This window comes from Rhincodon typus, chromosome 33 (genome assembly GCF_021869965.1).
Source record: "Rhincodon typus isolate 14 chromosome 33, sRhiTyp1.1, whole genome shotgun sequence".
NCBI lineage: Eukaryota > Metazoa > Chordata > Chondrichthyes > Orectolobiformes > Rhincodontidae > Rhincodon > Rhincodon typus.
Window position 1 is genome coordinate 16,266,361 of NC_063364.1, and position 121,896 is coordinate 16,388,256.

The 121,896-nt window shown below is 39.5% G+C and overlaps 1 protein-coding gene across 2 annotated transcripts; it reads right to left on the minus strand.

The window, feature by feature from the left end:
- Positions 1-52,799: 52,799 nt before the first annotated feature.
- aldh1a2 (aldehyde dehydrogenase 1 family, member A2) lies at positions 52,800-121,524 on the minus strand. Of its 2 annotated transcripts, XM_020513964.2 has the most exons (13): positions 121,359-121,524; positions 96,540-96,644; positions 94,065-94,205; positions 92,308-92,437; positions 83,203-83,264; positions 80,759-80,887; positions 80,502-80,615; positions 60,843-60,945; positions 59,746-59,930; positions 58,829-58,993; positions 58,541-58,698; positions 53,680-53,754; positions 52,800-53,429 (listed from the first exon to the last, which is right to left on the minus strand). In XM_020513964.2, exons 1-13 carry the CDS (start codon positions 121,473-121,475, stop codon positions 53,357-53,359), a joined length of 1,557 nt encoding a protein of 518 aa, XP_020369553.1. In that variant the 5' UTR covers positions 121,476-121,524; the 3' UTR covers positions 52,800-53,356. The 2 variants fall into 2 exon arrangements, with proteins under 2 accessions (XP_020369553.1, XP_048471867.1); XM_048615910.1 differs by lacking the exons at positions 96,540-96,644; positions 121,359-121,524 and adding an exon at positions 94,451-94,554.
- Positions 121,525-121,896: the final 372 nt, after the last annotated feature.

A 121,896-nucleotide genomic window follows, 5' to 3' on the forward strand; every position in this document is an offset into this window, starting at 1 on the left:
ACAACATAGTATTCCGCGTCAGCCACAGACGAGAGTTTACTGTATATGGATAAACTATGATTCAATAGGTGATTTCCTTGAACTATGAAAAGGCTATTCCCTTCATTTCTCAGAGGTTGTGCAATCAGGTAAATCCCTGCAGAATTCTAGCCCTCAGTCTAGCTGGTGCATTGCCTGTATGTGTCATACTGAATTCCTGTCACACTTCAGCAGTCAGACTGAATGATGCATTCAAATTCAGAGAAAGGCAAATCAAAATTTGAAAGGTGGAAAATATCACAGAATGGTTACAGGACAGAAGGAGGCCATTGTGTCTCTGCTGGCACTTGCAAGAGTAGCTAGTCCCAGTCTCTCGTCTCTTCTGTGCAATCGTGCAAATGCTTTTTCTTGCAATAATTATTGAATTCTCTGTTGAAAGCCTGAATTGAATTTGCTTCAGGCAGTGCGTTCCTGATCCAAACTGCTCGCTGCTTAACTAAGTTTTTCCTTGTGTCGCCATTGCTTCTCTTGCCATTCATCTTGAATTGAGTGCCGTCAGGGTCTTCATCCTCCCACCATATATGAACAGAGAAGAAGCCATGAAGAAACAGTGACCTGAATAAGAACATCATGCGATGACTCAAACACTGCCGGGGAATTTCTTCAGAGTTGTGCCATCTTGCTCTCAGTAAGTTTGTCCAGCAAACCCACTCACTGATAAAGATTCCAGCAAGTTACAACATTAGAGCAAAAGCAATTTAGGAAAATCCCAAAAAGCAGCTCACTGTTGACACTGCAGTAAGTATCTGTTGATATGACGACAACATAGTCCCTTGGATACAACTCCAATTAATTTTTTCATCCTTTGAAGAGGCAATAAATTCAAATAATGATGTAACTGTTTGTTTATTCTGCTGGTCTCTGTTAGTAATAACTGACCATAAAGGACAAAAGGTTCAATTCATACTAATCCAACGCTTCATCCATTTGAGATACCTTGGAATATGTTAGCTCCTGTGGAAGACATTGCTTATGCTCGAACCTGTACCAGATTTGTAACCATGTTGGGAAAGAATCTGTTTAGCATTTCACATGCACATACATGGGAAGCTCTAATTTAAGGATGGAAATCTGTTCCCCAGTAGGTTATGAGCCAATGACCCAGGATGGTCATTGGCATCACGTGACCACTCTCAGATTAGTCATCCCCTAACCACAAAGGTGATGGGAGCCCTACAATTGTTTTTAATTATCCTAACAGGGGTTTCTCATCAGTGGACAGTCAAACTGACCTTCTAAAACAAGATCATTTGTGCCAAATATTGGATCAGACTATCATATAGCTTAGTGTGCTCAAAACTAACTGAAAACCTATAACCTCACAGAAATAGAAATAAATAAGGCTTCTTTTATGAACCATTGAGAAATTTGATGAATTGGACTCTTTTTATTCTTTAGTATCTTTATTCCATTAGTTCTGTTATTCATTTCTCTTGAAGTGTGACAGTACTGTGGCTTTCAGAGATATATTTTGTCCTGGTTTCTTTTGAAGAGACGTTTTGAAACATAGGCACTGAGCTGTCTATTTGAAGCCAATAAAGTAAACACCTTGTGAGGCCTTGGGTTTTTTCTTAAACTTGGAACAATAGAAGCAGCATGCACGGGTGGAGTCAGGCTCCTGAGTTTTAGTTTAGCTGTCAGCAGGTGTTGGGGTTTGATGCTGTTACATCTCTCTCAGCTACAGCAAAAAGCTGGAATTCTCTCTGCTGCCATAATCACATGTGAGACAATCTGTTTTACTGACATTACCTTTGCCAAGGGTTGTATATGAGATATTACTATATTGGAATAATTGCTGCTTAGTCGTGAAATAATCTATTATTATGTTAAGTTTTCCAATAGAGTTAAAGTTATGCTAATTTTTCTTTCTTTTGTTTGTATTTTATCTGTAAGGTATGAATTAAGTGTGTTTTGCCTAAAGCCAAGCAGTGTAACCAATCAAATTACATCTGGAACACAGCACCTTACACTTGCCTTTAAATAGGATGAAAATGAGGGTCTAGGCTATTTCCTTGACATATTTGAAGGAGGTTTGGTCTGATCCATAACTGGAGGTAGCAGCTAAATAAGGATTTGAATCTAAGAATTGGTGGTGTCTTGCACTTTTGCCATGTGTGCATTTAGAAAGTGGAAATTGACCAGCTGTTTGGCCTTTGATTTGCATCACAGGCAGGCGTGAACCTTGCCAACCTCCATATAGGCACATTTTGCTCACTGGTTAACAATCAGATGGAGGAAGTCTGACTGATTTCTACCTTTCTTGCAGAGTGGCACTGAGGTGTCAGCACCTTCTATGGGCTGTGGTCACAATCAGCTGAAGTCCAGTCAGCTCACCCCTTTTGAACATTGAGCCTTGGACAGTTCAATATAATATACACAACAGAGAGCCACACAGAGAGCTGTGATCTCCAGCAGAGGTACTTGGGAGGCTGATGCTGGTTTTATTTTGTGAATGTAATTATTAGCTCTGCTCTAAACATGACAAAAATTCTGTGTGGGCAGAACACTTGATTTCCCCATGCTCTGAATCGCTGCCAAATTATATTCATAGGACAGCATTGTGTTCCTCTCAACTTGTGTGCAATTGTTTGAGATTTCCAAAGAAGCAATTTTTTTTTAAAGTACTGACTTGTGATAAAAAGTGATTTAATTCAAATGATCTGTTTTACATGTTTCAATCCTGGCTTTTTAGAATTGGATCACTATTCATAGAATTATCTAGAAATTATAGCATAGGAAGAAATCATTCAGCCCACTGTTTCCTGCCAATTTTTATGTTGCAAACAAACATTGTCCCACTCTGTTTGCTGTAATTCTACATATCAATCTGTTCCTTTCTCCTTCAAGTACTTAATCTAGCTTCCCTTAAATGCATCTATGGCAAGATCATCAGTAATTCCATGGGTTGCATGTTCCATATTTGACGCTCCTCTACAAATCCCTCACTAGATTTATCAGTGATCACCTTACAGTGATGTCCCTAGGGCCCCAGCACAAATCACACTGTGTAAGAGAACACCCAAATCCCCCATTCCCATGTGGCTCTCTAGCTTTTCCTTTCATTTCATGAACAAAGGTCTCCAGGTTCCTCCGAGAAGACCAGGATTCCATTTTGAAGCTTCCCAATGTGTGGGACCTGGGGCTATTACTCCCATTCACCCTACACTAGGGACAGATTTGTTGATAACAACTTGTTTTGAATTCCTCCACCAGAAACTTCTTCTCTGCACCTACCTGAGAGGAAAGGAGATGGTGGATCTTGTTGGATGTGTCCCTGATCAGACTACAAAGGAATTTGTCAGAATGTTTTATCATCAAACTGTCAAACAAGCCCTGAGATATAAATTGGCTGGTGGTGAGAGGGGCTTTTCCCGTCATAGTCTTCAAACACGCTCGGACTCACAGCTCTATCATACACTGTCATTAAAGCACGTGAAGTGGGGAACAAAAGATGGCCCAGCTACCTTGGGAATGTGCCTTTGCAAAGAAGGTCTAGAAAGAGAAGCCATGGTGTTTGCTAAGATTCATTCTGAGCAGGAGTCTCATCTATGGGCCATTCTCAAAGATCCACACATAGCCAAAAGGTAACTGTTGCTGGATGATCCCAGGCAACATAGTGGCTCAGTGGTTAGCACTGCTGCTGCCTCACAGTGCCAGGGACCCGGGTTTGATTCCAGCCTTCCGTCTGTGTGGAGTTTGCACGTTCTCTCTGTTTCTGCATGGGTTTCCTCTGAGTGCTCTGGTTTCCTCTCACAGTCCAAATATGTGCACGTTAGGTCTAGTAGCCATCCTAAATTACCCTATAATGTCCAGGATGTGTAGGCTAGGTGGATTAATCATGGTAAATGCAGGGTTATGGGGGATAGGGTGGGATGGTCTTCAGAGGGTTGGAGCACACTCGATGGGCCGAATGGTCTCTATCTGCTTATAGGGATTCTATGCTTATCACCTTGGTGAAAGATGTACTTTGATCTGCTGTAATTTCCTGCGCTTCCTGTGTATTGTTGCAGAATGGCCCATTCTAAGGGCAGCTGTCTTAAAGGAAGAGAACATTTTAAGGCCTTCTCCCATGGGAGATTGGGAGCTGTGTTAAACCACTTAGTTGTGTATTGCATGTAAGGTGGTGCAGATGCAATTAGTATTGTAACCATTGCATTGCCAACATTGATGGCAACACTCTTATATTCCTTTGTTAGACCTTAATATTCCAATGTATTCCACTCTGCTCTCCCACATCCTACTCATTTTAAGCTCAGTTTCCTGTATCATCACTTGTACTAAGCCCCATTCATCCATCATCTCTGTGCTTGTTCACCCATATTAATTCTCAGGTCGATAATGCGTTGATCAAAAGCTTCTGATCCTTGTTTTCAAATCCCTCCATGACTTCCCTATCTTTTCAGCCTTCCCCAAACAGTCCTCCATCATATTTGCGCTCCTTTAATGCTCATCCCTGGATGGTGCTGATTTAAATTGATCTATCAATGGCTGTGCTTTCAGCTTTTAGTCCTATGCTTTAGAATTTCTTCCTTAAACCTCCCTGCCTTTTTGACCCTCTTTCCTCCTTTAAAACCCTCCTTGAAATACTTTGGGGTGTTTTATTGCCTTTATGGGTGAGCTGTTGGCTTTGTGGTAAAATCATGGACTAGTGATCCACAGACTCAGGCCCATATTAGAACTTAGAAACACATCCTTTCTGTTCTCCCTTGCCTCGAGCATCAGGTAAGAAGCGAGCAGGGGATTCATGGAACTCTCCGTCCGCGTGGCTGTGTTCCATGATGTATCTTGATTCTCTCCGAGGAAAGGGACTATTGGCTGAGAGAGGTGGCCACTTAGCAGATGGGAAATCTTTACAAAGTTGATGTCTATATTGAGATTAAAAGGTGGGCAGTAAGGTTTTATTGACACTACCACCCTGTGCACAGCGACGAGTGAAAAATTATCTCTGAGAGCCTTCAATTAGCTTCATGGCATACAGCAATATCCTTACAGATGCTAATAATTTTAGAATGAGGTTCAAGTTTCCAGTGACTGACAGCAAGTCCACGTTTTAAGACTTATACTACAACAAATAAACTAAAAGTTACATTGATTAAACACTTTGCCAGTAGACAACTTATGCTCTAAACTAAAGGAAAGTTTCCGCATTTAACTTTTAAAATAACCAAAACAATCCTCCTCCATGTTTATACATTATCCCTCATGTAGACCCCTCATTCTCCAGGAACCAGTCCAAAACTATGTCCTGCTCCTGATGCTTCCTTTTTCCTTTTCCAGGCAGATAACGATGAGTTCCAAAACAGACTTTCAGAGTAAGGGTTTCCCTGCAGATTCCTTGCTCTAGCTGAAGCTATGTAAATCTTCCAGCCTCATTTCAATCCTCATGAAATTGGTCTTCAATCCAAATGTGAGCTCCTACAGGTGTTCTGCATGGTGAACCATACAGACTGCTGCTACGATCTGAGTGTGCTCTCTCCACCTCACCGTATCTGTGATGTTCAGGAATATCCTAAGTAAATCCCTTGAGCCAATACTACATTGGTTTTCTATGGCCTGTTCCCCTCAAAAAACCCAGAGCCGTGGTGATGAGATTAATATGGGCCTTGTGTATCCAGGTAGAAAGTGAATTAACTGTCTTCTGAGCCCCTAGTTTGATCCGGCTGTTCCTTGTGGCTGCATTCTGATGAGTCTTCATCTGCTTCGGCACTGGCTGAAGAGGAGGTGGGTCCGGGCCCGGATTTTCCTTGAGGTTTCTAAGTGGCAGCTTGGTTGGTCTGCCCCGGCCTGGGACTTCTCTAGGTGGTTGTGGCAGCTGCCTGGGACTCCTTTTGGTGGCTGTTTTTGTTGGCATTGGTCTGGGTGTCCTTGTGCCAGCTTCATTCAGTCTGTCACTCCAACCAACGTTTTCTTCAGCATTATGGTGGGTCCGGCTCTGGATTCCAACAGGACTATGGATCCTTGAGCCCAGAGCCGTGAAATGGACTAAGTAGACTTTGTCTTAAATTCTCTCTCTATTTTTATCATATTGTCATGGAAGTACTGTTATTCTGAGCTTTAATTTTGAATTTATTACTGCGATTTTGTGCTTTTGAAGGTCTGTATTGCTGGACTTTTTATTTCTTTATTTTTCTAATTTTATGTCCGAAGGATTTGTTCTCAAGAATCTGTACCCAGGTACCTTTGTACCTAAGATGGCACTGTAAGTGGCGACTTGTAAACTTTTCGCTGTACTTATGTGAGTACATGTGACAAAGCTAATTCAATTCCATTTTGTCTTGGAATTAGATAGACAGTGTCAAGTATAACCATTGAAAAAACCTGACATTCCTAACACCTCTGTGTGACACTTGGAGACTAACAGTCTGCCCACATTCATCACAGATGTGTTTGCCCTTGTCCACAGCTGGGAGCATCTGCACCTTCTTGCCAGTAAAACAACGTGGGTCACCATTTACACTTTAACAACCAAGCCATCCCAAATTTGTTATCAGGCAAAATTGACAACAGGTCATATGACTCCGTGCATTCCTCCATTTTACCCTAAATCGAAAAGACAGTCCACAACAACCTTATAAACATCTTATTTGTAACAGTTTTGCTTTTAGTTTGAGCCCATTAAAAAAAAACAAATATATTTTCTTTCCTGTGAGGAACCTAAACATCTAAATACAAATTAATTTCTGTTCTTGGCATAATCTTTAGCCTCAGTTCACTGAATGGTTTCAAAACCGAGCAAAAGTATCTGTTGAATAATTGTGGGCTTTTAGAACTCAATTTACACACTGGGAATCCTGACCGACTTGTTTCTAGCAAAGGTATTGATTTATAAGAGAATTCAACCATGATCCCACTAAATCAAACTGAAAACATGATCCTGCAAAATAAATGCACAAACAGATGGAATATTGGCTGGGTTGGAGTGTGTTAAAAGTCTTGGTCATCATAAACATTTACAAAGTCATCTGAACACTAAGCTTGGGTTACAACCTTGTAACATACACCTTAAGGCAGCTGTTATTATTTATAACGTATGCGATCTGTGTATACCTTAAAAAATAAACGTAAACCTTTGAGGACAAGAAGCCTTCCTGCTTTCAAACTGCTCTCACTTTTTCTCACTTAACATCTGCAGAAATGGTATTCCATAAATTTCTAATATTTAAATATAATGGACCTCTTGTGGATTTGTTTATGTCGGGCTTGCTCAGCATTAATAACAGCCAGTCCTCCCACTCCCTGCACAGTTAGCCATGCCCTTCTCTCTTCACAAACATCTGTCTCTCTCCCCTGAACCCCAGTCAGTGCGAGTGTTTGGGAGTATTTCTTGAAAAGAGCCTCTGTCTCACTTATGCTCCCAATAACATCCCTATGCCTCCTGTGCTTCTAGATCATTGCGCCAATGAAATAAACAGGAATTTGCTTAGCAGCAATAGACATCCCCACATTGGAGTCCTCTTTAACCATGCTCTATTGAGCATGTGATCAAACCCAGGCCATTCAGTGACTTCTGGAAATGTTATTCTTTTACTTTAGAGTCAGACTCATAATGTACATTTTGTTTATGTCAGGCATCTGAAGGTGGGAAGCTGGCTGGCCATTTGAGAATCATAAATAATGAGGATAAGGTGCAGCTGGAGGCCAGATGTTCAGAGGCCTGTTCGGTTGCATCATGCTGTTTGTGGAAGGGGAAATGTGGAAAATTGTTTGAGCCAAGTTTATGCATCTTTCTCTGGATTCTCCCTTGTCTTTTGCCATGCCCTTGCTCAGATCATCTTGCCCATGAATTTCATTTCCTGCTCCCTTGATCTCATTCCCATTAAACTATCAATCCTCATTCCAAACCAAACGCTGTCCTCCCCACAGCACCCCATTCTGTCCAACATTTGTAATTAACATTCACTAATCAGGTTCCATCCATCTCACTATGTCTTCACTAACACTGACCTCACTCTTGCAAGCTGTCTTCAACCTTGCCTTCTTCTCCAAAGCTTCTGGAAGTGTTGTTGTCTCCCAGAGTTGTGCCATCCTTCTGGCAGCCCCATGTTTAAATCTCTATGGTTTATGTTTCTGCCAAATGCCCAGAAAGCAATAAATAAGTTCTCTGTGACTGTGGTGTATTAGCTCTCTCAATCTCCTCAACAGCTCTCTCTTTGAGAAAATAAACTTTGCCATGCATCCTTAATGCCTTTTCTCCAATGTTCATCTCAGTGGGGTTTGCCTTGCCTGGGTACATTGTTCAGAGCTTCTGAAATAATTGCTTCTCCTCCTGAACCCACGCTATTTGTTGTGGAGTGACCCAGTGTGTATGCTTGGCTGTCTTTACTTACTCATTGATGTGGTAGCACTGACTGCAGATAAGTATCATCTCTCCACATGCACAAATGCCATCCAAGTCTACAGCTCATCTATCCTCCTGAACTGTCCAATCTATCCTGTTGAACATCCAAACTTGATTGAGTCAAAATTTCCTCCAGTTAATCCTGGGAAAGACTGTAACAATACCTGCTGCAAACTCCATACCTTCTTTAAACCTCTGATTCCACCAATTTCCCTGGATGTAGACTCAGGCTGAACCAGACTTTGAGATCTTGCAGTGCGACTCAACACCGAGTTAGTTTCTGATCCAATGTGCTTCCTATTACAAAGACAGATATTTCTACCTCTGTAACATCACCTTATCCAACTCTTGCCTCAGTCCATTTGTCGCTAAACCAGCATCCATGCCATTGGCCTGTCCAGGCTTGACTATTCCAATGTGCCCCTGTTATTCCAGTGTTTGTAAACTTTAGCTCCAACTTTATCTCTGAGGCTGTATCCTTTCTGCACATTCTCCCTGTGTCTGTGTGGGTTTCCTCCAGGTGTTCTGGTTTCCTCCCACAGTCCAAAGATGTGCAGGTTAGGTGGATTGACCATGCTAAATTGTCCATAGTGCCCAGAGATCTGTAGGTTCGGTGTATTAGCCATGGAAAATGCAGCATTACAGGGATAGGATGGCGGGTGGGTCTGGTTGGGATGCTCTTCAGAGGGTCAGTGTGGACTTGATGGGCTGAATAGCCTGTTTCCACACTGTAGGGATTCTATGATCTAAAATCAACTTGTGTTTATGTAGCACATTTAACATAATAAAAGATTCCCTGCTGCTTCACAGGAGCATTAGAAAATAAAATGCAATACTGAGTCACATAAGAAGACATTCTGTCAGATGACCCAAAATATGGTATTTTTGAAGGAGAATCTTAAAAGAGAAAAGTAAGATAGAGATGCAAAGATGTTTTGGGAGAGGAGTTTTGAGTCTAGGCAACAAAAGATTTGACTCCCAATGGTGGTATAACCAAATAAGAGATTCTCCAGAGTCCAGAATTAGAGTATTACTGAGACAGGACACATTATTTCAAATCTTTCTGTCTCACAGTCATCAGGACAATTCACAAGCATGCTAGTTTAAGGGGAAGACCAACATTTATACTGTATAAGAGGAGAATGCTGAATGGTTGGCAAGTGAACTCTGAGTGGTAGAGGTATTGTCATGTAAAATGCACCAATTAATAATGATTGACAGTTAACTACTTGGCTGTCCTTAAGAATCATAGAGCCATACAGCATGGAAACAGAACCGTTAGTCTAAATCATCTGCACTGATCAGCCATCCTAATCTGACCTAGTCTCATTTACCAACATTTGGCCCATATCCCTCTAAACCCTCCCTATTTATGTGCCCAGCCAGATGCCTTTTAAATGTTGTAATTTTACCAGCCTCCATCACTTCTTCTGGCAGCTCGTTCTGTACAAGCACCGTTCTCTGTGTGAAAAAGTTACCCCTTCGTCCTTTTTAAATCTTTAAATTCTAAACTAGGCTTGTTGACTCTGATTAGTCAAGAATTGTCCTGAACAATGAACTAAAGAATCATAATCAGAGTCCATTTGCCAACCCAACAGTACTCTCCTCTAATGCAGTATAAATTTCAGTTTTCTCTTAAGTTGGTATTCTTGCAAATTGTCCTGACGAGTTCAAGACAAAAGACTTCGTCAAATGCATTTTTTCTCAGGAATACTCAAGTTTCTGTACTGCCAACAACTATTTATCAGCTAGAATTATATAAGCGCAGACATCCCAGAGGGTTGTGATGCTGCAAAAAGTTCCACAGATAGGGATGTACAAGAAAATGTATAATCTGTTCTGTATTACAAGCCAGGGACATATTGTAGACATAATGCCACAAAGAACATTACGTACAAAATAGGAGCAGGAGGAAACTACTTGGCCCCTCAAAACTACTCAATTATGCACTGAGATCACAGTTGATTTTCAACCTTAAGTACACTTTACTATCCAATCCCAATACCCATTAATTCTCTCAGAGTTCAAAAGAAATTCTGCAGCAGCAAGCTTCCATTTCTAATACAAGGGAAGGTAATGGACCTTCCTAGAATATTTTAAGAAGTTGCTCATTGCCCCATCCACAACCATTGTGAATTGGACTTCTTCACTGTGTACCTGAAGTGCAACTGAAGACCTGAAATGGAGCTTTATGCAAAAGGAAACTTCAGGAATAAAAGCAAGGGCATAGCCTAGAAATGATCTCCCGTATTCATGTAGCATTTCACAGCCTTCTTAACACTTTAGCATTAAAGGAGTTTATTTGGATTTGAAAAACAAATGGTCAACATGTTCCCATTAGTTCCCATTGTCAGTTGTGGTATGCTGATAATATGGCCCAGAATGAAGTGGTACAAGATTGCATGATTTAAGCAAACATCCTATTGGATTTATTAAGCATATCAAAGTTTGAAAACACATACCAACAGATTTAAGAACAGATGTTGCCCTGCTGTTATCAGACTTATGAATGGACCTCTCATATATTAAAGTTGACTTTATCTGCACCTTCTCTGTAGCTGTAACACTATATTCTGCATTCTGTTGTATTACCCTGATGTACTTATGTAAGGTATAATTTGTCTCGTTAGTATGCAAAACAATACTTTTCACTGTAAATCAGTGCATGTAACAATAATAAATCAAATCAAATCTAGACTTGAAACATTAGCTTGCTTTCTCTCCATGGATACTGCCTGACCTGCTGTGATCTCCAGCATTTTTCATCACAAAGGATTAACTTAGTCTGTATTCATTTGATTTCTCTTATTGTTCCATCCTTCTTATTTTCTTCTGGTCTCTGATCTCCTGATGATGGTTACTCAAGACTCTGAATGGCATAACAAGTACTCTTTCTAACAGACTGAACTCCTTCTCCTAAGTTAACTGTTTACACAAGATATTGGGTTTGGGGATATTTTCAGATATTCAGTAACGTTGCCATCCACTGACTGCTGAACAGGAAATGGGAGCTTCAATGATACGCCTATGTTTGGCAGCATTACTGGCTATAATGCATTGCCAAAGAAGCTTTAACACTGTGGGAATGAATTCCTGCTTTTAAATTGAAAACACTATTTAAGTCAATTATTAGGGGATGCATCGTATTTGCCAAAGCATTGTGTTCCCGTTCTTCAGCTATTGAAAATGCAATTTGAAATAGACTACAACATCTCCTGCTGACTCCTTGCCTCACTTTCCCTGATTTATTCTCCATTGTTTTCAAGCTGTAATTGTATATCATACGATAATCCAAGAAGATGAACACAAGCTGAGCTGTGATGATATATTTCACTGTTTTTATTACAGCTTCAGTGCTAAATATGATATGTGTTGAAAGGTGTAACTGTTTCATTGTTTGATACATGGGCTGCAATAGATATTTTCCAACCTGACGTCATTAAGCATGCTGTAAAATCAAACTGAAATTTTAATGTCACTGGCACAATGTACATCAACTTTAACATGAATATATTAATGAGAAGTGTTTGGAATCTGTGCCAGAACACACCAGATACTGGAAACAGCAGACACTAGGCACTGCTTCACAATATGGTTTACTGACAGCATGGTTCAAATCTTTCTACAACTCAGATAGATCAGTTTTCTTTTATTCTGACACAGGATGTAGGCGTTATTGGCTCACAGGGGCCGGCATTTGTCACCCATCCCTAATTACCCTTGAGAGGCTGGTGCTGAGTTCCTTTCTTGAACAAACTTTTCAAATTCTCTGTTGTACCTTGTTATAACCAAGTGGCTTGCTGCACCATTTCAGAGGGTAGTTAAGAGCGCATTACATTCTGTGGGTCTGGAGTCATAGAGGCCAGATTATTTATGGATGGCAGATTTCTTCTCATGTAGAACATTAGTGAACAGAAGGTTTTTACAACAATCAGACAGTCTCTTGTTTACCATTACTAAGACTATTTTTTTAAAAACTCAGATTTATTAATCAATTGGATTAAAATTCCATTAGCTTCCATGGGATTTGAACTCATGGTCCCTGAGCATTAGCCTTGGGCTTTAGATTATTAGTCTAGTAACATTATCATTATGCAGGGAAGAAACAATATTGAAATCAAAATAGTTGAATGGTTTCTTAGCAAATTCTTAACATTGAATCAACAAATAAGCAATATTTAAATTTATATAACACCAGTCTTTGGTTATTGCAACACTTTAAAATATATTCTGAAATGATCTAATGGAAGACCTTTAGAAGGACATATCATAAAATAGTACAACATAGAAGACCATTCAGTTCATCCTGCTTATACTAGCTCCTTGTCAGTCTCCTTGTCAATTAGTCAGTCTCACTATTTTGTTCTTTGCCATAACCGTGCAATCACTGAAAGATCTTGCTCAGAGTCAGTCAGGAATGAAGTGAAGCACTGAAATATCAAATGGCCTCCTCCTAAAGCTATATGGATATTAACTGCTGATTGTGGACTAACTGATTGAATAAATTGCACAGAAAAGGACCTGACCATCAAACCAATACACCAGAGAGTGGAAGCAGCAGATATAAGGCTGCTTGAAAGCATGATCAAATCCCAAATCCAGAAAGAGGAGGAATTGTGTTTGGAAAGGGTTCACAATAATTAAATCAGGGCTCTATGAGGACAAACTGTATAAATAACTTGACTTGAATTTCCTTGGATTTAGAAAACTCCGGGTGATCTAATTGTTAAGTTTAAAATAGGAAAGGATGTGACCAAATAAAATTAGAGAACCTATTTCCTGTCATGGGGGATTGTGAATAAGATTGGGTATAATCTTCAGATTCGAGCTGGGCAATTCAAGAGTGAAACCACAGAGCACTTTTCTGCACAATTCCTGAGGGAAATGTAAGGCTGAATTTTATGAGGTGGACGGTCCTGCCACCCCACCCCCTTCTAGCAATGTAAGATTCAGAGAAGTATAAGTTAGGTTAGAGTGAGGTGTCGGTCTCTTTCTCAGGAGGAAGTCCTGCCTTGGGGAGATTCCTGACAACTGGAAATCCCGTGTGAACATACGTCACTGGCTTTCCCAGACTAATTATGGGGCTTATACTGTGTGAGGTCCTCAGCTCTTCATAGGTGTCTGGTCACTTACCTCTCTAAGTGTCATGGCAGTGCCATCTGGATGTGTGATGTTTGAGCCATAGTCCTACTAACTTGTGCAGATATTCTGCCTCATCTACTATTGGAGATGTCAGTGACGGCTAGTGCTCACGAACCGTCCTGCCCAGCTGGACCCCATGTTAGCAGGGTGTCGGCAGTGGAAACCAGGTGGTCCACAACTCTTCAACTCTCACTTATGAATCCAAGTGGCAGGCTGTGCAGATGAGCAGGCATGGTGAGAACTCACTTCGCAGTCGGACAACGGTAAACAAGGCGCCCATCAGTCTTTGTGCGCTCAGGAAATGTGGCATCCTCACACCACACCCGTTGAAGCTGATGGGCGCCTCGTTTACCGTTGTCCGACTGCGAAGTGAGTTCTCACCATGCCTGCTCATCTGCACAGCCTACCACTTGGATTCATAAGTGAGAATTGAAGAGTTGTGGACCACCTGGTTTCCACTGCCCACACCCTGCTAACATGGGGTCCAAGCTGGGCAGGACGGTTCGTGAGCACTAGCCGTCACTGACATCTCTAATGTACTTCAATCAAAAGTGTTCCAGTGAAAAATTCAATTACTTTATGTTGGCCTTATTTCAGTGTTAAATTGGACTCAAACCACAAAGTGCTGGAGAAACTCAACAGGTCAAGCAGCATTGTGGGGAGTGAAACAGTTAACATTCCGAGCCTGATATGACACTGATTTGAAACATTAACTTTGTTTCTCTCTCCACAGATGCTGCCAGACCTGCCAGGTTTCTCCAGCATTTTCTGGTTTTATTTCAGTTTTTCAGCATCGACAGTGTTTTGCTTTTTTTTTAACTTGAATAGAAATCATTGCTAAGTTGAACTGACTTGCTGAAAGCCCTGAAGTGCCATTTCACATGGGCAATCTGAGCTCACATTATAGGTCCTGTGAGATAACTGGGGAACAGGTATAGCATGCACCAAGAGATGGTGCTATGCGTGAATCGAGTGGGAATACAATGAAAGGGTTTCCCTGTCAGAATTCTCAACCTCTGTTCATATGTTCCTCACCCCCATCAAAAGATTCCTTATTACTAGTTTGGAGACAGTACTGTGTGAAGAAATGTCAGCAATAAACTTAATGCTTTGTGCTCAATGGATTTCCAGCTCCATTGTGGACAGTAGTTAGAAAGCCTGGCTCACAGTATTCTACAAGAGCTGATGTTCCCTGCTGGACTCTGCCTGCTTTAGTGGAGCAGCTTGGACTAGGATGGGAATATGCCCATGTTAGTAACCATTCCATCCCCACAGCATCTTCCTCCACTTGTTCCCCCAAACTCTCCAACAAGTGAAAGGACCTGCTCAGTGTTTGTACTGACGCATGCATGAAGCAGAATTGACACATTGGCAACCTCTGTCTCTTTGTTTATCATCTGCAGTAATCAACAATTAAACGCATTTACAGCAGGGTCCAGGCTTGCTAGGCAACATGGAAAAGAAGGAGGCAACTTACTTGAACTCCACTTGCATGAAAATTGCTAAGGAGGCTGATATCCTCTTCACCCTGCTCAATCCATTTGAGATAGTCTACAATGTATTTATTTGTACATCCATCTGACATGGAAAAGGTGGATGCAGTGTTAGTGCCCTCTACAAATGGGCCAGAAGGTCCAGGTTCAAATCCCACCTCAGAATGTGATGGCCATGAATGTGTGTCATCACATATCCAAACAGGTTAACTAAAAATTCATCCATCTGGTGTCAATCCCCACACACCAAGACAGTCCTCTTGGACTTGACAGATGAATGAAGCATACCAAGGCTTCACATTCTAAAGGTCACAGATACAATGTTGGGCCAAATGATTGAACTGGATCATCACCGAAGACATTGATCTGCCAACGGCTGTTAAAGTTGCAATTGCCATTAAATTCAAAGCCATCAGGCCATTCTGGAGCCATACAATGACTACTGCAGTCATTGGCCCAACTGTGCATTCAAGCATGAAGAAAAAAAATTGAGGCAATGTTCCCTAAGTCTACTAATGTCACTGGCTTCTCCCTGGGCAACCGATACCAGAATAACAGGGAGGTCTGCTCATCCAAACATCTGGTTGGATGAATTGTGCTCTGCTCACATTCTGCGCAGGTTTTGCCTGAATGGAAAATCTACATCTGTGAGTCACTTTACAGCCAACACAAAACATTTGTTATTTTTTAATATAAAATTCAATAACCATTATGTCATGAAAGTGATTCATTTCCTAATAGTCCTCTAATAATATTTTCAGGGAACCATTAGATACTTCAGGAAACGTCCATGCAACTACACGCGGCACTGTTAGAGTGGCAACAATAAAAGAGAAAGAACCATTACAAGTTCTATTGTCAAGCCTGCCTTTCTATGATGGGGAGTCACATTGAGATGAAGAGTTACAGTCTGTTGTGGCAATGTGCACTGGGGTAAGGATCCCTGTATTCTCAGACCTGGAGGTGTTTAGCAAACCCATTGTGACTGATTGGGGCCAAGAACTATTCCATCACGTGAATTAGGTGCAAGAGTAGGTCAAACAACCCCTTCAGCCTGCTTCACCATTCACTGAGATCAGAGCTGACCCGAATACTCCACATTCTCACCAATGCACAATAACCTTTCACCCCTTTGCCTGTCAAAAACCTACTAAACTCTGGACATGCTTTCAATGCAACAACATCTTACTTAAATAAGGAAATCACAGCTGCACTTAATATTCAAGATGTGGTCTCACAGTGCCCTGCATAGCTGGAGCATAATCTTCCTACTTTTGTATTCAATATCCTTGCAATAAAAAATAACATTATTTTAGATTTCCTAATTATTTGCTTTACCTGCATACTAACATTTTGCATGTCAACACCAAGATTCCTCTATATCTCCGAGCTCTGTAATCTCACCATTTAGATCACATGCTTCTTTTTTATTCTTTCTGCCAAAATAGACCATTTTATATTTTCCCACATTATACTCCATTTAGCAGATCCTTGTCCACTCACTTAACTGATCTATGTCCAATTGAAGCCTTCATATGTCCTCTTAACAAATTAGTTTTATACCAATCTTTGCACACTCAACCCATTTAGCAACCATATCTTTGGTCCCTTCATCTAAGTCAATTATATATAAAGTGTAAAAAGTGAGGTCCCAGCACTGATTCTTGTGACACAACACTTGTTTTATCTTGCCAACCACAAAATTATATCATCTCTCTCTTTCCTGTTAGCTGGCCAGTCTTCCACTCATTCAAATACATTATCCCTTTTTCCATTTGCTCTTATTTTCTGGAATAGGCTTTAGAGTCACAGTCATAGAGCATGGAAGCAGACCCTTCAGTCCAACCAGTCCATGCCAAACATAATCCCAAACTAAACTAGTCCCACCTGCCTGCTCCTGGCCCATATCCTTGCAAACCTTTCCTATTCATGTACCTATCCAAATGCCTTTTAAGTGTTGTAATTATACCCACAACTTCCACTCCCTCAGGAAGTTCATTCCACCCTCGAACCACTCTTCGTGTAAAAAAATTACCCCTCGTGTCTTTTTTAAATCTCTCTCCTCTCACCTTAAGAATATGCCCCCTAGTCTTGAAATCCTCCATCCTAGGGAAAAGACAACTATCATTAACTCTATCTATACCCATCCTTATTTTATAAACATCTATCAGGTCACCTCTCAACCTCCTATGCTCCATTGTAAAATGTCCCAGCCTATCCAGCCTTTCTTTAGAACTCAAACCTTCTATACCTGACAACATCCTGATAAATCTCTGCTGAACCCTCTCTAGCTTGATAATATTCTCCTATAACTGGGCAACCAGAGCTGGACAGAGTACTCCAGAAGAGGACTCACCAATGTCCTGTACAACTTCAACATGACTTCCAACTCCTATACCCAAAGGACTGAGTAATGAAAGTAAGCATGCCAAACAACTTTTAACCACCCTGATTATATGTGACTCAAACTTCAAAGAATTACATACCTGCACCGCTCAGTCCCTCATTCCACAACACTACCCAAGGCACTACTATTAGTTGTATAATCCCTACCCTTGTTTGTTTTACCAAAATGCAATACTATGCATTTATCCAGATTGAGCTCCATCTGCCATTTTCAGACCATTGACCCATTTGATCAAGATCCCTTTGTAATTTTAGAAAACCTTCTTCACTATCTGCTATGCCACCAATTTTTCATTTGTTTCCTTAGCAAATGCCTCCTGACAATCATTGTAGAGTATATCCATATGTTCCTCTTTAGCCACACCACATGTTACTTCTTCAAAGAATTCCAATCAGTTGGTTAAGTATGATTTTTCTTTCACAAAACCATGTTGACTGTGCCTGATTATGCTGAACTTCCCCAATTGTCCTGCAAGAACAACTTTAATAATAGCTTCTATCATTTTCCCATGACAGATGTTAAGCAAACTGGCCTGTCGTTTCCTGTTTTCTGTCTCCCTCATGTTTTGAATTAAGGAGTTACATGAGCTATTTTACAATCTAAATGTAATTGTCCACAAATCTAGGGGGTGATGGGAAATTTTTAAAATAATATATCAACCATTTTACTGGCCACTTCTTTTAAGAGCCGTAGATAAAGTTTGTGAAGACACAGGGACTTGTTAGCTTATAGTTTCAATGATTTACTCAGGACCACTTCTCTCATGATCATAATTTTCTTTAACTCCTCACATTCCTTCTTCTGATTTATAATTATTTTGAATATGTTACTTGCATCCTTCATTGTGAGGACTGATGCAAAATATCTGTCCACTTGATTTGCCACTTTTTATTTTCTGAAATTATTTCCCCAGACTCACTTTCTATAAGAAAAATGCTCACTTTGCTATTTTTTTTCTTTTTTTAAAGTATCTAAAGAAACTTTTGCTGTCTATTTTTATGTTTCCAACTCGTTTTCAGTCATGCTGTAATTTTTACTGCCTCTTAGTCAATCTTTGCTCTTCTTTTATATTTTGTCCAGTCTTCTGACCTGACTCCCATCTTTGCACAATCACATGCTTTTCCTTTATTTTTATACAATCTTTAATTTTTTTTTGTTAACCATAAATTGTGGGTACCACCCCCACCCCCACCTTGGGATTTTTCTTCCTGATTAGAATGTTGGAATGTTGAACACATTGTAAACCTATGCAGAAAAGGAAGAAAACACATTTGTATTCATATGGTTTTAATGACCACTGGATGTCTCAAAACACTTTGCAGCCAATTAAATACTTTTGAAGTGCAGTCCCTGTTCTTATGAAGGAAATGTGGCAGCCAATTTGTGCACAGCAAACTCCCACATATAGCAGTGTGATAATGACCAGATAACGTGTCTTTGTGATGTCAATTGAGAGAAGAATATTAGCCAAAACACAGATTCTAGAGATGAAGGAATTGAAATTCGTCCTATTAATAACAAGTGTTAATGCAAAGCAGGATTTTGTTTTATGCTTAGATCCACTTCTTCCCAGCAACATTGTTGATGAATAAAATGTTGCCTCAGAAATAAGCCGTGTGTGTGTGTGTGTGTGTGTGTGCACACGCACGCACACGAGTGTGGAAACAGGTCCTTCAGCCCAACAAGTCCACACCAACCCACAGAACATCCCACCCAGACCCATCCCCCTATAACCTACCTAATCTACACATCCCTGAACACTACAGGCAATTTAGAATGGCCAATCCACCTAGCCTGCACATCTTTGGAATGTGGGAGGAAACTGGAGCACCCGGAGGAAACCCACGCAGACAAGGGGAGGATGTGCAAACTCCATGCAGACAGTCACCTGAGGGTGGAATCGAACCCAAAACCCGAGGCAGTAGTGATAACCAATAAGCCACAGTGCCACCCTGTGTATGTGAGTGTGTGTGTGTCTGTGTGTCTGTGCGTAAGTGTGTATGTGAGTGTGTGTGTGTGTGTGTGTCTGTGTGTTTGTGTGTGTGTTCGTAAGTGTGTCTGTGAGTGTGTGTGTCTGTGTGTTTGTGTGTGTGTGTGGGAAAGATGACTTAGTCTGAGTTGATTTACTAATACAAGTAAAGGTTTGTTTTTTCTCTCCCCAGTAGGGAAACAATGCCAGATTTTTTCTGCAGATGTAAGCAGGGGCAGATAATGAGCTCAGAAGAAAAACAACACCAGTTGAGTTGGATTTTAGCCAAGGGTTGTTTGGCCTGTGGACTCAAATTGGGGACCGTTCATGCTTCCTGTTGCCTCCAATATCTCTTGCAGGAGTTCAGGAAAAGAAAAAGAAGTGGCACAGTTACAGCTTCCCAGTTACAGCTTTACAACATGCCAACCTGGACAACAAGATATAACATGGAGATGACTGAAGAACTTAATGTTTTAGCGTATAATAGAAAACCAATGACAAAATTAGGATATCTGATGCAGAAAGGATAGTTTAGGACATTAGGATATTTAAAAGAATGGAATCTGAATGAATTAATTTTGCATTTTAGTGACAGCACTAACATTGAAGGATAAACAATAAACAAATTAGACATTCTCTGATTTCCACTATGTGATTCTCTTTGCACATCATTCCTGGAAATGGCATATTGTTCCACAGCTTCAAGCATCCTGAGTTTGAATAAAGCGTGGCTAGGTGAGAACGAATAACACAGCAACTCATTTCCAGTTGAAGGAGGTTCTATTCTCCTTCTGACTGGCGCTAGAGAGAGCTTGCTGGGCAGAACCATGCCAGCACCATTGTTTTAAATACAGTAAGAGATTAAATGACCTAGCCAGAATTGCCAACCTAAGATTATCCTTGATATCAGTTCTGTTGTCTTTACAGACAAGAACCTCCCTACTTAACAGGGAGATGATGGCCTAGTGGTATTATCACTGTACTGTTAATCCAGAGACCCAGATAATGTTCTGGGGACCTGGGTTCAAAACCCACCATGGCACATGGTGGAATTTGAATTCAATAAATAATATCTGGAATTAAGAGTCTAATGATGACCATGAATCCATTGTTGATTGTCAGGAAAAACCCCTCTGGTTCACTAATGTCCTTTAGGGAAAGAAACTGCCATCCTTACCTGGTCTGGCGTACATGTGATTCCAGACCCACAGCAATGTGGTTGACTCAGAACTGCCCTCTGGGCAATTAGGGATGGTCAATAAATATTGCCTGGCCAGCAACGCTGTCATCCTATGAATGAATAAAGGAAAAAAAACCCTACCATTATCAATGTTTCACCCTACTTTTGCCCATTCCATTCACCCAGTTGGAGTAGGATACTTCACTACACCACTGTCTGTCACACTCTGGCAATCACACACGCTTCCACCACCCTCACAAATACTTCCCGGACTGGCCCATACCTGCTGCTTCTTCCCTTCCTTCAGTACAGGCACCATACTCTGCTGCTTAACCCATCATCAAAACCAATCAACTGGACCATGTACTAGCCATCTGCTATTCTTCATGCAGGGCTACTGCCCCAGAAAGCTAGGGAGCATACAAAAAGGAGCAGGCACCCTGATGACACTAACACCAATGGAGGAGCTCGCCATGACAGCCATTGGCAGATGGAAGGCATGCAACTTAGGGCTGTTAGCCATGGCCGATAAAGTACTTGGGTATTTGCTTTTCTTTGCATATATTATTTAGCTGACATGCATGGTTCAAAATATTGTTATCTAATGTTACCTTAGCCACAATATTAATTGTATTAAATTAATTGAAACAAAGTAGTTTGTAGGTGTAACTTTTTTTATCATTTTGAATCAGAGTGAAACCAAGCCGTCTCTTTTTTTTACAACACACTGTTATTTTGAATTGTACAAGATTTGAAGTCGAATATGGAGAAATTTTGTTTGTTATAAAGTTGTCCTGGAATGTCTCTTATTGAGTTAAACTGTATCATTATGTTTTGCTAAGTGCTTATAACGAAAGGAAAGTTGTAGTTGTCTTTTCATCCTTATTGAGAGAGCACTGAGTTTACAAATCAGAAACATTTTAATGGCAACGTAGCAATTTCATTTTAATAGGTTACACCAGTCCGAAATAAATCAAATGGCTGTCCAGGATCATTAATCACACAGGGAACTGGGGCTAGGGGAGATAGTATAAAAATTAGAGTCAGATCTTTAAAAAAAAGCAATAATTTTCATGCAAAAAGTCTTTTAGAAATTAGAAATTCTCTTGCACTATTGGCAATTGATTCTAGATTAATGTTGATTTTAATTGTTAATTTTTAGTTTGAGGTTGATAGATTTTTGTCAACCAAAGATGCAAAGGAGATGGGATAAAAGCAGATAAGGGGGTTCAGTCGTGATCTCATTGATCAGGGGAACAGGCTCATGAGAGTAAATAGCCTATTCCTGTCCCTGTGAATTCAGAACATAAATGCTACTTTGCTTTGTTGCATACTTTTAGTTTCATTGTGAGGATATTTCTGTTGCTACGGAGATACAATAGGGGCTCAAACTCACACAGATTTGTATATATTCTCATAAACTCGCACACTTCTTTGGCCATGAAACTCTTTCAGTATCCTGAGGATGTGACAGGTACTGCATAAATGCAAGTTATTTCTTTTTTTTCTTTCTACCTGTTCCTTTAGTCCATGAGATTCCAAACAGCATTTTTTATTGTACTCATTATAGTTGGGAGATCCCAGTAGATCTTGCATTAAGTGAGCTCTACAGATATGAATTAACCCAAAAATGTAAAAGCGTAAATGACAAAGCCTTAAATAATAAGTTAGCAATTGTTTTTATTTACATCTATAGAGGCTTGAGGCATCCCTACAATACAACCTCCAATATGAGACCACAATTATTCTCCTGACTTGTGACACAGAGGATTACAGACAAACTCCAAGGCTTCAGAGTAATGATCTCTGGGTCTTTTAAGCTATGGTGCACTGTTAATTTAAGCGATTTACTGGGAGGGGTTTGTTTAAATCAATTCTCGCTATCCATGGACAGGCAATGTTAGCAACTGAGAAAATGACACAAACCAATATTAATTCAAAAACTAACTAGTTCTGTAAGTTCAAGATACAGTTTTATTGAATCAGCAATAATTGGGAAAACTTAGCAATGTAAGTCATCAGAACCCATAATTTGTTGCTCTAGAATATAGGACAATATAACACATAAGGAGGCTATTCAGCCCCATATGCTCTTTGAAATATCCATCAGATTAATCCCACTCCCCTGCTATTTCTCTATGGTCTTGCAAATGCTTCCCCTTTCAGTGTTTTTGCAAGTTACCATTGATTCTGGTTCAGTTCAGGCAATGCATTCCAGACCACAATCATTTATTGTGTGAAAAATATTTCCTCGTGCCTCATCTGGATGCTTTGTCGATCACCTTCAACTTCTGTCATTTTATTACTGTCCCTTCTGCCACTAGATAAAGTTTCTCCTTCATTTCTCTCTTGAAATAATTCAAGATTTTCTACACTTCAGTCAAATCTCTTCTTCACCTTCCCTGCACTGTTTCTTCACTCTCTCTACATAAATGCAGAGCCTCATCACTGGGATTGTTTTAGCTAGTCTTTCCTGTGCTTTCTCCAAAGCTTTGACATCTTTCTTAAGCAATGTTGCGCAAAACCGTCCATAATACTCCAGCTTGGTTGAAGCAAGTGTTTCATTAAAAAGGGTTAGCATAAGGTTCTTACTTTTGCACTTTATGCCATTATTCATTCAACATGGTTTCTGTCCGCCTTTTATAAAGGCTCAGTAGGGGCTCCATACATCTTGGTTTAACTTGAGGCAATTGCCAGCTCTTTAAGGAATCTGTATTGTATTATACAACTTCTCTGTTGTAGATTTATTAAAGACCCAAGATATTCAATCCTGAGAATACTTGTGAAAAACCATCATATCTTGGAAATAGGATCAGTGCAACCAAGACCCAGATTTAAGGCAAGAATATTACCGTTGGGTTTGTTCTGTCTTCTGGTGTCAATAGGTGAGAATGAGTTGGATCTTTATCCACTTTCAGGTTTAACTCATGTGTCATAGCTTTACACTGTTTGAAGCTTTGGCCACTTGTTTGTTTAATCGTATGGATTACGCTTTTGGCACAGCATTATTCAGAGCATTATATGATTCAATCAGGAGACATTCCTCAACCAGAAAGATCAAGAGAAAATAAACATATTGAGCAAACCCACAAAAGTGGACATTTGTAAAGCCAGAAATTAAAATAACAACAGACAAAATCAAGCACAGATGTCGCCAAGGGCAGCTGTGTACAACTTTGGAATAGTTTTCTCTATTTGAATGAGATGGGTAATATTATCCATTCTGAAATGATGCAACTATAAAGAATGTCTCACAAAGACATCAGAGTGGATGTGAGGAAAGGGAAGACAATTCTGATTATAGAATGAAAAGACAAACAAAATGGAAGAGTACTTATATAGTACTCGTGAATGTGTGGAACAATAAGTTTGGGATGTCGATGCTTTGGTTCAATGTAGGAGTGAAAAATATTCAAGGATTTGTACCATTATTCAAACACTTAACTCTCAGTAAGAGAATATTGTGACTGTAATGCCACAATGCGATCAACACCTTTCAAATGCAAATAGCTCATGAACCACTTATGGAGACACTGATGAAAGTTTTTATATAAAACAGAAGATTATAGAATCTTTAAATGTTGAAGGATTGGAGTGATGTCAAGTAAATAAATGTTCACAGAATCATAGAATTATTACAGCACTGAAAGAGGCTATTCATCCATCATGTCTTCATGGGAATGAACTGTTCATTTAGCGCCATTCTTATATCTTCTCGCTGTAACCCTGCACATTCTTCCCATTCAGATAACACAATGATTTCCTTTTGAATGGTTCACTTGAACATTTCTTCACCAGATTCTCAGGCAGTACGTTCCAGATCCCAACTACTCACTGTAGTAAACTAGAGGATTGGGAAGTTCTAAAAGCCAACTAAAGATGGTCAAAAAATTAATATAGAGGAGAAAATAAACTTTGGAGATAAATTACAAGTAATATCAAGATGAATAGTAAAAACATCTTTAATTTTATAGACAGAAAGAGATAGGCCAAAGTAAACATAAGCCCTTTAATGAATGAGGCTGGGGAAATAATAACAAGGAATCAGGAAATGACAGAGGAGTTGAATTAATAATTTGCATCCGTCTTCACAGTAAAAGACACCAACAGCATTCCAAAAATACTAAATAATCATGGAGTAAAAGGGGGAGAGGAAATATATACAATAACTATTACTAGAGAAAACATGCTCTAGAAACTAATAGGGCTAAAGACCAATAAGCCCCCTGGACCTGATGGGATGCCTCCTAGAATATTAAAATGAGTAGCTACAGAGATAGCAGATGCACTGATAGTGATCTTTCAAAATTTTTTGGATCCTGGAAAAATGAAAAAGAGCGGGAAAACTATCAATGAAACACCTTTATTCAAAAAAGGAGTTTGAGTTTGAGCTTGAGTTTGAGTTATCGCTGTCACATGCACTGAGATGCAGTGAAAAGTGATGTTTTGCGTGCTATGTGGGCAGATCGTACCATACGGGAGTAGCAGAACAGAGTGCAGAATACAGTACTACAACCACAGCGAAGGTGTAGAGAAAGAGATCATCATTAACATTTCAGAGGTCAGTTCAAAATCTGATACCAGCGGGGAAGAAACCGTTCTTGAATCTGTTCATAAGTGAATTCAAACTTTTATACCTTCTGCCTGACTGAAGAGGCTGAAAGAGAGTATAACCGGGGTGGGAGGGGTCTTTGATTATGTTGGTTGCTTTTGTGAGGTAGCAAGAAGTATAGATGATGTCAGTGGATGGAAGGCTGGTTTGTGTGATAGTTTTGGCTGTGTTCATGCCTCTCTTGTAGTTTCTTGCAGTCTTGGGAAGAGCATTGCCATACCATGCTGTGATATATCCAGATAGATACTTTCTATGGTGCATCTATAAAAATTGAGAAGGGTCCTTGAGGACATGCCAAATTTCCTTAGCCTCCCGAGGAAGTAGAGATATCGTTGTGCTTCATTAACCATCCTGTTGACATGAGTGGATAGATTGTTGGTGATCATCACTCCCAGGAATTTAACACTCTCGACCGTCTCCACCTCAGTCAGCACTATTGATATAGACATGGGCGTGTCCTCCATTCTGCTTCCTGAAGTCAATGACCAGCTCCTTCATTTTGCTGATGTTGATGGAGAGGTCGCTGTCTTTACACCATGCCGCTAAGCAGTCAATCTATTTTTTTTTAATTCATTCACGGGATGAGGGCATCACAGACCAGGCAGCATTTATTGCCCATTGGCAGTTTGGAGTCAACCACATTGCTGTGGGTCTGGAGTCACATGTAGGCTAAACCAAGTAAGGACTGCATTTTCCTCCATTAAAGGCATTGGTGAACCAGATGGGTTTTTCTGACAATCGATTCATGGTCATCATTAGATTCTTAATTTTTTTTATTATTTATTACATGTGACAGATATTTTTATTGAATTCAAATTCCACCATCTGCCATGGCAGGATTTGAACCTGCGTCCCCAGAACATTATCTGGGTCTCTGGATTAACGGTCCAGTGATAATACCACTAGGCCATTGCCTCTATTTGCTGTATCCTGTCTTGTCAATGTTTGAGATCTGACCTACAAAGGTGGTATTGTCAGCAAACTCGTAAATGGAGTTGGGGCGGAATTTGGCCACACAGTCATGAGTGTGTAAGGAATATAGTAATGGGCTGAGTACACAGCCTTGTGGAACACCAGTGTTGAGGATTATGGTGGAGGAGGTATTGTCGCCTGTTCTTACTGGTTGCGGTCTATGGGTCAGGAAGTCAAGGATCCAGTTACAGAAGGGGGAGCCATAGTCAGTAAGTAGGAGCCTGACGTAGGTATCCTTGTTATCCAGATGTTCCAGGGATGAGTGTAGGTCCAGAGAGATGGTGTCTGCTGTGGACCTGTAGTGCCAGCAGTGAATTGCAAAGGAGCAAGGCACTTTGATAGGCTGGGGTTGAAGTGAGCCATGACTAGCCTTTCAAAACACTCTGTAATTATGAAGGTCAGAACCACCAGGTGGTAGTCCCTGAGGCACAGTGCATGATTTTTCTTTGGCACCAGGATGATGGTGGTCTTCTTGAAGGAGGTGGGGACCTCAGATCGTAGTAAGGAGAGGTTAAAGATGTTGGTGAATACCCCCGCCTGCTGGTCCATACAGGATCTGAGTGCACAGCTGGGGACTCCATCAGAGCCAGTTGCTTTTCATGGGTTCACTCTGAAGAAGGCCAATCTAACATCTGCGAATATGACTATGGGTACAGGTACAGCCAATGCTGTTGGGATGGGTGACGTCATTTCACTGCCCTTCTGTTCAAAGCGAGTGTAGAATTCATTGAGCTCATCGCGTAGGGATGTACTGTTGCCCGCAATTCTGTTCGACTTTTCTTTGTAGCTTGTTATGTCGTGTAAGCCTTCCCACAAATGACAGGTGTCCATAGGCCTGGGTCTCAAGCTTGATTTGGTATTGCCGCTTGGCATCTCTGATCACCTTACAAAGGTTGTACCTGGATTTTCTGCACAGGACAGCGTTGTCTGATTTGAATGCCTCAGACCTGGACTTCAGTCAGGAGTGGATCTCCCGGTTCATCCATGACTTTCAGTTAGGGAACATTTGAATTAACTTTTTCACCATGCAGCCTTCTACACACTACTAATGAAGTCTTAGGTAGTGGCATACTCGTTTAGGTTGGCTGCTGTGTTCTTGAATACGGACCAGTCCAGTGACTCTAAGCAGTCCTGTAGAAGCCCTTCCATTGCCTTCGATCAACACTGCATTACTTTCTGCACTGGGTCCTCACACTTCAATTTCTGCTTGTTGGAAGGAGACAAAAGACAGGTAACTATAGGCCAGTTAGCTTAACATCTGTTATTGGGAAAATCTTAGAATCTACTATAAAGGATGTAGTTGCCGAGCATTTAGAAATGCATAAAATAATCAAGCAGAATCAGCATCGCTTCATGAAGAGGAAAGCTTTCCTGACAAAGTTATTAGAATCCTATGAGGAGTTAACAGGCAGAAGAGATAAAGGAGCCCCAATAGATGTAAGCTATTTGGATTTCTAAAAGGTACGCTATAAATACCATACATCAGGCTACTTAATAAGATGAAAGCCCTTGGTGTTGGGTATAGTATATTAGAAAATTGACTAATTAATAGAGGACAGAAAGTTGGGATAAGGGACATTTTCAGGCTTGTAACTAATGGAGTGCCACAGAGATCAATGCTTGAACCACAATTATTTACAATATATTAGTAACTTGAATGAGGAAAGTGAATGTACCAGAGCCAAGTTTGCAGATCAAACAAAATAGGTGGAAGGCATTTGGTGAGGATGACAGAAAAGTGCAGATGGATACAGACAAAGTAAGAAAATGGGCAAAAACTTGGCAGCTGGAATATAAAGTGGGAAAATATGAAGTTATACACTTTGGCAGGAAGAATAAAGGAGCTGAATATTATTTAAATGGAGGAAGACTGCAGAAATCTATGGAACAGATGGATTTGGGAGTCCTTATACATAAATCATAAAACGCTAGCATATGAGTGCAGCAGGTAATAGTGGACCAAATGGATTGTTGGCCTTTATTTCAAAGGGAATGGAATATAAAAATAGGGAAGTCTTGCTAAAGCTAATCCAGGCATTAGTCAGATTGCAGTTGGAATATTGTGAATAGTTTTGGTCCCCTTATCTAAGAAAAGATGTTGGAAGTAGTCCAGAGAAGCTTCACTAGGTTGACTGTGGGTATGGAGGGATTGTCTTATAAGGAGAGACTGAGCTTATACTCATGGGCCTGTACACATTGGAGTTTAGATGAATGAGAGGATACCTTATTGAAACATACAAGATTCTGAGGAGACTTGACAGAGTCAATGTGAAGAGGTTATTTCCCATGTGGGGGCAGTCTATTACCAGAGGGTGAAATCTCAGCGTAAGGGGTATCCAGTTTGGAGAGAAATGAGGAAGACTTTCTTCTGTCAGCAGGTAGTGAATCAATGGGTTCACTGTTTACAACAGAGGGCTGTGAAGGCTGGGTCATTAAGTATAGTCAAGGCTGAGATAGGTAGATTTTTTTATTATTGAGGGAATCAAGGGTTAATGGGGAAAAGCCAGAGAAGTGGAGCTGACAATTGTCAGACCAGACATGATTGCATTGAAAGGTTGAGCAGACACAATGGTCTGAGCTGCCTACCTTTGCTCCTATGATTTTTCTCATATCAGTTTTCCTTTATTACCTGAAACCCATGTGCCCTCTTTTTCTCAATCCATTCACAAGTAGAAAGTTTCTCTTTATTTATTCTAGCTGCTCAGATCCTTCCCGTTTTTGAATACCTCTATCAAATCTCCTTTCAGCCTTCTTTTCTCTAAAGAGGACAGTCCTAATTTTGTCAATCTATCTTCATTAATGTTCCTGGAAGAAAGGTAATACCCGAAACATTGACTGCCCCTTTCCTCCAAATGCTGCCTGGCTTGCTGTATTCTTCCAGCCTCCTGTTTGTCTATCTTCATCAATGATTTGCCTCATCCCTGCGTTCTCATGAATCTTTGCTGCACTCTATCCAGTGACATCCTCCTTATAGGGTGGCGCCTATAATTGGATGCAATACTCCAGGTGAGGCCAAACTTGTGTTTTGTACCAGTTCAACATAACCTCTTTGCTCTTGTGCTCTATGCCCTTTTTAGGCTTGGGATACCGTACGCTTTATGAACTGTTCTCTCAATCTGATACTTTCAGTGACTTATGCACAGATACTCCCAGGTCACTGTGTTCCTGCACCTCGTTCAGAATTGCACCTTTTTAAAAAATATTGTCTCTCTTTGTTCTTCCTACCAAATAAATTACTTATTTGTCTGCCTTGAACTTCATCTGCCACCTGTCTGCCCATTCTAACATTTCAACTATATCATGTTGAAGATCTAAACTCATATTTCACAATGCTTCAAAGTTTTGTATGATTTGCAAACTTTGAAATTGTGTGCTATATACCAAGGTCATTAGTATATATCAGGAAAAGCAAGGCTCCCAAAACTAACTCCTAAGGAACTCCAACACAACCATCATCCAGCCTGAAAAGCAACCATCAACCATTTTTCTGAAGAAGGGTCCAGACCCGAAACGTCAGCTTTCCTGCTCCTCTGATGCTGCTTGGCCTGCTGTGTTCATCCAGTTCTACACCTTGTTATCATCAATCAGTATGCTGTGTTTCCTGTCATTCAGTTAATTTTGTATCCATTTTATACCATGAATTTTCATTTTCTCATAGCTCTGTCATGGGGTCTGTAACAAATGCTTTTTGGAAGTTATGGTACACCATATGAATAACATTGTCCTTATCAATTCTCTCTGTTACCTCCAGGATCGTAGAATGCCTGCTGTGTGGAAGCAGGCCATTCAGCCCATCGAGTCCACACTGACCCTTCAAAGAGTATGGCCAATCCACCTAACCTGCATATCTTCAGACTGTGGGTGGAAAGCGGAGCACCTGGAAGAAACCCCGTGCAGACACAGGGAGAACGTGCAAACCACACAGAAAGTTGTCGAGAGTGGAATCGAGCCTGGGTCCCTGGTGCTGTGAGGTAGCAGTGTTAACCACTGAGCCACTATATCGCCCTAAATAATTGTGAATTTAGTAATTTAGTTAAACATGATGTTTTCTTAGCAATCGTGGGTTTCCTTTATTAATCTGCATTTGTCCATGTAATTATGAATTTTGTCATGTTTTTTTGTTTTCCCACTCCAGGATCCTCCACTCAGCGCCTACAGGGTGACTTTTGGGCCTCGTTCCTCAACCACTATTGACTTGATCATTGCAATATCATTTTGCATTTGGGAAATCTTTTTATTATTTCCAGGTGGTTTCATTTTTACGCACCAGTTGTTAAGCAGCCAATGGGCAACACAACATAAAAGTGTTCTTTGACAATATTCTAATACACAAATACAAACTGACAACTAAAGTGAATGATCTTTCCTACATATTCATAAATGATTCACTTGATGATGCCAGGGAATGTAATCTACTTGTTCACCCAGCTGGCTTTACAATTGGCGATATTTCAATTTTCGAAAAATGTATGTTTTTGATTCAAGTAGAACCCTTGGATGGTTAGGTTGGTGATTTTGATGAATATGCATTTGGCCTTCTTTGGACCTGTTTAATGACCTGCCTTGAACAGCTTTGGGAAAGGTTTCCTTCGATACATTTACCCTGTGCACTATCATGTGTAGTCTCTGAGAACATTTAACATAATCGGGGTGCTTCACATAATTTGTTTGTCACATTGAAATCTAGGCCATGTTCAGTGAAAAGTCGTTGGCTTCAATGGAACTGAATATGGACCGTGGCCCATAACAAGTTATTAAGGTGAATTTTCTATACAGAAGGAATCAGTGAATGTTTGATAGTAAACAGAAGTGCGAAATAAACTTATCAATTACTCTCTTACGGTTCTCATTCCTTTTTGCCAATTTGATGTCTTTACAGGGGTTTTGTTGGACTGATATCTATGTTAGGTTTTGACTCAAGTATGAGGGCACAAATTGCGATGAGCCAATGTGTCATCTTGTGCTGTTGGTCAGCTTTCTTGTTCACTGGCACCATCGCACTCCTTAAGCCAGTTTTGGAAAAGCTGGATTGAGAATGGAGTGGCTACTAGCTCTCAAATGACGGGCAGATTGTTATGGTCTTTAAAAGGCTATTGAAAAGCGTTGATCAGAGGCCGATTAGAACGTATGTCAGCTGCCTCGGCACTGCCACCTGGAGGCAAACTGAGGATCAGCACTTTTTGAGAGTCCCTGCCAACCATACCTCCTACCTGAGATAACAAGGTGTAGAGCTGGATGAACACAGCAGGCCAGGCAGCATCATAGGAGCAGGAAAGCTGATGTTTCGGGTCTAGACCCTTCTTCACCCTCTAACAGTTTGGGTGAGGCCCTCATTTACTGTCTAAGGCTGCCTTGTCCATGGGATTTTTAGTGGAATCTCTTTAATGCATTTTTTTAGGTTCTATATATATTCAAAATCTATAACTAATTCGAAATCAATAGCTATGATTATCTAGAAATCTTAACTAAAGTAAATCTATTTGTGATGGATCTGAAACTTTAAGTTAGCTAGGTTTGGAATTTTTCTATCAGAATACACAAAGGTATTCTTATCCAACTGTCTCTGTCGAAATAACTGCAACAACTATACCCTTTTGTGTGCTATCTTAATCATGTTACCTTGGATATGTTCTGGCTACAAATCTACAATTGTCCTAACTTATGGTTTACTTTAATACTACACTAAACAAGTTATTCTGTGCCAAATGAAAACCACTTTAGGCCATCTTCTGCTGCTTTTAGCCATGGACAGCCCCAACATAGCTCTTCAGTGAAAAAAAATGAAAGAACTGCAGATGCTGGAAATCAGAAACAAAAACAGAAAGTGCTGGAAAAGCTCAGCAGGTCTAGCAGCAACTGTGAAGAGAAATCAGAGTTAGCATTTTGGGTCCAGTGACCCTTTCTCAGAACTGATGGTAGCTAGGAAAATGCCAGTTTTATACAGAAGGTAGGGTGGGAGTTAGGAACAAATGATAGGTGGAGGTAAAGCCCAACAAGACAGAAGAGCATTTAGGCAGACAAAGGAGAATGAATAGCTACTAATGGGGACTGTTCGAGGCTAACAATGGGTTGTGTCTAATAGCAGACTACGTGGTAACAAGGCCTAGTCTGTGGGGTTTACAGTAAGGACATGGGAGAAGGTGCCTCAAGCCCTAAAGTTGTTGAACTCGATATTGAGTCCAGAAGGCTGCAGGGTCCCCAAGTGGACCTTGTGCTGAGCTTCACTAGAGCACTACAGCGAGCCTGAGACAGAGATGTTGGCCAGGGAACAAGGTGATGTGTTGAAGTGGCAGGCAACCTGAAGTTCAGGGGCTTTGTTGAAGACACAATGTAGATGTTCTGTGAAGCAATCACCCAGTCTATGCTTTGTTTACCTGATGCAGAGGAGACCACTATTTTGTGGAGAGAGGGCAGCTCTTTTGTGAAATGATTTATCTGGCACAGCATCGACTGCCATTCCTCTACTCTGTGGTGGAAAGTTTCTAATCTCTAACTTTGATGGACCTCTTTCATTTCAAGCTATGTTCGAATTCAGCGCTTGAAATGTTGAGACACCCACATCACACACCTTTCTTAACATAGTGAGCACTAGATTTTTATTTGTTCCCAACCTATTCCTGCCTGTCCTATCATTTGCAGTAAAAAGTAGCTTCATTCTGGAAATTTGAACCACCTAAATGTAACTCCTTCAATACAATATAATGTCCCAAAGCACCTCACGGAAATGGCATCCATCGAAGTTTGACACCAGGTCACACAAGGAGATATGATGCAGGTGACTAAAACCTTGGTCAAAGCAGTAGCTCTGAAGGAAAGTCTCAAAATCCATCATGTGGAGGCTTCGGTCCTGGTTTCATCTCTCTGAAACTGCTCACTAATTTTCCTTTGAAAGAATGAGTTTCAAAATTTCTCACCTTAGAAGTGAAATTCCTCATCAAGATAAAGATAAGAGGAAGAAAATTTTTACTGAATAATTTCCAATTATGATACAATTTGTTACCTAAGGTTTAATGCTATTAAGACAGAGAATGCAGGAAATACTCAGTATCTGTGGAGAGTAAAGCAGGTTGAATATTTAAGGGACATCATGATGGAGAGACAACAGATGCTGGTAGGGCACTTTTTTTTACCTCTAATACAAAGTGGCACAAGTATACACACTGCCATACAGAAAAAGAAGATGGGGCTTGTCAAAGAAGACTTTGCTGCAAAGTACATTTAAAGAGAATCTCCAAGATTGGGACATCACCTGGGCTGGAGTTCAAGAGATTGCGGTAGATTGGGGCTGATGGTGGAGATTTGCTGCCCATTGACCCACACAGGACCAGACCAAGTAAGTATAAGATCTTTACTGCCTATAGTGGGACTCACAAAATATGGGATCAGCCAAATGGAAAATTCTGAGCATGGTAGTGTTGTCACTGGTGACAAGGGGGTGTTGTGAAGGGGTAGGCATTGGCAGGGGATTCAATTATTCATTAATTAACTGATGTTGACAAGTCCAGAGACAGCAAGATAGAAATATTGTCATTGGTGGCATTTTTACCATGCATTGGAAAATACGGAGGGAAATAATCTATTGCATTCAATCCTTACCTCTGAGCATGAGATAATATTCATTCCTCATGTGGGGAACTTTTGGACAATAGTGATCATATTTCTGTTGGTTAGATAAATTACCACAGCAAGTATGTCCGAGTTTGTAGCAGGTTTCAGATGGATTCACTTTTCAAAGAAAGGATGCGTGTTGAGAAAGATGGAATGAGTTAAACAGCCAAAGGGAGCAACTGCAATACCACAATGGAAAGTATTTTGCTCTGTCCTTGTGAACAGGGAAGCTTTGTATATTTCTTGGATAAAAAGATATATACTAATGTTAAACCTCTACTGTTCAGCAGAAGTTCATCAGACACCAAGTCCTCAAAACATATTTCACAATGTTTAAAGTAAATAACACAGTATAGCAGAAACAGGTATAAGACACAGTTGAAGATAATTAAAACAAAGTGACTAAAATAGATTCTCTGGAAATAATCATAGGAATTGTCTTACCAGACATGAAGACTCTCAAAGATGATAGTGTGCTGCATTTGATGTCGTTTACCTCAGAGTGCTGAAGGAAATTTGCAGTGTGTTATCCAAACCATATGAGTTACATAATTAATAACTGTTGAAGGTCTGGCCATATTTCAATAGACAGGAGTGAGACAATATTGATGATAACTAGAAGAGACAGAGAGATCTTGGGGTTATAGAGTTCTGTTTGACAGCAACTGCAGAGATGATCATGGAGGTGACAATGTTCTGAGGGACATGATAATGTGGACAGATAGGTACTTAATAAAGAAAATCAAGTGATTCAAGCCAGAAATATTTTGTTTTGATGTGTGTCGAAGTGGTCAAATTAGTGATTGATGGAAGTCTGGCAGATCTTGTATCCTTTGATTTCCAGACTGCTTATAAGAAAAGTCTGTTATTAGAAAACATTTTGTCCTTTGGGATAGCTGGTCAGATATTTTGCTGGGCAGGAAATCGATTTTAATCTTAGAAACCCACCTCCACAACCTTTGAACCTCTAGATACGACTATTCCAACCTGCTCCTGATAGGACTTCTATCTCCCCACACATTCCCCCTCCCCAACCTACTGTAAATTTGAGATTATCCAAAAATCTGCTGCCAGCCTTCTAACTTGTTCCCTGACCAGAATTTAATGCCACCCCTTGGAAGGGATGTCCAAGGAGGTGAGAAAGGTGGCATTTGATTGGGTGGGAGATTTGATCAGATTGGGATATCCAAGATCAGGAAGGGGGTGGGGTTCGCACTGAGAGCCATTTGCCTGCCATTTCTTCTGACTCTTGCTATCCCCTTTGCGGGAGTCCTGATAGCAGGGTTCCCACTGCCAATTAGGAACTCAATTTCCTCTGAGTTCCTGGAGAACATAAGAACCTAAGAACTAAGAGCAGGAGGAGGCAATTCAGCCCCTCAAGCCTGCTCCATCATTTAATACGATCATGGCTGGTCACAGCTTGGCTGCAACTCCATTTTGCCCATTCCCAACAGCCCTTTCACGTTTTGCTAATTGAAATTCTGTCTATCTCCTCCTTAAATGTATTCAGTTCTGAATACCAGCATCCATTGCACTCTGGGATGGTCATAGTGTCATAGAGTCATAAAACATGGAAACAGACCCATCGGTCCAACTCATCCATGCCGACTAGGTTTCCTAAACTAAACTAGTCTGCATTGCCTGTGTTTGGCCCATATCCTCTAAACCTTTCCGATTCATGTACATGTTCAAATGTCTTTTAAATGTTGCTGTTGTACCCACATCTCCCACTTCCTCTGGCAGCTCATTCCATCCATGCACCACCTCCTATGTGAAAAAGTTGCCCCTTAGGTCTGTTTTAGATCTTTAACCTCTCAATGTTAACCCATGGCCTCTAGTTTTGCACTCCCCTACTCTAGGGAAAAGACTTTGGCTATTCACATTAGTAATGCCCCTCATGATTTTATAAACCTCTATAAGGTTTTCCCTCAGTCTCTGATGCTCCAGTGAAAAAAGTCACAGCCTATCCAGCCTGTCCTTATATCTAAAACCCTCCAATCCGTGCAGCATCCTTGTAAATTTTTTCTGTACCTTTTCTAGTTTAACAACATCTTTCTGATAGCACGGTGGCCAGTATTGTGCACAATATTCTATTCATGTGGCCTCACCAATGTCTTGTACAGCCGTAACAGGACATCTCTCAGAATTACCACACTTTGAGAGAAGATTTAGATCTGTCACCCCTTAGCTTAAAACTATGATCTCTCATTTTAGAATGCACAACATCCGCTCTGTCTACTTTGCCAATTCCCTTTAACATCTTACATACCTCAATTAAAATCTCGTCTCACTCTTCTAAACTGTAGTGAGTATAGGCATAAACTACTCAAACTCTCCTCATAAGGCAGTTAGGGTTCCATCAGGTTTACTGGTAATGTAGGGGTCCCCACTGCTCACATTAAATTCTACTCACCCCTGGTGAATGGTAACCCACACAGATTAATCAAACCTCGATATTAAAATTCCCATCCTATTTCCGAATCCTGCCTTAGCCTTGACCCTCCACCCCTATCTGTAACCTCCTCCAGCTCTCTGAGAAATCCCGGTTCTTCCAGTTCTCTGCATGCTGATTTTAATTACTTCTTCTTCAGTGCCTGGGTTCCATGTGCTACAATTCTTTTCTTGACCCTCTTCATCTCTTTGCCTTTTTTTTTCCCTTTCAAGTACTCTCAAGCCTATACAGCTTCGAGCAAGTTGTTAGTCATCTGACCCAATAGCTCCATATGAGGCTCAGTGTCAAGTTTTTTTCTGATAGTGGTCTTATGAAGTGATATGGGATGTTTTCATTCCCCTAAAGGCTTTATGAAAATGTAGGTTGTTGTTTTTCAGGTTTGTTATTAAAGGCATAAATCTGAAAGCATTGAGCATGTATTTCCTTAACCTTTCAAGTGTGAACTTAAAAAATTCCCAAGGAAGAATATTTCAAGTTTGAAGATGTAAGTTCTGAGGTTAGTTGTAGCGGGTAAGTTGTCTGAATTCCTGCAGGTTTGCATGGAGGTGTAAAGAGGCATTTTGTGAAGATATTCCGAAAACTGGCCTCAGGCTTTGCTGCATGTTTATGTGTCCCCAAGGAGATTTCATGGCTAGGAAGCTAGTTTGATGCACAGAAACATCATGCCAGGGAGTCTTTTCCATCCTCTTTTTGTAGATGTGTTCTCATATTCATTTAACTTCACATTGACTGGAAACTTGTAGTAATTCTCTGCAGCCAAATACATTTTGCACTTTTAGAATCCTGTATGCCTGCTTGTAATAACATTGTGGAGCTGGAGGAACACAGCAAGCCAGGCAGCATCAGAGGAGCAGGAAAGCTGACGTTTTGGGTCAGGACCCTCACCTGTGTTTCGAACAGTCGTGACTTAATATTTAGCTATGTTAAATCCATTTGCTATTCCTTAGCCTATTTCCTCAATTTATTGGAACTCTCTGAATGAAGTTTATGTCCCTTACATCTGCAACTTAGCAACCCAAGCATAGATTCTGTTGCAAAACTCAAAATGTTTATGAATGGTGTAAATAACTGGCAACTTCGAACAGATCCACCATGCATTGCTTCTGATCAGGAAGAGCTTCTGGCATTTATCATCACCTTCCTTTACATGAAGAAGTTATGATGTGGAGGTCCCGGTGTTGAACTTGGGTGGACAAAGTCGGAAGTCACGTGACACCAGGTTATAGTCCAACAGGTTTATTTGAAATCGCAAGCTTTCGAAGTGCTGCTCCTCTGCCAGGTGCAATTTCAAATAAACCTGTCGGACTATAACCTGGCGTCACGTGACTTCCGATAATGCAGAAGTTGGGAATGGCTCGAGCCTGCCAATCTCGTGTTGCTTTTGTCACAATTTTATCACATGGAAGTGATAAGATGATCATTTTGACACATTGTATTCTATCATGTAATTCTTCTGAAGCAATTAATAGAATATCACCAAAAAATAGCTCCTATTCCTACTTAAATTGATTAGTTCCTCGAGCATATGAACATTCGAATCTGAAGGGAGTATTTGCATATTATTTTCCGCAACAGAATTTTGGAACAGGTTCTGAATAATCTGCCCTAAGTTCCTGTTAAGTGGATGAGGCGCTGCAGCGAAGCCCTGTTGATGTTGGCACTCCGGCTCATTGCGGTGCCATTTGCTTCAGGTAGTGCTGCAATTTAAATAAAACATCAATCTGCTACTTTACGCTGCATTCACAGCAGGTTCCTTTAGATCACAAATAAGGCTACGTGCAAGTGCAAACCTTGAATCATTTTGTCTGTGGCCCCATTCATGATTCAAAGTCACACAGCAAAAGCCTCACAGAGGTCTGAAGCATTCCTTTTGAAAAGCGAGAAGACATTGATGTGTTATATTCCATCACAGCACAGACGGCCATTCCTCACATTTTCCCAATGAGGCATCTGTCAGTTGAATAGCTTGGTTTCCTGATTTTACTTCTTCAAAAAAGAATCTTGTGCTATCCTGTGTTTTATGTTACTTCTCTTAAAAAGTAAAATACAAGAGGAATACACCCAGTGTCTTATGTTGGGGATTTGTATGAGCTGGTTAAGGGCAATTAACATTGAAACATAATTCCAAACATCTTGTTTTAACCAATAGAACTGTGCCACAAGATACACCTATTTTTTAATGAAACAAAATTTATTGTACATAAAGGACCTAAACAAAACAAATTCTATTAGCTTAACAATAGGTTCAGAATGACATACCTTATGCATTTAGGTTTACTATTTACTTCCTCCAAGAATTCTTTTATAAAACATATAAATCTTAAAGTTATAGATTTACCTAGTGACCATCCATAAGTATACTACAGACCTCTGGAGGAATTATCCTCAGATCCAGCTATTCCCAGGTAAAAATTTTATTTACTCTTTCTTGCCTGTGGACACCTCAGTCCCTTGACCTTGTTATATTACTTTTCAATCTTTCCGAGCTGTTGTGCTTGTCATTTTGTTTTGCAATAAAACTCTGAGAGGCCCGTTGTCAATTCTCCCACCAGCCACAAAGTAGGCAAAAGTCAACCTGAGCAAAAGCTGCACCTGTCCTTTATGTGCTTAATGATGGAATTAGTGACCTACTCCATAAACAGTGTGGGTCTATATCTGACCGGTATTTACTTTGGCTAACTTGTTTCAATGGCCTGGAACTACATGAGATCCAACTGCAATTAAACTAACCCCTGTCAGCAAACACCCAGATAAATTGAAACTGGAGAGTCTTCCTAAGATCCATCTTGATGATTTAAACTGTTCTGGGCTATCCTGAAACTGACCTTCAAAAAGGGGGAAACTTGCAGATGGTGGTGTTCCCTTGTGTCTGTGGCCCTTGTTTATCGAGACAGTAGTGTCGGTGTTTTGAAAGGTGCTATTCGGGGAGTTTTAGCGAGTTACTAAAGTATACAGCATACACTGCTAGCACTGTGTATTGGCAGTGGAGGTGATTCATGTGGCCACCAATCAAATGGATTGCTTTGCTCCGGATGGTGTGGGGCTTCTTGAGTGTTGTTGGAGCTGCACCCATCCAGGGCATGTAGGAAGTATTCCATCACACTCCTGACTTGTGCCTTGCAGTCAGGCAACTGATCTGGAACAGGCAGAAGGATGCGATGGGCTTTAAAATCTCCCAGGTCTATTGCTGCTGAGGTGAGAATGATTTGCTGTCTGTAATGATTCTTGTCTCCAATGAATCCTATGATGTGTTAAACCCTGAGTTCTTGGTTCAGAAAGCCACTGTAGGAGCAATAACTTTTATTCATTAATCGATTTATTCTGATTCACAAGTCTTTCTTTTAAACCTTTTTCATTTAAACTATTCAAAGGTTGGTTTTTGGTGATGCCAAAGATATTAACCACACAAACCAATCTGCCAAGTTATTTCCTATTTCTATGCATCACTTTTTAAAGATGGCATATTAAAATTCATAGCAATGAGCCCCGGAAAAGGATGATAAATTTAAAAGTGAATCTTGGTGGGAAAAAAGAGAACCAAATGAATTTTGACATGCTTAAAGAATAGAAAAGAATGGTCCAGATTATTGGATGTGTATCTTGGCAGTACTGGATTAGATCAGTTCAAACATAAACAGCAGCTGACTCTAAATTACAGTTACAGACTAAATAAATGAATTGCATGCTCTTTGGTGCATCTGTAGCCAGTAAAACCACTTCTCAGGCATGAATTTAGCAGAAATGCTTCCTCAAGAAAAATTATCTTAGTGATTTACACTTCAAAGGTGCAATTCAGTCATGATAGAGCTTCCTGTACTGAAAATCTGGCCCATCCCCAGCTCAGTCTGTGAAAATGCTGTACATGGCAAGTGAATGGAACACATGCAGTTTGAGGCAGGCCTTTCCCATGCTCTCTGCAAGTACCCTTCATTTGATGTGTAAGTCTGGGCTGTATTGTTAATATCCCATCTCATAACATCGGAGATGTCAGTCTTAATAGATTTTTAAAAATTCAACTATATCAACAGTGCACAGTCACTGCAAAATATTTCATAAAATAAACAGTGTATCTTTTGTACCTTTTGTTGTAATTAATGAGGAGTCACCAATCTTCTGGAGGTCAGTGTGCTAAATGGTTCCAGGGATACCTTGTAGAATGTTATGAAATGTAGAACTGAACCAGAAAGGCTACTGAGAAGCATTTTGGTTTATCTTGTTACGCCATTCTGGTGATGCCTATGAACGATGGGAGTCTTCGAGGTAATTCTGTTGATTCCAGTTTTATCCCCATTGCTTACTTTATGGAATTTACTGTAAAACTCAATATTTATTTGTGCATGAATGTTCCGATGACTCAAGAGACTTTGTTTTGATAACTGCTTTGTTTTATGAAGCTTGAAACATACATACAGACTTATAAGTAATTAATATCGGATGGTATATCATTGAAAATTGAAATGGCAACATTATAATAATGGCAAGAAAAATTTAAAAAGCAAATTAACTTTGCTTTTAGTCTACTTTTGTCCTTGGCAGGATTAACGTCAAACTGTAGACTTCCAAGATGTTATTGTGACTGTATCTCAGCAGAGCAGTTGTTCTAAAGGCCATCAGTTAGCCTTTACGTTGTCTTCCCTCCTATATTTTTGAGCGTTGATGATAATGTTAAACATTTCAGAGTGGAACTTGGATTTTGTGATTGAGGTCACAGTATGACTATTCTTTGTTAATTTTAGCCTTTATCGCTGATCCTTTGAATAAAAACCTGAAGTTACTTGACAGCTGTCTGGATCCCTTACCGAGCTTCTTCACTACTTTCTCTTCCTTTAAAACTTTTGTAACAATTTTTATAAAAATTACACCATCCTCTTTGACAAAAGTTTGGTCCCACACCCTCTTAACATCGCCTCCTTTGTGTGTTTCTAGCTGATCACATCTCTATGATGTGCCTTGGAATGTTCTTGTATGTCAAATGTGCTACATAAACGTAACTTGTTGAGGATGCAGAACAAGCTGTTGAAATCCTATTAAAAAGTGAGTACAACATAATTATCTTCACATTGAAACTACATAGAGGAAAGTTGAAATCCAAGATAACAGAATAGAACTGGAATTAGCTCAGATTAACAGAATCAAACGGAACTTAATGGAAGTAAAGACAGAGCAGCAGAGGTAGGTATTCAAAGATGTTATTTAAAGATGTTATTGATAAAGTACACATTAAAAGCATCCTGAGTGAGAGTGAAGTGAACAAAGCAAAGGCAAGAAATCTGGGGGATATATAATATATAATGAGGCATTTGAGAAATACTTTTGGGATAATGCAGAAGAAAACTCAGTAAACTTTATGAAATATGGAAAGGAAGCAATAGGGTAAAACATTCCAAGGATAAATATATAATAAGATTAGTATTCCATACATAGGGAAGCATGAGGCATGGTCATAAGGACAGAGAAGTATGTAGTTAGTTGACAAAGGCAGTTACAAAATTATAATATGACAAAAAAGGAAGAATCACCAGGAGAACAGATCAGCTCCAGGATATCTATGTAGGAGTTCCTCAGCATAGAGTCTTAAAGCTCAACCATCTTTAGTTGCTTCATCAATGACGTTCCCTCCATCAGGTCAGAAGTGAGGATGTTTGCCAGTGACTATTCACGACTCCTCAGATACTGAAGCAGTGCATATCCAAATGCAGCAAGACCTGGACAATATCCAGGTTTGGACCAAACAGTGATAAGTAACATTTGTGTCACGTAAATGCCATGTAATGGCTATCTCCAACAAAAGACAATCCACCCACCCTCCTTGAAACATTTTTCCTTCCACCACTAATGCAGTAGCAGTAGTGTGCACTATCTACATTGCAGAAATTCATCAAAGATCCTTACACAGCACCTTCTAAACCCATGACCACTTCCATTTAGAAGGGCAAAGGCAGCTGAGACATGGGAACACCACTACTTGCAATTTCCCCTCCAAAGCCACTCACCATCCTGACTTGGAAATATATTGCTTAGTGCTGGGCTGCCTGCCACTATCATTTAAATTAGCAGGCATCACAAGCTGCCTACATGACTACAGACAGGCATGAATCAATCGCACATTACCATCTCGGTACCCAATTAACATCCTCAACAACACATTTTGTCAAGCTGTCGAAAATGTAGTCCCTGCTGTCTTTATGACTTCTTGATCATTTTCCGCAAATGTTCACTGTAAAAGCCGTAGCTGGATGCTGACAGGTATCCTGTTTCATTGAGCAGTGTTACAGAGGAACTGGATGCTGCTTTCAGAAAGAGTGTAATAAATTTCAATAACTTATTCAATGAAATGATAATGGTTTTGTGGAAGCCCCTGACCTCTGAGTTAGAAATTCCAGGGTTTGATGGTCAAGGAAGGTCAACACCTGAACAAACAGGTGAAGTATCAATTTTGTAAATCCTTCCAATACATGCCAAATGCAGGAGGTAAAACCTGGGAGAGATTCCTGGTTAGCCATGTGATGGAAAGAAAATTGGAACTTCCATCATCATTATCTGTAACTCCAGGCTACAACATGCATGTAAAAGTATACATCGTCATGGTAGTTCAAACCACTGGGAACAATTTGACTCACTTGGCTGGATGGTGAGTGTGGGTAGTATTGCTGTAAACAACATGGGGTTTGATCCCCCTTCTTGCTGGGTGGGTTTGGGCCCTATCTCCTTTCCCTACCTGTTCTGAAGAATGTAACATCGTGAGTCAGATCTGTCTTTGTAAAAATACATCAGAGCAGTGTTAAGCCAATCAGTTTAAAGGATACATCAATAATGACACTGTAACTTTAACAAGCATCCAACTTAAGGTAACATTCTTCCTAATCACCATCTGTTTTATATTGGTGCTGTTCATGGTTCCTTCATGCGGTATTGGAAGGTCTTCTCATTTAAACAAAACTGGAGCTGGTTCTGAGCTTTGTGCACTGTTTATGTGTAAGCTTCAAACCATCAAAGCCCGTCAGGCTTATATTCTCACACGCTATATGCATTGAACATAAGCTGAACCTCAGGCCTGCGTGCCCATAATAAAATGAGCTGGTGCCTGAAGCACAGCAGCTCTTAACAGTGCCTGCCAAAGCATTATTGTTAATGAATACTTAGAAAGGCATGAGCCAGTAAGGAACAGTCTGCACAGATTTGGAAAGGAAATCACAAAATTTATAGAGAAGGACAACACATTGAATGTTGCTTATATGCACTTTTTAAAGATATTTGATAAATTACCATAAAAGAGACTTGTTACACAAATTGAGTCAAGGCTAATTACTTAAAGAAAGAGTGACTGCACAGAAAAAAGGATGGCATGGGGATACACAGTACAAAAGGAAATTAATGTTTTTCATTTTGGTAATATGTGGATAGTGATGTGACTTTGGGAATTAGAAAACCTTTTGCTTTCCATTTATGAAAATATTTAAACACACCAATAAGAATGATTCTAATGTTTGCTGATTATAGTAAACGAAAGGGGAAGTCAAATAGCAAGGGAGAATATAAAGACCGCAGAAAGACCCGAGCAGCTAGGTGGAATACATCATTGGTGGAGGATGCAGTTTAATGAGAAAGAAAGTGACCCTGCGTATTTTCGAGAAAATATTAGTGAAAGGCTGAATATAAGAAACCTTAAGCCTTTTCAAAGAGTGAGGCACAGAGGGCTAGAAGTAAAAACGCAAACCTTTCATAGGACAGCTGGACAAAATGAATTTCAAAAGGCAAATAGGATATTGGTGTGTGAATTTCAAAGCAATGAAGTGATGTTGAATCTGTGCAAGCTGTTGGTTGAGATCCAGTTAGAGTGCTGTGTACAATCTCCCTACTCTATAACAGGAAAAACTTGGATAGGGTACAATGATGATTCACTGGAATGAAAACAGATAGAGGGGCTATAATTTTGGAAAGGAATCCTAAACCGTGGCCTTTATACATTTGTGGACAAAATTTTGGGAAACAATTTCAAAATAATGAAAGGTTATGAGATGTTAACTAATGAGGGAATGTCCACAGGTCAGCAAATTGTAACAAAGTGGGGCTAGTCAGCCTAGGATGCATATTCAAATATCAGGAGTGGGTTGACTCAGAAACAACAATGCTGCACTATATACGTTATTTAAATAAATAAATTTTAATAATATAATTAAATAACAGAAAGAATTAAAATCATTTAAATAGTGTGCATTGTGAGTTTAATAGAAACAAATGTTTTCATGTATCATTCTTACAGCTTTATTGTTTTGTGGTGATGATGCAGTTCCCTCTAGCACTCCTTATTCTGTTATGAACCTTTACAGTCACTAAACATAGGATTTGTAGCTGCAACAGGAATCTCAATCAAACTCAACCGTGTCCTCAAATATCTATAAGTGTACAATCTGTAATGATCACTGGCCTAGATTTCCACTGCTCTCAAAGGGGCTGCAGGTTTATAGACACTGTATTACATCTCTTTCTGGAATGTGCCTTTGCAAAGGAAGTCTGGAGAAACATGCAGTGGTTTTTCTCAAGGTTTGTCCCAAGCAGCTGCATGATGCAGTACTCTGTGCTTTACGGCCTGTTCCCCTGGACACACACCGAGCCAAACATCGACTGTGCCTTGAGGACCATCAACTCAGTGAGAGACACTCTTTGGTCTGGCCGAAGTTTGTTGGTCTTCCAGAGCCAAGAGTTGGCCTCAACCAAGTGTTGCAGACTGGTACGTTCTAACATCCAGGACTACATGCTGTAGGATGCTCTAAAGCTTGGGGCAGCTGCTGTCAAGGTGCAGTGGGGAAAGACCACTGCCTAAAGTCTTTCAGCCAAAGTTAAATGGGAGTCCATTCAGTTATTGGACTCTCCTGATGTCCCAAATATGTGTAAATATAATGTTAAACAAGTAAGAAATGCCTTTGGTTTGTTTGTTGGATAGAGTCAAACTCCAATGTTTGTTTGTTTCTTCATATGCTACTATATAGAACCGAACTGCTCTAGTGACTATGTATATTAAAATATTTTTATGAATAAAGTACATTTTTGAAATAAAAACAAAGGTTTCAAAAATGGGAATTCTTGTCAACTTCTACTTCCTAGCCCAACCCTTAACATCATCTCAAGTGAAATCAGTTAACAAAGAGCATGAATCAATTTTGAACCTTCCCTGTTCTGAATGACTCAACACTCCATTGCATGAATTCATCGGGTTTGGTGGAGCATGTGTCTGCCGAGTTTTCATTACCTTCTCCTTTCAAGACCTTAGGTCATTTCTGTTTTATCCTTTTCAACATTATTTCCTTATATTTTCAACATCATATTTCCCTGATCTGTCAGAAGATGCAGTGATGTATGGCCGATGAATATGATTAGGAATCTGAAAGGGTCAGCGATATGGACTTGGGAAGGAGACAGAATATGCTTTTGGATCATAGAAATACAGAGATTGGATTGGGCACTGGGGAAGATTGTCATTTCTAAGTCTGAGAGATAAAACAATATTTGTCTACAAGGGAGGTAAGCTGATAAGATCTTGAAGAGGAAATGAATATGGAGCTTTGGAAGAATCAAGTAAATGAGTCTTTGAATCTAAAATGAATAAAAATGTGATTTAGTATGGCAATGTACTGAGTCAACGGATTACCCCCAAGGAGGGGTTATGATCTTTGATTCTTAATTGTGCCTAAATACCTATGTGAACTAAATTAATATGCACTCTGATATGGAGCCATCATATGTATATGATTATCCCTGTCACTGTTAACTCTACTCCCAAATAATTGGCATTTAAACCAGTACAGGCAGTCCCTGGGTTGTGAACTGGTTCCGTTCTAAAGACCACTCACAAGTCGATTCGTAAGCAAGTCAGAGCACAACACAGAACAATACGAAGGAATTTTCAAAAGGAAATGTTTGCATGTCAGGTCATTAAAATTACACCCCTGTATGAGTAAGTACAGGTGTACATAAGTGTACATAAGTAGGATGTTCGTAAATTGGGAGCCCCCCGTATGACCTCAGAGAACGGGTAAGTCAATTAATTCAAGAGAAGATTGATAAGCATATAAATAAGGGGACCAAAACGGCACTCAGTATTCCAGATGTGATCTCACCAGTACCTTTCTTTTATTCATTGGATGAAGGCATCACTGGCCAGGCCAGCATTTATCCATCCCTAATTGCCCACAAGGAGTTAAAAGTCACCTACATTACCGTCGGATCTGCAGTCACATGTAGGCCAGACGAGGTAAGGATGGCAGTTTCCTTCGATAAAAGATATTTGTGAAACAGATGGGTTTTTCTCAACAACTTACAATGGATTCATAGTCATCACAAGACTCTTAATTCCAGATTTTTATTGAATTCAAATGCCACTATCTGTCATGGCAGGTTTCAAGCTCAGGTCCCCAGAACATTTTGTGGGTCTGTGGATTAACAGACCAGAAATAATACCACTAAACTATCATATCCCCATCTTGTACAGTTGCAGTTAGACTTCCCTACTCTTATACTCCAACCCCCTTGAACTAAGGGCCAACATTCCATTAGCCTTCCTGGTTATCTATTGCACCTTTGTGCTAGCTTTCTGTGGTTCAGTTACAAGTGCCTCTAAGTCCTTTTGTGTTGCAGTCTTCTGCAGTTTTTCCCATTTAAATAATATTATGTTCTTTTGTCTTCCCTCCCAAAATGAACTTCACATTACATTCCATTTGCCAACTTTTTGCCAACTTACTTAGCCTATCAATATCTCTCTGTAAATTGCTTGTATCTCTCTTACAACCTGCCTTTCCATCTATTTTTGTCATCTGCAAATTTGGCTGCAGTGCACTCATTTCCTTCTTCCAAGTCATTAATACATGCTTGTAAACAGTTTGCAAAGGTTATATTTTGGAAATCTTATTATGTTCATCCAAAACTATTTTGATTGCTTAATTGCAGATATTCAAAATTGAACAAAGTTTAACACCCATTTTCACAACAGCATATAAAACTGGGCAGAACAGCAGATACAAATTGTGATAAATACAACTGTGTTGGACAGTGCATAGAAATCACTTAAGAAAAACATTTGCCATAAAAAACATTTAAATCAACACTAGACCATTTTAGCTTGGCTCCTTTAGTCTTCAGGTTTCCTTTTGTGGAAAATGTGTACAAGAATCATTTATCATAGGTTTCTATTCCTCCTATGAGTCTTAAAGACCAAATTAGGTTTTGTAATGACTTCTTTTTAACTGAAAAACCCTTAGCCTAAACTGCAGACAGCACCAGGGCAGGGGAAGAAAAAGATTAATGAGGAAATAGTTGTTAGGCAATGTTAATGTAAAGCATAATTGAGGGAGGTTATCAGTTTTTACATTCTGGAGAAGAATGAGCTAGCTAAGACTGTGCAGTAGCATTCATTCTTAGGATGTTGAAAGGAATATGAAAGAAGTGTTTATAAAATTTGGTTGATCAAAAACTAGTCTGGCTGGTATAAATTGCTGATTACTTTTATCTATAATAATTAGGATTGAAGAATAATTTAGGAATACCATATCAGATGTACCAGGTGTCACCCAGACTTGAAAAATTAACTCTATTTCGCTCCACAGATGCTGCCAGATTTGCTGAGTTTCTCCAGCATTTTCTGTGTTTGTTTCAGATTTCCAGCATCTGCAGTGTTTTGGTTTTATATTTTATCAGAGTCATGCTGGATATTTTTCAAAATGTAACATTGCAAAATTATATTTATGATCTATAATATCATTATAATAATGCATTTGCTCGAAGTTAAATGTGAGCATTCCTTTACATTTTGTACTCATTGTTAATTGCCCGCAGCATAAATACACTTTGATGGACTTGCCTAAATCTATCACAGTGCCTGGTAGGGTTCTGCTAACTGTTTCTCTTCAAGCTAAAAAAAAACTTTCTTTTCCTTTATTTTATTTCTATCCATATGGTTCTGTTGTTATCTCCAGTTCTGTTCCCACAATCTGTTTACTCCACTTTTATCCTGCAATCCCAGTCCCTCGATCTGTGGGCTTTCCTCATCCATTTCCCAGCACCGGATTTTAGGCAATGGGTTGCCTCAGGGATTGGAGCTGGAAACATTAACTTCTTCAATTTGTAAGTTCCCAGAGTTCAGAAGTTCAAGAGAAAGTGGTCAAGATGACATGAAACCAAATAGTGAAGCAGTTCAGAAACTACAGAATAAGTTGGACAGACAAGTAAGAAGGAAGAACAATGAATGATTAAATTAAACTGAGACAAATGTTGCACATAGGAAGGGAAAATAGGTGACACAGATAATCCGCAACTGTATGAAATGATTAAAGATGAAGCTAGGAAACTAACAAGTCCAACTAATTTAAAGCATCAGTCAATGAAATCAATGTAAATGATTAACTACATAGACAGCACAATTAACTACAACTCAGAGGTGATAGGAACCAAACTTTACAATGTACTAATCTGATTCTTCTTTGAATACTGTACCCAGGTTTGATCGTCTAGAAACAAGGGAGACATTTAAATGCTAAAGGCAGAGCAAATTAAAAAGGCACGGGATGTTCCTCACTTTTTGACATTTGGGTTAAAAGGAGAGATTGGAACAACCTGAAGTTTTCATCCAAACATAAATGGTGTTGGGAGGTGTCCTTGTAAAGGTCTGCTGGTTTAAAGAAATGGGAAAAGTAAACTCAGATATTACACTAGATTTTGATTGCAGTTACAGGCTCAAACTCACAAAAGGCAATTTCACAACTAATGTCAAGAAATTCTTCATAGAGTGATCAACGTGTGGAATAAATTTCCACTCAGTTTGGGGGAGCTGAAATTTTTGAAAGCATATATTAAAAAATGAGTGCTGCAGTGGGAGCTTTAACATCTCCGTAGTGGAGGCAATCAAAGACACTGAACGAAAAGGATAAGCAAACCTTTGCTTAACTAACTGCACACATATATGTAAAGTGTCATTGCTGTGACGTCACTACATCTGCTACACATTCAGATGGATGAGTTCAAATGCTTCGCGCCTCGCTAAAAAATAATAATGACTTTTCACAGGCTTTGTAACAAACCAAACATTTATTAGTTGTCAAATGAATTGCCAAAATGTTCAGTTCTCTTTCTGGATATATTCTTATAACCAAATATTTATGCAAGTTTGTCAACATTGACATTATTTGTACCTTTACTTTAGTACGATAGAAGTTAAAATATTGAACAATTAATGAAATTTTATATATTACAATAAAAATTCTCAATAATAGTTAGTTGGATGGATCCAATGTGGTAATTTTATCATAAACTGCCTGTGGGGTCGTCATGAATGGCAGGGTTTTCAGGTCTAAATACTGAGAGGCATGTACTCAGGTACAGTACTCAGAGCTAAGTGTAGTCATTCCAGTTTTGTCTGATTTTAGTCTATATGTCAGAGAGGGAAGATGAATTGGGCTCCAAATATAAAGTCCTGTTTCAAACAGGTAAATAGGGAAGCACAAGATGTCTGTCACTGCATTCGGGAGTCCTGTATTCCTGCAATAGGCAGTGTGTGGAGAATGAAAACTAGTTTTTGACCAGGTGCCAGGAAATAGATTCCCAGGCAGGGACTTTGTTTATACCAATCTAGTCACAACCAACACAACACAGCTGATGCTCTGTTCTAAAACATCAGCAGATTTTTAGTCAAATTGTTTTACATAACTCTTAGACTCCGATATCAAACGTGTCTTCTTTCTTTAATGAAAAACAGTATAGAAAATATCTTTATATCTTCATAGTACATAATTGTATATACATGATTTCAAAACTGCAATACAGTTAACAAGAAAAAATTTGCAGTCAATCAGTGTATAAAAATGCAAGGATTTATACATTATTGCTTTTTGTGACATCAACCATAGGTGACCTAAATCATAGAAACTGAAAAAAAACAGGACCATGAAAATTTGTCAAATTAATGCTCAGTTTTCATATGTGTTGATTGAGAAGTATGAAACATAATAAAGGATTTGCTTTTATCATGGTAATTATAGTGTAACAACAAAATATTTTAAACACACATAAGCCTTGAAATGACTGTTTGTGATATTAACGGTTGAATGCTTAATGCCTTTGTATGGAATTCCTCTACTTACTAGTTTAATAGAAATGTTAACTTTTTATTTTAAATGGATTTAAGTCTATGTTAAAATATTGGACAGAGCTATGTTCTTTTACTTGTGTTAATTATTAGTCTGCTAATATCACCAAAAGCAATTTCTAGACTAACCACTCAGAGTTGAAATAAGTTTCTAATTACTTTGGTATCCTCTCACTTCATATCATACATTCTTTGTTATTATTGCCAACAGATTACCTCATTTTCAGACTTTTTGGCTGATTGGAGAGATTTTATTTCTCTGCTATGTGTTGCAGATTGCCTCTTGCTGTGCCTTCATTTTTGTTGTTAAGAATCATAATGATTAAAAGGGTGATAATACTTGTGCTGAATAGTGGTCAAAATTTCAAATGATTAATTGATGTCTAATGTCTGATGCAACATCAAGTGACTTGCGTTACTTTGTAACGTCTAGGTACATAATTCAATGGCATTGAGCTGCCCAATATTACCAAGTCCCAAGAGCTACCCCATATATTGATAACACTCAACAATTAATGGTGTAACATGTAACAATGTCCAAGACAACACAGAAAGAGGACATGGCACATATATAAGGGCATTGTCTTTATCAAATCTAGCTTCCCTTAGCATGGGAGATGCCAAGGAAGACGTTATATTCTGTATTCAGGAGAGCACTGTCTATAGCCAAGTGAAGTGAGGAGGTCATTCATTGTAATTTCCCAAGCTGCTTTTTTGAAAATAAATGAGAACAAAGGTTTGCCAAATAAATTGCCTAAGATTAGATGTAGGTCTGATTTTGTTCTGGGCTAATTTCTGTACTAAACACAAAGAAACATAGTTCTAGCTGGTATTCCAGGAGACATTTTTCAATGCTCAAAAAACATTTTACTTGAAGTAACAACAGTGAAAGCCCTTCAGTGTTTAATTCTTAGGTCGATACACATGATGACTGGAGAAAGTCATTTTCATTGGATAGCGTAAAAGTGACAACCAAAATTGCTGGAGAAACTCAGCATGTCAGGCAGCATCTTTGGAGAGAGAAACAGAGTTAGCACTTCGAGTTCAGTGACTTCTTCAGAGCCTGGAAATGCTAACTCTGTTTTAGCCTCTCCACAGAGCTGCTGAGTTTCTTTCTCCAGCACTTTCTGATTTATTACTGGCAGTTTTAAGTTGCTTTTAACCTGGTGCTGATTATAACACAGGCATCTGCTAGAAGAATACAATAAAATGTTGGGGGAGGAGGAGAGAGCTGCACAATCTAATATTGTACCCTGACAACCAACACAGAACTGGGTCCTGGTCCTGAATTTCCTGGGGAAGTCCGAGGTGGGGAGTGGGTATTGAGGGAGGTTAGAATTTTTATCTCCCTGTCCCTGAACGCACTATAAATGCTCAGCTCAGGTGCCTGTGTTTGTTTTGAATGGGTGCAGCCCACACTATTTCTGGCTCACAACAGGATGCCCAACTGGCTGGGCAGAGCAGGAGAAAAGTTATTGAGCAGCACTACGCTGAAGAACTGAAATGAAAGCATATTTTAATATTGATTTGTTAGAAAGACACCAGAACTGTGAAGGTACTTTTATTAAGAAAAATAAAATGAACAGCAAAGCTCTTATTGCTGAACTAGCGAAGGCTGAGGGATGACCAGATGGAGAGCTTTCAGTATATGAGGGCAGATACGGAGAATATGCTTCCACTTGTGGGGAATACAGGAACACTATCAGCACTGTAAGCATAAAGTTGTGAATAGATCCAATCCAGGAGTCACTTGTTCACTCAGGCAGTGCTGGGAATCTGAAACTGGCTACCAAAGGGAGCAGCTTGTGTTGAAATACATTGTGTGGGGTACATATATATATATCTTTAAAGGGAAGCTGAACATACAAGGGAGAAAGGAGGAGATGTTGATAAAATTGGGGAAAGAAGGGCAGGATGAGTCTCATGTGAAGCATCAACACTGCGATGGCCCTTAGACTGAAGGGCTGGTTCGGTCCTTGAAATAGTAAAGATGCTCTGTAAATCATGATTATCAATATAGGTAATCCGACCACCAGTTCTGCCATGCCCTCCCTTTCAAACCTCAAAATGGACCCATGGGGGATGCACAGGCATTCCCAAGGTCATTAATAAAGAGAATGCATTCAGACAATGGATATGGACTCCCACAAACTCTGGGATTTCTGCGCTGCCCTTCCCAGGTAAGATTGATGCTGGGAACTCCACAGCTTCTTTATCCTCAGAGATAAATGTTGACAGCTGCAGGTTAAAATTATTCCAGTGCAGACGTATATTTTAAAAGTTGAATTCTTGTGGCTCATGGCAGACTCTCAGTTCTCTGCTGGAAATGACTATGAGAATCAGCCAGTGCACTGCCCACAAAACTTAGAGTAAATACCTAAGCATTTATATTTGGGTAACCTATAGACCCACCCCATCATACCCCCATCTCCCCCTTCCCCAAACACCAAAAATATGAAAACACTCTGGATCATGGGATTCGCTTGCCTAATTGTGTCTTTCCCATCTAAGAGAATGAGTGAGCCAGGACTGATGTTTACACTGCATCACTGGAGGGTTGCGAATATCAGGTTGACCTCACCCTACGATTTATTCCTCCTTCACTTACCTTAGCTACCCCATAGCACACATTGATTTTTAACCAGGGCCCTGTAGTTTCTGTGGCACTTCTCAAAGTGTTAACAGCGGTAGAACAAGGCCATCGGTTCCAGTGACACCAGAAAGTTTTCTGGTCTATTAAATATCCACAGTGGACAGATTCCATAAGGCTAGAAATGATTTTGAGGGGCAATGTATAATGAACGCACTCGGGGAATCTGCTGAGATTATTGTATTTTCCTCAAATACACAGTATTTGTGGTACATATACATTCACTAGTTTTTTTTGTTACTTTTGATAAGATAAAGCTTCAACCGTATGCTGCACAACCAGCATTGTGCATGTTTGTCCTGCTGACAACAGAATGGATTCACTGTGTCCATATACAAAGCATCAACCCCACCAACAACCTTAAGAATTCTTCTGTTGAATTCGGACAGTCACAGTTTTGATTTCCGTGTATTCCCTTAACCCATATTCTCCCCTAGAGAGACAAAGAGAAAGCGATAAATAGTACATTCACGTTGTACAGTTGTCTGAAATAATACTTTGTCACTGAAATCATAAAATGGTTTTTAAAAAACACTTTGTAAATTCAGGGAATTCGTTTTTTTTCTTTCCCCGTGTTTAACTTTTTAAGTTTAACAGAAAATGTGTTTGTGGACATAAAACAGCACTCTTAAGTTTGGTGAGATACACAGTGTTCTGAAACCCGAGTCTATAAAACTACTTACATTTCTCTTCCAATGCCAGACATTTTAAATCCTCCAAAGGGACTTTGGACATTTAAGGCATTGTAACAATTAATCCTGCAATAAGAGAACAATGAATTTAATTTGAATTAAATTATTGTTTAAAGAAATCTACTCAAGTCCAAAGTCTGAAAGACGAATGCAGGAAAACAAGCATAAGGATGATTTTTAACTGGATTCACAAGAGACTTTAAATTTGATGTGCAACATATGACAATGAATTGTGACAGATGAACAAAATTCATCAGATGGGAAAAGAGGAAACACAACCTCAAAAGATCAGACAGAATTGAAATAACTGAGAATGGATAACAACTCAAAGCTTCAACTATGTCACATTCCACTCATCTTCCACCATCTTAATGAAAAGTTGTCCTGTTTCAGTAATTACATTTGTGCAAATGATTCAGCTCTTGGAGTAATTGCTGCTGCTTGGAATTCCTTGGTATAAAGCCAGGATTTCAAAAATATGAGTCAATTTGGAGCATACTTTTAGCAAGTTTGAGGGTTGATGTTATCAGCCCAATTCAATATGTCTCTAGAATAACTTCATGCATATAAAATGCATACATATACACGGGGAACTGTTTCGAAGTATTTTAGTATGTGGCCAATTTTTAAGGAAATGTTTTCTGTAGATTTCTCTTTGTGATGTGAATACATCAAGTGCATTAAAATCCATTGTCATATCACTTGGACACGTTGAAATCACAATTAAACTGACACCTGACCCAATTCAGATCCAAATACAATGATTGCACCAATGAACAGCACATGACACCATCTGAAAAATAGGCACAAACGTATGTTGGGGAGAAAGTATCCCTGAGTCCAATCTGAGTTGTTTTTCAAATGACTGATTTTTAAAACCGTCAGTCTCCTAATTGATTAGAATGTTCTTTGCCTCTATGGGTGTGAGTGAGGCAATCTGTTTCTCTGTGAATGTTAAAACACTTGCTTGTACAATTAATTGCAGTCCTGGCATTAAGTTTTGAACTCCAAGTAGGTTCAAATTGACTCCAATTTTTAACACTTCATCTCAAACAGCCACAGTGCACATCAACAACTAACTATAGTTATATAGTGCCTTTGACCAAAGTGCTTCATAGGAGCATTATAAAATAGAACGACATCAAGCTAGCTAAGGAGATATCAGATCAGATGACCAAAGGCTTGGATAAAGATGTAGATTTTAAGGAATATTTTAAGGGAGAAATGTTTTAAAGGAGAAAAGGTGTAGGAAGGGAATTCCAGAAATTAGGGCCAGTGTAACAGAAGGTATGGTGACTAATAGTGGAGCAATTAATATTAGGAAGAGGCCAGAAATTAGATGGGCGCAGATATCATGGAGGCTTCTGATGAAGAGTCACTGGACTCTGCTTTCACTCCATAGATGCTGCCGGACATGCTGAGCTTCTCCAGCAATTTCTGTTTTTGTTTCAGATCTCATGCTGGTTTTTGTTTTATCTCAAGGGGCAGGAGGAGATTATAGAGACAGGGAGGGTCAAAGCCACGGAGAGATTGAAAAACAAGAATTAAATGTTTAAAGTCAAGACATTATTTGACCCAGAGCCAGTGTAGGTCCTAGTGGAGTGGAACTTCCTGCAAGTTAAGATGCTGGCAGCTGTTTTAGACAGCCTCACATTTATGGGGCTGCTTACAGTTTTCACTTCTCCAATTTCCACCCTCTTGGGTTTGGGTAAGGAACAGCCTAAGCTCTGTCATGTATGTACCAGTCCACAACATTTTCAATCAAACTTTCCTGCTTCACCTCCTTAAACATTATCAGCAGACTCCCATAGTAACTCTCAAATTATCATTCCTTTTGGGCAATTGTAGGAAGCAGGAGGGCATTTTGGACTTCATTGTTCATAGTTTGCGGCTGTACACAGGGTGAAAAGTCCAATGCCCCAGGAAGGTCTGAAATACACCATCCTCAGTATTTTACCATCACCATCCCTGAATATATTTTGTCCTATCACCAGGACAGACCCTGCAGTGGTGGTGGCTCTGTGGTATACAGTTGGTAGGAAGTTACCCTAGGAGTCCTCAACATTGACTCTGAATCCCATGAAGTCTTGTGGCACCAGGTTGAACATGGGCAAAGAAATCTCCTGCTGATCACTGCTCTCTGCTCCCTCCCACTTGGCCAGTGAATAAGTACCCTGCCATGTTGAACAACACTTGGAGGAAGCACTGAGTATGGCAAGAGTATTTAAATGTACTCTGAGTCGGTGGTTCAATGTCCATGATGAACAGTGGCACAGTCCTTGAGGAGAATAAGTCCCGTCTTCACAGTGAGAACATTGTGTTGTGTGGCAACATCACTGTGCTAAATGGGATGGAATTTGAACAGATCTAGCAGTTCAAGACTGGGCATCCATGAGGCTCTATGACCAGCATCAGCAGCAGAATCTGCAACCTCATGGCCTGACATATTGCCCATCTACAATTACCATCAAGCCGGAGGATCAACCTTGGTTCAATGGAGAGTGCAGGAGGACATGCCAGGAGCAGCACCAGGCATACCTAAAAATGAGAAGTCAATTGTGTGCAGCTACAAAACAGGACTGATTGCATGCCAAATGGCAGAAAGAGCAAATATTAGACAGGACTAAATGATTCCACAACATCAGATCGAAGCTGTACATTCAATTGTGAATGGTGGTGGCCAATTAAACAACTCACTGGAGGAGGAGGCACTACAGATATCCCTGTCCTCAATGATGGGGGAGCCTAGCACTGTTCAGTCCATTCCAAAGAAGATGTGGAACATCACAGGCTCTGCCCAACATTATGGTCACCTTTTGTTAATGGAGAAAACTCAAAAGTGGGAACTTTGAATGACTCTCCCTCCTCTTTGGAAAGACACTGAAATCAATTGTAATTCCTTATCAGTGACCTAACTGAGAAAAAGGGACTCAGAAGATTGGAGTCAGCACTACCCAAAATATTGCAATTAGTTACTGGTTAGCATGCCCGACCCCCAATACATATTTCATTTCAGACAAGCCCCAAAATACATTAAAGTCATCATATTTCAGCAACACAGAGGAAAAGAAAAACTTGAAAAAGCATAAATAAAGCTAATTGTGAAAAGAAATCTCCATTGTTGCTCCAACTCATGAGACAACATTTTTATTTTTCATATTCCGTATCTCAGAAATTGCTGATCCTGAATAAAAAACAGATAGAATCCATGTTCAATATTCCTCAGGGATGAGTGTCTGACTTTTGATATGTTTTGTTTCAATAAACATTCTCTCCTTCCAGAAAGTTGTCTGTAATAATAGAATGAGCTCACTAAAACAGTCACTGCGAAGCAGGCTGGAAACCATCTGAGGCAAGAGGCTGTGCAAAGCTTTGTGCCAGCAACAGCCTGGAGAGTGAGAGGGGCTGGCAAACTGCATAAGCAGTGAATGATGTAGAAACACATCAACCGAATCAGACGGCTTGAATCCATTGTTCAGCATCCATTCCCCGTACTTATTTTCAGTTGATAACTAGATATATTTCTGGAATAAACCTGTCATAGGAAGCTAGTAACAGACGTCAGGAGGACATAGATAGACTGTTCAAATGGGCAGGCACAAGGCAGGTTAAATTTACTGCAGAGGAGTGTGAAGTGATGCATCTTGGAAAGAAGAATGAGTAGATCGAATATAAATTAAAAGGTACAATTTTAAAGAGCATGCAGGAACAGAGAGACCTGGGGACTTCACAATATCATATCTTTAAATGTGAAAGCAGATGTCAAGTAAGCTGCTTAATAACAAAAGCAATCAGGATTCTTGCCTTTATAAACAGAGGAACTGAGTACAGAAGCAAGGAGGTTACGGTAAAGCTTCAGAAATCAATGTTTCAGCCTCAGATGGAGGCTTGTGTCCACTTGTGGGCACCGTACTTTCAGAGGATGTCAAGACCTTGAAAAGATATAGAGGAAATTTATTAGAATGGTAGCAGTGATGAAAGATGTCAGTTATATGGGGAAACAGGAGAAGCTTCGATTGCTCTCCTTGGATTACACATGGCTAAGGGGAGATTTAATGGAGGTGTTGAAAATTATAAAGGTTTTAGATAGAGTAGATGGTGAGAAACTGTTTCCACTGGAAATAGTTTTATAACCAGAAAACCCAAAATTGAGATAATTTGTGAAAATCTGGAAGGAAATGTGAAGATTTTTATGCATTGAATTCTTATGATCTAGAATGCACTGCCTGAAAGTGTGATAGGTGCAAATTCAATAGTAACTTACAAAAGGGCACTTTGATGTGTTGTTGAATGGCCAATGTTTGCAGGGCTATGGGAAAGAGCAGGAGTGTTGGATTAATTCGATAGATCTCTGAAAGAGTCAGAACAGGCATGATGGGCTGAATGGTCTGTTTCTGTACTGTACAAAATGGTTAGTACACATTGGTAGCATTACTATTGTAGATGTGGCTTTGTTTCATTGATTATGTCTATTGACATTTGTAGTAAAGTCAAAATATATGACCATATGTGAAAGTGTTGAAGTGATACATTTTTCAAGATTCCACTCCCAACGTAGAACTGTTGCTCAATAGGGGTACAGGTCAGTGAGTGGTTTTACTCCTGCAACAGTGGTTCTAGTCCATGAGCATAGTCTTGCAAAATTTACCCACTTTCATCTGACTTGATCAGTTCAGTGTCTGACATTATCCGCCTTATACAGCCTCCAAATTAAATTACCGAGAAATCTGCCTTTGTGGTATTCTGTTGATCTGACCTTTGATCAATGATCTTTTTCCACTAAAAATAAGTCAGAAGTGTTTTGGAATTCAAGGGAGGGTTGTCTCAACATCACATCATTGTAGTTCCTTACCAGACTGTCCCAGCCTGCATAGCTGCAGAAACTGTTAATGCTTTATCGATATCCTTGGTGAACACCGCAGCCACTAGACCAAACTGAGACTTATTGGCCCTTTCCACAACCTCTTCCATAGTTTTAAACTTGATGATTGGTTGAACTGGGCCAAAAATCTGAAACAAGTAAATGAAGGTGCTCAGAATCAAAATACCAGTTAATAGTAAAATAGCATTTCAAAGTGTGTTGTTGAATGATATAATCTATATACTTCATACTGTAAGTAATTAGAATTGAGTCCAGTACCTCTTCCTTCGCTATCCTCATGTCATCTGTGACATTTGAAAATACAGTGGGTTCAATGAAGAATCCTTTCTTCCCCAGTGATTTGCCACCACATTCAAGCTTTGCTCCTTCAGCGATACCACTTAGTACAAGTTCAAGGACTTTATCACATTGCAGTTTGTCAATCTGAAGATAAATGAAATCCGTTATGGCAGGGCCTGAGCACCACAAACCGATGAGCATAGTCGGTAGCTCTGTACCACAGCAAATGCAATCTTATAATCAATATTGCTAAAAAAGAAATGTTATATCATAGTAACCTTATACCTCACTGTAAAATACCCAACTGCATAAATCACTGGGTTGTCATCAGATCAAATACCTGAAACTCACTGTGGGTGGACTGTAGTGGTGCAAGAAAGCAGCTCACCACCATCATCACAATCACCATCACCATTACCAGCACCTCAAGAGGAAATGGAGGTGGGCAACAAATACTGGCCTTGTCAGCAATACTCACGTCCCGTGAAATAATTTTTAAAAACACTTCAATATAACCTAGCCTTATAATTCATCAAACAACACCAGTCTTATACCCAACAATGAGCAAACTCATATCATAACAAACTCAACCTGATGTCATAACATAAGAAACTGAACTATATAATGTAAGGCAAAATCTAAGTCATTCTCCTTCCAGAATTAGATACTAATACTATCACACTTTACTAAAATTAAACTGAAATGTTGTATCTTTCTGTTGCTTATTGTGTTTGTTTTAGTGTTTCTTGATTGGCTCCAATGCACAGGGCACAATTTCTAAGAAACTAAGATAAAGCATATATTAAAAATTTACTCAATAATAAAAAAATGAACAAATGTTGACTTAGCCATTTTTTGAGCCATTTTTTTATTTGTTTTGCTTAAGAAAATCTTACTTGTGGGCCCTGCTCAGTGGCAGGATCAAAAGGGTTTCCTACTGTTCTCCTCTGTGCACGTTCTGTACTCTTTCTGACAAACTCATCATAGATTGGCTCCTCTACATAGATCCGTGATCCTGCTGTGCAGCATTGGCCTTGGTTGAAGAACACTCCCTGATGAGCCTGTTCCACAGCATAGTCCACTGCGAGCATAAGCCAACAACACAGCATAAGAGAGGTTAGTTATTGCCTTTAGTGTGTCAGGAAGTCCTAGTATCATCCTGGGCAATACATTTTGAAGTACCATAAGATTCCCACCAAATATTTACAGAAAATGAGGAACTGCAGATTTCTTATCTAAATATTATAAAAAGTTGAAAAAAAACATGCTTAAACACAGTGGAGTGTTTTATATACAGCACTAACAGCTGTGGCTCTGCAGTTATGTAGGTTGGAATCAAAGTACTACTATACATTATAATCTTCAAAGTATAAAAGGAAAATCTTCAGAGCCAAATCAGATTCAAATGACTTTTAAAAAGAGATAATGAAATTCTCCCCTTACAAATTCTCTATCTCAAGGGTATCTGAATGACACACAAGTGTCTTGAATGGATTAAAACAAAACTATTGCTTTTGTGTTTATTCCTCTTAAACCAGACTCATCAGCAGACATACCCTGGAAGATAACAGGCAATGGTTTGAGTAGGTGAAGGTGGATGATGTCATTGGTCACTGTGCCTTTTGTAATCACATGCAGTTTAAGCAAATATAACAGCTCAAATCTCATTTAGAAAACACCTAACAGCAGCAAAATATTATGCAAGCGACTATGTTACTCTCAGCGGGTGGCACGTCCAATTTCAGAGGGGTATAAAACAAGCATTAGTGGATTAGCCACTCATTAAACACCATTCTTTTCTTTCCATTGAGTAAATGGATGGATTATTTGGTGGCTAGGCAATCACTGGCATCAATTGTACACACTCAGAATTGGGAGTTCTGTCTCGTATGTGCTTGTTTGTTGCTGTTCAGTTGCATGTGTGAGCATTTTCATACTGCAAATGTGTGTGTTCTTCCTCTGTACAATAGCTATGATTTTAAGTTAAACCTACAATCAGCATCTGCAAAAATAATGTTCGGACTCTTTCCTCCCAGCTCCAGTGTTACTCTCTTCAGATTACTCTTCCCAGCTGCTTCCTGGATTAATTTTCCAACCTAATGATAAATACAGAATACAAACTTTAGTCTGTGGCTGTTCTGAGATTTAGAATTATTAAAGTTCAAGTGAGGAAAAGTGATAACTCAAAGATCTGAGCAAGGCTGTCTTTTAGATACTGTTCAGAAACATTCTATCAGCGAGGACTAAAACAGATTCAACAAAGTAAATGTAACATAGCCAAGGGGCATGTTTTAGAAGCAGCTGTTAACATATGACTGTGTAATTGTAACATATCAGGAGAGTGATAGGCATGTGAGGGGGTGAATATCATACACATTGTAACAGCAGCACATTCACAAGTCTTACTCTGTGAGCACTCAAAGTCTTTAACGCTTTTCCTATTTAAAATAAATCAGGGGATGAAGGCAAGCACACTAGAGGCAAATCAGAAACCCTGCCGAGTGAATGATGGGGTTTGTAGTTAATGCAGCTGTTAACTCAGAAAATTGGGCGGGTGGGATTTGGTTCTAGTTTTACTTCTATTTACTTTGATGCTTCTCCTGTGTCCAGCTAGCTACTGATATGAAAGTAATAGCATGCTTCAAACAGTCTTTTCACATTCAGTCAGGTTAGGAGCAGATTTCTTTACCAGCTGAACTGCAGAATAACATTAGGTTTTGTCAGCCAGAGGAGGACAGACAGACAGAATCCACCAAATGGCACAACTTGACTGTCCGCATATCCCAGCTGTAATGCCTAATATGGCTCCTACAATCCGGGCGAAAGAATTTTGCCAGTGCAGATATAAAAGAAAATGCAGAAAAGACGTCAACACATATGGCTTATTCGGTTACTGGCAGTATAAAACATAAAGAACATAACAACACATGACACAGAAATACCAAAAGGCAATCTGTCCAAGAACACTCACTGCCTTTTCTCTAGCTGTGATCCAACACAGATCATGCTGTACCACCATTACTCACTGTCTCCTGATCACTGGAATATTGTGAGGTGTCATCCTTGGCTCAATCTCACTCTGACCTCCAAAAGACAATTGTGGGTTTAAGCCTTCACTCCAGAGATTTCAGAATTGAGCTCATAATCTGGCATTTTCTTTCAGCACTGAGGGAATGCTGCATTGTCAGTCCTTTCATGTGATTGTAAAAGATCAGGGCCTTCAAATGTGTGGGAGCTACGTTCATGGTAGCAATTCAAATTACATTTTAAAAAGGGGCTCTCAGTATTCAATATGGTCAGCCTGTACATTCTGCGACAGAACTGTGCCTATTGGTAAAGGCCCCTGTAGAGGTGACCAGGGCTTCTGCCCATAAGTTGCCAAGCCACACAAGGGACAATGGTTGACACCTGAAACTTGGCACTAATAATCAAATGAGGCTGGTTGGCCAATTTGCCGGATCCTGTCATTACTGCTTGACAATGCATGAATTGATGTTTCTGGGATCTTGCTGTGCATCAAGTGCACTGAGACTTCTGCCTTACAACAATGACCACACTTTGAACAAGCACTTAGTTGGCTATGAAGTGTGCTTCATGGTGTTGTGAAAAGTGCAACATATGCTATTCTTTCTGGTCTTTAAATGGTTGCTTTTAAGTCATGGATCTACCCCTTGGTTTGAAAACAGGAAGGAAACAATTTACATTTATTTTACCATTCTCAAGAAGTACATAAATTAGTATCATGTCTGCCACAAAGCGCAGGAGCATCTGAAAACTTTTTCTTCACTCAAGTACTCTATTAAACCAAAACAAATGGTGAAAGTTTCCCACCTTTTAAATAAGCAGTTCCCTAACTTCTAAATTCAATAGTCAGCTGTACATAACAAAACTAAATGCATCTTTTTGAGAGAGAAAAGTAATTTTGCAAATAAATTATGGTTGATCAATAATCAGTTTAAAGATGTGAAAGAGAATTTGTGGGGATGAGTTTAATATACTTTGTATCTTAGGCAGAATCTGGAGAGTGACAGGATCAGTTATCGGACACTGAGGAGTTTACTGGAATCTGAAAGCATGTAACTTCCTGATTAATAAGGCCCTAGAAATGGGAGTACTATAGTTTTTCTCAGAAGGTTTGTCAAGGCTCGAAGTTATTGTTTGCTTCCTGTCGCTTTATGGCTTGAAAGAAATTCCTTAATTTTGTAATCGCAACATGGTATGATCAGTGTCGTGTGAGCTTTGGTCAAAAGGATGTTTGAAAATGTTCGTCATTCCTTATACTTAAAAAAAAATTATCATGGGAAATCATTACTGACTATATAAAACTTCAGAAGAATGCTTTGGGGAAATTACTGTGGGCTGATTCTACTTTTAATTGACACTTTTGGATGAAATAACCCCAAAAAAAACAGCGTTGAGTTCTGGCATTTAAGCGCTTGAGACAGGAAACAGCTTTCTCCTCTTTTGACTTCAGACTTTTAAAAGGACATTCTTGAAATCTTTCAGAAGCAGGAGAGCATCAATCATTACTTTAGATTCACAGTGACTTATTCTCCCATTTCTTGTACAGCATTAATTTAATGTCTTCCATTTTTTGTTTAATCTGATGTCCAAATGGCGTCTGAACTTGGCTATCTTCTAAAGGTTAGACTTGCTTATCTTGGGATAAAGACCAGAAAGAATGCTTCATCGTGAGGAGTGAAACATGGAGAACATGAGCCCATCATGTCTCTTGCCACTCTTCGATGGCAAATAGAACAGTCTGTCTCAGTTAACTGTAAATAATTCCATGGGTTCCTCACATGTTGAACAAACTACTTGCAACAAATATGTATCCAAGTATTACTGGTTTTCTACTCTGCTGTTTCCTGAAGAATCTATTTGAACATTGTGATCATGGCAATGTTCATTTGAAAACATACTGGTCAATAAATGGAAAGAACTCACATTAGCATCATTCCTTTCAGGATGTACTAAATGATCATTGAATTCCTTTGAAAAACCCTCATGTTTTGCAGATGGTCAATCTGTATGCAGCAAGGCCCACCGACAACAAATAGAAAAAAAAACCCAGAGTAATGGTAGTATTACTGGCCTAGTAATCCAGAGTCCTGGAGTAAATGCTTTGGAGATGTGGTTTCAAAACCCACCACAGTAGCTAATGGGATTTAAATTCAATGAATAATCCTCTAACTAAAAAACTAATCTCAGGAATGAATCTCTCCAGGCTCTGAACAAAGTGGACAATAGCAAAAAACTTGGGAAAATTGTTTGAAATGTCCAACAAGGAGCCTCTCAATATCGAGAACAAACATTCCCATTTTCTAAGCAATTGCTGAACAAAATTCTTACTAGAGAGTGGCATGAGGTGTATTAGCATGCCTTAACACCTTATTATTACTTAATTTTGTCTCATTAATATGCAGTTTCACTTTTCCACCCATTGGATAGAAACTAGATAGAGTCAATTCCCAAAATGAAAGTCAAAGTCCAGCCCACAGCTTGTTCCTCTAGACCCCCATCTTGGACACCAGTCATCAATATCTCAGGGCACACTACATTGGCAACCAACAAGTACTAGCGTCGCCCGTCTTCATGGCACATCTCCGATCCACTTACAGTATGGTCCTGCACTTCAATGCAGCACACTGGTACCTTTCATTGTAATACCGGTGCCGGGAGGCAGGGGTGGATATCAATTCATGGGTTGGACCAGACTGTATCTCAGGACGTCTGGCATGTTCTTTTCGCACTCACTGACTTTTCACCTACTTGTATACTCATAGTACCCACACCTCGCCTTCTGGAACTTTACCCCCTCTGCTGCACCTTAAAAGTTCACACTCCATCGGTCTTGCTGTGCTACTAAGCACAGATGCAAGGCCAGGCAACTTATTACATTTGTCAGTGGCCCTAAGTCAAGGGAGTGGACATTTTGGCGCATGACACCATGCCACATCAATCTCACACTCACAGCATAAATTGTTAGGGGATTCTGTTTTATTTGCAAAGTTAATTTTGTGTTTGTTATTGTTAAAGTGTTTTATATTACCCTAAAGTCTCCCACTCAATCTTTGTACCTTCTGCCTGACTGTTCTTCCTTTACCAACTTCTTGGAAAAAAATGCCTGCCTTGCTTGACATCACTTTCCTCTTTATCCAAATTTCATCCCTCTGCCCACTTCCGCTCTGTCTAATCTTTTGTCCATCCTCCTCCCACCAATGCCTTGAATTTTGCTTTCCACCCTCCCACGAGTTTCCCATCAGGCCAAGCTAGCTTGTTACCTCACAAAATTTGTCCCACATCAGCTCTTTTTGTGGGGAAGTTTTACTTTTACCACATTTTCACACTTATCACTTTTCTTTACTGCTTGTGCCTGAGCTTGAAAAATCCTCTCCTTTAGAGAATATCCTCCCCTCAATCTCTTCAATTTGTAAGCTGTTTAAATTATAGGAGGCTATCACTTCAACAGGTTCGTGATGGTCTTAAAAATTAAGAAGCTTTTGAGGAATTGAGGGCTGATTTTTGAGCCCTGGTGCCTGGTGGAACTGAGATAGTAGCACCTTCAAATTGAATGGCCACTGAATTAACCCAAAGGAGTGGTAATTATTCCAGAACTTTGGTGTTCATCTCTCTGCATTTTTCAATAACAGAGCAGAATATTGAGCTAGATCTATGTATAGGCTCACTTGCATCTGCAGCATAGAGGGTTAGGTTAGCCCATTTCCCAATATCTATTCTTCACCCCTCTCTCCACACTCTCAAGTCAAATAGTTTACAGATACAAGAAAATAAACCATCCTCGCTTTGCAAGACTCCATTTTGGATACCTACTAGAACCAAGTGAAATATTCTCCAGAACATATTCAAAAAATGTAAAGACTTATTTAGCGAAAACAACTCAGTGCACCAAACAGCAGCAGAAATGTTTGTAAGTTCATTAGAAAAAGAACATTTTTGCACAGAGCTGAGCCTGTTCCAGCAGATAGGTCTTCCTCATCTATTGACCCCAAACAAGAAAGAGTGCACTCCTGCAGTCAGCAATTCAGGGGAGGGACATTTAACTGCACAGGCCTGTTTCACCATTGGTCTATTGGACATGTCCAATTCTATTTCCTTGCCATTGCTCTATATGCTTTGACAACTTTTACCCACCAAAATGTTATCTATCTCAGTCTTGAAACAATCAATATTCCTAGAACCCACAGTTTTTTGGACACAAGAAAAGTCCAAATTACCTCTACCCTTTATACGAACATGTGTTTCCTGATTTCATTCCTGCACACCCTGGTTCTGATGTTATCATTATATTCACTTGATCTTGATTCTCCCCAACAAAGGAAATGATTTCTTAGTTTTTTTGTAGCTGATCAAATCCTTTTACCATCTTAAACACTTTGATCAGGCTCAATCTCCTCCAATCAAAGAATTATAAGACATGCTTATGCAACCTGTCCCTATAATTTAGTCCTACACAGCAGGGTGTGGATATTAAAAGTCTGCACCAAGCTACCTCCAACAGAGCAGTGCTCAAAACTGAATACTGTGTTCCAAGTGGAGCTCTGAAAAAGACTACATACAACTGAAGCATTGCTTCCTTCCTTTTGCATTTCACCCCCTTTAGGCTAAACAGCAACCATGTATTCACCATTTTGGAGTTTTTTTGGATCTGCAGGTGTTTAATGTCTGTGTGCTTGGATTCTTGAACCTTTACAGTTCACAGTTTTATTTTACCTTTTATAAAATGTACATTTAACCTTTTTGTGCTCAAAGTGGCTTCACTTTTGAACTCTGCCATATTTTCATCCATTTATTAAATTTGTCCGTATCCTTTTATCTTTATTCTTACTATGGGATGTAGGCATTGCTGGCCAGGCCAGCATTTTTTGCCCATTATAATTATCTTTGAATGGAATGGCTTGCTGGGCCATTTCAGAGGGCAAATAAGAATCGATCACATTGTTGTGTGTCAGGAGTCACATACTAACCAGAATGGCAGAATTTCTTCCCAAAAAGAACATTAGTGAACTAGATGGACTATTATGACAATCAATGAGAGTTTCCATTAGATCATAAGACTTAGGAGGAGAATTAGGCCATTCAGCTCATTGAATCTGCCCTGCCAATTGATCATGGCTGATATGTTTCTCAACTCATTCTCCTGCCTTCTCCCTGTAAACCTTAATCCCTTTAGCAATCCAGAACCTGTCTGGCTCTGTCTTAAATACACTCAATAACTTGGCCTCCATATCCCTGTGTAACAATGAGTTTCACAGATTAACCACCCTCTGACTAAAGAAATTCATCTTCATCTCAGTTCTAAAGTATCATTCCTTTACCCGGAGGCTGTGTTCTCAGGTCCTAGTCTCCCCTACTAGGGGAAACAACTTTTACACATCCTTTCTAACTAGGGCCCTTAGTATTCTGTAAGTTTCAATCAGACCCCCCTCATCCTTCTAAACCTCACCAAGTATGGATCCAGGGTACTCAACCCCTCCTCATATGACAAGCCTTTCATTCCTGGGATCATTATTGCAAACCTTCTCTGGATCCCCTCCAATGCCAACAGATCCTGTCTTAGATATGGGGCCCAAAACTGCTAACAACATTCCAAATAAAGTCTCACTAGAACCTTATACAGCCTCAGCAGCACATCTCTGCTCTTGTGTTCTAGCCTTCTCGAAATGTATGTTAACATTGTGTTTGCCTTCCTAACTGCTAACTGAACCTGCATGTTAACCTTAAGAGAATACAGAACTCGAACTCCGAAGTCTCTTGGATACTTCAAATTTCCAAAGACCTTCCCCATTTAGAAAATAGTCTACACCTCTAGTCCTCCTACTAAAGTGCATAATATCATCCTTTCCCACATTGTTTCCACCTGCCACTTCTTTACCCACTCTCCTAGCCTGTCCAAGTCCTTCTGCAACCTCCCTGCTTCCTCAAGACTAACTGTCCCTCCACCTATCATCCAGATTGTTAATGTATAATGTGAATAGTTGTGTTTCATGGCACCATTCCTGAAATTGATGTTATATTCAAGGTTTGTAATTGAACTGGACGTTCACCAGCTACCAGGATAGGATTTGAACCAGTGTTCCCAGAGAATTAACCTCTGGATTATTAATCCAATGATATTACTGCTCTGCCACAGTTTTCCTCCTTGCAATTTCCTGCTCCCATTTACACTATCACTCTCCCTTCTAAACTTTGTGTCAAATAATGATTCAATGAGCAAATTGGTGACACGGAGGAAATAACCGATTGGCAAGTCAAGCCCATCAGATTTCAGGCCAACTTTCTAACTCCCACTGATTACTTGCAGGGTTTCCCACCATTAGTGAAGTTTTGAAGCATTTATTCTGATGCCCACTGATGATTTTTGTCTTCCGAGTCCATTTCTCCTTTATGGGTAAGGTTAATTTTTTTTTAAATGAAAAGCAGATTTTACTTCATTGCAGTGAAATGTAAGCATTGCAGCTGGTGAGGTATGTTGGAACATGACATCGGACACAGCCGTTTTCCATTTAAACATTTAATGATCTGAAACCTAGTAAAGTCAATGGGAGTAAATCCTGCATCTTGACTTGAAACCATGCAGCTGGTGAGCTGTAGCCAGCAAGAATAGGACACAGAGACATAGAACGATAACCATTTGCAGCACAGAAAGAGACCATTTAATCCATTGTGCCTGGGCTGGTTCTTTGCTCAAACAATCCACAACTAAACTCACCATTCTGCTCTCTCTCCATATTGATCTATCCCTCAAAAGATTGAGTAATCTCTGTCTCAAACTTTCCCTTTGGAAAAGCATTCCATCCTCCAATTACTTCTTGCGTAAGATCAATCCTTAACCTCTGCATCAATTTTGAACGAATACCCATGCGTCAATGAATCCTCAAATAGAGGAAATAGCCTTTAATGATTTACTGCTTAAAAATCCTTCGTGATTTTCAAATTGTCCCCTCAACATGCTCTTCTCCTTTGGCACCAATCCAAGTGACATGGTGCTTTCCTCACAGTTCAAACTCCCCATCCTTGACGTTGGCATGTGATGACTTGGTAGGGATTGGGTTTAGACAGGACGTTGCATTCAGAAGATGCAGTGAGTTATATAAAGCACGGTGATTATGTGGGGAATCCCCTTTATCACTGTCTAATTTGCACAACATTGGCTGTCACTCTCACCTGCTCTAATTACAGAAAGCTTTTAGCACTTGCCTACCCAACAACACCCTGTATTTATATAGCACCTTTAATGTAATAAACCATCCCCAGGTACTTCACAGGAGGTCTATAAAACAAAATTTGACACTAAGCTGCGTAAGGAGATTCTAGAACAGGAAAAACTAATGTCTGATTGAAGATTTTTAAGCAGAATCTTAAAGAAGGAAAAGGAGGAAGAGAGGTGGAAAGTCTTCGGGAGTTTACTACATCCTTACTGTTTTGGCAGCTGAAAACACAGCCCTAATGGTGGAGCAAATTAAAATTGCAAACACTCAGAACTTCAGAATTAGAGGCATGCCGATATGTCAAAGTCTTAGGTAGCTGGTTACTTTGCAGAGATAGGAAGAAGATATGGCCGTGAAGGAATTTGAAAGTCGGGATAAGAATTTTAAAATTGAGGCATTGCTTAATTGAGAATGAATGCAAATCAGGGGAGTTAGGACACGTGCATCAGAGTTTTGGATGCCATCAAATTTGCAGAGGATTTAGTTGGAGAGACTGGCCAGGAGTGTGTTGGAATAGTTTTTTTTATTCGCTCGTAAGTATGGCTGATCAGCCTTTATTGTCCATCCGTAATTGCTCTTGAGAAGATGGTGCTGATCTGCCTTCTTGCACTGCTGCAGTCCATGTGCTGTAGGTTGATCCACAATGCCCACAGGGAGTGAATTTCAGAATTTTGACCCAGTGACAGTGAAGGGATAACGATATATTTCCAAGTCAGGATGGTGAGTAGCTTGGAGGGAACTTGCAGGGGCTGGTGAACCCATGTATCTGCTGCCCTTGTCCATCAATTTGGAAGTGGTTGTGGATTTGGAAGGTGCTGTCCTATTGTATTAATGCTCAACCAAGCTTCCCTTCTCACAGAAATGATAATACCATTGAAATTACTAAGCTTTTTCAAAATAAAAATGCATTACAACTACATGCTATGTTTAAAGTGATAATATTAAGTCATCTCATTTGTTGAATAGAAATTTTCCAACTGGAAGCAAGTTGGGTTTGTTCTTCTGAAAAGCATATGGAAATTTCAGAATGAAGAAATCAGCTTTTAAAAATTGTCATTTTACTTTTACTGATAAGCCAAAGGAAAAGTCAAAACATCATAAGTGCAGGACACCAGAATTATTACAAAAGTTAAGACAAAATGGGAGATAAACTGAGACTGAGTGATTTCAAACTTGTTTCAATAAGGCCTTAAAACCAGAGGAAGAAAGAGAGAATGACAGGGTGAGGAGTTCTTGAATTGTACTGTAAAGAATGAATGAAGGGTCAGAAGCTGTTCCAAAACTCAGTTTCAACCTTGTGAGGATTCGGAGGTGGGAGAGCAAATAGGGTCATGTGGCTGGGTTCTCAAAGAAACAAGGGAGAAAACTATATTGGGACGCTGACCACACTAATATCAGTGATAAAGATTAAATCAATTGCAAGAGAAGATGCAGCAGACAGAAGGAGAAGGAGGTTTACTTCTTAAGAAAATCAGGAATTGCTTCAGTTCAGGATGAAAGAGCGATTCTAGAAGAAACAGCTTTATCAAATATGCCAGGGTATCAAGAACATAAGAAATAGCAGCAGGGACATACAATACACCCTGTTAGGCCAGATCCACAACACAAATTGATCAAGGCCAATTTTTAGCATCAATTCCATTGATCTAGATGCTCCCCCTATCACCGCATTCCCAGAAATATTATTGGCTTATCCTTGAATTGGCTTTGCTTTTATTGAGAGTTAAAAATTATTGAAGGGAAGATAAAGTCTTGAGGTTAACAAAAATAGAATTGCTTACAGGCAGCTTTAACAACGGATGAGACCTGGGAGTTCGATTTGTGGTCAGTGTGACCAAGAGTAACAAAGGACCCAGAGTGGAAGCACCAGGGGCAAGAGATTGTAGCTGTTGGCTAGCACAGCCCTCCGCTTCTTCCTGTCCCGCAGGCCCGACCAGTCCCCCTCCACTGACACCCTCATCCGCTTAGCCGAACTCGTCCTCACACTCAACAACTTCTCTTTCAATTCCTCCCACTTCCTACAGACAAAGGGGGTAGCCATGGGTACCCGCATGGGCCCAAGCTACGCTTGCCTCTTTGTAGGTTACGTGGAACAATCCCTCTTCCGTACCTACACCGGCCCTAAACCCCACCTCTTCCTCCGTTACATTGATGACTGTATCGGCGCCGCCTCGTGCTCCCATGAGGAGCTCGAACAGTTCATACACTTCACTAACACCTTCCACCCCAACCTTAAATTTACCTGGACCATCTCTAACACCTCTCTCCCCTTCCTGGACCTCTCTGTCTCCATATCGGGCAACCACCTCGAAACCGATATTCATTTCAAGCCCACCGACTCCCACAGCTACCTAGAATACTCCTCCTCCCACCCACCTTCCTGCAAAAATGCTATCCCCTATTCCCAATTCCTTCGCCTCCGCCGCATCTGCTCCCAGGATGAGGCATTCCACTCCCGTACATCTCAGTTGTCCTCGTTTTTCAAGGACCGTAACTTCCCCTCCTCGGTGGTCGAGAACGCCCTCAACCGTGTCTCCCACATCTCCCGCACCTCATCCCTCACACCCCGTCCACGCAATAAAAACCAAAAAAGAATCCCCCTCGTCCTCACGTACCACCCCACCAACCTCCGGATCCAACGCATCATCCTCCGACACTTCCGCCATCTGCAATCCGACCCCACCACCAAAGACATCTTTCCCTCCCCACCTTTATCTGCTTTCCGGAGGGACAACTCTCTCCGTGACTCCCTTGTCCGCTCCACACTCCCCTCCAGCTCCACCACACCCGGCACTTTTCCCTGCAACCGCAGGAAGTGCTACACCTGCACCTGGGCCTCCTGCAGTGCCACAACGATGCCACCCGAAGGTTGCAGGAACAGCAACTCGTATTCCGCTTGGGAACCCTGCAGCCCAATGGTATCAATGTGGATTTCACAAGTTTCAAAATCTCCCCTCCCCCCACCGCATCCCAAAACCAGTCCAACTCGTCCCTGCCTCCCTAACCTGTTCTTCCTCCCACCTATCCCCTCCTCCCACCTCAAGCCGCACCTCCATCTCCTACCGACCAACCTCATCCCGCCCCCTTGACCTGTCCGTCCTCCCTGGACTGACCTATCCCCTTCCTAACTCCCTACCTACACTCACCTTTCCTGGCCCCATCCCCGCCTCTTCGAGCTGTTTGTTTCCTCTCCACCTATCCTCTCCTCTATCCCTCTTCTATCCGCCTCCCACTCTCTCCCTATTTATTTCAAAACCCCCTTCCCCTCCCCCTTTTCTGATGAAGGGTCTAGGCCCGAAACGTCAGCCTCTCTGCTCCTATGATGCTGCTTGACCTGCTGTGTTCATCCAGCCCTGCACCTTGTTGTAACAGACATGAAGAAACTGCTGCAAGAATACTTTCTACACCAAGTTGCACAGCACAAATTGTACCAAGCAGATCTTCTCCAATTTCGCTGAGAACTCCTCCAGCTTTTTCCGCATCACAATGTAATGTGTTTATATCAGTATCCGGCAGAATTATTTCAACAAGATTGTATATATCATGAAGTTAAGTAGAGAAAATGAGACCAATCAGCCCATGTAGCTCTCCCATTTTCTAAACCCTGTGTCATAGCGTTTGGCTGTACTTTTTCAGAATTTTAGCTGCTACATAGAAGAAAGTAAACTAATGAGTAAAAATATATGCTGAGTGCCTGTTAATAAAAGAAAGAACACAATTGTTCCAGTAATCACAGGAAGAAACTTCCAGCAAAGGAAACCTTACTTACTGGAAGCTCAATCATCGTAAGAAATTAATTACTAAAAGATGCAAAAGCAAGTCTCTCAAGCAGACTTCTTGGAGGACAGTATTGCAGTTTTTCATAAGGGAGCAGATCATTGCTGTTAGCAGGCAGACCTTTTATTACACTCGACCTTGCATTGCACTTTTTATTGGAAAATAGATGTCCTGTTTTGTGGTATTCCTATCAAGCCAAATGTTAACCTCTGTGAGACACAGCTGCTTTTAGATATTTAGATCATAACAGGAAATCAAAACCTAAAAAGGACACAGTATATAGTGGCTGAACGTCACAGTAAGCATCTGGTTTTGTTTGGATCTATAAGATGGAGCTTTAGATTCTCGATAATTTTCATTTTCATTTTTAGGCTCACAAAGCTTTTAGATGTGCAGGTAGTGAAAAGGAAGTACAATTGAGGCAAGTCGCACAATATGACTTAGAACGGACCTTTAATGAAAGCAGAACATTCTAGAATTGCAACTAAAATCATTTTGGCTGAAGAGGCACTTCCACTGCATTTCCAACTTCAAAATACTTGTCATGAAACAGTATGAATCTCCATTTTGAAGCACTGATAGATTGCAAGAAAAGAAATCTGTCAGACTCATTGTTTGTGAAATGATTTTGCCTTTTAGAGTACAACCTGTTGTTTCGTGGACAAGCTGCCTGTACTTCAAGTGATGAATCGATAGCCAGTTGCAATGTGTCTATGCAGCATGATTCAGAGAGACTTTCTGATCCAGTGCCCATCTCCTCAGGCACCCAGAATAGCTTGGATTAAATTTTATGACAGTAGTTATTAGATTCCTCAGACTGCTGCATTCTTTACGCAAGCTGTTTCACCCGACGCAAACTCTAACATACTCAAAGATCTGAAGCCCAAAACTTATCCTACGCTAAGTCCTAATTTCATATCATCCCTGTCTACCCCAATGCCCCCACCACCGTTTGAACCCCCTCCACTATGAAATTGAATTCAAAATGTCTGTTGCATTTACAAATCTCATTCTGTTGTGTCTGCGTTTTGCCTTTTAAACTTCTTCAAGGCAATACACCCTTAGGCCTCTGACCTTCTGTGCAACATTTATGCCTCCCATTCTACAATCTGCGTAAAATGTTCAACTGCACGCTCTGGAACTCTCTGCACAACATTCCTCCTTGTCACCACACCCTCAAAAGCCTCCTGAGGGCCTACCTCTCTGACTACATCTTCAATCCCCTGACTCTACTACTTCCTGCTTCTAATTTTTATCCTTATGAGGAGTCTTCAAACAAGAACTCCAGGGAAGTTGTTATTGATAATGAAATTGGCAGTTGGTCTTTCCACCTAGGTGAATTTTTTGGGCCTTCCCAACTGTAAACCTGCTTGTGGGTGACCATAAGATTTTGCCCAATGGCACTATTTCAAGAGTCATGAGAAGGCATTTGGAAAGGTACCACCCAAAAGGTTATTGCATAACATAGGAGCTCATGGTGTTGGCGGGGGCGGGGCAGGGGGGTAACATACTGGCAGGTATAGAAGATTGGCTGTCTGGCTGTTCTGAGGAAGGGTCACCAGACCCGAAATGTTAACTCTGTTTTTTCCTTCACAGATGCTGCCAGACCTGCTGAGCTTTGCCAGCAATTTTGTTTTTTTTAGCATGCATAAGTGGGCCATTTTTAGATTGGCAGATGTGATGAATGGGGTCCCACAGGTGCTTGTGCTGTACTTTGAATTTTTGAACATTTGTTCAAATCCCACCTGCTCCAGAGATGTGTGATAACCTTTCTCAACAGGCTGATCAGAAAATACCTAACTAAAGTTTCAAATGACATAATGAGATAGGAAAATGTGTTGGGAAGATGAAATAAACAAGAATACAGACCAATATAGATAGGTTAGGTGTTGGCAAAAAATCTAGTAGATGGTGTATAATGTGGGAAATTGTAAGTTGTTCACATTGTCAGAAAGTAATTATTTAAATGTTTTAATTAGTTAAAGAAGAGGGATTTAGGCTTTCTGTGCATAAATCACAAAAAGTTAGAATGCAGGCACAACAATTGATCAAGAAGTCTAATGGAATGTTATCTTTTATTACAAGAGGAATTGAACATAAAAGTAAGGTTTCTATGCTTCAGTTCTGCAGGCATTGGTAAGACCAAAGCTTGAATAGTATGTAGTTCAGGTGTCCAATTTAAGGAAGTATATAAATGCATTGGAGGTGGTTAAGAAGGGGTTTAATAGATTGAAACCAGGAATGATTATGAGGACAGGCTTGGCTTCTTTTCATTAGAGATGGAAGAATGAATGGTGACTTGATTGAAGTTTATAAGATTCTAATAGGCTTGACAAAGTGGATGTGAGAAGGATGTTTACTCTTGTGAGAGAATCCATAATTGGGAGACACTGTTTAAGTTATGGTTAAAAAGATGAGGGGATTTTTTTTGCTTAGAGAGTTACGTCAAAAGGGAGGAGGTGGGCATCATTGAATATTTTCAAGGCACAGTAGATAGATTCTTGTTAGACAAGTGTTATTGGGGGTAGCTGAAAATGTAGAATTCGAAACATAAGCAGCTCAGCCAAGATCTTATTGAATGGTGGCAGGGGTTGAAGGGCTGAATGGCCTCCTTCTGCTCCAAATCCATACGTTCATATGTATCAGTGACCTGGCAATATTTATCCCTCAATCAATATCTTAAATGGTCTGGTCATTTTCATATCGCTGTTTGTGAGACTTTGTATTCCCTGTGTTACGATACATGACAAAAGCACTGCACCACCTGCAATGTACTTTGAATCATCTGGTGGTGTTGAAATATGTGAATGGAAGTCTGGTCTTTTTCTTGGGCGTGTGTCTTTGGCACAGGGTGTTCTGCAATGCACAGTGTTGAAGGTGAAACTATCCCCTCAGATTTTGTGTCTGAATCTTTCTTCTTTGTCTTTTAAATTTCCCTTCTTTTCATATGGGCTTTTATTCTGACTCGGTTTTATTACCGCTGGATACAACTTTTGAATGCACTTTGTTCAATCCTTGGAATTGGGAGGAAGATGCCTTTCAACATCTGTCACACATGCAAGCTGTACCTTGCTGCAGGGATTTTTCAGGATAAAGAGAAGTCCACCCTATGCTGCTGTGCTAAGTAGCATTTCAGAACACCTAAAGCAATTTGCCTACGTTTGCTTTGTATTCATATGAGTAAAAAAGTGAATTAGTAAAGCACCATTGCTTTGTGTTCAGTGTCCCTTGATAGGTGTACAAGTTGACAGTCAGAGTATACCAATTTGCAAAAGCAGGACAGCAACATAAAAAGTGTTTTTTTACTCAGCCAGCAGATACAGTCTGGATTGTGCTTCCTAAGAGCATTGTGGAGGCAGATTCAACTGTGGCTCTCAAAAGTAGTGGGATAATATTCTTAAGCGAAAGCAGTTGCAGAGCCCTGAGGTAAAGGTGACTACGGGAATTACTCTTTCAGACAGCCAGCAAAAACTCAATGACCCAAATGGCCTCCTTTAGCTCTGTAACCATTCGATGACACTGTGTCCAAAAATGGATTAGCACACAATAGCAAAATAAGAATGAAATGTCTGCATTTTGCTTGTTAAGGCTGTGGTAAAGATCATTAAGTATGAACTCATTCAGTCTTTCACAGCTGCACACTCAAATCAAAAAATCACTATTTCATTATAGGTTAGACCTGGCATTAATAATTTCAAAGAAGCAATGCAATTATCAACACAAAAAATCAAACCAGTTTCTGCATAAGAACATCAATTCAGCGTCTGCCAGCGCCGATATTACTGGAAAATATGAAGAAAGGGAAGACTGGAAATGCAAAAGGTACAATGGATGCGCAACCTTATTAAATCTACTGCAACAAAATGAGTTACCTTGGCATTTCAGGCAAGGAAACTCTGACTCTGCAGATAGATGGAGCATCAGGTGTGCTACTGGATCTAAGATGAAAACCTACAAGATCAATCAACCAACTGCAATGTACAGCTCTGACAGTGAAAATCATCACTTCTCTTAATTGGCATGCCACATCACCCTGCCAGAGTCGGCCAATTGACTTTTGCTTCCATTTCTGTCACAATAACTGAAGGTCAGATTGTGAGGCATATTTAAAGCAAATTAATTTTGCTTTATGTTACAATATCACTGGTATACGTAGTCAACACGTATTGCCCCATGTGTTTGGTAACCCTCTCTGTGCTAATTGTATACAAGACTGAATACTTAATGCTCCAAAAATTGAAGGTATAGCATTGGCGAAAAGCTGGATATTATCTATCGATCTGCATAGGATGCAGAACGTCTGCTATTCATGTCATCATTAATCTTAACCACCCCCCACCCCGAGTACTAATCACTCTAGTGTTTTCAGAGGTTACAGAATTACCAGCTGTGCCAATTCATGCATGCCCTTTACAGGAGGGGGGGGGGGTTGATGGGGGGGAGCATCGCCTCATGTGCTCACTGATCCATTGAAGCATCGAATAGACTTGAATTATCTTTGTAGTATTAGAACTCCAGTTAATATTGGTTAAATGGCTCTTCAGTTATTTGTGCAGCCTTAAAAGCTTAATTCCAGTACATCATGATTAGCATTGATGAATTGGCAATTAAATATTAGCCAAGATTTTATAGGTCCCTGGAAGAGGCTGGTAAAATTTCAGGAAATGTCGTAGAATCAGTCTTAACGTGGAACAAAAACAGAAGTTGCTGGAAGAGCTCAGTAGGTCTGGTGCCTCTGTGAAGAAAAAAATCAGAGTTAACGTTTTGGGTTCGGTGACCTTTTGAAGGGTCACTGAACCCGAAACGTTAATTCTGACTTTTTTCTTCATAGATGTTGCCAGCCCTACTGAGCTTTTCCACCAACTTCTGTTTTTGTTCCTGATTTACAGCATCTGTAGTTCTTTCAACCCTAATGTGGTCCTTCTGCAGCAGCTTCTCTTACTAACAGCAGGAGCAGATGTGGATTGGAGCCAGTTGCAAAGTGGCTGGCAGATGATGAGCATAAATCAAGGCCCACTTAAGGTCAACAGGGAGTGCTCCTCACTATATAGGGCAGCTTCTAGCTCCCTTCGGCATTTAGGGATGATGGTGTAGGGGGGCAGGGTAGTGATGGAGATGGGAGGGAGGCCGGGTGTAGGAGGAGAGGTTTTAATGGCCAGAACGTTCATGGCCCAAAATGTGGGTGCTGGGCAGGATAGGCAGTGCCTCTCCCCTCCCCCACAGTTCCAATTATCTCCATGATGTTACTTCACCTAGACCCCTCTGAGCCTTTTATATTTTTTATGAAGATTACATTAGCCTAGCTCCAGAGCTCTCCCCAACCTGACCTAACATGGGGATTCCAAAACCTGGGATAAAATTCAGGCCATCGCTTCTAAAAATCAAAGTTCTAACCCAAATTTTGCGATGAATTTATTAATTTTGATGAAAAATGACATCACCAATTTTTGCTTGATAAAAGGCCATCATGCCTTAATAGTAATTAATAACCATAAAATCAACAGAGGTACTGTCATATGCAATCGACATAAGTGAGCATTAAGAGAAAGGTTAGTTGTATGTATTATATGTGCTGGTCTATCTGTGATGATCCACAGTAACTGTGCTGATGGCTGATGGAACGCTTTCAAACTGCCCTGCATTCCATTGCCCTTTCTGCAGCTTTGCAATTGGGAATATTCCCTGCAACAGTAGGAGCTGGGAACTGGCACCAGTGATCTGGGATCCTCCCTTAATTGGCCTGTGACTGGGCCAAAAGTTTTTTAAAGTGTTCAAAGCTTTTTTTTCATTTGATGTATCTGAGTTCATTCACTACCTAATTACCATATCAATATACACTGATTTTGTCAACACTCCATGATTATCCAGAAATCTCCTGGAATGAAAGAATCAATGAGCAACTCCCAGATAGTAGTCATTCAAACTCTGAATAAAATTGTTTCTCTTTCTTTGATCTAAGTATCAGTTTGGGCCAGTTCATAGCGTATCTGTTGCCAAGTCTGAAAGACATGGCTTTACATCCCTACTCCAGGACCTGGGCACATAGACCAGAATATCTGGGCTCGGGATAGTTGAAGACTTTTGGATGCATGAGCCAAGGCGATCATTGGGATACTGTGGAGGTCCTGATGCGCTGACTCTATGAAAATTGCATAGGAAGTTATCATGAGGGGTATGGATGGGGTGAACAGCCAATATCTTTTTTCTAGGGTGGATGTGTCCAAAATAGAGGGCATAGATTTAAGGTGAGAGGGGAAAAAATGAGCTGGAATGAAGTATGGAATGAACTGCCAGAGGAAGTGATAGAGGCAGATACAATTACACCATTGGAGTTGCAACATTTAGAATCATAGAGATGTACAGCATGGAAACAGGCCCTTCGGTCCAACTTATCCATGTCAACCAAATATCCTAATTAAATTTAGTCCCATTTGCCAGCATTTGGGCCATATCCCTCTAAACCCTTCCTATTCATATACCCATCCAGATGCCTTTTAAATGTTATAATTGTACCAATCTCCACCACTTCCTCTGGCAGCTCGTTCCATACACGCACCACTCACTGCATGAAAAAGTTGCCCCTGAGGTCCCTTTTAAATCTTTCCCCTCTCACCTTAAACCTATGCACTCTAGTTTTGGACTCCCCTACCCTGGGGAAAATACCTTGGCTATTCACCCTATTCATACCCCTCATAATTTTATAAACCTCTGTAAGGTCACCCCTTAGCCTTTGATGCTCCAGGGAAAATACCCCGAGACTATTCAGCCAGTCCCTATAGTTCAACCCCTCTAACCCTGGTACATTCTTGTAAATCTTTTCTGAACCCAGAATACTCCAGTGGAATATTGGTCAGAAAACTCCGTGGAAGGTAAGTGGGTAATTTTTTTTTTCTCTCTTGTCAGCGATGGATAAAGGGCTGACTGGAAGATTTGGGCTGTGATCTATTCTAACTTATTCAGTGCATTGCAGGGATGGGATGTTAATCCAAAACCCTGTTTGCCTCATTTAAAACTTACCATAACCTCATCTGGTGGAAGGCAATGTGCTTTCTAGATCTTTGCCAAAAGTTAAGCTTGAACCAACCATCAGAGAGATTAACTAGGGGTCACAATTTCAAGATTGTCAGCTAGAGAGCTAGGAGTGAGATGAAGAGAAATTTCTTAGACAATTGTTAGGATTTGGAATACATTGCCAGGGAGAGTGGTAGAGGCGGATTCCATAGAAGGTTTCAAAAAGAGCTGGATATATATTTGAAAGTAATGAATTTAGAGGGCTACAGACATTGGGTTGGTAGCTTTTTGGGAGCCAGAACAGAAATGATTGGTTGAATGGCCTCTTTCCGTGCTGTAAAATTCAATGATTCTATAATTCTTATTAATCTTCCATCTCATTTTGTGATCATACTGTGTACAAATTGCTGACCACATTTGGGTACTACATTCAGTGACTACACTTCCACATGTTGGTAGTGGAGTATTTCAGAACATTTTTGGGACATGATAAAACTATTTAAATGCAAATACTTCATAATTAATACTATTATTTGTGCTATTTAACGACTCAGTATAAACTCACAAGTACTAATTCCAAGCCAATGCAACCTATGTGTTAATTTTGACAGTGTTTCTTGCAAGTTGTGTACCTCATTTGATCCTGTAAATGCGATTTTGTCGATATCCATATGAGAAGCTATTGCTGCACCAGCCGTCACACCAAATCCAGGCACAATATTGACCACACCTGGAGGAAAACCAGCCTGTGAAAGCACGATTAGATGAAACAAGTTCAGCAAAGGAAAAGCTGCCCAGAATAAACTGGGGAGATATCAGAGGATCTGTCAGACCTCACTACTTACATCATCATTGAAAGTAAAAGAAAATGAAGATAAAAGGAACACACCTCAATGATAAGGGCTCCCATATAGAGCGCAGTCAGGGGTGTCTGCTCTGCTGGTTTGATGACTACTGTGTTACCACAACACAGGGCAGGAACTATCTTCCATGCAAACATGAGTAGGGGAAAATTCCACTGCAGGCAAATGAGGAACAGGAAGATGATTTTAGTAAAGGGATAAGCAAAATCATGTTCTGATGACAAAAGCTCATGATAATTTAAGACCAATTGTCGACAAGACTGTTTGTACATTTCTGTACAGTAATTAAGTAGTACCTTTGCTGAAGTTACATAAAAGTAAATATACATATTTAAGCTGAAAATCATTGTTAATCTCCAACATCCCAGAACGTTCTCACAACATTCCTCTGCCTTTTATTCTAAATCAGATAATTCACCAATTTATTTTAATACTTCCATTGAAATAATGGATGAAGGAATGTTAGATACATGTAACTGTGTTCAGTATTGATCTATCGTAGCATTAATGCTAACTTACAGGCTATATTTCTCAGACATAGCAACAACTCCTTTGTTTTGCACTTCATTAAAATTGTACTTGCAATATTCAACATATGTTCTTTTGCTTTCTTTTTACAATACTTTTTTTTGTTCTTTCACGATTTTGACAATTTCCCAGAGAAAGAGGGAAACCTCATTGAAACATGGCTAATGATGTTACACTTTAACTTTGTTCATGTTTTTGATAAATCTGGACAGCAGTAAGATTCAGAGATTCTGTAAATATTTTTAGATTCTGAGATAACTAGAACCATTAACCAAAAACAATGTTACCAAATTCAACCTTGATATTTCATTTAGTGTGATTAGTGGACTATTCATGCATTTTCTTCCTATTCTGAGACCTCCCTGCAGTCAGGATGTCAGATTGGCTGCCTAACCCCTGCGTCTCCAAATACTAGCCTTTGGAGCAACTGTTAAACGACGAACAAGAGTTATCTGGAGCTGGCATACTCTGTCCAAATGATGTCCCTTCTCACCCTGTGTTTGGCATTTGCTTGGATTTTTTTCCCAGCAACATGGTTTGGAAAAGGAACACAGTGATCTGAGCTGTGCAAGATTCATCACTTGAAAAGACTTTACATTGACATCTTTGATTAAGGTTTCAGGCCTACTAATTGGTATTGGCTATTGCTCAGTTGACGGTGCATTCATGTCCCATTCCGGGATAAAAGGACAAAACTCAAGGCTGACATTCCAGTATTGTACTGAGAGAGGCTACACTGTCAGAGGCACCATCTTTTGGGTGAGATATTCAATCAAGCACCTGTCTGCTTGTTTTGATGAATGTAAAAGATTGCATTTAGAAAAGGGCAGAGGATTTTCTGGTCAATATTTATCCCTCAATCGACATTACAAAAACAGGTTTCCTGGTCATTATCACATTGCTGTTTGTGAGAATTTACAGTAGCTGCCATATTTCCTATATTGTCAAAGTGACTCCATCTCAAAATTACTTCATTGACTATAAGGTGTTTTGAGGTGTCTGCTGGTTGAGAAAGGCACCAAATAAATGTAAGTCTTTCTCTTATTTTTCTACTCATCCAGCCTGTTTACAAAATATACAATTCTTCCGTGCCCGGACACAGTTATTTTACTCATGTTACACAAGTCATGCTGTCTATAAATCACTCCCCTGTATAAATACAGATCCTTGGAAACATCTAAATAGAAAACAATTTTATACTGCAATTACTGCCCACTCAAAGTGATTGACATATAAAAGCTATACTCGTGATGACAGTAAAGTATGAGGCTACAGTATTGCATTTACACTTGATTATACAAACTCAAAATTTGCCAACTTAAATGTTACCACCCTTGGGATTTAAATATTTTAATTCATTTTATAGATCTAAGCATACTGATATTTACTGTCTGTAAGAAACAGACATAACGCATGAAATTTATTAGGATATTTGCTGTGCACTTAACTGTTTAGATTTGGATTCTTCTCAATCTACATTACAAAGTATACACATTGTACATATCCAGCTATCAAGAATAACAACAGCTGTTGGAAGGTACTCTTAAATTTTCTGTAATCACATTTTTAATGTAACACATTTGCAGCACTCAGAATTTATTCTGCATTTAATCTCAAATCCCTATACAAAATAATTGAACCAAGATCAAAGATTTTATTTGATTAATAAAGAATGTAAGGTGCTGATTTGCTCCCATTAATACATGCATTAAATTAACTATGAATGTAGCCAAATAAATAAGTTAAGTCCCCTTTACTGTTTGAAAATAGGCTCTGCCTCTTATTCAATGGGCTGAGTTTTTACTTAAGGATTGCCAGCTGCAAGTTATCCTTTCGTGTCAGAGGTGAACAAATAATAAGATTAAAAATTTTTTTGCTCTTCAGTTTTCGTCTGTGGTATTTCTGAGAATATAAACACCTACTGTTGATGAATAATACTCACAGGGATGATCTGTCCACACACCCCTATTGGTTCATGTCTTGTAAATGTGAAATAATCTCCATCTGTAAGAAAGGTCTGCAATTACTCATCATTCCTGTTTGATTTGGCTGCACAAAAAAAACATTAAATACTTCTCGGCACATTAATCAACTTGCACAGGAGAGAAAATATGTAGACTATATTTTACTATCAAGTTATAATATTGACAAACGAATGTAATTTTCATGAAAAAAATTAGCGAGAACTGTTTAATAAAAATCCCTGTCATAAAAGGGGACCAAGTAGGTTGCCCTTATATGCTTAACATCATTGTTTTAAACCTGTTTCAACAATTTGATTGTCAATAAAGATAACTTTCACAATGCATTTCATTTTAATATTTCCCCAATGTACTTGTCTTCATTGTAATTAAGTAAAATCCATTCCTTTTGCCACCTTCTAATTCCAATCCTAATATAAGTCTGTAACCAACAAGCAGGAGAAGACTTTTTTTATTGATCCACTGGATGACAGTGTAACAGTTATTGCTCATCCTTAATTGTCCAAAGGGCAATTAAGAGTCAAGCACATTGATGTGGGTTTGGAGTCACATGTAGGCCAGACCAGGCAAGGATGGCAGTTTCCTTCCCTAAAGGACATTAATGAACCAAATGGTTTTTTTCCAAACTTTTGACAACTGTTTCATGATCATCATTAGACTCTTAATTCCAGACGTTTAGTGAAATGCATGGCAGGCTTTGAACCCAGATGCCCGGGACATTACTTGGGTCTCTGGATTAACAGTCCAGCAATAATACCACTAGGCATCACCTCCTCATATGCTTATGTTCAGTGTAACGTATAAGATACTGACTGGCGTTGTCAGGGTATAAATACTGAGGCATTGTTTTCCTGGCTGAAGGATTATAAATCAGGGGTATGTTCTCAGAACAAGGGACTGATCATTTAGAAACATGGACATAGAAAATAGGAGCAGGAATAGGCCATGCAGACCTTCAAACTTGCTGCGATCACAGCTGGTCATCCATATCAGTACCCAGTCCTCATACTCTTTGATTGCTTCAGCCCTAAGAATTACATTCAATGTTTTGGCCTCAACCATTTTTGGTGGCAGAGAATTCCACAGTTTCGTCACTTTCTGGGTGATGAAATTTCTCCTGAACACAGTCCCAAATGGCCTACTCTGTGTCCACTGTGACCACTGGTTCTGGAATCCCCTCTCATCAGGAACATCCTTCCTGTATTTATCCTGTAAAATCCTGTTAGAAGTTTATAGGTTCTTACGAGACCACCACCCCCAAACCCCCCACCATGCTGACTCTCCTAAAGCGCAGTCAATGTAATCCTAATCAATTCAGTCTCACTTCATGTGTCCGACCTGCCATTTCAGGCATCAGTCTGGTAAACCTTTGTTGCACACCCTTCACAGCTAGAACATCCTTCCTCATTTAAGGAGACCAAAACTGAACACAATACTCCAAATGCGGTCTCAGCACAATTGCGCCATCTGCTACACCTGCACGCTTACTTTCAGCAACCAATTTACAATGGCATCCAGGTCTTGTTGCACATTCCCTTTTCCCAATCTAAATCTGGACTGTGATGAAGAGAAATCTTTTCACTCAAGTAGTTGTGAATGTTTCAAGTTCCTCACCTGAGATAGTTATGGGTGCTCCATCAGTGAGAATGTTTAAGGTTGAGATAGACAGTTATTTGGTCTGTCAGGGAATCAAGGGCTATACAGGGGGGTTCTGCTATGAAGCAATAGTTGCGTTCCAGCACAACATAGTGTTATAGAAAATTGTACAAAATAAATAACTGGGCCTATGGGAAAAGCAGGTTTAGGGGCAGACCACCATAAAAGCATAACACATAGGATAGCACTACTGTTAGCAGCTGTTCAGACAGGTTGGTCTGACTGTGACAGCAGCTTCACAGCTCCTTCTTGTTCACAATGCGACTAAAAGGATTGAGTATCAATCGGCAAATTCTTCCAACATTGCCAGTAGCAGAATGTAAGATTGGGAGGGATTCCTGGTCTGCCGTATGACAAAAAGAACATTAGAGACTCTACCGCCACTATCCATAATTCCAGACTGCGACATATGTATGATGTGTCGGTTGCCATAGCAACTCAGACTCCTTCAGTGATCTTATCACCACACCACAAGAGTATCCAGGGATATGGAGCAAATGTGGGAAAATCAAGTTGAACCATAAGTCAACCATGATCTAACCAATTATTTAAATAGGCTGTTGGAGCTCCTGTTGTACCCAGGTTGTGTGCCTCACAGTGTTTCCTTTCAAAGTAGGTTAGATATACTGTTTTTCACTCTCCCCTACACCCTCCTTTTCCTGATAAGAGACCTGTTGGCTTCTTACTTTTCAGTTTTAATGAAGGCTGAAAGGGAGAATTTCTCTGGGACTCAGAATCACAGCATTGTACAAGTACCCTGTAGGCATCATTAGCAAAGGGCTCCTGACAGCAAGATGTCTATTTGATGGAACCGTGTTATAGCCAACACAAGTTCGCGTTTTAGGAATAGCGTTTCCCTATTTGTCAACCGTGTTATAGCCAATTTTTGTTGCCGGAACATACGTTATGGCAGTAGCCCCTGTAATGAGTAAGCAGTAAAGTGAAATTGAAACTGAAGATCAGTCATGATCATAATGAAAGAAACAAAAAGCTCAATGGGTTTTGAGATTGACTCTTGCACCTATTTCTTAACTTCTAATGTTATTTGCTTAAGAATATTTCCCACCTTTTACAGCCATAAAAAAAACAAATATCTTGTGAATGGTGGACACTCATCTAGCCTTGTTCATAGAATGCACTGGAGCCAAACCATTAGCTTGAACGCGTCAATGAAAAAGTGTGAAACAAATGCTTAATCATTTATTCTTCAACATAAATTCAAATTATGAGTGAACCCAGATGCTTGTCACTGGGCCAAATCCAAAAGTCTGATGTGGAGTTGTAAATATCTTGTCAGTTTCTTAAGGTTAGATGCTGTATTGGAAGATATGTCATTAGGAACTTTTTTTAAAATAGTAAATTGACAGGCGGCGATTATACCTTGGAGTCCAAGATCAGCTAAAGGACAACCCCATGATAAAAATAGTCAAGTTCCACGCCATTCAACACCCACAGTCAAATTATTGCCAGTCAATTATACTTGGTGGAAGAATGTGGTGAAACATATACACTTTTACAATTTCCAGAGTGTTTATATTCTGTAAATAGTAAGCAGTCAGTGACATACGTGAGACAATTATTTTTGTGTGATGATTCAAGAGGCAATCTTTCACTTGTTTCAGCAATTCTCAGTTTAAGATTGAAGATATCTGCAAATGCATTAAACTTTTTTTCACAATTCATCAAAAAGCATTTCTTTGGCTGTAATGCATGTTGGGACATTTTGAGCTCATGAAAGGTACTCTATAAACACAAGTCATTTCTTTCTGTCTCCAACTTGGAAGTTTATTCTTCTATGATAGATTACTGGATTAGCATGAGGTGTAGTATTGCATGTCTCTCTCTAATCCAGGGTGTTTGGGACTAATTGTGACATCCCAGCTGATACGCTGGTTGAAGCAGTTTAATATCCTTTGAATACAGTTTTTAAATTTGAACTCTGGAAACTGATTCCTGGTATTTACATTGTTAGATCTATTATCTACAGTTTTTGGAAATCTCATAAACCTTCTGCACAAATCAAAGATTCAAAGTAAGGCCCTTCAGTGTGTAGCTTCAGTTGCTGAGTGGATAAAATCACAGATTCATCAGGACAGCATGAGGCCCATTTTAATGCTTTCTTAAATACTTATTTCTTTACATTTCAATACAGGTGCACAGAATTTCAGAATTGTTCCATGCAAAAGGAGGCCATTTGGCCCATCATGCCTACACTGGCTGTACAAATGAGCATCATTACCTATGTTAGTCTCCTGTTTTCTCCCAACACCCTTGCATATTATCTCTATAGTTTAAATTTAATGCCACATTTTAATGGACTGTCTTTTAATAATCATTAGTGCCAACATTTCCAAGATTTGCACATAAAAGTGGTGTGAAGGATGCTATGCTTACATTTTATTCGTCTTAACAAAGGTTTTTATCTTTCAGTTTACGAACCAACTAGGAGAAGGAACAATCTTAGAGGCACAGAGTGAAAGTCTATTTTTCATCCTCATTGGAAATAACTAATGTGCATGTCTCCTGTCTGGGAGGGATCAGCAGGAGTCCACTTGAATGAGGTCTGCACATTTGACACCAACCTGAAGGTGCCTAAAGGAACTTTTTTTTTACATTGGAACCTCCCTGTGATGTTCCACACTTTGATGTCTACCACACCTGAACTCTCTGCAAGTGCTTAAAATGCATGAACACTTGTCATTTGAGAACATAGAACATGTCAAGATAAAGCTGTTCCAGTGGCTCGTTAGATACAAATAAGCGCATTGAATGTTGCCTTCAAAAAGGACAGGATTCCTGCTGAGATATACAAATTAATGGAAAAACAAGGGTAGAAACTATTTACATGAACAGTTACCAGCTGAACTAATTCTAAAAATAATTCTGGCATGAGTGGTGTTGTACTAATGAGAACATTTTCCAAAATATGTTTGAATTTTTAATGCTTCGTTGACTTGTCAGCCAAACTAGAGTCATAACTAATTAGGATTACACTGAGACTATGTTTCAATCTACAGCAGCAGTGTTTTACATATCAAACACTCATCTCAAATGTGCCATAGCATCGGTTTGAAACAATTTTTTAAGTTCCTTTATTTTATTGTCTTTTTTAAATATAATTGAAAAAAGTTATTCTAGAAAAGTCAATAAGCTCAAGACCGCAAAGGAACTAAATTAACGTATGCCATTAGAATGACACCATTGCTGAAGCACCCCAAGATCTCGATACTATCTATTAATCTTAGTTCAACTTCCTTGCATTATTGGGATAAGCATCTCCTCTTGGCTAGTTTCTTTTATGCTGTCATCAGGCTCAGACCATTTAAACAAATTCTGTTTTTTGAAACAACAGAAATAGAAATAAAATGAAAGGATGTTAAAGTTCAGCAGAATTTGTTTCAACTGTGGGATTTTATAATGGAGTTCTGACGGTACATCTTCCCCTTTAAGCATTTCAATAAACAAATCCCATTCTCACGCCCAGAATGTCAGGACTAGCAGGAAAACGGCACAGTTGTAAGGTATAAATCACAGCTTCGGAAAGGGCTGTCGAAACACCAGAGGGAAAACTGACATCCCAAAGGCATTTCAGAATCGAACCAAAACCCAACAATGGTTTAATTTCGAGTTTGTTGTAAATTTTTAGAAATGACAACTGACAAGACATCAGTTTTTTTTTGAGTAATTTTTAAAGTGGGGTGGTTTGAGGGTTAAAGAATTCCTGGCACATGAAAATCTCCAATAAAATTACAGCAGAAAGTTTCTTGAAAATAACAGAGCAGCATTTTAAGAAAATGATTCATTTTTAAGCAATGACATTGTGTTTCATTATCAAAGAGGCAAGAATTTAAGATGAGCTGTACTTGAAAATTATGTTCTTAAACCCCCTTTAAACTACCTACCCACTTGCAAATATTCCTTGAACATTGTAATTATTTCAATTGGACATAGATTGTTAAATGATTTATCATTGATCATAATTCAGCCGGCTCTAAGTTACACAGACGTCTGAACTGGCTTCATAGTGCTACTGCTCCAGACTGACAGATTCACTGCATGTGCATTTTATAAAGTATAACTCTGTCTCCCCTCCCACTCGTCAAAGCAGCATAAACTGGGAAGACATCTGGGCCCTGACTCTGTCATCATTTATACCAGTTCTTTAATGTCTTTCCATCATATACGCCCACTCTGGAAGCCAGAACTCATTAGCTCTAACCCTGCAATTCCCTGTGATTAAACATTTTAATCAAGTGGTGCTTTTAAAAGCAGTTTCCACTATAGAGGAAACTTATCAAAAAAAATCTGCTAAACTACTGCTCTCAAAGGAATTAAGTTAAGAAACTTGAGAAGCTCTTTTGAATCTAATGTGTGTACACCGTCCTATAGTAACTAAATTTCAAGAGCTAATACAATAATATTTGAAGAATACAATCCTGCTGTGGTTCATTCTTTTCCCCTTTGGAACGTAAAGGGAGGTGAAAATAGAGAGTGACAATGACAAATGGGAGACAGGACATCAACAATCCCCAATTTTAGTTTCTGTCAACAATTGTATAGCCTCAACTTGAGAGAATTCAAGTGGTAGTGATCAGAAGGGAACTGTCTCATTCATCACTAAGTTAGATATGACTAGATTGTTTTGACCTTACACAAAACGCACTGGTCTAGTGGTCATTTGACCCAAACTGATGTTTTTGAAATTTGTTAGTTCTACTCAGATCACTGAGGGCTGAGCAGCATTAAGGACTCTCCAATAACTAATGCAAAGACCAGTAACACATATTTATGGGTCATGGCTACTTAATTTCCCTTCAACACGCAGATTTTAAAGGGTGTACCACTGCAGAGATTGGCTGGACAACACCAGTTGGGAAGTTAATCTGTACAATCACTGGCACTTCCCAAATAGGAACTGGAGCAGGCAATTCTCCAAAGTCATTCACAAAAATCACCAACTATATCAATGGAAGTCTGACAAAGAATTCCTAACAATCTCAGCTAAGGTTAATACATTGCATGGGAAATGCAAGGAAGGAGAGATCTCCAAAAGGGAGAATCTCAAGGAATGATTGGAGCTGTGAACTGTTACTCTATCCTTTTAATCTTGGTATCTACATTCCAATAGAGTGAAAACTGAGTTAGAAGTTTGTTCTATTTTGTCTGTCATTAGGACACTGAATAATTTGAGTCTGGACCAGTTTGGAAAATCTTATAAAACTGTCTCTATGTGGACAGGAATTGATAAAGGTTAGTGTAGCTAATCTTTGTCCCACAGTTGCAGGGGTGCTGATCTGAGGTCAGGAGTATGTCATAATTAAACGTATATATTTAAGTTTCTTTGTTCTCCACAATTATTGAACTATATGAATGTTCAAAGTAAAACATTGGACCAAGCGACATTTCCAAGATTCTGTTATGCATAAGAGGGCAATTAATTTTTTACATCAGCTATCTAGACAGATCAAACTTGGGGTGAAGTTATGCTACACTGAGACCAATTTTTGTAGAATATGGTCAAGACCAAATTTCAACTGCAAAGTTATGTTCCCGAGGAACTTTGTTTTACTGTTAGGAGAAGAAAGTTTGATTTCATGTGTTAAGAAACTCAATACTGAGCTTTATAAAGTGCTCAGTAAATGCAACAGTGACCCCTAAGTCATGCAGTTACATTGATATAAATCAGAAACTGCTTTCGATTAGTGTGAAACTCTCTGTACAACTATAGTGTTAATCAACTGGGTTGATCTGAAAAGTAAACCGTATCTGACACTTCTTTGGAAACAGTATGATTTGCAATAATCAGATCTCCATGGTTAGAGTTTACTGCCAGTTTCCTGTCAATTTGAAATGATTTCAGACATGCATCAAAGCAAAAAGGGCAAGTATAAACCAGCAATCAAATCCAAATTTAAGCCCAACTGTCAGCACCATCAGTTGCTTTATCAATGGCCTTCACTCTATCATAAGGTCAGAAGTGAAAATGGACGCTCATGATTGTACAATGATCAGTATCCTTCACAATTCCTCATGTACTGATGCAGTCTGTGTATGCATGCAGCAAGATCTATACAGAATTGGGCTGATTAATGGCACACAAGTGTCTGCAATGATAATTTCAAACAAGAGAGAATCTAGCTTTATTCTTTCTCTACACAGATGCAGCTGAACCTACTGGGTTTTTTCAGCATTTCTATTTTTGTTTCCAACTTCCAGCATCCAAAGCATTCTGCCTTTTGACTTAAACATTTCAGTTTGACAGTAAGAATGCCATTGCTGCAACTTGTAGCATCAATATCCAAGGCTGGGAATTCTGTAGCAAATAACTCAACTACTTTTTCTCCAGTGTGTCTTGTAGCTGCCTGTCCTCCAGCTACAAGACACAAGTCAGGGTGTGAAATAGTAATCTCGTTTGCATGGATGAGTACAGCTCCAACAACACTCAAGAAGCTCTGCACCATCCGGGGCATAGCAGTCATCTTGATTGGAAGCCAAACTAATACATTTAACATTCAATCCTTTTGCCTACAAGATGCATCTACAAGATGCACTGAGCAACCCAATAACTTTCCTTCAACCATACCTTTCAAACACATGACGTCTACCAGGAAAAGGGCAGCTAATGCATGGGGACACAGCCACATCCAAATCCCCCTCCTAGTTACACACACCTTGACCCGAAACTTTATTGTCATTTCTTCATTATTGCTGGATCAAAATCCTAAAACTCCCACTCCAGCTTTGCTGTAAATGTACCCAAGACAGACAGATTGCAGTTAAAGCAGGCAGCTCATCCTCTGAAGGGCAATTAGGGACAGACTTAAATGCTGGTCTTGCCACGAATGCTCACACTCCTATCAATTACTAATGAAGAAAAGCTTAATCACACATTTGAATGCACTGAAAGCAAGCACTATCACAGTCCTTTACACTTATCAACCACAGTTTGAAATTACACTTCAAAAGCATCCATTACAATACGACTGTAGTCTACTGACTGAACATCATATTCCATACATACAAATTTTGTGACTCTTAGTTTAAATACATGCTAAAATTTCTAAGTATGCTTGTGACCAGGCTTAGTCTGTCAATAATAAATATTATTTAGTGTAGGTTACAATATCTAAATCAGGCATATCTACCTAGTGTTACCACTAAGTACAGAAGCTCTGCTGTAGTTGAACAAGGCACCTGATGTTTAACTAACTTATCTGCATATTCCTCACAGGAGGTAAGACCAGCTTTAAGTTCATGCCTCCCGACGAGAGATTGTTAAAACAGAAGTCAAGTTAAGCACCGGTATAGCTTATTCATTAAGTCTCATTTCAACTTTAGTTTTTGGTATTCCCTGCTTGAATTCCTGCCAAACAGAAACACCAATGGACCCCTTTCTTTATTCGACTTACCGACTGGAATTGTCTTGCCATGAATCTTGTCAGTCCAACCAGCAAAGTATCTGAGAGTTTTTATGACTCCCTGTAGGTCAACATAATAAGCCTGGAGAAATGGCTTTCCACTGTCTAGAGATTCAAGTGTCTGCAAAGAACATAATGCAATTCAATGAGATGATAAATCAATCTGGAGACAGAAAGTGAGATTACAGCATGCCTTGCTCAATATTACTTACTTGAAGGTACCTATCAGTCTGCTTGGTGTGTGCACTGTATCCAATTGGACACCAACCATATCATTCATGATTGATGAAGTGATGAGTGTGTTAATGTGATTAGGATCATAAAATGGATTATTCATATTTCCCATTGATGTCTGACATTTAGGTGTTTCACTTCCTCCACTGGGACATTGGTTAATACATTTGCAGAGTGTTTTCCTCTGCATTATAATAGTGCATAAGGGAATCTACCTAAGACATTACCAGTTTGCTACCAGTAGAAATTTAGCCCTCTGATGTGTTCATAACAGGTGCATTATTATTAGAAGGAAGAGGAGAACAAATTGGGGGAATAAACAAAAAGGAAACGATAAGGCTAATGTCAGGGTGTTCTTCACAAGGAATGAACCCCTGGACAGAGATAGGGAGTCAGGCCATCTATTAGGAAACAGTGGAGAATTGGATGAATAGATAAGCATTGACTAACAGTTTATCTTCTGTTTAAAAGTAATTCAAAGAGAAGCTTGTTTCATAGATAACAAAATATTTCTAATTTGTTTTTCTCTCCTACACGAAATTGTTCGCACTTGTATGAGTCTGTTTCTAAGCTAAATGCTCCAAGGCTATGTCTTGTTAGGTTGATGCTTTCTGGGTACATATTTTGAAGTAGCTATTCACGAACTAGAGTCACTGAACTCCTAGGGGTCAGTAGAAACTTTCCAGGGGTATGGGGATTAAAAAGTTCATGTGTAAGTACAAGAAGCAGGAACAGATTGTAATCACCACAACATGCACAGCAGAATGAATTGGCTGCCTCACTGAGGAGGGGATTGTACATGGAGGAGCACTGAAAACATCATAAAAGTAAATAACAAGTTTCTTAAAAGCCTTAGAGAAATACTCTTCATATGTAGCTCTCTTGTTTAAGTATTATAGCACCAGAATCTTTAGATGGGGATCCATGGTTACTAACCCATTTGAAAACAGATCCTCCAAACAATATTAGTTGAAGTCATCGTTTTTAGTTACATTTCCTGAAGTATATGTTCTTAAGATGTACATTCTTAGGCTATGTGTTTTAGAGTATATTCTCCTATTGTAGATGTTTCTACTGTATATGTTTTAAGGTTTATGTTTCTAGGTTTTTTTGTAGTGAAAGTACATACTTAGGGTCCATGTTTTAGGAACATATATTTTAGGGATATATTGTCTTAAGGTATGTGTTTAAGTTTTATGTTTCTAAGGTTGGCTTCCTCAGGTTTCTGTTTTGTTATTTTTGGCCACACTTTATTTTTAATGTTATTTTATTTATCTTTAGTTTAACTATTTTATCTGTCCTCTGTTAACAGGGTGTTCTTCACAAGGAATGAACCCCTGGACAGGGATAGGCAGATAGGCCATCTATTAGGAAACAGAGGATAATTGGACGAATAGATAAGTAGTGACGGAGTGGATAAGGGTAGGAATAAAATGCCGTCTTTGCCAGTTCTGCAGTTTGATGATCATGTAATTCAATACCTGATACTGCAGGATGTTTCTCTGAATACTCACAGCAAGATGTGCTCGGTCCCGTTCCACCAGATCTGCCAGTTTGTCGATCAGCCGACCCCTCTCTGAAGCATCCATCCTCCTCCACACAGAGCCCGGGGAGAAGGCAATCCGTGCAGCCTGTACTGCCTTGTCCACATCAGCCTGTAGAAGCAGTGTACAAAAGACGAGAATTAATGTTTCAGGCAAAAAATTCTTCAATTTTAACATAAAACATTTTGTTTATACATTAAATGACTTATGCTTGTATATATTATGAGTGCTAAAACTCATCATATACTATCACATATAACATCTCTCAAAGTTATGAGCTATTGTATTTAAAAATTACCAAATGAGTAACTGATGATGGCACAGCAATGCTAATGCCACATCTGAGACATACTTACCACTGTGCTCAGTTGGCCAATTTTAAGTAAAGTCACTATAGTCTTACCAGACCATAGGGTTGCTCTCTCATTAGTGAGAGACAACTGGTGGTGGTTTAACCTGAGGGTCCCCACACCTCAATATATTTCCTTAATCAATTAATGAAATGGATAGAGTAAGAAATGGAGCAGATGACAGAGTGGGTAATAGAGTGAACTAGAGTTAAGATAGATCCAGAATGAGAAATAAAAAGAGAGAAAGAAAGAATGGGTTAAGACAGAGAGAGAAAAGAGACATAAACTGAAAAAAAGGAAATCTTTGTAGTCGAACAAGCACAAGACGAGAAAATTGTAACCCAGTTGTGTTTGTGAATTATTGTATTTTGTCCTTGGGAAGTTAATGAATGAATGAATGAATAGCAGCATAACTATGCAAATTGTATAAACACTCTTGATGCATGAAGTATAAAATGAGAAACCCTGTCCATCATGATCAGGATCAGTGGGGCACCCAGGGCTAAGTCATTACACTGTTTTCATTGGAACATAGAAATTGCTAATACAATTATGACGGAATTGTTGACTGATCATAGCAATCAATCTTTATCAATTAGTCTACAATAGACATAGAAATGACAGAAGAAAAACATCAGTGGTGGAGAGCGTTGGGAACCATGGGTCCTAAATCACTGCTTTCCTCCCACGCATGCTACATTTGCTAGGTCATGTCTCATATTACACATGTGCTGCATCCCAACAATTTTTCCTGAAAGAAATCTATCTTACTTGCACTCAAGTGTCAAAACAGCTTTTTGTCCAAAAAGTCATTACTCTCCAACACTAACAGAAATGACATGCAAATACTGCCAAAGCATATAGAGTTATAGGGCCATAGAGTCGTACAGCATGGAAACAGACCCTTCAGTCCAACTAGTCCACACGCAGCCATGTTCTCATACTAAACCAGTCCCACTTGTCTGTGTTTGGCCCATATCTCTCCAAATCTTTCCTATTCATGTACTTATCCAAATGCCTTGATAATTTGTTTTAAAATCCCTCTAAGAACAATTCACTACTTGCTGATCTGAGACTTCACAGCTTTACTATTCCCTTTCTGAAGATTTATGTTTCTCTGTAATGTAATGACTTTAGAAGGGACCTTATGACATACGTCAGCAATTCTATATGGCTGCAGCCAGAGTAACATGCACTAAAAATGGAAATGTATTTCAATGGGAAAGCTATTGGTGAAGTTACAATTTTGTTTTCTCAGTTTCATTGAGGATAATATAGAGTGGCATAAATTGCCCATGAGTTAGTAGCGAATCAGAATTCTTCTCATTTGAGTGAATTAGTTAAGTTAGATAACAAAAATCAAAAGTAAGTAACAAAGAAAGAGAAAGAAAGAATGGGTTAAGAGTGAGAGAATAGAGTAAAAGTAAGAAAATATTTATTAATGAACAAACAGAAGGTAATAAAATTTAACCCAGTTGTGTTTATGAATTGTTGTATTTTGTCCTTGAGAAGTTAATGAATGAATGAATGAATGGGGATAACTATGCAAATTGTATAAACATTCTTGATGCATGAAGTATGAAATGAGAAATCCTGTCCATCATGATCAGGATCAGTGGGGCACCCAGGGCTAAGTCATTACACTGTTTTCATTAGAACATAGACATTACTGAACCTTAATAAAAACCTTGGTCTATCAAGTTCATCTTTCATTCTGTTAGTTGCATAATACAATGATGACAGAATGATCATAGTAAACTATATCTGGCATGCTTAGTGAAACTCTTCTATACCATAAAATGGTCAATATTTCTACAGCCTCAAATGGTGAGCACTGTTCATTTACTGATAATTTTCCAGCATTTTCTAGCCTATGTGTGTGCAAAATAACTATGCACTATGCCTCCTGAAACACATTGTATGCATAACTAATATAGATTGTGGACAATATTATCCCTCAATTCCTATTGTGCTGAACGTTAATGAAATGATTTTCTGTATATATTGGACATATAAAACTAATGGAAATTAAAATGGTAATGATTTGATCTTTATCTGAGAAAGAAATGTTGACATTATCACCAGAGCATTTTACCTTGTCAGCTTCTTGAACATCACAGATTTTCTCTCCTGTTGAAGGGTTGTAGGTGGAGAAAGTTTTCCCACTCACTGAATGATGCCATTCATTGTTAATGAAAAGCTGATGAGACAAGAAAGCATGGAACTTCATAAAAAATCATGTAATCTAGAAAGAGTTGGACAGTCGTATGTTTAGCCATGTAAGTAAAAGATCGGAGTGTACAGTGCAGCTCATTTGTTTGTGGAGATATAATCCTCATTATTACTGACTGTAACCAATCATCATCAAATTATAACCATTATGGAATCATTTATAGTAAGTCCTAGAAGGTGGTCATTCAAACATTTATGGCTTTTTGCAAGGGCTATCCATTATGTCCCACCTTCCCGCTTTTCTCCCAAAGGCCTGCAAAATGTTTCTCTTCAAGTATTCCTTTTTAGAAGTTATTTTTGAATCTGGTTCCACTATACTTCCAGGCAGTGTATTCCAGATCACGACAACTCGTGTAAAAATGTTTTCCTTATGTCTTCTGGTTCTTTTACAAATTACCTTAAATCAGTTCCGTCTGTTTAATGACCTTCTGCCACTGAAAACAGTTTCTCCTTAATTACTCGATCAAAGCCTTTTTCAAAATCTTAAACATTATCTCCCATTAACCTTCTCTGCTCTAAGGAGAACATTCCCACTTTCTATAGTCTTTATGTAATTACAGTACATCATCTCAGTACCATTCTAGTAAAATTCTTAAGGCGCTGATATCCTCCTCAAGTGCAATGCTTAGAATTGGCCACATTGCTTTAGATAGGCCCTCACCAGTGATTTATAAAAGTTTAGCATAATCTCTTTGCATTTATATTTTATTTCTCCATTTGCAAAGTCAAGGATCCCTGATTGTTCCTAGTCTGAACAACTGACTTGTCACCTTCAAAGACTTTTGTATATATTTCCAGGTCTCTCTTCATCACTTCGCTCATTTCACACTTCTCCACATTATATTTCATTTGCCATGTGTCTGTCCATTTCACCCGCCTATATCTTCCCCAAGCTTATTATTATTGCCCTGTTTTTATGTGACATTTGCAAGTTATGTGTCCTTTGTAAACTTTAAAGTATTGCCCCAAATACTGATGCCTGGATCTTTAATGTATTTTAAAAAGTGATTGACCTAATGCCAGCCCCTTACCAATGCCATCATATACTTCAATCCAGACTGACAAATGACCACATTTGTCTGCTTTATTAGCATTTTTAAAAATCCATACAGTTTTTCTCCCTTTAATTTTAGGGACTTTAATTTTATTAACAAGTGTAATAAGTGACATTTTACCAAACTTTTGAAAATCCATATACACAACATCAACCACATTACTCCCATCACCACCCTCCATTATTCCAACAGAAAATTCAAACAAATCAGTCTAACCACAAATTTGCATTGGCTTTCTTTTCTTAACCCATATTTTTCCAAGTGCCAATTAATTTTGTCCAGGATTAATGTCTCAAAAGTTCTGCTTCACGGACATTAGACTGACTGGTCTATAATTGCAGGGTTTGTTTCCATCCTTTGAATGTGGTGCAACATTTGCAATGGTCCACTTACCACGCAGTCTGTTACTCTTTACGCACACGCTTTAAGGAAATATAGAAATTTTCTGTAACTGAGTAAATGCAGCCGGAGTCTGGCAGTGTGGTTTGCTTCCATAGAGTCTTTCTGGGACTGTTCAGGGTTTTGCACGCTATACTGTGTGTGGAAGGAACATTGATTAATGGGAGACCCTCCCATCTTCTGTCCAATTGTCGCAGTGGTATCCCATTGAATCCTGCGGTCGCCACAAAGCAGGGAGAGGTTTGGGTGATGTTTACATCTGCGCCTCCAAACCAACGGGTCAGCACTGAAACCTTGGTTTGGAGAGTTTACATCATAGTTAACCGTCTCTTGTTTTGTAACCGCTCCTATAGTTTACCCTAGTCCGACGATAAAGGCGCCCATAAAAAGAAGTTACAAAAACAGAAGTTGCTGGAAAAGCTCAGCAGGTCCGGCAGCATCTGTGAAGAAAAATCAGAGTTACCGTTTCGAGTCTGGTGACCGTTCCTCAGAACCGGTTTTTATTTTATAAATAGAAGTTGTTGATTAAGCTTCCACAAAGATAGCCACGTTGTAAACTCACATTTCTCAATTGGTTTAAAACCGAAACAGTGGCGTTTTAAAGATAAATATAGTCCTGCGGAGATTTCTCTTGCAGTTAAATGACTTTGAGACCATTCATTTAACCCATGGCTCTCACTTCGAACATCATTAGTCATGAGAAGTATTGGTGTTTGCCAACGCGAGAGACAGGAATGTGGTCCAGCGATCGTGTGTACACTTCTCAGCGAGTGTGTACTCTGCTCTGGTTTTCACTTTTACAGCTGATCGAAGGCATTAAAACGCGCCCCAATACACTCTGTTTAAGTCTGTTCAGCAACAATATTTATGGTCGTCTCCCGTGCCCCACAGACGCGCGTTTACCAGTCTCTAAATATTTAGATCATTGAATACTGAGTTATTGAAGTCAACCAGAGCAGGTACGTAAATTTAATCTGTCGGCGAAACAGGGATTAGTCGCTTCCAAGGAGATCCAAGAGAAAAGAGAACAGCTCTCTGGAACTGCCTCATGAATGAATCGTGGCAGCTGGCACACAAAAAGACCTGGCAGTTTCACAAAGCGACATAACTCACTGGTGAAGGGTGAAGGTTTTTCACTCTCAACTGGTACCTCCACTAGCCAGCTCGGTCAATGAAGATGGGGCGAACCCCTCCCGTCTCAGTGCTGGGACTGATTAGAGGGGAGGTAACACCGCAGTGTTAGTGTCAGTGTCACAGAGGACCTCAATGGGTTCATAATCCCACAATGGCAGATGGTAAACTTTGAATGTAACGTTAGTCTAATAACCATGTAACTATTCAATTAAAGATAAAATCACGAATGTCCTTTATTTAGGGAAGGCAATTTGTGTCCTTACCCCATCTAGTGTGACTCCAGACCCATAGCAGCGTGGCCTGCCACAGTGAATTAATGCAAAAGCTGGCTATTCAAGTAACGCCTACATCCAATGGAAGAATTACAAAATGTTTTATTTTTTATTATGTTTTACCCAATTTATGAATTAATAAATAATGGCAGCAACGTTGGGAAGTGATTTCATGCACTTTTTTTTTTCAAAGACTTGTTTTGTCAGTTTGAATCAGTTAATTTGGAATGAGTTGGACCGAAGGGTCTGTATGACTCTATGACTATAGAATAATTCGTCCGAACGGTGGAGATTGGGGAGGCGAATAATTCTCGTCAATGTAATGTACTGCATGCAGTCTCGGCGGGAGAAGGGGAGGGTCTTTCTTAAGGGAGTAACGTTCCCAAAACATTAATCGTACTCTCACCTTTACCAGCAGCAGCTTCAAGCAAATCAAAGTTATATTCTGTTTGTCTAACCTATACATTGGTGGAAAAGCCTCAAATTTTTGGAAGTAAGCAAAAGATTATTGTTTTGCTCAGGTCTGTAGAACTCTCCAGCCATTCAACTTGGATATTTACTCAAAGTTGAAACAAATCTCATTCAGTTTTAGTCAACAGCGGCGACTGGTCATTTCTACGTGTGGTAGTGACAGACGTTTCGTCACTTAGTCAATCAAAACCAGTGGAGCAGAGAGTTGCAGTTAATACTTTTTGCCATGAATATTGACTGCATTGTCCACGATTGTCATACGGGATTTTCATACATTTCTGAAGTAGCCCTCTGCTTAGAAAGTGAGGAAAGCGGAGGACTGAGGTAATTCTGTTGAAATATATTTAATCAAGGTTGGAACCAGTAGGTCAAAGTATTCATGACATGGATATTAAGAATGTAACAGTTATTGTGTTGCCTTCTCAGTTCTGGCTTTCATTTGCTCCTTTTTCTTTGTGTTTTATTAAGTGTGGTGCTTGGCGTTACGGGGCAATGTATCGAGCCTGGTTTTCAGCCTCTTCAGAAAGGCGTGTGAAAACTGAGCAGCAGGTGTTAACACTTCATTATGGGGAATTGCTTGTTGGGGTGTTTTAAACAGTTTAATGTCACCACCGTAATAATTTAAACCAGTTTTCATTGTCCATGGTTAGATCCATCAGTGCCTTTCAGTGCTCATTGTGTAACTTAGACTTATAGACCGTGTCTATCTCCGGCACAGGCATGTGCCTCAAGCACCACTTAATCTCAGAGCATCAGAACATGTGTTTTACAAGGGAAATGTGTAAGCTGTTCAGCTGAGCTTTGAAATGGACTGGAAAGATTCCAGGATCCACCCCAAGACTTGCTGAATTACTTGATCTCATCTCACACACTAAGGACCAGTCTGAAGTTCCAGGGGAGACGAACTCCTCCCTCCTCCAAAAATAAAACTTATTCCAGACTCTGCTTCTCTCTCTCCCCCACCCCCCCATCTTGTTCCAGACCCTGCATCCCCCCATCTTTTTCCAGACCTTGCTTCCGCCCCATTTTGCTCCAGACCTTGCTTCGCCTGCATCTTGTTCCACACCCTGCTTTACCCCCATCTTGTTCCAGCCATCCACACCCCACCTTATTCTAGACACTACCTCACTGACCCCCCCTCCTCATCTTGCTCCAGACGCACTCCAATGAGTCCAGTTCAAATATGATGGAGTGTAGATATTGGGACAGGATACCACTGAACTTGGTCACAATGCTCCTGAGCCAGTCAGGGCCCACTTACTGGCTGATGTTCATTAGGATTACACATGCAGAGTGATAACTGGAGGGACACATCAGAGAGTGACCATTATCCAAAAAAGCATAACACAGCGTGAAAAGTACTGCTAGGACTGTAATGATTAAGGACTAGTAGTGTTTAGTTTCCATCTCTCGAAGTTGCTTGCTTTTACAGCTATGATAGTTGTGTTCAGAATGTTCTAGACAGCTGACAGTTAATGAATTGGAATCTGACTTTCTTTTATTCACTGTGAATGTCAACAACAACAACCACCTCCTGGGACTAGTTTAGTTTGGGAACAAGGTCGGTGTGGACTAGTTGGACCAATGGGTCTGTTTCTGTGCTGTATGACTCTATAATCTGGATACAACAGAATCTTACCTTGTGAAATGACACACACACTAATGGTAAAACAAAAATGGAAAATTTAAGTACGCATATAAAGTTACAGTTAAAATTATATTTCTAAACACTGTTACCATATAATCAGCAACAGTAGCTTTCAAATAATGTATTTCTGGCTGGGGGTGGCATTGATAAATCACTCAAGTTGAGATTTTTTAGTTGATTTTGCTATCTCCACCCTATAATTCATTCCAGCTTTGTAACGCAGACCAAGCTTACAGTATCCCATACATTCAAAACCATATGGAGAATTACAAACAGAAATAAAGATAGAGCATCACAATAACAAAATGACTGAACAAAGCAGTTTCAACAAGTTCAATAGAACCTCCAAGATTATACAAATACCCTTTGACTTTTTCTATGGATTAAAATGCATCCAAAATAAATTGTCTCGTTCCATGGTAAAATGTGACAAATATCCCCACATGAGTTAAATTGAATATTTATGACCTTGCGACCGGTGACTTAAGACATGTACTGTATTGGCCATAACAAATATTTCTTTACTGAGCCTCTGAGAATTGCATGACACTATATTCTACAGAAATTATTTCAAAACAGTCTCACTTTGAACCAAGGTCATTTCAGCTCTACTTTTAAATATCATTAGGTTTTTTTGTAAATTACATTGCAGGCATTGAAAGCTTTAAAATTATAGATTGCAGCAAGTGATTAACTGCCATAATCTTACTTTAGGTTTCAGAAGATGTCAATAAAAGTCAGGATTTGCTCTGATAGTTTGTGACATAATCTGGCCTCCAATTCAATTATAGCTTTATGATTCACTCCCACCGTCATAATTCCATATTCTATTTTTCTAACAGAAATGCTAGATACAGATCTCCAACCATGATCTGTTGTATGTTTCTGCCACTTGCAGTATGGGATTTAGGATTAACAGGAAGGGTATATGATATCTCTTAGGTTAGATTCAAAATTTGGGGACAGTTAGTTAAGTTGGTTAAACAGCTAACATATGGATTGGATCAACAGCACAGGGTTCAATCATCATTCTACTCCTAGACCGAGAGGCCCGAGTTCAAGTCCCACCTGCTCCAGAGGTGTGTAATAAAATCTTTGAACAGGTTGATTAGAAAAAAGGTTAAATCTGGCAGACTACTTGTCACCTTGAGGGCCCTCTTGTGGCACAGTAGTAGTGTCTCTACCTCTGAGCCTGGAGGCTTGGATTCAAATCCCACCTACTCCACAGATGTGTAATAACACAGCGGAACAGGTTGATATAGAAATATCTAGTTCTCGTTATGGTTGGGGATTTACAGTTTTCCTGTATTAAAAAAAAATCACGCCAATGTACAGCAAATTGTTATTCAGGATCTACCCTCAGGCAGAGAGCTAAAGAAGATTTAGATTTCCAATGTGTTTAATTTAGGACAACAAACTCTTCATGTATCTTGGATGGTTAAATGCCTCTAAATGATGTTGAAGTTCTAAGGAGTTGGTGCTTAAAGTGCTGTAATGTATAACAGCAGTGTCTTTTCATCTCTGCATCCTGACATAGTTCAGGCAAATTAATGCACACCTATAAATGCCAGTTAAGTATGGATTTAATTTGGGCACCCATTGTATATGAGAACTCAACACTAACTGTCCATAATTCAACACAGATTAATACTTGACTTGCATCTCACTCATGGTTGCAGTTGGGGAGAGAAAATGTTGCACCACTGTAGAAAGGGTGATTTTTCTTAAGTTAGAGTTAAAGCTGTATTGACAGGCAAAACATAGGGACTTTTACTCCACTTCTGGCTGTACTGTTTTTGTCACTAAATTAGCTGACCCTAAGAAAAGTCGAATCATTTGCTAATACACTTTGAGAACAACATTCATTCAAAGATAATAACCCGAACTTTGTGCTTTTCTTAAACAGCTATATGTCCCAGATCTCAAGCAGGGAATGTGGAGGGATTGAGTGGGTGGTTAGGGGATATAGCTGTGGCAGGGATGTGCCAGAGATGTCAGTGTCAGGTGGGATTAAAGACTGAATTTAGTACAGATTATATTATGTGGACAAAAGGTGCCATTATTTGATCTGATTAACTTCACAGCTGTTTATCGTTGATTTAGGGTTGTTAAAATATTTGAAAAATTTTCACCCCCTGTTTAGTTATTGGCTGTGCCATTTCTTATTTCAGTGAGAGAAGGTGGACAGATGATCGATCCACTCCCAGTGTATGATGACGTGCCATCTTACTTCACCAGCTCACCCTTATAAGCAATCAGTACAGGCATTGTTAGGGAATTACCATGAGCAATATTGCCAAACAGTATGCTCTTACATCAAACTCCTCTCTCTGCAATTTTATTGGAGGCACTGGGCCATTTAAACTAACTAGATTAATGTCTCCATTCAAACAATAGATAGAAGAATTAGTTGTAAGTGTGTTTGCATGATAACATTGCTTACAGTAATTCTCAGACAATTGTTTTATTGTTCCAGTTTTGGGGAAGGGTTCCAACTATAATGCATATTTCTTTTCAATGCCAACTGACACACTGTCTATTCCTGTTTTATTTTGCTCAAGCATTCTGTAAGCAATGATTTCTGTTAATTACAGATGCACAATGACATAGTATTTATAGCCCAGAAATAGGGTATTCGGCCCACTAGATCTACACTGATGTTCACGCTGCACAAAAACCTCATCTCATCTTGCTTCATCTTTACTATATCCAATAATCTTTCTATTTCTTTCTTCTCTATGGACTCAGCTAGCTTTCCTTAAATAGAACAATGCTAGTCACTACAATTATTCTGGTCAGTGGAATGTTCACATTCTCACCAGTCTCTGAGTAAATGAGTTTCTTGTGAATTCCTTTTGTATTTACTAGTGACTGACCTGGCTTATATTTATGGCCCTCATGTCAGACATCCCCCAGAAGTGGGAACAGCTTTTCTGTGTTAGTCTTATGAAACCTCTTTGTTAGTTTAAAGCCCTCTTTCAGGTCTCTTCTGGAGAAAAATGCTTCAATTTGTTCAGCCTCTCCTGATATTTGTGCTATTTCAGCTCTAGCACTACACACTCAGACACCCACCTCCACCAAGCAGCAGCACCAACCACTGAGCCACCATGTCACCCTATGAATGTCATCTCCAGAAATTTCAACATCAAGATGAGATAAACTGTAGGAAAAGGTAAGTCTTGGTTTATACCATATTTTGGTTTGCTGTTTCTATATATATAACACAATCTATCGGCATTATAACCTGTTCACCATTAAGAAGCCCTCAGATGATCTGATGGATTTTATCCTTGAAAAGGGAACAAGGAGAAATTGAGACCTGTCATTTATTTGAGGATCTAATTTCAGTCAAACGCCTACAAGTTATTTATTAATTCAATTATTAGCTGCTGAAAATGAATTAATATTTATTTTAATTAGATTAGTCTACTATTTTTTCTTTAAATAATTGTTTTTTAATTGCTCTACTATATATCTCAAGAACTGGACACATAATCACAAGTGTTTCTCATGGCTGTCATGGGATGTTTTTGTATTTTCAGCTTCACACATGTTTTCATACCGGAAGAGTTTTCGCATCCCAAATAACGGTTTCCCACATGAGGAATAACTTTGGGTGAATGGAGGATTGAATGAATGGGAATTTCTTCTATTTTAATTGATTTAGTAGCTGGTTACAACTTCAGTCCATAGAAATAATTCCTTTTTCATATGTAGCTTCCTGCTTTGAGAGTTTTTGACTCCCATGCTCAGAGAGGCAGGCATCAAATGCTCAGCTATTTTTGAAGCATTAGCAGCTGTTTGGCTTCCAGTGTCTTCCCAGTTATGGAATGACACAGTTTTGTAAATATTCCATAACCTCATGCACATTGGGCACCTGTTCCTAGGATAACTCAGGAAATTTCATATCCTGTTCCAACTGAAAAACTTCATTTCCGCCCATTTGGAACATTCAGAACTTGCAATTATCATTGTATTGGAAGTGACATGAGACTGAGAAACACAGTGTCATTGGAGAGGCACTCAATTTTGTTATATAAATGTGGCACAGATTTAATCATTAAAATTCTGAATAAATATCATATTGTGACTAATTGTCAATTAATATATGCAAGACACAAATCCTTCTTGTACGAATAACTCCAACTATAGTCATTAGTTTGTAATATATGTGCCATGCAACTGTACATACTAGATCAAATTTTGGACATGAGGAACAGATATTAAACTGGAATTCATACTGAAATAGGAACATCTGTGTCTTACAGTAATTGTGCAATAAAGCTGAAGTCATGAGGCTAATCGAATGCAGTTCGAATTCTTAAGTCATGTTTTATTTTGTCCTCCAAAAAGTCATATCACTGCACTATAATCTCATCATTTTTAATATGTTCCTCAGTAATTAACTTCTTAGCATAATTCCATGGACATTAATATAATCAGCATATGCTTTAGCATCAAATGAGGACCACTGTAGTAGTTAGTTAATAATAGTCTCTATCATGTTTTGCTTTGATCTTTAACTCTTGAGTAAAATGTAAACCATGTAAAGGGTTGATGAGAAAATTAGGTACAATGGGTTTGGAAATTCATGACCTTACCCGATTTTAATAAATGTCATTATTTATGTTCAAATGGGTGTAAAGGTTACTAGAGTTCATCTTGTTTTTGCAGACCTCTTACTGGTAGCTTCTAGCGTGGTACAGGCAAATCACAGAGAAGAGATCATTACATAACTTCTAAGCAAAGAATGATGCATGAGTGAACCAAAAAGAGAGAATGAGCTTTTCAAAAAATGAAGTGGGAATATTGATAATTTGTCATAAATTAATTCACTAACTCACCTCCTTTCTGTCAAAAAATCATCTGAAGACCAACTTGTGGTCACAATAAACACAATGCAGATACAATATTCATACAGTGAACATGATTTGTACTCAGATAAAAATTAAATAGAAATATAACTGAGGTGAATGAACACAGGACGATAAGCAGAAATGTCTGATGTTTCAACTAAATTATTATCTGTGTCAGATCTTTTATATGAGACATATGTGGCCGTTAACTAGGAATCAGAGAACTGTGGATGAGAAATGGTTATCCCACCCCTCAGCCTCACCAAGTCTAACTGAGAATAATTACATGTGCCTCCTACCTTCTAGACAAGTGCTAGTCCCAAACATAACCTAAATAACATTCATTTTAGATAACAAGGTGTAGAGCTGGATGAACACAGCAGGCCAAGCAGCATCAGAGGAGCAGGAAGGCTGACGTTTTGGGCCTAGATCTTGCATTATATCTGCACCTACATTCAGCCCATGCTTTCGTTATCAGAAAGCCTCCAAGCTGTCTCTTAAAGGAAGCACTATATTGGACATGACTCTACTCCAAATGTCCTGCCCACAATTTTGGAGTCACGTCCTAGATACAGTTTAGTTGATTTTCTCATTTTGAAACTGATTCTTCAGTCCTATTTTAGTGATTAACTTAATATCTTCATTTGTTGGCTTGAATAGATTAATTCTTTTTTTTGCAATTAATATGAGTGATTTACCTTTCTGAGAAAAAGAGAACAACTTGCATTAAATATACAGTCCAATGTTTTAGAGCTACAAATGAAGGGCTGGGCAGTAGGATTTGGTTGGATAGTCCTTCATTGAGTGCTCTCCTCAAGTGCCATAAATTTCTATGGTTCTATGAATACAAATTTCCAAGACAGAGAATGGACTAGATCAATCAGTTTAACACTATTTTTGACAAAGGTCATGTACTTTTCATTTCATTCACACTGGTCTTCAATCAACAAAAGCAGGCATATGTAGAAATATGTTCTGTGCCCAAGGATTTTTCTGAGATACCTATTGTCAATATATATCAATGAGTCCATCAACATTTTTCTAGCATTAAAGACATTAAAGTCCATAAAACAGTTTGGTCTCTTTTTAAACTTTAAGTTTCAGCTGTTATTTTTTACAGAGGTTGCAGATACATTGCAAGTGATGTGAAGTCAAACTGTGTGAGACTATTCAACGTTAAAACCTGCTGCATAATACCAAACTAACTCTAGGGCAGGAACTGTCTTTTCAGCAAATGCAAAATATTCCATAAAAATCCATCCATTATTGCCACCTCACAACAGAAGTTTGATCATGGACTTTTACTCCGTGTTCATATTGCTATTCCCCAATATTCATTTTTACTTTATTGATTGCTAACTAGTGTATCATATTGACCAGTTTGAGATTTGTCAATAATGCTTCTCTCATTTTTTCTGTTGCCTTAATCTTAAAATTTAACTAATGCACTTACATTATAGGCAATCACAACTCACAGCAGCATCTGTATTTAGCACTAAATATTATCTTGCTAATTATTAGCTGAGCCACACCAAGTTTTTAATTTTGGGTATTTATGGCTGCACACTGTTTGATCTCCAAGGTGTTCAGCATTATATGGAATTTTAAAGCTACTGCTTATTAACCTTCCATTTGTGCTTCTTTCAGAGGAAGTGAACGCATAGCCCCGATGAAGTGTGTCATTAACTACTGCCACGAGAAGCAATGGCTAGCATCACTCTGCTTTTCCCTTGTATTATTTTAAAGTAAAAATAAACTTTTTGCCTGCCTTCTGAGGACTTGCTACCTTGGAATAGTACTTGAGCATAGTCCTGAATAGTATATATGTTACATTCATTGAGTTTAGTGCACTTCATAGGGAAACTGTAATCTATCTGATAGTTGATTGTTATTGATCTTCCAGCATTTAGAAGAGGCTGAGGTTGCAGGAAGAGGTCATACTTCTTCTGTTCTGTCTTCTTAGCTCTATATATTTGCATCAACTGACAAATGTTCCACTGGTACTTTGTCTGTAGTGCCAGGTGAGGTGTGTCAGATCACACTGCAACTTGAGGATACAACCTCCTGCTGCTTTGAATTAGAATGCAGGTTGCAGGGCTGCCTTAATGCAATCATAGCAAGCATATATTTAATTCTGGAGAAATGGAGAGCACTACCAAGGTGCAAGCAGTTGACAGGACATTGGAAGACCTGGAGGTAGTTGCATGACCAGAATTTGTGCAGCCGTGGGTGTGACACTTTCAGTTTCACCAGGCACAAATTTTGAAATGTGTGAATGAACCTGATATCGTTTAGGTCAACCAGTGCAAGAGCCATTAGTAGTCCAATTAACTGGTTTCCCTTTCTTTCCATGGATCATCAACTGCGCAAATAGGTTTACACAGAGTGTGCATTTTGCAAGTCCTAGACTTAAATCTGGATACCTGGTATCTATTAACACATACCAAGTTTATTTTTCCTCTTAGGGCAAGAACTGCTTCGGTCATAATGTTTAACAACACTGTAAATACTTTACAATGCATTTACCATGCTGTGACAAATAGTGCCTAGAATAAATCCTTTGCCCTGATGTATGATTCCAGATTATCCTGTTTCTGTCTGAACCAGTTTACACAATTTGCAGTAACTTACACTGTCCCGAAAAATACCAAGCTTACTGTCTGCAAAGTTTATGTTATTGTATATCAGGTTAAGGATGAGTTTTCTAAACCAAGTAATAATGTCTCATGTATTAGAGTGCAACCCTCAGTGGAAATTCTGTGATTACCTCCTTTACAAGACTTTTAAAGTCAGGACTGTGATTTACCAATGAGTCATGATAGGTAATAGCAACTGCTGGAAAATATTATCTTTTAATACTATTGTGAAGGACGAGGTGATCTTGATGAGTTTTTATAGTTTCAATGAGTCACAGATGGTTTTTCCCTTTTCTTTGTTGTGGCACAAAACTGCACTATTTGTATCTCAGGCCATCAGCAGGAAGTTAAAAAATGCTTCCAATCATTGCTAATAACAGGACACAACTCTTTGTAACCATTACATCAAGGATTACTTCCATACACTCTACATTCTTTGTTACTTTAAAACTTAGTTTAGTCTTTCTCATTATTTTAGATCTTTTAAACATATTTCACAATAATAGCTTTGCATTTTGAAATTAAAATCTATGCCTGAGTTCTTCCTCATCAAACACTGACAAAATTTAATTGACATAAATGAAAGTCAGTTTAAATATTGTAAAATTATGTTTATTTTGATAAGTAATTAAACAATTAGCACAGGAGCACTGTTTGACATTGTATCTTTATAGGTATGTTTATTGTAGTATGAAGGATGCAATTTCCAGCAAAAAGTTGCTGGGTCAAAATCCTGGAATTCCGTCCCTAATGGCATTATGGGTCAATCCATAGCATGTGAATTGCAGCAGTTCAAGAAAGCAGCTCACCACCACCTTCTCAAGGGCAACTAGGGATAGGCAATAAATACTGGCCAGCCAGTGACACCCATATCCCACAAAATGAATAATTTAAAAAATGTCAGGAAAATATTTTAGGGTACAAGATATTCTGGAGAAATCTGTAAGCACTTCTGCTGGTTTTAACCAACAAAACACAAACTCAGTGATAGATGGTCCGCTTAAACTATCTTGGATCATTTCATTAAAACTACAAATTGATTTTATTGATCTTTGCAAAGTAGACTCTGACAGATTCTGTTATTAATCCCTTATTAATCCCAGTAATTCTCCAATCTTCAATCACACTGCAATTGAAAAAAATGCCTTATGTTTCATTGGGGATTATTCGTACTATTAGCCTCTATATTTTTTAAATATTTAAACAATTTAGGGTGTAATCCTTATTAGAAACATATATGTTGTCTCCACACCATTTTGCTTTTGACTGCTGCACACTATTTTGTAGCAAAACCATAATCTGGGTGGGCGAAATTCTACCTGACCGTAAAACATTAACTGTACACAGTTGAGCCAAACCTAAAATATTTAGATTTCAGTGTGATGTCCATAAAAGCTGGCACAATTCTTTTTCCATGAGCATCATGATCTTAGATTGAACCACAAAGCATTCTTGAAGGATGTGGCTTGCCTCATTAGGTGGAAAAGCTAAAGGGAAGGGAAATCCAGAGCACTCAACCTTTTACCTCTTTCGAAATGTTTGCAAAGAAATTGGCAGAACAACATGATCAAGGCAGGGAAATGGGATTAGCTGAGTTGCCATTGCAGAGAACTGCATGGACACAAATGGCCTCTTTCTGCACTGTAACCATTCTGTTTTCTGTGATTCTACACTCTGGATGAGACTAGCAAGAACACAATCAAACAGAGGAAATAAAATGCAAATAATTTCTGAGAATGTGAATTATACAGGAACTCAGCCAAGAATCTAAATGCTTACTGCATATGAGTGACGAAGAACTTAGTTGTCATAAAGAAAGTCTAATTTTTTTCCCCTTGAAGCACTATTTAACTCTACGTGGAATTTTACAAATAACGTTACAGCATCACTGTCCATTCTTATCCTGAGTGATTTGGCATGAGATGATTGCATGCATTTATTAATATTGCTGTTAGACATATATCGCTTCACTGGTTATCTCGGGAAAACACCTTCCTGGTAAAATATTACTTATTTTCAGCATCTGATGTGTTTTTTTTGAAGAAGCCAATTCTCCACTAGGTTCTATTATTTAACAGGGTTAAAACTTAAAAATTCTGCCTTGCCAGCCAATGCCATTTTGTAATCTCCCAACAAGGTGCGGTTAGATCGGAAAACAATAGGAGGGCTTGGTTGACGGACACGCAAACCCTAAACATGGGACTCTCTATGGATCAGAACTCAATTTAATTGAACGACCACTATACTTCCCTGTAAATTTCGGATACTAGTAAAACACAATCATGCATTCACTTCTAGACATCACCAAACAGCTTAGAATTAACGTTTCGGATTGAGTGACCCTTCCCGGGGTTCTGAGGAAGGGTCACTCGACCCGAAAGGTTAACTCTGATTTTTTCTTCACAGATGCTGTCAGACCTGCTGAGCTTTCCCAGCCATTTTTGTTTTTGTTTTCTGATTCACAGCAGTTATTTCGGTTTTTAACTCAACAACTTAGTGTGCTTTATAAGTTCGTTTGGTATATTATTTTGTTCTGGTTGTTCTAGTTCCAAAACTACAATGCTGCTTTTGGGTTGTTACGTTTTGCATTCCAAAGTCGTTCAAGACAGACTTTCTGGTATCAGTTTAGGCCTCAAACAGTGTTAGCGAAGACTGCATTGTCGCTAATCAGGACCAACAAGGATTATAGGCATTAGAAATGTAGAAACAGTCGTGTCTTGGTGAGAGTGCTCGGTGGGAGGGCTGCCTCGCATTGATAGAATGGGAGGAGATGACACTGACTATCTTTAACTATCGGCCATCAATCTGTTACGAAACTAGGAATGTAACTTGACATTTTGTTATGGAACAAAATACTTGCACCAAATGTTTGCTCAATCTATTTTCCTTGTCTCCTCAATTAGTCGTGAAATTTACATATGGCAACAGAGCAACCATAGGGCACCAAAGTGTTTATTTTCTTACTGTGAACGACACATCTGAGGGACGCTATGTCCCGAATGTTTGCTGATTTTCAGAATGCGGGACGCAAGGTCATAGTGGCTTATGCATTTGTGGTCAAAGACAATAGTACCGACAATTATTTACTGAAATAAAACATTAATCGAATCTTCACTGCGTGTCTGTTATGCTTCGTAATTTAGTCCAAAATAATATATTTTATACATTATACCTTTCCTACGGTTTACAAGTAAATTTTCAAACGTTCCTCGTGGAATCCAAGTATTGACATTTTGACTGATTTCTAAAATCGCATTTTATATATTTACCTACCCTGGTTTCTTGCTTTCTGTATTATATTGTAATGATCGGATGCCCGCGGTGTTGGAAAACACGTGTACAGAGGTGCCCACTAAGATTTCGGTGAACATTTTGCCTTCGTTCACCTCGAAAAGTAATTGAACAAATAAAGACTTTTATCCCCCCGACCTTGGTCTGAGCCTCAGAGCGCAATTCAAGATTATAGCACACCCCACCGTCGCCAAAAAAACGAACCTTTGCTAATAATGGTGGATGCATGTTTGAACAGTTTTTCGCTATTTTAACATGGGTGTTAATCTAGTAACATTAAATTATTTTAGTGATAAGTTAAGTATCACTAAAATAATAGTAATTTGTTTCAAGTTACACCATTTGGTCGGATGGTTGCAGGTGGGAATGAAAGAACGTGGCGATGTAGTGAATTTAACTTTTTAACATGTAACTCACGCACATATCTTTTCAAAAGGTTATTGCCATTAATAGGCTAAATACATTTAGTGACAATACAATATGCGTGTTAATTTTATCCGTTTGTGCACAGTCTATTGTACACGATCATTTATTAACATGCATGTAAATAAAATCCTGCTGTCTACACGTATCCTTGTATTTCGAGTTATATTTACAGGAGATTCCACTGCTCTGTTGCTGAATGAAAATTAATGTTATTAAGAGAATGGTGCCCTGATCAAACAGAGGAGATCGCTGGAATGTCAACTTCATTTGCAACGGCTCCATTTGGCCCAATCACCCGCCTTGGCAATGATGAATCACCGGCAGTATCCCTACCTTCGCCCGTTTGATCTCAGCTCAGCAAGACTTAAGTTTTGATCTGAAGAACTCCAGATCACTTGGGTCAGAGACGAATAGCAGAGCCACTGACCTGCACAGTGGTAGAAGGAATAATTTAGGCCAAAACGATGAAGGTACTTCTTGGACATTCTCGGCCCATTACTTCTACTCCATTTCTCATATACCAATGCTCCACTCTTTGCAGAATTCGTGTTACACAGGCTCAAGTGGCATTCGAATTAGTTTGGACTCTTTGTAAGAGTTCTTATCTCTTTGGTGAATAATGTGAATATCTCTTCCAGACAAAACTGCTGGCTGTGTGCTCTGTTTTATCTTGAACAAATGCTCTTTTCAAAGATATGATTTGTGGAGTTAATTAAAATAAATTCTCTGACTGCCAACAAATGAAAGAAATGTGATGATAGTTATATATCAACTTAATTGAATGTTATCATCCTAAGTACCAGATACAAGGGGGCACTGGAATGCTATCAACTTCATTGCTTAAAAGAGCTAAAAACATCCTGACAGCTCAAAAGTGATTAACCTTTACATGAAACTAGGCATAACACTTGAGGTAAGAGTTTCAAACAAAATGTCAGCATTTATGAGATAAAGGTGTGAAGTAACAAACCCCAGCACTACAGCAACCTGAAGCTTTCCTAATAAATGGTCTTTTCTTCTGTTGCCCAGTGCATCCCATCTCCTTCCTCTGCTGGAATCCTTTCATGAATTTGATATGATGATACTAAAATGTGGAGGAAAGCTCATTACTGCTCCCGCTGTTTACAAGGCAGGATTTATGCCCAATAGACTGAACTTTGTGACACAAAATCACTAAATGGCTGGAACCACCAGCAATGCTTTCATTTGTGAAATTTATCACCCAGACAGTGCAAATACCTATCAACGTGTGGAGGTATGGAAGGCCATATTAATTACAACCAACACATGTAGCCTAATAACCAGCCACCCTTTAAGGAAGCTTCAAGGAACTGGAAAAAGTTAATTCACCGCAACCCTTTGGTCTAGCCTGGTATACAATATCACGTCAATTCAATCCATTTAGCGAGATCTAAACTCTCTTGAGAGGTAAATGAAGTCTAATGTTGTTGTTATTCCAGGTTCGCTGCTTCCACTCCCCCTGAGAACTGCTCAGGCAAACAGCTGGGAGAGGCAACTACAAAGAGCCCTACTCACACACAACCACTTTGTGTAGAAAGGGAAATGTCTTTACTCAGGAATAAGTTATCAAGGGCTTGTTTATCTAATGGGACATTCATGCCTAAGTAGAAAAGAAACATTTACTCAAAGAAAACAGTCAGGAAAATTAGGTCTAATTTGTACTTGCTTAAAGTGTGAGCTCATTACATGGTCAGAGTCAGATTTCCCCCAAAGTAATTTACTGCTAAAATGTAATCTGTAACCAAGATCAGACTTGAATTCTGATACGTACAGGATTTACTGGTGGAACTGAAACAGGTATTACTGAACAGTGTCTAATGCAGAGTTTAAATTATTATTATGTCTGAGCAGGCTGATTAATTTCAATTAGTTTACAAAAGTAAAAGCAATTAAAGCTGGGTGACTTAATCAGTTTTATCCGATATCATAACCATGGAACTTGGAATAAATATGTCTTTAAAATAATTTTATATTTGATTTATCTCCAGTTTATGTTGTATCAAGCTGTGTTTGGCTGTATTATCTTCATCAACTGAAAGAACCACAGGTTCTAAACAATTGATTTCAATTCCCCATCAGAGAAGTACTTGGCAAGCTGGCTGTGACTCTACTTTGAGTCTTGCAACACTAGAATGTTGCACCAAGGCAAGGCCATTCAAGAACTAAACCCACAGAGGTAAGTCATAACTGTCTGATAGAGTTTGGACTAAATTCTGTGGCCTTCTGGTAAAGATTCCGATATTTCATAACCTGTGCTACATTTTGACCAAGTGCAGAATCAGACTAGTAGGGAATATAGCAGCAGAAAAAGGCAGATTTCCATGTTGTGCACCATTTGTATAATAATTAATTTACATATTATGAGATTGCCCTGCATCAATCAATAAAAACTAATTGCTAATTGTTAAACCATGTGATTCTTTGTGCCTTCTGTTGCTGTTCACCATGATAGCTTCATTAGCAAACACATCAAACAAAACATTGAATTCTTTGTGTGGAATTTTCAGTGACCAATTAATACAGATTTAAAAGACTAATAGTTTTCATAAATTTTACAAATTAGAACTTGATATGAATTGATTAGCCATTAACAGTAGTGCGTACACCTTTTAAATTACATTGGAATCTGTCTTATTGTAGTATATTTCAAGGCTGAGATGACATAGCACACCTAAGAGTTTGTGAATGCTGTTTACATTATTGTCACAGCTTCTCTATATGTTCCTGTACTAGAACAAGCATTATAGCAAGTAAAATAAAAATATTTATACCTTCAGGTAACTATGACAATGATTTCTCCACTTTGTAGTGTGAAGAACAGGTAAGAGAAATTGCGGGATTTTATAAAGCAGTAATAAGTCATCAAAATGTCACAATCAATGTGCACTATTCAATCCCAATGTCACACTTCCTATAGTCAAAGGGATTACTTAATTTAGATATTACTCCATGCATAGTCCTATAGATTACACAATCCAAAAAAAAAAGCTCTGTCCACAGTATTTTGGGTTATTCAATCCAGGTATCACTCTGTATACCATTCACGATCTGTTTGGACTTGATATACCTTCATAGTTTATTTCAAAAACTACACTTCTCATAATGTGATTTTATAATAAAATCATTTCAATTTTTCCCCAGTAGCTCAGTGATGATATCCAGTTGAGTTTTTGGCCAAGTTCAAGTTCTAGTTTGGGCTGTGTTACCTGAGATAGAAGTCAACCTAATGAAATTAGTCTGAATGTTTCCAAGATAGGTAGAAAAAATTAGTCAGTGTTCCCACTGTTAATCACTATTCAGTGACTTCTGCAGGATGTGTTTGCATGTGATTTGAATACGGCACGTTGGTGAATAGGTGCCGAGAATTTGCTGTCAAATCCCACACAACCAACAAGGGCCCCTTGCTTAATACAACAGAAAGCAGCTTCTACCCACAGAATGAAGAAGCCAACATCATTAGGAGGAGGTTGACAAGAAAGAAAGTTGTTTAAAATAATCTGTCAGAATCTGATCATTGATGTCATTCTTTTTAGTTTTCTTGTCACGTATCAAGTACATGGCAAGTATCTGAAAATTGCAGGTATGATGTAATAATTAATAATTATTTGTTTCATTATGGAATTAGAAATAGGATGCTGTATGCTTGGTAAAATTGTTTTTTAAATGAATACATTAAATAAACATCATTATGGAATCTGGGACACAGTTATCAAAATTGGATCAAATTACCTAACACTTCTTTGTATGGAATATGCATCACCTTTGAATGATTGTAAAATAAGCCAAAAATGTTAAATATAAATACATAGTCTAGAGCTATTAGCCCTGGCCTTCAATCTCCCTCCATTACACAATTGTTCATCTAAAGTAATAGAACTGAATTTATCGTTTTACAAGAAGAACCAAATCTATTAATTTTTGATACCAATTTTTCCTAGCTACTTTTGCCATGACAAACTTTCAAAAAGAGTAATTTGATTTGAAAGAAGATAGAGAGAAATTGTTCCAATTAACAGGAAGGCTAAGTTTAAGGCAATTGGTAAGAAGGATGGTGAGAATTTATTTCATGCAGTCAATTGGTTTGATCTGAGAACCCATTATCTGAAAGGGCGTTGAAAGCAGGTTTAGCATTGACTTCCAAAAGAGAATTGGATATACAACATAAAAAGAAACAAAGAATTAAGATGGTAATAGAGAGCGTTGCTAGCTCTGTCAAAGAGCCAGGACACGTACAATAGCCTAAATAGCCTCCATCCATGTCACAAGATTCTATGAACTTTCATCAAATATTACACTTGCAAAAGGAAGAAATAGCTTGCCGACAATGAATTTGTATCAATTTGAACACAAGCAAACACTTCATGGGCTACATCCATGCTGCAGATGCTCGTCTTAAATTGGGTTCCAACTAGGGAGAACCCTGTTCAGAAAATGAAAACAGAGGATGCTGGAGAAGCTTAGCATGTGTGGGAGCATCTATAGAGTTAACATTTCGAGTTCGATCATGATTATTCCTCGGAACGCTGTCCATGCTGCCTGGCTCCTCTCTGCCTGCAGCTACCTATAAGTGAGCTCCATATATACGCCGGGCGTCGGTCGTGTACTTGGAGCAATTTACCCCCGTACAGGGAATTCTGCACTCATTAACATCCCTGCCTCCATACATAAAAAGGACTGTCTCCGCACATACACAGAGTTGTTTCCACCATGAACAGAGCCGTCAGCCAACAGTTACAGGCAAATGTTTAAATAACAGAGTGAAGAAGCTCGAGGCGTTCAAAGTAAAAGCAGGTAGACGGTGGACCAGATTCACACCCAATGCCTTGTCAAATGGAAGAGTGAAGATGTTATCTCGCGAAAGTTTAACATCAGAGCCAAGCGCCTTACTTTCACATCGTGTTAAACGTGAATAATGTAAATTGGATGCAAAGGCCTAAACTGGTTCTGATGTGAAGAACAGTCAGATCTTAGAATCCCTACAGTGTGGAAACAGGCTCTTCGACCCATCAAGTCCACACCGACCCTCAGAACATCCCACCCAGAACCCATCCCACTCATCCCTGAACATTACGGGCAATTTAGCACGGCCAATCCACCTAGCCCGCACATCTTTGGACTGTAGGAGGAAACCGGACCACCCGGAGGAAACCTATGCAGACACGGGGAGAATGTGCAAACTCCACACAGTCACCCGAGGGTGGAATCGAACCTGGTGCTAACCACAGAGCCACTGTGCCATCTTCTCGGGCTCGGATCCGTATACCGTAATGCACTTCACTTTAGTGTCGGGCGGACTCTTGACCTGGGTCTCAAACTCCACTTAAACTGCAACACTTCGAGTGTGAACACATTCTCCGTTTTTATTGTCACCCCGCCGGCTCTCTTGTCCATGCCGTTGTAGAATTATTATTTATTTTCTTAAAGATGGGCAGGAACCCTTCTCAAAGTAAGAATTCAGAATTGAATCAAATTTGGTAGGCTCTGGAATCCAGTTGAATGGAGGTTGAGCTGGATCAACAACGGAACGGAATATTTTAAACACTTTTGCAGTCGCGCTCTCACGTACGCCCTGCGTTCCCTCAGTGGGATGTAACGAACTCCCCAAGACTGGGGGAGTCAGGAAAGGCTAGATTGCAATCAACATCAATTTGAAACACATTACAGATCAGCACGATGTGCCCGAGGCGTCTTTCTTTCTATCCATCAGTTTGTGTTATGTTAAATATGCGATACAAGGCTATGGGCCAAGTACTGGGGAATGGGATTAGAATAATTAGGTTAGAGATAGTAGGAACTGCAGATGCTGGAGAATCTGAGATAACAAGGTGTAGAGCTGGATGAACACAGCAGGCCAAGCAGCATCAGAGCCCGAAACGTCAGCTTTCCTGCTCCTCTGATGCTGCTTGGCCTGCTGTGTTCATCCAGCTCTACACCTTGTTATCTTAGAATAATTAGGTGCTTGCTTCTGACTGGCAAAGACTCGATGGGCCGAAGGGCCTTTTTCGCACTGTAGATGTCTAGGACTCTATGCTATATCGACTCTCCGCAACTTTACACCACGCTCTCCATGGAGTGAGGGGTTTCTGTGAATTTGTCAACTGCACCCTCCTCATATGTTTCACTCAGAAATAATTCAGGGGTGTTTAACTGTTTCCAGTCTGTCCACAGTGCGGTGTAACAATGTGCAAGGTCTAATTATAGATGTGCACACATTAACCATCGCCCCCAAAGCCATCCCTCCCCGCACTGCTCTCATGTAGATTGATGTTAGAAGAACATGGGTAAATTACCATCCGTCGACTAAATGAGGCTTCATTCCCAATTCGTTCCTGAAAGAGAATAGAAGCTTCACTTTCCAAGTCGTCCTATTTCGGCTGTTTGTTTTTCTTTATAATAAATAGGAAAGTGGATACTGCATTAAAGGGCTGCATTAAAGACCTGACTCTCCTCCCAAGCCGCGAAAATAGCCATAAATCTCCCCCGCTCCTTGTGGAGATTGGTGTGAGCGCAAGAAGATCCCCGCAGAATGCGAGATGCGCACATCGCCCTGTCAGTTCCCGGTGGAAAACCATCCCCCCGGGCGTGTAAAAAATTAAGATTAATTCTTCCTGAAGAAAATCTACAAACAAATGCTTCAATGTCACATAAACCTGAACGGGGCGGGGACTCCGGTTTAGGTCGCAAACAGCTTGAGCCGCAACTAAGACAAGTGTCTTTGGATAACCCAGCTACCTCAAGGAAAGCACAGAGGCAGCGGGAGGCCGTTTGGCCCATTGTTCTATTACCTGGTGTCAGTGTCCTGCCTTTTCCCTATATCCCTGCTCACCATTTCCAATGCCTGTCTTCAAAGTCCCAATGGAACCTGCCTCCACCACATTTCCAGGCAGTGCTTTCCACCACTGAACATGTTTAACTCCGAAGAAGGGTCACTGGACCCAAAACATTAACTCTGATTTCTCTTCACAGATGCTGCCAGACCTGCTGAAATTTTCCAGCAACTTCTGTTTTTTTTTCTGATTTACAGCATCCGGAGTTCTTTCGGTCTTTAACTCGGTCAACTTTGAACCAAACCACTGATCGCTTTACCGTTGGTTCTAAGCATGATTGAGTCGCGGAATTATTACAATTTTTTAAAAATTCAACCAAATGGCAGGGAACTGTAACAGTGCAGGTTGAATCAAGTGCTCGTTTGGAAGCTGTACGGGGAGCATCACAGAGATCAGAGGTTTCACAGGAGCTGCCAACTGCTCCAACAAGTCCTTTGGGAAAGACAATCAGTGACAAACCTGAGATCAGCATATCCCAGACATGGAGGAGAGAGAAAGAAAGAGCCCGCCGCACTCCCGATCACAACCTCGGCATCACCCGATAATAAATCCTGCCCGACGGGCAAGGAGAGCCACTGGTCTCTCAGGGATCAGTCTCAGACCCGTCTCCGTGTATCTCAGGCACACACAGGCACACACAGACACAGATACACACACACAGACACAGATACACACATACACACACACAGACACACACACAGATACACAACCGAGACATACACACAGATACACACACAGAGACACACAGACACACACACATAGACACAGACACACACACACAGACACACATAGATATACACAGACACACACAGACACACATAGATATACACAGACATACACAGACACACAGATACACACACAGACACACATAGATATACACAGACACACACAGATACACACACAAAGACACACACAGACACACAGGAACAGACACATACACAACCATAGAGACAAACGCACACACATACACAGATACACACTTACACAGACACACACGTCACCGCCCCCACACCCCCCACTCCTCATCCCCACCCCCATGCTTTCATTTCGTCTGAAGCTCTGGTTTTACGCACGGCAGTCGGGAGGCCTGTGATGAGGTGTCTCCACGCTTCTGTTTGTCACTTTCATTCCCTTGTGAAGATGCCCCTCGCGGGGCAAAACCACCTGCTGCTCTCATAATCATTTAAAAGCCAAACAAATAAGAGACAAGGGGTAAACTATTCGGCAAGGTGCTGGAAATAGAGAAAAATAGAGTTGTAGTGTGAATTCAGGGACTCGCACTTTCCCTACTGGATAGCCCCTAGTTCATTCCCAAAGTGAACTTGGTGTCCACAGAGCACGCTGCAGTGGGTGCTGGGGAGGCGAGTCTAGAAACAGTAGCTGGAGCATCTTTCTGGTACGCTGACCGAATTGAAGAAAAAAATCTCCCGATTCAAATTCAGCTCGAAATAGCAAAAATGTTCTCTAAGGATTACAGCGACCATATGTAAAAGATGATCTATAAAGGGCTATCATATCTACAAGGGTATACACATCAGCAACCGCGCACACGCAGAGCTATAGCAGCCTGTCAGCTTGCTGCCCTGTCCTCTGGAGTGCCATTACTCGGCACTCTTGCTCACACTTTAGTGGAAAAAGGCACGAACCTTGGTGTGTTGGATTTCCAGGTTCGGTGTTGGGGATGGTAGCAGTTGGAGGGAAGCGATCAGAGCGGCGGGGTCAGTCTTCACCTCGCTGGGGATCTCGATTTCACTGGAAGTCATAGTATCGATTTGGCGAGACGAGTTGTAGTCAGGATGCCGACTGTATTTTTTTTCTCGCTCTCTCTCCCCTCCCACCCACCCCCGTTACTTTTGCTGATCAGAGATTCTGACTTGTGTCCCTGAGCTCTGGGCTTTTCTATTTAAGCAGGTGTCAGTCTGTGTCTCTCTCTTATTGGGCATCAGCTGAGAAGGGGGTTGGGCTGTCATCTCTTAATGACACGCTCCAAAGAGGTGAAACAATCGGACTCCTTGCCTTTTCCAATGCACTGTTGGATTCACGACAGCCAGTTAGTTCTGGTCCTATCTTATCATCTGCCATCCTTTACCTGCCCGTCATCTCCTCACCTGTACAGTCAGCCAGATCCTTGGGGGTTGCAATGCAACAGATGACCCACACAGTTGAAATGTATTGGATTTTTGA

Excerpts from the sequence above, each read along its gene's own strand:
- aldh1a2 (XM_020513964.2), bottom strand. The coding sequence starts at position 121,475 with ATGACTTCCAGTGAAATCGAGATCCCCAGCGAGGTGAAGACTGACCCC. Across the intron at positions 94,206-96,539 it reads ATGTTCAAGAAGCTGACAAG|GCTGATGTGGACAAGGCAGT; the intron begins GTAAAATGCTCT and ends CTGCTTCTACAG. Across the intron at positions 58,699-58,828 it reads TGAGGATAGCGAAGGAAGAG|ATTTTTGGCCCAGTTCAACC; the intron begins GTACTGGACTCA and ends TACTTGTTTCAG.